Genomic DNA, 144179 nt, shown 5'->3' with positions numbered 1-144179 from the left:
GGGTAGCTATTTAGATTGTCTCTTTTTTTTGCTATTATGTTTGGAACATTCTTTTACATGTCTCTTGGTGCACATGTGGACAGATTTCTCTGGGGCACATTCTTAGGCGTGCAACTGATGAGTCATATAGTACTCAATAGTGCCAAACTCTCTCAAAGTAGTTGTACAATTATACTCCCTCCCGCACTGCATTTGTGTTCCCTTTGTTTCATACGCTTGTCTATATTTGTTAGTTTAAGATATTTTTAAAATTTCACTTATTTATTTATTTGGCTGTGTTGAGTCTTAGTTGCAGCAAGCAGAGTCTCCCTTGGTCATGCAGGCGGGACTTGCCTTGCGGCCCTTGGGCTCTCTAGTTGTGGCATGTGGGTTCAGAAGTTGTGGTGCATGGACTCGGTTGTTCCAAGACATGTGGGATCTTAGTTCCCCACCAGGGATCGAACCCATGTCCCCTGCATTGCAAGGCAGATTCTTAATCACTGGACCACCAGGGAAGTCTCAGTTACTTTCAGATATTTTAACTGATCTGCTGATCTGTTGGATGTTCAATGGTGTCTTACTGGGGCTTCAATCACACTTGGGCCTTCAGCCTTATTCACATGAGGTTGAATATTTTGGCATACTGTTTATTGGCCATTTGGATTTTCCCTTTGGTGTCCATTAAAGGGGCACCAAAACTTTTCCATAGAGCTGTTGGGTTGTCTATCTCTTTCATGTTAATTTTTAAGAATTCTTCTTTGTAACAATCACTTACATAATGTTGCAAATATTTTCTCTCATTTTATGGCTTATCTTTTCACTGTTTATCTGGTCTTTTGGTGAACAGAGGTACTTAATTTTAATGTGGTTGAGCTTAAGTGTTTTCCATTCCTCATTATGTATCCCTCTCTATCTATGGTTCCCATTCAGAATCTCCTAGAGATGATTTACCTCGTTGGCCAAACACAGCACAAAGCAGTGCGGCTGGATGATCCTCTCGTGTAAGACCATCTCTTAGGTCCTGGGAATCCATGGATGTCTGCTTGAGGGTCAGTGCCGATCTCTGGCCCATTTGCCGTCCCTAAGATAGGAAGTACCATTTAAAACAGTAAGTGATGGGAACAGGAGGAAATTAGACACAGGATAAATATGCAAATCAAGAAATACTACTCACTGACAACAAAACTGTTAATAATATACATCTAGAAATGAGAAAATAAACAACAGAAAACAGAAATTTTATCATTCTATGGAAATTTGTATCTCAATTATTTGGTGATTGGATACATAATAATAATAATCCATCCTAAAAATGTGGTTTGTAGAGAGCTTATTGATTAAATTATGTGACTCCAGAGTCCATGGGGTCACTAAGAGTCAGACACAACTGAGCGACTTCACTTTCACTTTTTACTTTCATGCATTGGAGAAGGAAATGGCAACCCACTCCAGTGTTCTTGCCTGGAGAATCCCAGAGACAGGGGAGCCTGATGGGGTTCCACAAAGTTGGACACGACTGAAGCAACAGCAGCAGCAGCAGGGTTATAGCCAGGAAGTAATAAGCTTAACCCTTCATATAAGTATGTTGAAATGATAACTACAATTACCATCTAAAGGTAGAAGTCCAAAGTCTAGAAAAATGAGAGTCAGTGAGTTCAGATTCGCCTGTGTTCCTTCAGGAAATCTCCAAGAGAGAACTTGACTGGATGGACATGAACATTCCTGTCACCCCAGGACGCTTTGTTTCAATTTTAGAAAATAACTTACTCCTACCAAAAGTTCAGACAAGGAGGGGAGCTGATGGGGACTTGTGTGGAGAAAACTGCTCTGTGGGCAAAATCCAGACAGCCAGCATATCACGGGTTTATCCAGCACACGAGCGTGTATCGAATGCCTGCCATGTGACAGATACTCTAGTGGACACAAAGTTGAAGACAGAGTCCCTGTATCAGTTAGGACTCTTCCTGTTACAAGTCACCCCAATTCAATAAGCATTTTTTTTTTTGGATTATGCAAATGGAAGTTGAGAGGTAGGGCAGGCTTTGGGGTTGAATCATTCAGTGGCTCCCAGGTCACCTCCGCTCTATGCATGGGCCTCCCCTTCAAACTGTCTTCCCACATTGTGACAAATGACTCTTCTAGATACCAGGACTTACGAAAGAGAGGACAGCTTTTATGAAGGTTCACTTTTAAAAGTATAGACCCATTTTTCCCAGAATTACCTAGCAAAATTCACCTTATTTTCCAGTGGTGAGATCAGGTCACATGCTCCTTTCAAAACCAATCCCCATATGGAAAGAAATGTCAGGCACTGACTGGTTCTAAAACCCAGACCTAAGCAGGATAGGATTACAACTAGGCAATACAAGTCCCTCTCTTTAGCTAGAGGGTGGGGGGTCATCTTTCCCCTAAGCTAATGGACCAGAGAGTAAATGCTTGATTAAAAATAGGGACGCAGTTAGGGAATGGCAGAAAGGATGCTGTGCCATCTTTCTATTACAGTCTCCACCTGCAAGGAGCTTACATTTTGGGAAGACAGGATTATTATCTACTCATAATGAAAAATGATATGAGAGACACAAAGTGCAATGGGAGACTAGAGGACACCATTTATCCTGATAACACCTGAGGGATCAGGGAGCTGGCTTTGCAGAGATGCATTTTCTAAGGATGCTGAAGTAGAAATTCATGTAGGTGAAGGGTGTTGGATCCAGAACGTAGGAAGGCAAGTGTGGTTTAGAGGAAGGAGGCAGGAAGTTATTTAGAGTCATAGTACATTGAAACAATCAAGTAAAAATATCTGGAGAAAATTTGGGACCAGACAGGGATGGAGAGGTTGTGTTGGAAGCCATTAGTTTAAGAGAAATGATAGTAAGAGGTACATTTGAGTGTGTGTGTGTGTGTGTGTGTGTGTGTGTGTGTGTGTAAGTCTCTGTTATGTCCAACTCTTTGGACTGTAGCTTGCCAGTGGACTGTAGCTTGGCAGGTTCCTCTGTCCGTGGTATTCTCCAGGCGAGAACATTAGAGTGGGTTGCCATTCCCTTCTCCAGGGGATCTTCCCAACCCAGGGATCGAACTCGGGTCTCCTGCATTGCAGGCAGATTCTTTACTGTCTGAGCCACCAGGGAGGCCCACATATATATTACATATACATTTTATTTTATTATATATTATTTATATATTAAATATTATATATTTGTCAGACCGCTTCTAAACACTTTGTTGATATTCTTTCTTTTGATTCTCACAATCTAGTACAGATGTTCTCGTCTTGATTTTACTAAGAAGGCAACTGACATTCAAAAGAGTAACTTACCAAGGCCATCCATGTGATCATTAGATGAATAGGATTCAAACCCAGATAATTCAGGGGTCTGGGTGCTGGAGCTATGAATATAGATGAGGTTATTCAGAAATGTGTTTCCAGTCCTCATCTCCAAATGCAGTGATCCTCAATTTATATGGATACCTTGATTTTTTAGTAATATATTTTTTCTAAAGTATTTTGTTGTCATTGCTTTCCCCACACCCCCAACATTACCTTCTGACTACAAGCCGTTGAGCAAGCCAAAGCAATAAGAAAAAGTGTGAGTGTCATATTATATAACAACAAGTTTCAAGGTAGGGCAGCTCCAGGATTGATTAGTTCAGCAACTCCATCTTATCAAGAACCTTGGTTATTTCCATTCATTGTGTATCTAAAGCACGTCAGTTGGGTTCTTAAGCTAACTCATCTGAAAGATGAAAGGCTACATTTCAGAGTTTAAGATCTAGAGGTGGTAATACATCTAGACCTGCCAACACCCAAGGGGAAAAGTTAGGCCCTCTCTTCTGGTGTGTCCATTTTTAGTCATGAAGAAACTTCTCCCCAAAGTCACCTGTCAAATTCGTCCTCACGTCGTGCCCAGAACTGTTTCACACACCCATTCCTAACCAATCACTAGTGAAATCACTAGCAAAGAGAACAGGGTTACCTAACTGGCTTAATGAAGTACACGAGCCCATCTGTGACAGTGGATTAACATAAATAAATAAATTAAGTGTGAGGGCTCCCTTAGAAAGGAGAAAGCAGAGGGTGGAGGATGGGACAGGGGTTAGAGGTAGGAAGACAAAGATGGTAAGAAGGACCTTGAATAGCCAATCAACGTGTCTGCTACGTCTCCATCTGTGATACAGCATGCATTCTCAATAGCAAGGATATCCTCCCAAGAGAGTAAAATATTGATTGGGGTGGGACTTTATTCCTTTTCTGTGTAAAACACAAGTATGCATATAGTACATAAACACATGAATATACAGTGTATCTTCTATGCTATTAATGGACTTCCCTGGTGGTTCAGACTGCAATGCAGGAGACCTGGGTTCGATCCCTGAGCCTGAGAGATGCCCTGGAGAAGGAAAGGGCTCCCCACTCCAGTATTCTTGCCTGGAGAATTCCATGGAGAGAGGAGCCTGGCGGGCTTCTGTCCAGGCGGTCGTAAAGAGTCGACACGACTGAGCAACTAACACATGCTATTAATTTTTCATAGTGGGAGTAGATTCTAAAAAGGCTCCTGTGGAGCGGGAGTAGGGTGGTAATAGTGGGAAAAAAAAGGGACAGACACTGAGATATATCACTGTGTCATTATTCAGAATTGGAGGCTCCACTCAAGAGGGAAGGGATATATGTATACATACAGCTGATTCACTTTGATGTACAGCAGACACTAAGACGGCATTGTAAAGCAATTATACTCCGATAATAAAATAAAATTAATTATAAAAAAGTAATTAGAGGCTCCTTGAGAAAAAGTTGTGCTGAAATCCTTCTGTGCGGCAGAAGGCAGTGATACTTTGATACTCTGTAACCTCTCAGGGCCTTCATCTCTCTCTGGCCCAGGTCTACAAATACAACAGCCACTGTTCAGGGAATCTTTTATTTATGTCATTCGCTCAGCTGAGTACTTGACACGTATCAACTTGTTAAATCTTCATAACAATCTAGCAAAACGAATGCTATTGTTATTCTCATGTGACAGATGAGGAAACTGAGACACGGGAAGATTAAATAATTTTCATAAGAAAGCGGTTGAATGGGGATTAGAAAAAAAACTATTCAGTATTGAAAATAACAAAACGGAAAATTTCCACAGTAGCACAGGACTGTAAAGATGTAAGCTGAAACCACACAACGCAATTTTAATAACAATGAAAAATTATAATTATTTTGTGACCTTTAAACATTTTTGTCAAAACTTTAAAATTTCTCTACTGTCAGTTGTAAATATATAGGGAGATGAAAAAAAGAAAAAAAAAAACTAATATTTATTTAGTACATTGTAATTTAAAACATTAAAAACAATATTGTAAAGTAATTAGCCTCCAATTAAAATAAATACATTTATAATAAAATAAAAAAAATAAAACATTAAAAACGAAAGTGCTTATTTGTTTGTAAGAAGCAGATACAGAATAGTTTGAACGGTGCTTGCCTTCACGTCGCACAGAGGCTGAGCACCTTTTCTCTGCCTTGGTGGACTGTCATGCTCTTTCTTTCTAAGGGTAGATCAGCTTCCAGCACTTGGTCCTTTGAGCTTCCCACGTTGCGAAACTCTTCCAAGAGTACCTTCAATGTGAGGATTTTTCCCAGAGTCAGTTCCTCTGGAGTATCATCATCTTTTCATCACAACCACTGTTTTTCCTACTTTGCCTTCATTGAATCCTCTGATTGCATCCACAGTCTTGAATGGCGGCAAGGCTGACCTCCCCATGGTTGGCTATTTATCTACAAGTTCACCTGTATTCAGTGTTATCACACTTCATTTCTTTAGTGCATTGTCATTTCTATTGGCTGATTCCCTCTTTCGATTATCTATCTTTGCAAAATGCCACGTAGGTTTATTGCTAGGAGATAAGGGGGCAACTCAGCACAAGCTTTCTGTCTGTGTGTAAACCTTAACCGATGGGCAGTGACAAACAGCAGAGACAGAATGTGAAAGAACTGGTGTGGTAAGTCACTGATGATAGGCACATCTGTGTTTATGCAGTGATTTGTGCACCAAAGTGTGTACTTTGTGTAACAACTTCCTTAATATCCTGTGGCAACTGAAAGTTGAGTTGTGTTGTGAGGAGATTGGTGTTACCTAACTAAACCATGGTAACTACAATCCATGCATATCAGAACCATGCAAAGTGAGGACTTCCTGTATACATAAGGTAGGCAGATGTATCCACGTGTCCATGGATACCCAGGTCTCCCCATGTAGCCATCACCCAGTTTCAGCCAATATCAACTCATGGCCAATCTTGCTTCATAGCACCCTCACTGACTCTCCCCTTCCTGCACTATTTTGAAGCAAATCCCAGACATCTCACCATTTCATACATAAATATCTATTTGTAATTGAGAATGGGGTCTTGAACCCAGTTCTGTCAAATTTCAGAGACTGAACTCTTAACAATTACACTCTATTGCTTCCTGGAGAAGGTAGTAGACCCAGAAAAGTGGAATGGCGTATTGACAGTATTTGGGTTTTTTCATCTTGACAACATCCTTTTTCACCCTGTTAAGTATTATTGTCTTGATTTTTTCTGATGAGGAAACGGAGGCCCAGAGGAGCAGCGTAACCTGCCCAAGATCACACAGAGAATGAGGAACTGAATCAGGCTTTAAGTTCAGATTTTCTGATTCCATATCCCATTCTCTTTCCCGTACATCACAAGTGCCCTTCAAGATGGTTTTTAAACTTTAATCGTTGAACTTCTCCTGTGCCTAACCTCTTGTGCCACTTTGCTCCCAGCCAAGGCCAAGAACTTCAGAAACCACATATTGCTCCCTTCTCTCTGTACCTCCAGTCTTCTTTTTTTTTAATTTTCTTGGCAGCACTGCATAGCGTGTGGGATCTTAGTTCCCTCACCAGGGATGAAGCCTGCACTGTTGCATTGGAAGCAACAAGTCTTAACTACTGGATCACCAGGGAAGTCCCCATACCTCCGATCTTCCTGGAATATGCTTTCAATGGCAAAACAAAAAGACAAACAAGGGGGGCTTCCTCAGTGGTTCAGTGGTAAAGAATCCACCTGCCAGTTCAGGAGACACAGGAGGATCCCACATGGCTCGGAGCAACTAAGCCCGTGTGCCACGACTACTGAGCCTGTGCTCTAGAGTTGCAGGAAGGGAAACCCCTTCCAGGGCCCCAAACTGGGCTCTTGTCTAACACTTGGAAATGAATTGTCCGAGGAGACACATGTGCTGACAAAGCAAGAGATTTTATTGGAAAGGGCACCCGGGTGGAGAGCAGTAGGGTAAGGGAACCCAGGAGAACAGCTCCGCCACATGGCTCGCAGTTTTATGGTGTTTGGGATTAGTTTCTGGGTTGTCTTTAGCCCATCATTCTGACTCACAGTCCATCCTGGTGGTGCATGCCTTGTTCAGCCAAGATGGATGCCAGCGAGAAGGATTCTGGGAGGTGGTTGGACATGTGGTGTCTCTGTTTGACCTTGCCCAAATTCTTCCGGTGGGTGGTGGCTTATTGGTTCGGTGTTCCTTACCAGGACTTCCTGTCGTAAAACTTCCTGTCAAATGGTTACTATGGTGCCTGGTCAGGGTGGATGGTTTCAGTCAGTGTGCTTCCCCTAACACTAGGGCCCAGGAGCCACAGCTACTGAGCCCATGTGCCATAACTACGGAAGGCCTCGCCCTAGAGTCCATGCTCCACAACAAGAGGAGCCACCGCAATGAGAAGCCCGTGTACCAGGACTAGCAAGTCGCCCCCATTCACCACAGCTAAGAAAGCCCGCGCACAGCAAGGAAACCCAGCACAGCCAAAACCAGTAAATAAATAAAATTATATAAAGAAAGAAAATAAAGAAAGGGAAGTCGCTCAGTCTCGTGCAACTCTTTGCGACCCCATGGACTGTAGCCTTCCAGGCTCCTCAGTCCATGGAATTTTCCAGGCAAGAGTACTGGAGTGGGTTGCCATTTCCTTCTCCAGGGGATCTTCCCTACACAGCGGTTGAACCCGGGTCTCCTGCATCGCAGGCAGATGCTTTACCGTCTGAGCCACCAGGGAAGCCTAAAATTATATAAAAACAACAACACACAAGGACCCAGCACAAACCCCCAGGCAGGTGTAGTCGTCCCCCACACCCCCACTCCAGCCCCGATCCCCACTGGCACTGAATCCATTGCCAGGGCCACACTTGCTATGGGCCCAGGACCCTGGTCTGTCAACCACCTTCTCCTCCGCAGGTATCTTCTTTGCTTCAGACTCCAAGAAAAGTCCCATGGAGCAGGTTACTGGACTGAAACCAGCTATGCCCCCACCTATTGGCCTCACTGGGGCCTGAGTTTAAACCACTCTCTACTTCCTGCTATAACCCCTCAGCTCTGGATGGTAGCGTTCCTCCCGCTGAGCCTCCAGCAAAGGCAGGAACTACTGGAGTTCTCTAAAAAATGTGGAAGCAGCAGAGAAGAGAAAAAAGAGAAGGGGAGGGAGAAGAGGAAAGAGAGAAGACGCCCTACCTGGCAGTTGAATGGCACCTCCCTGAACCCTGCCACCAGTTCTAATGGGACGTGCTGTGTTCAGCTCCTAAGTGCTGAGAGAACAGGCCTGATCATAGCCTCGGGGTCTAGCTTTCTTTTCTACTACAGCTTTCTGATCTCCCTGTGAACCTTCCTTCTATTCTAGATGGCAAGCATGTTTTCTCTCCTGCTCCTGGAGAGAGTCAAGCAGGGCAGGGTCCTTTCAACCCCTTTCAGCTTCAGTTCCCCAACAGCCTCAGAAGTGACTTTGGGTGTGGCTTGGACTAGGATATTTAAGGAAGGAAGTAGGAGGTTCCAAGAACAGAGGGACTGAGAGTTGCCAGAAGAAGGAAGAAGTGGATGGTTCAGTTTAATGTTAGTACAAGGCACTGTCCCCTTATACACAGCATCCTATTGATAGAAATGGACAGTTGCTATTTTGTCTGCTCAGATTCAGCTCTGTCCCCATCCCCACCACCCAAATCCTTATTTTTGGTGACAATATTTACAAAATACCCTTTGCTCAAGGGAATTTCCTCTCTCCACTCTACCAGAATGTTCTGGTGGGACTGTCCTTCACAAAACCCATATCCCCTCCCTGGGGTAGGCTTGCAGCTCAGATCTGGCCAATCAGAGACTTCCTTGGACTTGTCTATGCTGATGAGGGAAAGAGAAGTCCTTTTCTCCTGTGGATTGCTAAGCAGAAATGAAATAAACTATTGACGAGCATTACTACCACTTGTATGGAGGAAGCGTGTTTGTAGGAAAACATGAGAACAATTACAGAAAGAAGCAGAATTGAATGTGTGTATGAAATAGAGAGAAACTGAGATATGTATCTCCATTTCTACATGTCCAGCTCTCCACCCATCCTTCTGTTTATGAAAGAGAGACTTGAAAGTCACATAGTCTTTGGATTAAGACATAATGTAAACTAATAATACCACTATGTATCAACATTTTGTTTTGTATTTTTGTTTTGTTTTTGTTTGCTTGTTTGTTTTTTTGATGTAAGCTTTAATTGGGTTTTCAATACTTCAGTTCAGTTCAGTCGCTCAGTCGTGTCTGACTTTTTGCAATCCCATGAATCGCAGCACGCCAGGCCTCCCTGTCCATCACCGACTCCTGGAGTTCACTCAGACTCACGTCCATCGAGTCAGTGATGTCATCCAGCCATCTCATCCTCTGTCGTCCCCTTCTCCTCCTGCCCCCAATCCTTCCCAGCATCAGAGTCTTTTCCAATGAGTCAACTCTTTGCATGAGGTGGCCAAAGTACTGGAGTTTCAGCTTTAGCATCATTCCTTCCAAAGAACACCCAGGACTGATCTCCTTTAGAATGGACTGGTTGGATCTCCTTGCAGTCTAAGGGACTCTCAAGAGTCTTCTCCAACACCACAGTTCAAAAGCATCAATTCTTCGGCACTTAACTTTCTTCACAGTCCAACTCTCATATCCATACATGACCACAGGAAAAACCATAGCCTTGACTAGACGAACCTTTGTTGGCAAAGTAATGTCTCTGCTTTTTAATATGCTATCTAGGTTGGTCATAACTTTCCTTCCAAGGAGTAAGCGTCTTTTAATTTCATGGCTGCAATCACCATATGCAGTGATTTTGGATACTAGAATAGAAACAATTTTAAAAGAAGGCTGATCCCCCAACTCCACTCCTGGCACTCTGCCAAATTGCCTCCTGCTGCTGCTTCAGTCGTGTCCAACTCTGTGTGACCCTATAGGCAGCAGCCCTCCATCCCTGGGATTACCCAGGCAAGAACACTGGAGTGGGTTGCCATTTCCTTCTCCAATGCATGAAAGTGAAAAGTGAAAGTGATGTCGTTCAGTTGTGTCCGACTCTTAGCGACCCCATGGACTGCAGCCTACCAGGCTCCTCCGTCCATGGGATTTTCCAGGCAAGAGTTCTGGAGTGGGGTGTCATCGCCTTCTCCTAAAGATGGGTAAAACCTGGTCCTACCCTCAAAGAAATAAAGTCTGCAAGAAAATGAGACCTTTACAAACCACTTTAAAAAAGACAGAAAACAAGGATACAAAAGAGATACAAATAAAATTCTGCGGGATCCACAGGAGAGGAGAGACCACAGTTGTGCCCAAGGTCAGTCCAGACCCAGCTCCGAGGGTTGCTTCAGTTTGTGAATTAATGCCCAGTCTTCCAAAGTCCATTTGGGCTTTCATGGTCACTGCCATTTACTAAGGTACAACCCGCCGTTATCACAACCCTGAACAGACACCTAAAGCTGCAAGCTTCGACCACTGTTTGCAGAACTCGGTTTTGTTTGTGACCCTGCCCACTCATATTTACAGTTGCCCTGAAACCTTTGCTGGGAACAGCCCCGCCCACTACCATTCCTTACGGATGCCCGGCTGCCTGATAGGTCAGACGCCATTACTTTCTGCTATACCCACGGTCAGGCTGCAGCTGAGTAGGGAGTGAAAGAAGGTAAGCATGGATATTTATTTTCCAGGCATCAATCAAGGGAAATGAGTTTGCACATGCCATTTGTAAGCTGTTTGCAAAATGTGCTGTATATTCAATTGTTTATTCTTCAAGGCTAAGACAGTGGTTTTCAACCTTCTCTTTCCACTCTAGGCTGGGCAAAATAGACCACAGCCAGTCCACCCCATCCTTTCTCACATACCAATGGTAAAATAACTCAAGGATACTATTGAGGGGCCACTGTGAAGGATATTTTGGGGAATTAAGTGTCCACTTGCTTTAGCAATCAGGGCATACATGATTCATATTCAAATAGCAATGCATAATTGTTTTTAGGTGTAATTATTAGAAAATTAGAGGCCAAAAAATGTAGTTGAAGCAAATACGCAACAATAATTGCTTCAAAGCTAACCAAACAAATCACAATTAACATGATAATGATGAAGCTAAGTTAATGGTACATTATAATTAAAGCAAGAATGACAACAATTGAAGACCTTGACCCAAATGTGACAATGCAAGCAGTAGGCTAATGACAAAGCACTGGTCCAGAGATGGTCAGGCACGGACAAGTCTCCATCAGAGCTTTCCTAGAAAGCCAGGCTTCATGATGAGGTGCTAACTCAGAAATTAGAAATCCTCAATAAGAACTAATATCTTATTGATTTTGGGTTATGAATTCCAAATTATATTATCTATTAATAATTCACTTTTCAAGCTACTAGAGAATAGGTCTTAGATGTACATGAAAACCTGAGTGTACGTATTTGTAAATAGTTCATCTGAAAGGACTAAAGGAAAGACTTGCTTTCTTGGGTCCATTTGAGGTTGGCCTTGGGTAGCTTTGAGAATCAGTGGTTGGAACGCTCTGGAAAACAGCTGAATTATTATTCACCAGGAGCAAAATATGAGATCTGAGAGCCAGGGACATTTATTCCACCTCTCTTGCCTTCTATAATAAGAGTTTGCCAGGACCTCAGGAGGAAGGGGCCTGGAGAAGGAAATGGCAACACACTCCACTGTTCTTGCCTGGGAAATCCCATGGACAGGGGAGCCTGGCTGGCTACAGTCCACGCAGTTGCAAAAGAGTTGAACACAACTTAGTGACTGAAACAACAATAGGAGGAACAGAAGTGTTCCAAGCTGACACTCCCTGTTAAGCTGGCTCAGAGGTTAATGTGACCTGGAAGTTTTTCACATTTCCTGATTATAACACAAACCTCCTCAAAGCAATGAAGATGGATGCTGGTGACTAACAGAAGAGTTATGATTTATTTGTGGCTAAAAAATTAAGTGAAGGAAAGACTGGGTAGTAGTTGGCCAGAAAACACAGAGTACCAGTTTCCAAAGGGTACAATGCTTTGGTATTTCTGCCTTAGAAAATAACACTCCACAATCGCATAACACTTTTAACCTTTGAAAACATACTTGCATATGTTACTTTGATCTCCAGTGAAGGCTGCAATTTAAATCTCAGGTGTTTGGAGGCTGTTTGCAGCTTTCTGACCTCCTTTTCGCTTCCTCTTTCCTCCAACACTCTACTTTCTTCTCCTTGAGTTCACATCCTTCCTAATATAGCTTTTCTTTCTTGTTCTTTCTGCTCAGTTTCTCAGAGGTTGCTTTACAAGCTGTCCCAGGCCTTGCTTACTCTTGAAATGAACCTACAGGACTTCCCAGGGTCACTAAGAGTTAAAGAGGTGGCTCATCCTGGAATCAAAGTCTAATTCAATCTAGATCTTTTGGTATCTCTTTAAAAAAATCAAAATACTTGACTTTTCAGTGTGTTAAAAAGCAAACATTCATTGAGTAAATTTAAGAACCCTATTGGCTTTATCCAAGGATTCATGAATTGGATAGCAGCCCATCTAGTAATTAGAAAGGAACACTAAAGGATCATACCAAATAGAAGGTTTTTATAGGTAGATTGGGGCTGGGAAAAGAAAGAACAATTACCACATCTTTCTTTGGGGATGGAAAGGGTCTATTGGGTGGATTTCCATACTACTGCTGACCAGGAAATTGCAGATGGACTGAACCTGAATTAGATAGGTATTGAGTTTTACTTTGGTGATGTGCATTGAGCACAAGTGACTCCATTTGGGTCCTGTTTTTTTTGTTTGTATTGTTTTTGATAAGTGAGTCAGGTAGAAGCCTTCACTCCTGGATGATGATCCTAGTAAGTGGGTTTATGAATTGTGAGTGACTTGTGCATAGCATAGCCTGTCCCCTGACTCCACCTCACTGAGGCAGCCAGCACCAGCTTGAGTGTCTCTTTCTTATGAAACCGACAGTTCAGTAATTGGGGGATTGCTATGGGTTGAACTGTGGCCCCCATACTTGTGTTGAAGCCGTAACTCCCAGTACCTCAGAATGTGACTTTATTTGAAGATAGGGTTTTTTTTAGGCAATCAAGTTAAAATGAGGTCAATAGGGTGGGCCCATATCCAGTAAGACTGGAGTCATTTTCAAATGGGAAATTTGGACAGAGACAGACCGTGGGGTCGCTAAGTCAGACACGACTGAGCAACTTCACTTTCACTTTTCACTTTCATGCATTGGAGAAGGAAATGGCAACCCACTCCAGTGTTCTTGCCTGGAGAATCCCAGGGACAGGGGAGCCTGGTGGGCTGCAGTCCATGGGGTTGCACAGAGTTGGACACAACTGAAGCGACTTAGCAGCAGCAGCAGCAGCAGCAGACTTAGCAGCAGCAGACTTAAATAGAGGGACGAAATGTGAAGAGACACAGGGAGAAGCCAAGCCAGTGAGAGAGGCTTGGGACAGATGTTTTCTTCACAGGCCTCAGAAGGAGACAAGCCTGCCAACACTTTGGTCTTGGACTTCCAGCTGCCAGAATCCCTGGCAAGTTAATACAGGGGGCAACAGAGCCAAGGAGACTTTGCTACCTCCTCACAGAATTATTTTAGGAATTAAATAAGTTAACTTAAGGAGGTAAAAGACCTATTCTCAGGAAACTGTAAGACATTGAAGAAAGAAATAGAAGACAACATAAAGAAATGGCAACATATACTGTGTTCATGGATTGGAAGAATGAACATTGTGAAAACGATCCTGCTACTACTGCCGAAGTCAATCTACCAATTCAGAATAATCCCTACCAAAATACCAATGGTATTTTCCACAGATGTAGAACACATATTTCAAAAAATTGTGTGGAAACACAGAAGAGCCTGAGTAGCCAAAACAATCTTGAGAAAGGACTGACCTGGAGGTATCAAGCTCCCTAAACTCAGACTGTCCTACAAAGCTGCGATAATCAAAACTTTATGGTAGTGGCACAAAAACAGACACACAGATAAATGGAACAGAGTAGAGAGCTAAGAAATAAACCCACATACTTATGGTTAATTGATCTATGGCAAAGGAAGCAAGAATGTATAATGGAGAAAAGACGGTCTCTTCAATAAGTGGTACTGGGAAACTGGACAGCTACACGCAAAAGAATAAATTAGAACATTTTCTCACACCATATACAAAAATAAACTCAATATGGATTAAAGACCTTTGTGTAAGACTGGATACTATAAAACTCTTAGAGGAAAACATAGGCAGCATACTCTGTAACATAAATTGTAGTAATATTTTTTGTATCAATACTTTAAGGCAAAGGAAACAAAAGCAAAAATAAACAAATGGAACCTAGTTAAACTTAAAAGCTTTTGTGCAAGAAGGAAGCCATTGACAAAACAAAAAATCACCTATTGAACAGGAGGAAATAGTTGCAAATGATATGACCAACAAAGAGTTAACATCCAAAATATATAAACAGCTCATACAACCCAATATAAAAAAACCCAAACAACCAATTACAAAATGAGCAGAAGATATTCAGATGACCAGCTAATCATCAGAGACATGCCAATCAAAGCCACAATGAGATAATACATCACACTTGTCAGAATGACTATCATCAGAAAGACAGAAATAACAAATGTTGGAGGAGATGTGGAGAAAAGAGAACTCTTGTAGACAGCTGGCAAGAATGTAAATTGGTGCAGCCACTGGGGAAAATACAGTATGGAGATTCCTCAAAAAACTGAAAATGGGACTACCATATAATCTAATAATTCTACCCTTGGGTATATTCCAGAAGAAAATGAAAACACTAATGAAAAGTACACTTGCACTTCAATGTTCACAGCATTATTTTTACAATAGGCAAGATATGGAAGCAGCCTAAGTACCCATTAACAGACGACTGGAAAAGGAAGATGTGGTATATATACACACACACACATACACCATAGAATACTGCTCAGCCATAAAAAGAATGAAATAATGCCATTTGCAGCAACATGGATAGATCTAAAGATTATCATATTAAGTGGAGTAAATCAGACAGAGAAAGATGAATAACATATAATATCAGAAAAAGGTGGATATGTGAAATCTAAAAAAAAAATGAATTATTTATAAAACAGAAACAAACTCACAGATATGGAAAACAAATTTATGGTTACCAAAGGGGAAATGTCAAGGAGAGGGACGGCATAAATTAGGAGGTTGGGATTAACATGTATACACCGTGTGTGTACTTGCTCAGTTGCTTCAGTCGTGTCCAACTCTTTGTGACCCCATGGACTGTGACCTGCCAGGCTCCTTTGTCCATGAGATCCTCCAGTCAAGAAAACTGGAGTTGGTTGCCATGCTCTCCTCCAGGGCATCTTCCCAACCCAGGGATCGAACCTGCATCTCTTACGTCTCCTGCAGTAGCAGCAGTTTCCATACCACTAGTGCCACCTGGGAAGCCCAACATGTACACACTGCTGCTGCTGCTAAGTCACGTCAGTCGTGTCCAACTCTGCAACCCCAGAGACGGCAGCCCGCCAGGCTCCCCTGTCCCTGGGATTCTCCAGGCAAGAACACTGGGGTGGGTTGCCATTTCCTTCTCCAATGCATGAAAGTGAAAAGTAAAAGTGAAGTTGCTCACTTGTATCCTACTCTTCATGACCCCATGGACCGTAGCCTACCAGGCTCCTCTGTCCACGGGATTTTCCAGGCAAGAGTACTGGAGTGGGGTGCCATTGCCTTCTCCAATATACACACTGCTGCTGATGCTACTAAGTTGCTTCAGTCGTGTCTGACTCTGTGCAATCCCATAGATGGGAGCCCACCAGGCTCCCCCATCCCTGGGATTCTCCAGGCAAGTGGAATGCCATTTCCTTCTCCAATGCATGAAAGTGAAAAGTGAAAGTGAAGTTGGTCAGTCGTGTCTGACTTTTAGCTACCCCATGGACTTCACCCTACCAGGCTCCGCCACCCATGGGATTTTCCAGGCAAGAGTATCGCCTCTCCGAATATACACACACTACTATCTATAAAATAGATAATTAATAAGGGCCTTCTGTATAGTACAGAGAACTCTACTCAATATTCTGAAATAACCTGTGGAGAAAGAAACTGAAAAATTATATATATATATATATATATGCATAACTGAATCACTTTTCTGTACACCTGAAACTAACATAACTTTGTAAATCAACTATACTCCAATATAAAAATTTTTTTAAAAACAATTTACCCATAAAAAAGGAATGAACTTTTGAAATCTTCAACAAAATGGATGTGCCTAGAGGGCATTACGCTTAGTGAAATAAGTCAGAGAAAGATAAATACTATATGTTCTTACTTACATGTGGAATCTAAAAGAGCTGAACTCATAGAAACAGAAAGAAATGGTAGTTGCCAGAGGTTTGGAGATGGAAGACAAGGAGAGATGTTGGTCAAAGGGTACAAACTTCCAGTTAGAATAACTTCTGGGGATCAAATGGACAGCTTGGTGACTATAGTTAACAACACTGTCTTATGAACCCGGCTCTAAGGAGCTTTGTGAGGGATGCCTATGGGCCAAACAAGCTGCCACATCCCACGCTGGTCTGGGAAAGACTTTAGGTTCTGTCTGGACAGGACTCTCTGAGGACGAGTAGGGACTTAGGAAGAGGTGGATGGTGATGGGAGAATGGGTTGCCCTTAGGAAACTCAGGAAAGGGTCCACAAGTATCTGGTGGTGTCAAGGAGTCCTGGCCTTAGGATGCTGTGGCACCATGGAGGTGGTTCCGTGTGCGAGTCATGGCGGGATTCAGTGCTGGAAACAAGGGCGAGGGACCACGAAGCTGGTAGGGACTCAAGGGACCTTTGTGACTGTGACCTCATCTCGGGCTCTGATGGAGCTCTTGCTGTTGTTGTCTAGTCAGTAAGTCGCATCAGACTCTCTTGCTACCCCATGGACTGTAGCCCATCAGGCTCCTCTGTTTATGTAGCTCTGCTGGCACCTAAACACTGAGAGCTCCACATGTCCAGTCTGCAAAGCTGGCTCCTCGAAGCAAAAACAAAACAAAACAAAACAAAAATCCCTATAAATTTACATACATGAAAGTCGCTAACAGACTCAGTTCAGTTCAGTTCAGTCACTCAGTCGTGTCTGACTCTTTGCGACCCCATGGACTGCAGCACTCCAGGCTTCCCTGTCCATCAACAACTCCCAGAGCTTGCTCAAATTCATGTCCATCGAGTCAGTGATGCCATCCAACCATCTCATCCTAACAGACTAGATCTTAACTGTTCTTAAGACAGCCACCACAACCACGACAAAATGGTACCTACGTGAGTTGATGGATGTACTAATTAATCTTGCTGTAATAATTATTTTGCAGTAAGTACATGTATTAAATCATCACTGTATACCTTAAACTTACACAATGTTATGTGTCAATTACACCTCAATAAAGCTGGGAAAAATGCAATTTTTAAAAAAGAAGTGACTCACTGTTGACATTGTAGCCTCGGCCGTGCCCATGAGCACTTAAAGGGAAGATCAGGACTTCTCTGGTGACACAGTGGATAAGAATCCGCCTGCCAATGTGAGTGACATGGGTTTGATCCCTGGTCTGGCAGGATTACACTTGCCAAGGAGCAACTGAGCCCGTGAGCCACAACTACTGAGCCATGGGCAGCAACTACAGAAGCTGTGTGCCTGGAGCCGGTGCTAGGCAACAAGAGAGGCTGCTGCAACGAGAAACCTGTGCAATCCCATACAAAGCAATGAAGACCCGGTGAAGCAAAATTAACTAATTAGCTAATCAATTAATTAAGAAAAGTCAAAATGTAAAAAAAAAAAAAAAGGGAAGTCCACCTCACATGCTATTTTAGGGGCCCCATTAAGTAGGCAGTGAGAAAACTCTGGAGGAGAAATAAAATTACAATCAATAAATCAGAGCAAGGATATGTAAAGCCCCAGTAAAGATTTAAAAAAAAAAAGAAGAGGCTTCTGGATATACAAAGCAAGGGTCTTATTTGATAAATATGTTAGCATAACCCAACACAGAATGAGTTCTCCTGGGGCTGAGGAGGGGAGTGGGGACTGTCAACTGGAGACTTTGGTTAGGAAAGGGAGGACTGAGGTGCCTTTGTCAGCTGAGCCTGGCTAAGAGTGCCCACACTGGGGATGAAGATATCAGATTTTCCTGGGAGGTCTCTGATAGGAAGTAAACCCCTGAGCCCATCTGGGTCCGGTGCGGCCAGGAAGCAGCACCAAGGTAGCACTTAACTATAATAAAGTGATTCAGGGTAAGAACCCTCTGCCTCTGTGAAACCTAGTGTTGCAGTTTGCATTTAAAAAGGACAAAGCACAGGAAAGAAAATCTGTAAAGATCCTTGTGCTCTGAGTGAAGAACTAAGGCTCTCTGACTGGTGCATCTAGTCTGCAAAGAACAGGAAAGGCATCACACTTGCCAGACTGGCCTGCCTTTGGGGTCACACCATCCCAGGGAGGGGGAGTCATCATTTTGTCCGTTCATTCATTCATTCAGGTGTTTTTGAGCCAGTTTGTTTCTTGTTGTTTGTTTAGTTGCTCAATCGCGTCCAACTCTTTGTGAGCCCATAGACTGTGGCCCACAGGCTTCACTGTCCCTGGAATTTTCTAGGCAAGAATACTGGGGCAGCTTGCCATTTCCTATTCCAGGAGACCTTCCCCACCCAGGGATACAACCCATGTCACTTGCATTGGCAGATGGATTTTTTTTTTTTTTTTTTTTTTTAACCACTGAGCCACCTGGGAAGCCCCATGACCCAGTGCTAAATCCTGGAGATACAAAAATAAATGCTAACAACCAGTCCGACTAAGAACCTTAACCTTGGGATCTGTGTAATCTATAATCCAGTTCAAACAAGCGTCTGCTGGCGTCCCCTGGGGGTTAGGAAGGGCAGGTATAACACAGAGGAGCACAAGTCTAATTGAGCAGAGCAGAAGCCATTTGAGGAGTGAAATGCCAATCTACCTGGGGTCCTGGGTCCACAGCCTTACAGCCTCTTTCTGGGAATGGTAACTGGGACACCTTACAGTAGAAATACAGCCCCAATTACAGCACCACCACTGATAAGCACTTAGCCAAAATTATCACGAGCTAAACAAGGTTAGGTAAGCAGATGTCAACTGAAAAAAAAAGAAGCACAATGTGAAAATTGAACATTATGTTTTATTCTGAGGACTTAAGCCTGGGAGACAGCCTTTCAGCTCTGAGGGACTCATCCAAAGAGGTAACAGAAGAGCCAGGGTATATATGAGTTGATTACTGCTAATCACAAAACATATCTCAAATGAATGATTTTAGTGCTTTTCCATGTTTGGGAAGATGCTAGAGTTTGGGCTGACTGAAATCATTCCTTCAATATGCACCTAAACTATTTTAGGGCCAGTATCCTGTTTTTCTCCATCTTGAATCCCCATGGGTACATTGTCAGGAGCCCTGCAGTGGGTGACAGCTTTAGGGTGCAACATGCTTTGTTTGCTAAAATGGCAGGTGATACGCTTTGTCCTCACAGATGTTTCTAAAATGGTGCCAGGGCCTTTCAGATCTGGTCACTGACTGCCCCACTGGCTGACTTCCCTGACTGAGCAATCCTTCTTGGGTCCAGAAACAAACCAGCCCAAAGTCACCCCTGGATTCTGGGTCTAGATGGCACTTTAACCAGGACAGTGCCTTTCATTTTCAAAATTTTGTTGTTGTTCAAGCCAGATTGTCCACTTCTTTTTCAAGCGTGGATGTCAAGACCAATGAGCCTAAAAGCCACCTTTCTGGGATCAGAGTAGATGGAAAAAGTGTACTATTTCCCACCCAGTGCTTTGCATGAATTTGTGTATTCCAACATATGACTTTATATGCTGAAGTTTAAAAGCATTATTCAAGTAGGCAAAATTAAACAAAACAGAGCACTTTAGTCCTATTCCAGATCTGGCCTCATTTCTCTACCTATAAAATACAGTTTCCTTCACGGGATCTTCCCAACCCAGGGATCGAACCTGGGTCTTCTGCATTGCAGGCAGATTCTTTGCCATCTGAGCCACTAAGGAAACCCATAAAATAGAGATTAGTCTTAATAACCTTTGTTTGCTGGGTCCTTCCATACTAAGAGCCATTGAATTTTCTTGGCCTGAAACAGCTGATTGAGATCCATTGGAAGTTTAATAGTTGCCTATTGCCACATAACAAATGACCACAAAATTTAGTGGTTTAAAACAGCAAATGTGTATCATCTCAGTTTCTTTAGGTCAGGATTTCAAGAGCAACTGAACAGTTGATAGTTCTGCTCAAGGGATCCCATGAAGTTGCAGTTAGGAAGTTGGCATGGGTGGCAGCCATTTTAAGGCTTGACTGGGGTTGGAGGACCCACTTCTAAGATGGCTGAACTCATACAACCGTTGGCAGGAGGTCTCCATCCCATGCCACATGGACCTCATGACATGGCAGCTGTCTTCCCCCAGAGCCAGTGATCCAAGACAGAGTGGCCAAATGAAAGTCACATGACTCAGTCTCAGAAGTAACTCAGATCCTTCTGCCATATTCTGTCTATTAGCAGGCATCAGTAACTCTGGCTCCTAATCGAGAAAAGGAGAATCAAGCTCCCATCACCAGCTGAAGGGTGGAGGGTCAAAGGGTGAGTGGACATAATTCAAACTACCACAGAAGGGAATGGGAGGGAGGGCTACATAAGGTTACAGAGGGAGCCTGGAGCAAAACTGTGAATCAGAGTCTCATCCTGGCTCGGAGTCTCAGATGTGTTCTCAGTTTTACTCATCAGTCCACCTCAGACCATTATGTGTTGTATTTCTCCTGACGGATAGCTGTGCCCCTGAGGAGATGGCCAGGTAAGCTAGTGTACTAAGCCCTCCCCCACCCCCCAGGTATTGCCAACATTTCCTTAGAGGAACCTGCCTCTGCTGAGAAAGTAAAAGCTATCCTCTTGGAGAAAGAATGAATTTAGAGGCAGCTGCCTGGAGGACGTTGTGAGGTAACTGCCCGATGTACTCACAAATATCAGGTCTCTTCCAGAGAGCTCGCATGCAGCAAAGAATCAAGCATAAATGTCCAACATGCTACATTCCCCCAAGCCTGCTCTGTTCCCTTCTGACCTCTGAGGTAGAATAAGCCCCGGGCCTAGTGGTGGCGCCCTCCAGGGGAGTCCTTCTCACCAGCCTCTGCTTCTGATCCTGCATTAGGATCACAAACCCAGGAGAAATGCTTCAAGTCCTTACTGAGAGGGCATGCTTCTGTGCCCGGAGCTCCCTTGTTCCTCTCTCCCATGTTTCAACAATTAAACTGAACTACCTCCCATCCCAGAGTGGACAGCAGACAAAAAACAGTTTCTTGGAGTCCTTCTGGGTTGGGGCTCTAGAGTCACCTTTCATGACTGTATATTCTCTGGGGCCAACCAGCCAGGCCTGGATCCAGCAGAAACAACAGGGAGCTGGGCCTGTCGCTGATCAAGAGTTCTCCAGTTTGCCTTCAGTGGTCAGTTCCAATCACCAGATGATGTTCTTCAGATGTCCAAAGACAGCGTAGAGCTCTCTAATGTCTAGATCAGGGATGCCCAACCTCTGGGATCTAATGCCTGTTGATCTGAGGTGGAACTGATGTAAGAACAGAAATAAAGTGTACCATGAATATAATGTGCTTGAATCTTCCCGAAACCACCCCACTTCCCCCACTCCACGGAAAAATTGTCTTCTTCCATGAAACTGGTCCCTCGTGCCAAAAAAGGCTGGGAATGGCTGATTTAGGCTAAGTGCTAGCAGCTTGTTCTTCAGTCGCTCAGTCACGTCTAACTCTTTGTAACCCCACGCCAGCATTCCCTGTCCTTGACTACCTCCCAGAGTTTGCTCAAACTCACGTCCATTGAGTCGATGCCATCCAACCATCTCATCCTGGATGAAATGAACCAATTCCTTTAAAGACCATCTGCCAAAACTCACACAGAAAAAATGGACCATGTGAATAGGCCTACAACCATTAAAGAAATTGAATCAATCATTAACAACTTTCTAAAACAAGAAAGCACCAGGCCCAGATGAGTTCATTGGGGAATTTTATCCAACATTTAAAGAAGAAATTATACCAATTCTTTGCAATTTATTCCAACAGATAGAAGTCAATGAAATATTCTAAACTCATTCTATGAGGCCAGCATTACTTTAATATAAAAACAAGTCAAAGATAGTACAAGAAAAGCATAGACCAATATCTGCCATGAACATAGATGAAAACTCATCAACAAATTGAATCCAACAGTGTACAAAAAGATTTATGTATCATGACTGAGACAGATTCATCCTTGGTAGGCAAGGATGGATCAATATTTGAAAAATCAATTAATATATCACATCAGCCATTCAAAAAAGAAAAATCATATGAACATGTGAATAGATGCAGAAAAAATATTTCACAAAATTCAACACCAATTCATGATTAAAAATTCAGTGTGAAAGACTGGGCATGTGTAGGATAAGGGTTATATGGGAACTCTCTACTTTCTGCTCAGTTTTGCTGGAAATTGAAACTTGCTCTAAAAAAAGTTTGTTAATAATTAAATAAACAAAAAAGATAGTATGTACATGTAAGAAGACATGTAATATTCATCCTTAACATACCATTCACTTCAACATTTGTCTCTTTTTCTTAATACATAGTTATTTTTGAAATAGTGTCTAATTTGAGACACCTTTAAGATCTTAAGACTCAAGCCAAAGGTTCTTCCTAACACCAAATGCCAATTCCAGGCATCTTTTGTCTTCTGACTTGAGGACTTTATTCAAAATGCTAATCTCAAAAGTTAAAGGCATTTTCTATTTTTCTCCCAAACTTTAAACTTTTTATTTTGTATTGAGGTAGGGCTTCCTTTGTAGCTCAGAGGGTAAAAAATCCACCTGCAACGCAGGAGACCTGTGTTCAATCCCTGGCTCAGGAAAATCCCCTGGAGGAGGGAACAGCAGCCCACTCTAGTATTCTTGCCTGGAGAATCCCACTGACAGAAGAGCCTGGCAGGCTACGTTCCATGGAGGTCTTAAAGAATTGGACCTGACTGAGCAACTAAGCAAGAACACACAGCTGATTAGGGCTTCCCTGGTGGCTCAGACAGTAAAGAGTCTGCCTACAATCAGGGAGACCCAGGTTTGATCACTGGATCAGGAATATCCCCTGGAGAAGGATCTTCCCACTCCAGTATTCTTGCCTGGAAAGAATTTCATGGACATAGGAACCTGACCAGTTACAGTCCATGGGGTCTGGTGGCGCTAGTGGTAAAGAACTCACTTGCTAATGCAGGCAACCTAAGAGACACAGGTTCGATCCCTGAGTTAGGAAGATCCCCTGGAGGAGGGCATGGCAACCCTCTCCAGTATCCTTGCCTGGAAAATCCCATGGACAGAGGAGCATGACAGGCTATAATCCATGGGGTCGCAAAGAGTCAGACACAACTGAGCAACTTCACTTTCTGGTAATGGACATTTAGGTTGCTTAGTCCATGTCTTGACTATTGTAAACAGTGCTGCAATGAACATTGCGGGCATGTACCCTTTCAGATCATGTTTTTCTCCAGGTATATGTGCAGGAGTGGGATTGCAGGGTCATATGGTAGTTCTATTTTTAGTTTTTTAAAGAAAACTCCATACTGTTCTCCATAGTGGCTATACCAATTTACATTCCCACCAAAAGTGTAAGAGCATTCCCTTGTCTTCCATCCTCTCCAGCATTTGTTGTTTGCAGATTTTTGGACAATAGCCATTCTGACCAGTGTGAGGTGACATCTTATTGTAGGTTTGGTTTTCATTGCTCTAATGACTAGTGATGTTGAACATCTTTTCATGTGCCTATTTCCCATCTGTATGTCTTCTTTGGAGAAATGTCTGTTCACATCTTCTGCCTATTTTTTTTGAGTGGGCTGTTTGTTTTGATTTTGGTAAATGTCATAAGCTGCTTGTAAATTTTGGAGACTAATCCCTCATTGGTCACATCATTTGCAAATATCTTCTCCTAATCTGTGTTGTCTTTTCATTTTATTTATTGTTTCCTTTGCTGTGTAAAAGTTTTGAGTTTAAGTAGGCTGAACACTCTCTGACATAAATCTCAGCAACATCTTTTTCAATCCATTTCCCAGAATAATGGAAATAAAAACAAAAATAAACAAATGGGACCTGAAGGAGTTTTCTAATCAATCTTAACTTCCCTAATAACCCATTATTAACCTGAATGTTTTTCATTAGGATACATAAATAACTTGTAAAAATTTATATCATTTGGCATATTCATATTATACTGTCATTAAAATAAATATATTTGAAATGTATATTTAAACATCATGCATGACAAATGTTTGTTAGAAATGCTAGAACTTGAAGACGTATTTAGTGACAATACTAAGTTGCTCAGTATTACATATAGCTTGCTATTTTTGCATTAACTTGTATTTATATTTTTCCTCACATTATTTTAATTCAAAATTAAAAAAAAATAAGAGTAACAAATGGAAAGGAAGAAGGGTGGGTGGGACAAGGAGAGAAAAAAGGAACTTCAACTGTATTGTCTAAGTTTTTAAAGGAATCTATCATGAAGCTTCTGGTTTTCTCCTAAAGTGCCCCGAGGAAGTAAAAGTTCCTCAAGTTTCGTACCCATTTTGTAAAGTAATTCTTTCATTTGACCTGAAGTCGCACCTTCAATTTTGAGAGGCTTTCTGAAATCTGTTAATTTAATTTGGTTTGCTCTATCTTTACCATTGCAATTTTATAGTAGCACCCTTGAAAAGAATAGTGTTCTTGCCTGGAGAATCCCAGGGATGGCAGAGCCTGTTGGGCTGCCGTCTATGGGGTCACACAGAGTCCAACACGACTGAAGCAACTTAGCAGCAGCAGGATTAAATCTAAGTTTTATCACATGTTAGTGGTTTGGTGTCAATTAAGTTATTTAATTCATTTTCTTTGTCTGTAAAATGTTGGTAAGAAAAACATTCCTCTCTGGTTGTTGTGAGGTAATATATGTAGTAGTAGCTGACATAAAGCTGATATCCAATAAATGCTAGTTTCTTTAAGACATAAATCACATTATTTCTTAGTTTTCGAACTATTTGTAGAAAGAATGCATGCATGAAGGAATGCCAGGAGAATTATACAGTCATTGATGAAGTAGGTGTTAATATAGTGAGATAGCATGTTAGAGATTTTTCATGGAAATGTAAGTAATAAGGTAAAACATCAGTGATAGTTCATTGGTTAGTTCAGTTCAGTTTAGTCGCTTGGTCGTGTCCGACTCTTTGCGACCCCATGAACTGCAGCATGCCAGGCCTCTCTGTCCATCACCAACTGCCAGAACCTACCCAAACCTATGTTCATTGAGTTAGTGATGCCGTCCAACGATCTCATCCTCTGTCGTCCCCTTCTCCTCCTGCCCTCAATCTTTCCCAGCATCCGGGTCTTTTCAAATGAGTCAGCTCTTCACATCAGGTGGCCAAAATATTGGAATTTCAGCTTCAACATCAGTCCTTCCAATGAACACCCAGGACTGATCTCCTTTAGGATGGACTGGTTGGATCTCCTTGCAGTCCAAGGGACTCTCAAGACTCTTCTACAACACCACAGTTCAAAAGCATCAATTCTTTGGTTCTCAGCCTTCTTTATAGTCCAACTCTCACATCCATACGTGATTACTGGAAAAACCATAGCCTTGACTAGACGGACTTTTGTTGACAAAGTAATGCCTCTACTTTTTAATATGCTGTCTAGGTTGGTCATGACTTTTCTTCCAAGGAGTAAGCATCTTTTAATTTCATTGCTGTGATCCCCATCTGCAGTGATTTCAAAACCCCAAAAAATAAAGCCCACCACTGTTTCCACTGTTTCTCCATCTATTTCCCATGAAGTGATGGGACCAGATGCCTTGATCTTAGTTTTCTGAATGTTGAGCTTTAAGCCAACTTTTTCACTTTCCTCTTTCATTTTCATCAAGAGGCTCTTTAGTTCTTCTTCACTTTCTGCCTTAAGGGTGGTGTCACCTGCATATCTGAGGTTATTGATATTTCTCCCGAAATCTTGATTGCAGATTGTGCTTCTTCCACCCCAGCATTTCTCATGATGTACTCTGCATATAAGTTAAATAAGCAGGGTGACAATATATAGCCTTGACGTACTCCTTTTCCTATTTGGAACCAGTCTGTTGTTCCATGTCCACTTCTAACTGTTGCTTCCTGACCTGCATATAGGTTTCTCAAGAGGCAGGTCAGGTGGTCTGGTATTCCCATCTCTTGAAGAATTTTCCACAGTTGATTGTGATCCACACAGTCAAAGGCTTTGGCATAGTCAATAAAGCAGAAATAGATGCTTTTCTGAAACTGTCTTGCTTTTCCCATGATCCAGCGGATGTTGGCAATTTGATCTCTGGTTCCTCTGCCTTTTCTAAAACCAGCTTGAACATCTGGAAGTTCATGGTTCATGTATTGCTGAAGCCTGGCTTGGAGAATTTTGAGCATGACTTTACTAGCGTGTGAGATGAGTGCAATTGTGTGGCAGTTTGAGCATTCTTTGGCATTGCCTTTCTTTGAGATTGGAATGAAAACTGACCTTTTCCAGTCCTGTGGCCACTGCTGAGTTTTTCAAATGTGCTGGCATATTGAGTGCAGCACTTTCACAGCATCATCTTTTAGGAATTGAAATAACTCAACTGGAATTCTGTCACCTCCACTAGCTTTGTTCATAGTGATGCTTTCTAAGGCCCACTTGACTTCACATTCCAGGATGTCTGGCTCTAGGTGACTGATTATCTGGGCCATGAAGATCTTTTTTGTACAGTTCTTCTGTGTATTCTTGCCACCTCTTCTTAATATCTTCTGCTTCTGTTAGGTGCATACCATTTCTGTCCTTTATTGTGCCCATCTTTGCATAAATGTTCCCTTGGTATCTCTAATTTTCTTGAAGAGATCTCTAGTCTTTCCCATTCTGTTGTTTTCCTCTGTTTCTTTGCATTGATCACTGAGGAAGGCTTTCTTATCTCTTCTTGCTATTTTTTGGAACTCTGCATTCAGATGCTTTTATCTTTCCTTTTCTCCTTTGCTTTTCACTTCTCTTCTTTTCACAGCTATTTGTAAGGCCTCCTCAGACAGCCATTTTGTCTTTTTGCATTTCTTTTTCTTGGGGATGGTCTTGATCCGTGTCTCCTGTACAATGTCACAAACCTCTGTCCATAGTTCATCAGGCTCTCTGTCTATCATATCTAGTCCCTTAAATCTTTTTCTCACTTACACTGTATAATCATAAGGGATTTGATTTAGGTCATACCTGAATGGTCTAATGGTTTTCCCTACTTTCTTCAATTTAAGTCTGAATTTGGCAATAAGGAGTTCATGATCTGAGCCACAGTCAGCTCCTGGTCTTGTTTTTGCTGACTGTATAGAGCTTCCCCATCTTTGGCTGCAAAGAATATAATCACCCTGATTTCGGTGTTGGCCATCTGGTGATATCCATGTGTAGATGGATATCTTCTCTTGTGTCATTGGAAGAGGGTGTTTGCTATGACCAGTGAGTTCTCTTGGCAAAACTCTATTAGTCTTTGCCCTGCTTCATTCTGTATTCCAAGGCCAAATTTGCCTGTTACTCCAAGTGTTTCTTGACTTCCTACTTTTGCATTTAGTCCCCTATAATGAAAAGGACATCTTTTTTGGATGTTAGTTCTAAAAGGTCTCGTAGGTCTTCATAGAACTGTTCAACTTCAGCTTCTTCAGCATTACTGGTTGGGGCATAGACTTGGATTACTGTGATATTGAATGGTTTGCCTTGGAAGCGAACAGAGATAATTCTGTCGTTTTTGAGATCACATCCAAGTACTGCATTTCGGACTCTTTTGTTGACTATGATGGCTACTCCATTTCTTCTGAGGGATTCCTGCCCACAGTAGTAGATATAATAGTCATCTGAGTTAAATTCACCCATTCCAGTCCATTTTAGTTTGCTGATTCCTAGAATGTTGCCGTTCACTCTTGCCATCTCCTGTTTGACCACTTCCAATTTGCCTTGATTCATGGACCTGACATTCCAGGTACCTATACAATATCGTTCTTTACAGCATCGGACCTTGCTTCTATCACCAGTCACATCCACAGCTGGGTATTGTTTTTGCTTTGGCTCCATCCCTTCATTCTTTCTGGAGTTATTTCTCCACTGATCTACAGTAGCATATTGGGCACCTACCGACCTGGGAAGTTCATCTTTCATTGTTTATAGTTCATTGATAGGTGTTTTAAAGATAAAGGATGAGTAAGTTAGTGCTTTCAAGCACACCATTGAAAATGAGGTTGATGTTTCATTGTAAAATGTGTGATACAAGAAATTAATTAAATTGTCTTTACTAGTCTTAAACTACCATCAGTAGCATGGATGGGTCTAGTTATGTCATATAATGAATCAGATAGTTACCTGTATTAACAACAAAATAAAAGTCATGATCCACAGTTACCAAGAATGAAATGGGTTGGAGGTGGGGAGTTGTATAAGTAAAGCATGAAGATGTCTTGTAGGTTTGAATGTAATAGCAGCTGTGGTTAATATATGATCTTCTGAAGGACCAAGGTAATAGAGAGATAAGCCTCTTGACTAACAATCAGAAAAATCAGAAGAGTAAAAGGTCTTGTTTCTTTTTTTGTCCACTCTAGGTCCTAAGGTCTTTTAGAACAGAAAGTGGCTAGACAAATATTTCTCAAAGTAATCAAGTATTTTCATAGTGTGTACCATGTCATCAATAAGCAGCAAATGGATATCATGTGTCTCCAGAGGGAATATTCTGAAAAGGACATATCAATTATGGAAGATTCTCACCAGAAATGCGGAACTCAAATCTAATCATTAGAAAACATCAGCCAAACCCATAATAAGGAATGTTCTATAAAATAACTGGTTTGTATTCTACAAAAAATGTCAATGTGACTAAAACAAAGATCGGCAGGGGCACTGCTCCAGACTGGAGGCAAAGGGATGTTACACTAAATGCAACGCGTGGTCCTTGAATTGGATCCTCTTTAGACGAAAAAAAGTGGTTATAAAAGGCAGTGAGGCAATTGATAAAATTGGAATATTGGTTATGTATTAGATAAGAATAGTTCATCAAGGTTAAACTTTCCAAATTTGATAACAATGTCATGTAGGGTAAATATCTTTATTCTTAAAAATACAGACTAAAATTTTAAGGAGTAAAGGGGCATAATATGCAACCTACTCTTTTAAAAATTTTTTATTGAAATATAGTTGACTTACAATTCTATGTTACTTTCATGTGTACAGCAAAATGTTTCAGTTATATTCTCTTCCATTATAGGTTATGACAAGATACTAAGTACAGTTTTCAATGCTATACAGCAGATCCTTCTTGGTTAAATACTTTATACACAGTGGTGTGTATATTTTAATCCCAAATTCATAAATTATCCCTTCCCAGCCTCTCCCCTTTGGTAACCATAAGTTTGTTTTCTATGTCCACGAGTCTATTTCTCTCTTGTAAATAAGTTCAATTGTATCCTTTTTTAGATTGCACACATAACTGATATCATATGATATTTCTCTTTCTCTGACTTCACTTAGAAGGGTAATCTCTCATTCTATCCATGTTGATGCAAATGGCATTATTTCATTCTTGCCTATGACTGAGTAATATTTCTTTGTGTATATACACCACACCTTTATCTATTCATCTGTTGATCGACACGTAGCACAACCTACTCAAAGGATTTAGAAAAAACATTTATATAGAGGGGCAAATAGATGAAAAGAGAGGTTGGTAAAACAAACGGAACAAACTATCAAAAACTGGTGAATCTTGGTGCTCTTTTTACAATTTCTCTATGAATTTGAAATTATATCAAAATAAAACTTCATTTTAAAAAGTGCCCATGGATCGCTTGAATCAGAAGTGTACTCAGTATACTGGAGTAGACTACTTGCTCTTGATGCAGATTGATGAGCCCTGCCACTGAACCAGAAATTCTGGGTAGAGCCTGGGAGTTTTCATTAATCCTTCTTCTTTTTTTATATTTTTGGTTGTGCTGGGTCTCCACTGGGCATGGGTTTTTCTCTAGTTGTGGTGAGTGAGGGCCACTCCCTACGTGCGGTGCTCGGCTTCCACTGCCGTGGCGTCCCTTGTTGCCGAGCATGGGCTCTAGGGCGTGTTGGCTTCAGTAGTTGTGCTCCCGGGCTCTAGAGCACAGGCTCTATAGTTGTAGAGGCTTAGTTGTGTAGTTGCAGTGCACAGGCTTAGTTGCTCCATGGTGCGTGGGGGTCTTCCCAGATCAGGAATTGAACTCCTGTCTCCTGCATTGGCAGGTGGATTCTTTACCAGTGGGCCACCAGGGAAGCCTCTCATGAATCATTCATGGTGATTGCTATGCATGCTAAAGTTTGAAAACCACTGGGATGGACTTCAAATAATTTTCTTAGTTTAATCAACTAAATACCTTGAAGAAAAATACTGCTACTATTATTTTTAATAGCTAAAATGTATATTGTACATATCATATAGTAAGGGCTGTATGTATTTGTTCAATTCTGTGAACTACTATATACTCTTTGTACAAATGAGGCAATGGGGACATAGACACGTTAAGTAGATTGCTAAAGTCACATGCTATTAAGGGATGGAACCAGGATTTGACTCCAAAAGCAAACTGATTCTAAGGTCACACTCTTGCTTCTATGTTACTGAGCCCTATCAACTGACATGCTGCCTCATAAAGCCATTTCTTAATTACACTTTAAGGAAGGAAGCAGTGAAGGAAGCAGCTAAAGCAATGAATTATGATGAGGAATGAAATGCCCCCTGCCAATCCCCCGCTCCTGGTGACAAAGCTACCACTTTGTGGCTAAGGTAAAGCCACAGCCTGCTTCTTGTTCCTGATCACTTCTGTGATTTTCCCATTTATCTTACAGATCCTCTTTAGCCTACAGGTACCAGGCTGGGTGTATTCTGGATATACCTTCAGCAAAGATAGATTCACCCTCAGAGTGAGAAGGTTTCTCATTGAGATGAAATGTCATCATAGTGTTAAACCAGGAAAGGAATTATCCCTGATGAAACCAAAGATATGAGTTGATGGGGCGGGGGTGGAGGAGGTGGGGTGGGCGGATGGGTAGATGGGGGAGAGATAAACTGGAAGATTGGGATTGATACATACAAACTACTATATATAAAATAGATAACTAGTAAGGAACTGCTATATAGCACAGGGACATCTGCCCAATTCTGTAATGGCCTATCTGGAAGAAGAATCTAAAAAAGAGTAGATATATGCATTTTTTTGTACACCTGAAACTAAAACAACATTTTGTAAATCAGTTCAGTTCAGTTTACTAGGTCAGTCATGTCCGACTCTTTGTGACCCCATGAATCACAGCATGCCAGGCCTCCCTTTCCATCACCATCTCCCGGAGTTCACTCAAACTCATGTCCATCAAGTTGGTGATGCCATCCAGCCATCTCATTGTCTGCTGTCCCCTTCTCCTTCTGCCCCCAATCCCTCCCAGCATCAGAGTCTTGTCCAATGAGTCAACTCTTCTCATGAGGTGGCCAAAGTACTGGAGTTTCAGCTTTAGCATCATTCCTTCCAAAGAAATCCCAGGGCTGATCTCCTTTAGAATGGACTGGTTGGACCTCCTTGTAGTCCAAGGGACTCTCAAGAGTCTTCCCCAACACCACAGTTCAAAAACATCAATTCTTCGGCAGTCAGCTTTCTTCACAGTCCAACTCTCACATCCATACATGATCACTGGAAAAACCATAGCCTTGACTAGACAGACCTTTGTTGGCAAAGTAATGTCTCTGTTTTTGAATATGCTATCTAGGTTGGTCATAACTTTCCTTCCAAGGAATAAGCGTCTTTTAATTTCATGGCTGTAGTCACCATCTGCAGTGATTTTGGAGCCCAAAAAATAAAGCCAGCCACTATTTCCACTGTTTACCCATCTATTTCCCATGAAGTGATGGGACCAGATGCCATGATCTTCGTTTTCTGAATGTTGAGCTTTAAGCCAACCTTTTCACTCTGCTCTTTCATTTCATCAAGAGGCTCTTTAGTTCATCTTCACTTTCTACCATAAGGGTGGTGTCATCTGCATATCTGAGGTTATTGATATTTCTCCCAGAAATCTTGATTGCAGATTGTGCTTCTTCCACCCCTGCATTTCTCATGATGTACTCTGCATATAAGTTAAATAAGCAGGGTGACAATATATAGCCTTGACGTACTCCTTTTCCTATTTGGAACCAGTCTGTTGTTCCATGTCCACTTCTAACTGTTGCTTCCTGACCTGCATATAGGTTTCTCAAGAGGCAGGTCAGGTGGTCTGGTATTCCCATCTCTTGAAGAATTTTCCACAGTTGATTGTGATCCACACAGTCAAAGGCTTTGGCATAATCAATAAAGCAGAAATAGATGCTTTTCTGAAACTCTCTTGCTTTTCCCATGATCCAGCGGATGTTGGCAATTTGATCTCTGGTTCCTCTGCCTTTTCTAAAACCAGCTTGAACATCTGGAAGTTCATGGTTCATGTATTGCTGAAGCCTGGCTTGGAGAATATTGAGCATTACTTTACTACAGTGTGAGATGAGTGCAATTGTGCGGTAATTTGAGCATTCTTTGGCATTGCCTTTCTTTGAGATTGGAATGAAAACTGACCTTTTCCAGTCCTGTGGCCACTGCTGAGTTTTCCAAATTTGCTGGCATATTGAGTGCAGCACTTTCATAGCATCATCTTTCAGGATTTGGAATAGCTCAACTGGAATTCCATCACCTCCACTAGCTTTGTTCGTAGTGATGCTTTCTAAGGCCCACTTGACTAAGGATGTCTGGCTCTAGGTGAGTGATCATACCATCATGATTATCTTGGTCGTGAAGATCTTTTTTGTACAGTTCTTCTGTGTATTCTTGCCACCTCTTCTTAATATCTTCTGCTTCTGTTAGGTCCATACCATTTCTGTCCTTTATCGAGCCCATCTTTGCATGAAATGTTCCTTTGGTATCTCTAATTTTCCTGAAGAGATCTCTAGTCTTTCTTATTCTGTTGTTTTCCTCTATTTCTTTACATTGATCACTGAGGAAGGCTTTCTTATCTCTTCTTGATATCCTTTGGAACTCTGCATTCTTATATCTTTCCTTTTCTCCTTTGCTTTTTGCTTCTCTTCTTTTCACAGCTATTTGTAAGGCCTCCCCAGACAGCCATTTTGCATTTTTGTAAATCAATTATACCCCATAAAATTTTTTTATAAATAGGAATGCTTAATAGTCATAAAATAGTTCATGTGAAAAGCAAGCTATAAAAATTTGTGTATAATGCTTAACCAATTTGTGGTGTACATATGCATGCACACTTGTGTCTGGAGACTGAAAAAATAAAGAGACTGATACAAAATAAATGTTGGAAAAAGAAAGGACTAAAAAGAAGTAGGCATTTCCCCAAGGTACAGCTCAGTTGGTTCTACCTCCTCTGGTCTCAGGCACTGCCACTCCTCTGAGGCTCAGTCCTCTGCAGAGGAAGCAGCCAGCTTGCAGAAGGAAGCCTGATGAAGTAGCTCACTGGACTCTCAACAATAACCATGTGAAGTGAGGTAGGCAGATATTCGTCTCACTGCTAATGTGGACAGAGCTGGACTGGAAACCAGTCTTCCAGTTCCAGAGGCTGAGATGTTTCCATTAAGCCATACTGACTTCTGAATAAAAGAGACCATTGCAGACACTATCTTGGAATCAGGAGCTTATATGCTTATGTAGGTTGATAAGTGCAAGCCTTGGGGTACAGAGCAAAGCTGGAACTTCTCAGCTGCGTCTGGTCGAGATGTGATGTGTAAAGAATTAGTAGTGTATTTTGTTACTTCCCTTGTGGCTCAGCTGCTAAAGAAACCGCCTGCAATGCGGGAGACCTGGGTTCGATCCCTGGGTTGGGAAGATCCCCTGCAGAAGGGAAAGGCTACCCACTCCAGTATTCTGGTCTGGAGAATTTCCATGGACTGTATGGTCCATGGGGTTGCAAACAGTTGGACACAACTGAGCGACTTTCATTTTGTTATTAAGAAACTCGTCCTTTCTAGCTAGAAAAAGGAGAAACTCTCAGCAAAAGCATCACTATTTTGGAGGGATTGAATAACCACCCCCAGCTCAGCCTTACCACAGTGCAATTGTTGCAGTCTTTAAGAACCTTCAGTTGGTAGATGACATGACTTTATGTGTAGAAAACCCTAAGGAATCCACTTTAAAAAACTATTATGACCAATTAATAACTAAGGTTGTAAGATACAGTTAAATACAAAAACAACTTTCTATATAATTGCAATGAAAAATCTGAAAATGAAATCAGGAAATCAATTCTATTTACAACATTATCAAGAGGAATAAAATAATTAGGAATAAATTTAATATGAGAAATGCAAAATGTATTCTCTGAAACCTACGAAATATTATTCAAGAAATGAAAACAGACCTAAACAAATAAACAGACAATATAGTTTAGGTGGCAATACTTCCCAGGGCTCTACAGACACAGCACAATCCTTATCAAAACCTTAGCTGGCTTCTTTGCAGAAATCAACACGCTGATTCAAAAATTCATAGGACCCAGAGTAGCCAAAACAATCTTGGGGAAAAAAAAAAAAAAAAAAAAAAGAGCAAAGATAATGTATTCACAATTCTCAATTTCAAAATTTACTAGAAAACTACAGTAAATAATACAGCACAGTAATGGCCTAAGTAGAGACATACGATCAATGGACAGAACTGAGAGTCCAGATGTACACAATCACATTTAAGGTCAGTTGATTTGACAGGGGTGCATGACCATCCAATGGAGAAAGAATAGCCTGGGATAACTGAGTAGCTACATGTAAAAGAATTAAGTTGGACCTCTACCCCACACAAAAATTAAGTAAAAATTTAGCACATAAAACTTAAACTCTTATAACAAAACAAAGGTATAAGTCTTTGTAATCTTGGATTAAGCAATGGTTTCTTAGATATGACACCAAATGCACAACATACAAAAGAAAAATTAGATATCATCAAAATAAAAAATGTTTGTACTCCATCATGAAGAAAGTAGAAAGAGGGAATTCCCTGGTGGTCCAGAGACTAGGACTGGGCACTTTCACTGCCAAGGCCCAGGTTCAATCCTTAGTTTGGGAACTAAGATCCTGCAAAAAAATAAAAGGAAAAAGGAAACCCATAAAATGAAATAAAATATTTGCAACTCACATATCTGATACAGGACTTGTATTTAGAATATATAAATTACTTTCCCAACTTAAAAGTAAAAAGATAACACAATTAAAAAAGGACAAAGCACCTGAATAGTTATTTCTCTAAAGAAAATTTACAAATGGCCAATAAGCACATGAAAAGATACTCAACATCATTAACTGCCAGAAAAATACAAATCCAAACTACAATGAGGTGCCGCTTCACACCCATTAGGATGGCGATAATATACATATATATATGCACTGCTGCTGCTGCGTCACTTCCGTCGTGTCCGACTCTGTGTGACCCCACAGACCGCAGCCCACCAGGCTCCCCCTCCCTGGGATTCTCCAGGCAAGAACACTGGAGTGGGTTGCCATTTCCTTCTCCGTTGCATGAAAGTGAAAAGTGAAAGTGAAGTTGCTCAGTCGTGTCCGACTCTAGCAACCCCATGGACTGCAGCCTACCAGGCTCCTCTGTCCATGGGATTTTCTAGGCAAAAGTACTGGAGTGGGGTGCCATATATATGCACATGTATTTGTAAAACAGCTTTACAGATATATAGTCATAGGTAGAGAGATTGCTACACATGCATTTGAACCCCAAATCATCCAAACTCATCCTGGTTACTACTATAAGATTTTCAGAATTATTTTATTAACATTATTTCCAATGTTTTTACAATGAAATTAATTTAACAGTGTTAAATATTGCAGAGTATAATTTAATAATGACTGTAGCCTGCCAGGCTCCTCTGTCCATGGAATTCTCCAGGCAAGAATACAGGAGTGGGTTGCCATTTCCTCCTCCAGCAGATCTTCCTGACCCAGGAATTGAATCCTCGTCTCTTGAGTATCCTGCATTGGCAGGCAGATTCTTTACCACTGGACCACCTGGGAAGCCCCATATTAATAATAATATTAAGATATGCTAATTGTTACTTTTCAAAGAAAATATTTATATACATTATAGGTGTAAAACCCACTCCAGTGTTCTTGCCTGGAGAATCCCAGGGATTAGGGAGCCTGGTGGGCTGCCATCTATGGGGTCACACAGAGTTGGACACGACTGAAGTGACTTAACAGCAGCAGCAGCATAGGTGTCCAGTTCTAGTTTCAGTTCATTCGCTCAGTTGTGTCCGACTCTTTGCGACCCCATGAATTGCAGCACGCCAGGCATGACTGAAGTGACTTACCAGCAGTAGCAGCAGGCCTCCCTGTCCATCACCAACTCCCAGAGTTTACTCAGACTCATGTCCTTTGAGTCGGTGCTGCCATCCAGCCATCTCATCTTCTGTCGTCCCCTTCTCCTCCTGCCCCCAATCCCTCCCCGCATCAGGGTCTTTTACCAATGAGTCAACTCTTCAAATGAGGTGGCCAAAGTATTGGAGTTTCAGCTTTGGCATCAGTCCTTCCAGTGAACACCCAGGACTGATGTCCTTTAGGATGGACTGGTTGGATCTCCTTGCAGTCCAAGGGACTCTCATGAGTCTTCTCCAACACCACAGTTCAAAAACATCAGTTCTTTGGCACTCAGCTTTCTTCACAGTCCAATTCTCACATCCATATGACCACTGGAAAAATCATAGCCTTGACTAGACGGACCTTTGAGTTCTTGCAGGTTTTTAGAAACTTTAAATTAAATATAAATGGAAAAAAAAACATATCTATATTTAAGTGCAAATTTTGATTCTACAACATCAAGCTTTTTTCATCATTGTTTGCTTGGCTCAGAATCCTAATCTTTCATTTCCTAAGCTATTGATTAGTTTTATGGTGCAAAAAAGAGGCAGTAATTAAGTTATACATACTGTTTGTTATTCCTACTAAAAAGGTAGTACATTTTGCAAAGAATGTTAAAATTATCATTAAACTACAGTGACAATTATAATAACTGTCTGGGAATTATATAATAATAATTAACAATAATAATAATTCCCTGGGAGTTCCCTGGTGGTCTAGTGTTTTGGATTCAGCTTCCAATGCCAGGAGCTGGGGTTTAATCCCAGTCAGGGAACTAAGATCCTGAAAGCCACATGGTGTGGTCAAAAGTAAATAAATAATAAAAAACAACCACTTAACTCTGCAATTATAGCATGAAAGCAACTACAGACAAAATATAATCGGGTAGGGTGGGAGGAGCTGTGTTCCAATAAAATTTTTTTAAAATTGCCACAACAGTTTAGAAACATGGGTTAAGAAACAAGACAGAAGCAAATGATTCTTTGGAAATATTATCAAAAACACAGTTCTTATACCAATAAAACCTAGATCAGTAGCTCCTAGTAACTACTGTACCACTTTCTAGCAGGAGGAAAAGTATTTCAGAGGAGGTGAAAGAATTCCTGCTTTCTTTTGCAGTTAGGTGTAATTGTTGGGCTATTGGGGAAAAAAGAAAGATTGTTTTCCTTGGGGAACACTTTGGTCTAATGTGATTTAAATGATCTTTGCCTAAAGGTAGCAGGCTAATTAGCCATAATTCTTGAAACCAAGGATTAGACTGGATAGTTTGTACTTTGGCTAAGGTGATGTCCTCTTGGGTCTACCCTAGTATTTCAGTGCTTAGACGAATACAATCAAAGTAGTTCCTATGTGGGGTTGGGAGTCCAGATACCATCGTTATATTTGAGTTAATTCATGTGGTTTTGGAATAGCATTTCCAACCTCTCACCATGTCCTGACAGTTATCCTAATTCCATTCCTGAACTCCTACACTCGGTTTTCCACACGGCAGCCAGACTGTGGTCTTTAGAAAAAAATTAGATCACTAAGGTGACCAGCCCCTTGGTTTGCCCAGAAATGTGCTAGTTTTAGCACTGAAATGTTTTAGTTTTAGCACTGAAAGTCTCATATCCCTCAGTCCCAGACAAATTGGTATGGTTCGTCATCCTAGGATGGCCGGCAGCCAATCTTCTTTAGGACAAACCCTTTATGATGGTCTCCAAGGTCCTGCAGGACCTGTCTCCTGCCTTCCTCTCCAGCTCGTCTCATACTGGGCTCCCCTGTGGGCTCTCCACTTCAGGTACACTGGTTTTATCTTATTTATGAGAACTTATCCTGCTCCTTTCCATCTCAGGGCCTTTGCCTTTCAATTCCCTGCAGGTGCTGTACCTTCTGTTCCTTTCACTTAGTTAACTCAGGTTCATCCTTCATATCTCAGTGGAATCCTACGTCACTCTAAGTGTCTCTAACACAAGCTCTCAGAACATTCTCCTTCTTTCCTCCATAGTACTAACATGGTCATACGATTAATCATTATAGTTTAATGTCTGACTCCCGGGCTGTAAACTCTGTGAGTGTTAAGAAGATGTGTGCTTTTGTTTTCCATTGTAATTTTAACTCTTAGAATGTGCCTGGGACAGAAAAGGGGCTCATTCAATATCTGCTTCTTTTCCACTGCTAATGCCATGGGGTACTTCTGAAGCGTTTTCCTGCTTTTAGTCTATCCACCTTGCAAACGTGAAGCCCACTACTGCCGTGCGGATCCTCTAGATACAGACAAACTCTGAATTTCTACATCCGCTGTGTCCCATAGTGATCTGTTGCTGTGTCCCTGTGTATAATTAGAAGGAGTACAGTTATTAAGAGTGTGCTATACACCAGCTCTGCACTAGATACTTTATATAGTTAATCTAATTTGCTCCTCACAACCACCCTTGAGAAATGTTTTCCTTATTTTACGTGTGAGAAGACAAAGGCTTGGGGAGATTAGGTAATAATCTATTAGGGTCAGAGGGCTGGTGACCTGGAACAAGGATGGTGCCTGATGCATAAGTGCTTGCATTTTTGGCTTTCAAGTACGTGTTTTATGAATTTGAATTAGGTTTGTCTGTGCGTGACAGAAAAGCCAAAATATAATGTGAGTGACTTAAGGAAGATATAAAATTACATCTTCCTGAATTAAAGAGACCAGAGGAAAGCAGCCTGGGGTTAGCGTGGTCTGCTCTTAAGGGACCCAGACTCCTCCTGTGTCCCTGTTTGTCCACGTTAGCTTGTGAATTTCACTTTCCGGTCCAAAATGGTTACTTGAGCTCCAGTTATCCTCATCCTTCTTTAGTTACCGAGAAAGTGGAAGATGTCAAAAAGGGTGTGCCCCCATCCTTTAAAAGTACTTAGAGAGGTCACAGCTGACACATACGCTTTTGTTTATATCTCATTGGACAAAAAGTCATATGATCACACTGCTCTGTAAAGGAGGCTGGGATGTGTAGTCTTTGTCTTGGTTGGCTATGTAACCAACTTTAAAAAATCCCCTTAGTCATCTATTGCTATTGTTTAGTTGCTCAGTTGTTTCCTACTCTTTTGCAACCCCGTGGACTGTAGCCCACAAAGCTCCTTTGTCCATGGGATTTCCAGGCAAGAAAACTGGAGTGAGTTGCTATTTCTTTCTTCAAGGGATCTTTGACCCAGGGATTGAACCCACATCTCCTGCGTTGGCAGGTGGGTTCTTTATCTCCGAGCCATCAGGGAAGCCCTTAGTCAACTATACTACAATTTTAAAAAAATCTTATCAAGAAGAAAGAGAGAATGGATTGGGAAAAATAAGCATTGTCCAAACACATGCTGTAGCAATTCTACTTCTGACCTTCATACACCTACAATTTAATTTCATCCTAATTATACAATATACTGTCACTTCAGTCGTGTCTGACTCTTTGTGATCCTGTGGACTGTAGCTCACCAGGCTCCTCTGTCTATGGGATTCTCCAGGCAAGAATACTGGAGTAGGTTGCCATGCCCTCCTCCAGGGGATATTCTCAACCCAAGGATCAAACCTGTGTCTCTTGCGTCTCCTGCATTGGCAGCTGGATTCTTTACCACTAGGGCCACCTGGGAAGCCCTTAGTTTCATCCTACATAACCTTTTTGTTTTCTGTTCTTCATTGCCCTTCAACTTTTGCCACAATAGGACTGTTTATTTCTCTGTCTCTCAGACAAGTCAAGCTCATTTTAAGTTTTACTCTCTTTGCTCTCTCTCCTCCTTGGGAAGGCCTCCTGTCAGCTTCCATAACACCCACCACACTTTACCAGCCTGCTCACTCCTCCTCCATGGAGGCTCTACTGATTCCTCCAGTTAGTATGCTTCCCCTTTCTTAGAACTCCAATTGCCAACATCAAATGCCCACATACACAGCATCAAGGCATTTCATTATCTTCTATAAGTCTTCCCTGTATTATCTTTCTTTCTCCCAAATAGAATGGGAGAAGCAAAATTCTGGGCACTGGAAAACACCTAATAAGTAAATACCCGTTGGTTAATGGGGGCTTCCCAAAATATATAAAATGATCATGTTTGTATACTTTTAACCCTTATCTAGACTTCTGGCTTATTCAGGATTGTGGCAACGCAAGGTAGTTTGCACAACGAGACTTCCATGGTCCCTCTTCCATGAAAACATATCCGTCTGATGAATATTTGTTGAGTACACATTAAAGGCCCCCATGGAAAAGAAAGCTTGTTCCAGGTTGTTCACTGATAGCTCTCACTTGCTTTCAGATTTTGGGTTGATGCGATGGTGTTAGTTGTATTGTAGGGCACTGCTTATCAGACCTTGTGTACACACAAGCCACCTGAGGATCTTATTAAAATGCAGATCCTGCTTCAGAAGACGAGGGTGCTGCCTGAGACTTTGCATTTCTAATCCATCCCAGGTGACACTGACGTTGGCAGCCCACACAGGAAATAGTAAGACTATAGCGCTCTTCAGAGCACCTGCCTCAGATCACCTGAAGGAGCTTTTTAACTCTGAAGATCCCCAGGCCCTGCCCCAGACCCCCTGAAACCGAATCTCAGGGAGGAGGCCCGGGAATCTGCATTTTAACAGACTCACCAGAAGATGATTATATACACTAAAGTCTCAAATTAAAAAGACCTGCAGATGATTCTGATGATTAGGCACATTTAAAAACACTGAAATAGAGCAGGTACATTTTGGAAAGAAAGTCATTCAGTTCAACATGACGTGGAGTGCTGAAACATTACCAAAACCTCATGTAAGAGCTTAAACTATAGAACTACAACACCGTGAAAGGCTGCAGACTTTCAGAGTCCCAAACGTTAAGAGGCAGCGTTTCTAGCCTCACCCTTTGCCCACAGCCTTGTTGTGGTTTCCTTTGTTTCTGTTTTTCTTTGGGCTCTGCTGGGTCTTCACCCCGGGGCGAGGGCTTTCCCTAGCTATGGAGCACTGGTTCCAGAATGTGTGAGCCCAGTAGCTGCAGGAACCCCGGTTTAGGTGCCTGGCAGCATGTGGGGTCTTAGATCCCTGCCCAGGGAACCCGAGTCCCCTGCATTGGAAGGCAGATTCTCAACTTCTGGATCAGCAGGGAAGTCTCGCCCGAAGGCTTGTTTAATTCACAGTTCTTGAAAAGAGAGCTTGTGCCTAGAAGACCTTATAATAGTAAACCAAGGGATGAGGGACTCTGTTGATGGTTCCCAATTGACAATCAGGTTCTATTTCAAGAGAATGTACATGAGCCTTTCCCCATAGAAATAATATTCTGGGTGAGAGCAGGTAGAGAGGCAGGGCCTGCCAGAATGTGGGGTGATGGAGGGTGGGCCCTTCCTGAGTGGGACCCTCTTTCCTTCCAGGACCTGGGATGGCTGGGAGGGAGGAGCTGGGATCCCCCCAGCCCCACTCCGGAGTTTCTCCAGGCTGTGTGGTTACCAGCAGCTGATTTCTAATAATTTAGATCTCCACTTCAGTTTATGCTTTGAAGACAGAAATTAAAAGAAACAAAGCCTTTGAAAGCATGTTTTATAAACTGTTTCTTGAAGACATTTCAAAAGAAAACCAGTTGTAAAGAAATTCTTTCCTTACCCTTCTTACCTCTTTCAACCAGTAAGTACCTGCCTACCTCAGGGGGTTATCGGTAATACCCAGCAAGGTGTGTGTCTGTGTGTGTGAGAGAGAGAGACAGAGACAGGGAGAGCTCTCTGTTGACCATATGGCACTGGGGAAATGCAAAATGGCATGGTTTTCACTACAAGAGAGTCTCAGGCATCAGGCTCAGTCCTCAAGATGAAAAATCATCCTTAAACACACAGTTTGAAAAGGAGCAGGGTGGAGATTTCTGCTCCAACCTCCTATGATTTAAGCTGTTGAAAACTTTGGAAAGAGCCAAGCTGCACTGCTGAAGGCTTGGATAAGAGGGGAAATTTAACCTAGATAAAGGACAGATGATACACATTAGAGGAAACCCTAAACATGCTATCAACTCTGAAAGCTTGTTGACTTTTAATGTATCAAGTTGCCCAGGAGCAGGGGTGGCAGAGGAAAGGTGGGTTGCATGGGGAAGCTGGACCTCTGCAACCTGGCTTAGGGGCTGCACAGGGACCCAGATGCCATAGAGGATCACCAACTATTGGCCAAGACTGAGTAGTTTCCTGGGCTGTGGGGCTTGGAGTGCTAGAATGATGAAAGTCCTGGGTAAACTGGGAGGTACTGGTCACCTTAAGACCATAGCAGTTCTGTTTGTGATACACTCTGGGATGAACAAGCCATGTAACTTCTTCACACCTTTTTCCTCTGTTCATAAGTGGAATTATCCTGTGTTCCTTTTCCACAGGAAACGGGGAATTTCTCTTCCTTATCAAACGTCACTGAGTTTCACCATCCTGACACCAGAACAAAGATGCTGCAGTGGTTTGTTGTTTGGTTTTCTTTTTATATTTGTGGAGAAACCCAGAAACACAGGATACTTGTGAACTAAAAGCTTCCAGCCAAGCTCAGAGTCTGTTGACAGTGGCAGGACAGGGAATTGTGAAAGAAAGCTTGAGATATGAGATTCCATAGGGTCTCCTGAGGATAAAAATGAGAGCAGAGCAAAAGGAGAAGAAGTGAGTTCAAAGCAGTTAGTCAGGGTACTCTTTCCAGAAAGAAGTCAGTGCTGGGAAATGTTGTGGACACAGTTTAGGGAAACTGCCAAGCTGGAATTTATAGATAGCAGTTTTGTCTGGAAATGAAGGGGAATCCACAGCCCTGAAAAGAGCTAACTTTTCTGAGAGGCTAGAGAGTGAAGTAAGATTTAGCTTTAAACTGGGGGATGGAGCCTGGAAGGACAGGGTGATTGAAAGGATCAAGTTGCTAAGGGCTAGCAGATAAAGAAGTGAGAAGGAGGAGATGGGACTTCTGCAGTTTGAATGGGGTACCCTGAAACTGTGGACCGGAACTTCTCAATGTGTTCAGTTGATATGTCAAGATCACCTTGTACTGCAGGCTCAGAACCAGGCGGTTAGTTGTGGCTACTCACATCAACAAGCATGCAGAAGGGATGTGTGAGAGCAAATCAGGAAATCAAAACTGTGTTCACTCTCTATCAATGCAGTAGTTATCCAGAGGAGTGACTCTGGAGTGCCAAGGGACTCTGGACAAGAAGGTGGGCTTCCAGTGGTTGTAAAAAGATGGTCAGAGAGAAAGAAGGATGATGTTCCAGGTACAGGAACAGCCAAAGCAAAAGTATGGAATGTGTTTGTTTAAAGGGAGAGGAGGCTGTTTGGGAAGTAAATGAGAACTGAAGTAGAATTTGACAATGATTGCCAGTCTTTAATTTCGTGGCCCTCATTGAAAATGGAGGTCATCAGTCTGCTACCCTAGAGTGCTAGGTTCTGCTGTGGGAACCCCACTGAGACACAGCAGCATGCATGGCCATTGGTTGATAGGCTCCGGGATAACGAGTGAGAAATTGGATGCTAAGGTCCTGAAGTAAACCAGAGACATTCACCCTTGGTTTGCTAGGACATGGAAAAACAATGGCAAAACTTGAGCAGGAAAATAAAATGTTAAAAATGGAACTTTAAGAAAAATGGACTTCCCTGGTAAATGGCTCAGCTGGTAAAGAATCCACCTGCAATGAGGGAGACCTGGGTTTGACCCCTGGGTTGGGAAGACCCCCTGGAGAAGAGAAAGGCTACCCACTCCAGTATTCTGGCCTGGAGAATCCCATGGACTGTATAGTCCACGGGGTTCCATAGAGTCAGACATGGCTAAGTGACTTTCACTTTCACTTTAAGAAAAATAGTACAACCACATCTTCCAGGATTGATTGGGAGTAGGGAACAGCTTGAGAATGGAGGAAGATATTAATATTAAAAGGGGCAATATTATTTTGTACAATTAGTGATTCACCTGAGGTGCTTCTAGTCACTGAAACAATCATTTTTAAAAGTTGAAACACATCTTAAGATGAAGTATTAGCAACATTTATTTCTTCTGGCTATGGTTTGGGTGAGGATGATGATGATGTCACCATTCAAGATATCCAGTTAACCTAAAAAAATGAAATGATTCAGTCTGAATAGATTAAATAAACATTGAATTCAAAAAATTTTTTCCTGCCAAATGTAAGACAATAAGCTAGACATTGGAAAAAAAATAAATAATGAGACAGGTGATATGGAACCTCTATTCTCAACAGACAACCTAAAATATAAAATATCCTAGCCTGTTACAATATGATAGGCACTGGGATATAAGAATGGACACAGAGGGAGAATGAATTCTGGGGGTGGGGATGGGGTTGTGGATCCTTTGATATTTTAGCTGGACCACAAGGGATGAATAGGATCAGAAAGACACAGAGAAGGGAAAAGCATAAACAAACAAGCAAACTAACAAAAAAAAATGCATGAGTTTGTATGTTTGAAGCTGCACAGTGCATTCTTTCAAGATGGTGAGCACTTTGGTGTGGCCACACTATGAGGGAGGGGAAGGTGTGAGAAGGGAATGATAAGAGATGAGGCTAGAGAAGCATAGCATCTTCTGAAACTTCCTGTCACTGTCTCTCTTTCTCTCACACTCTCGGTGGAGAACAACTTTTCTACCAGCCTCTCCTAGAGAGGCACTGTAGAGTGTGGTCAAGGCAATGGAGTCTGAGAACTGGGAATTGAGTTGCAACCCTGCCACTTGCTGCCTAAGTGACCTGGGACCGAATGCTTAATTTCCCCACCTGTAAAACGTGAGTGTTCATGGGGTTCTCAAGCAAGAATACTGAAGTGGCTTGCCACTCCCTCCTCCAGTGGACCACGCTTTGTCAGAACTCTCCACCATGACCTGTCCGTCTTGGGTGGCCCTACACCGCATGGCTCATAGTTTCGCTGAGTTAGACAAGGCTGTGATCAGATTGGTTAGTTTTCTGTGATTGTGGTTTTCAGTCTGTCTGCCCTCTGATGGAGAAAGATAAGAGGCTTATGGAAGCTTCCTGATGGGAGAGACTGACTGAGGGGGAAACTGGGTCTTGTTCTGATGGGTGGGGCCATGTTCAGTAAATCTTTAATCCAATTTTATGTTGATGGGCAGAGCTGTGTTCCCTCCCTGTTGTTTGACCTGAGGTCAAACTATGGTGGAGGTAATGAGGATAATGGGGACCTCCTTCAAAAGGTTCCATGATGCACTGCTGCATTCAGTGCCCCCGACCGTGCAGCAGGCCACTGCCAACCCATGCCTCCCCAGAGACTCCCGGACACTCATGGGCAAGTCTGGGTCACTCTCTTGTGGGGTCACTGCTCCTTTCTCCTGGGTCCTGGTGTGCACATGGTTCTGTTTGTGCCCTCCAGGAATCTGTTTCCCTAGTCCTGTGTAAGTTCCGGCCCCTCTATTGTGGGGTTAATGGCAATCTCCTCCAAGAGGGCTTATGCCATACACAGGTCTGCTGTACCCAGGGCCCCTGTCCCTGCAGCAGGCCACTGCTGACCCGTACCTCCTCAGGAGACACTTAAACACAGTTCTGTCTCAGTCTCTGTGGGATCTCTGGGTCCTGGTGTGCACAAGGTATTTTTGAGCCCTCTGAGCATCTCTGGTGGGTATGGGGTTTGATTCTAAATGCAATTTCACCCCTCCTCCAATCTTGCTGGGGCTTCTCCTTTGCCCTTGAACGTGGGGTATCTCCTCAAAGTCACTCCAGCGCCACACAGCCACCGCTCCAGCACCTACCATCTTGCTGGGGCTTCACTTCTCTGCCCTTGGCCGTGGGGTATCTCCTCATAGTCGCTCCAGCGTGACATTGTACAGGAGACAATGATCAAAACCAACACCAAGACAAAGAAATGCAAAAAGGCAAAATGGTTATCTGAGGAGGCCTTACAAACAGCTATGAAAAGAAGAGAAGTGAAAGGCAAAGGACAAAAGGAAAGATATACCCATTTGAGTGCAAAGTTCCAAAGAATAGCAAGGAGAGATAAGAAAGCCTTCCGCAGTGATCAATGCAAAGAAATAGAAGAAAACACTAGAATGGGAAAGACTAGAGATCTCTTCAAGAAAATTAGAGATACCAAGGGAAAATTTCATGCAAAGATGGGCACAATAAAGGACAAAAATGGTATGGACCTAACAGAATCAGAAGATATTAAGAAGAGATGGCAAGAATACACAGAAGAACTGTACAAAAAAGATCTTCATGACCCAGATAATCACGATGGTGTGATCACTCACCTAGAGCCAGACATCCTGGAATGTGAAGTCAAGTGGGCCTTAGGAAGCATCGTTACAAACAAAGTTAGTGGAGGTCATGAAATTCCAGTTGAGCTATTTCAAATCCTAAAAGATGATTCTGTGAAAGTCTTGCACTCAATATGCCACAATTTCCAATATGCAAATTTGGAAAACTCAGCAGTGGCCACAGGACTGGAAAAGGTCAGTTTTCTTTCCAATCCTAAAGAAAGCAATGCCTTTGGAATGCTCAAACTACTGCACAATTGATCTCATCTCACATGCTGGCAAAGTAATGCTGAAAATTCTCCAAGCCAGGCTTCAACAGTACTTGAACCGTGAACTTCCAGATGTTCAAGCTGGATTTAGAAAATGCAGAGGAACCAGAAATCAAATTGCCAACATCTGCTGGATCATTGAAAAATCAAGAGAGTTTCAGAAAAACATCTACTTCTGCTTTATTGACTATGCCAAAGCCTTTGACTGTGTGGATCACAACAAACTCTGGAAAATTCTGAAAGAGATGGGAATACCAGACCACCTGACCTGCCTCCTGAGTAACCTGTATGCAGGTCAAGAAGCAACAGTTAGAAGTGGACATGGAACAACAGACTGGTTCCAAATAGGAAAAGAAGTACATCAAGGCTGTATATTGTTACCCTGCTTATTTAACTTACATGCAGAGTACATCATGAGAAATGCTGGGCTGGAGGAAGCACAAGCTGGAATCAAGATTGCCAGGAGAAATATCAATAACCTCAGATACGCAGAAGACTTCACCCTTATGGCAGAAAGTAAAGAAGAACTAAAGAGCCTCTTGATGAAAGTGAAAGAGGAGAGTAAAAAAGTTGGCTTAAAACTCAACATTCAGAAAACTAAGATCATGGCATCTGGTCCCATTACTTCATGGGAAATAGATGGGGAAACAGTGGAAACAGCGGCTTTATTTTTTTGGGCTCCAAAGTCCCTGCAGATGGTGACTGCAACCATGAAATTAAAAGACGCTTGCTCCTTGGAAAAAAAGTTATGACCAACCTAGATAGCATATTAAAAGCAGAGACATTACTTTGCCAACAAAGATCCATCTCGTCAAAGCTATGGTTTTTCCAGTAGTCATGTATGGTTGTGAGAGTTGGACTATAAAGAAAGCTGAGTGCCAAAGAATTGATGCTTTTAAACTGTGGCGTTGGAGGAGACTCGCCCTTGGATAGCAAGGAGATCCAACCAGTCTATCCTAAAGGAAATCAGTCCTGAATATTCAGTGGAAGGACTGATGTTGCAGCTGAAACTCCAATACTTTGGCCACCTGATGCAAAGAACTGACTCATTTGAAAAGAACCTGACGTTGGGAAAGATTGAGGCAGGAGGAGAAGGGGATGACAGAGGATGAGATGGTTGGATGGCATCACCAACTCGATGGACATGAGTTTGAATAAACTCCAGGAGTTGGTGATGGACAGGGAGGCCTGGACTGCTGCAGTCCATGGAGTTGCAAAGAGTCGGAAACGACTGAGCCACTGAACTGAACTGAAAATGTGGGTGACAATATGGTCCTCATAAGGTCTTTGTGAAGAATGAATGATTTGATGCCTGGAAAGCAAGCACTGAGAACAGGGCTGGCAGTGTTGAAAGTGATTAATAAATGTCAACTATTATTACTACTGTAACATAATCATGAATATCAAGTTATTTCAGTTCTTATGTTAGGAAAAGCCAATTTTAAATTTGGATTTGTCTTATTCTTACAGGTACTACATGGTTTTATAGTTTCTGTCAGCTAGGAACTTGCTGAAATAGACCCTCCAAAATATCTTACAGGAATACTTCTCCACAATAGAACCTGGGAATCTACCAATAGAAATGCTTTTAAGGAAGTCCTTTTTATTTTATTTTTTTTTAAATTTTATTTTATTTTTAAACTTTACAATATTGTATTGATTCTGCCATATATCAAAATGAATCCGCCACAGGCATACATGTGTTCCCCATCCTGAACCCTCCTCCCTCCTCCCTCCCTGTACCATCCCTCTGGGTCATCCCAGTGCACCAGCCCCAAGCATCCAGTATTGTGCATCGAATCTGGACTGGCGACTCGTTTCATATATGATATTATACATATTTCAGGGCCATTCTCCCAAATCATCCCACCCTCTCCCTCTCCCACAGAGTCCAAAAGACTGTTCTATCCATCAGTGTCTCTTTTGCTGTCTCGTATACAGGGTTATTGTTACCATCTTTCTAAATTCCATATATATGCGTTAGTATACTGTATTGGTGTTTTTCTTTCTGGCTTACTTCACTCTGTATAATAGGCTCCAGTTTCATCCACCTCATTAGGAAGTCCTTTTTAAAACGTTAATACTTTAGGAAGAGGGACTGTGGGTTTCAGCCATTAGCAACTCAGCAGGGATTAGTTTACCCCACTAGGCAAGAAAGACAGGGCTGAAATGCAATGTTGGATAGGTGAGAAAATAGGTTCTAGCTTAGAGTGTTGTCTGTTGGGGGTGAGGTTCTTAGATGGGGTCTTCAGTGCCCCCTGGAAACTAGGGACCGTTTCAGTATCAAGAGGGGAAAAGGAAATTAGTTGCAGAGGAGAGGGACATAGGAAGGAAAAGAGAATTGTTTACTTCACAGTATTGTTTAAAGTCAATCTTGTTAATAAAAAGAGTTGCTGAAATGGCTTAAATAAGGCTGCTGTCAAGACTTATCTAAAAAATGTTAAGGTTACAAGCCCTAACATACTTCATGCAAAATGATTATGGATGCTAATATAGAAGAAAAATTATATACAGTGTATTTCATATTTATTTTTGGCCTGGAGAATCCCAGGGACGGGGAGCCTGATGGGCTGCCGTCTATGGGGTTGCACAGAGTCAGACACACCTGAAGTGACTTAGCAGCAGCAGCAGCATATATACGTGCCAGGCTTCCTGGTGGCTCAGATGGTAAAGAATCTGCCTGCAATGCAGGAGACCCAGCTTCGATCCCTGGGTTCGGAAGATCCTCTGGAAAAGGGCATGGCAACCCACTTCTATTCTTGTCTGGGAAATCCCATGGACAGAGCAGCCTGTCAGGCTACAGTCCATAGGGTCACAAAGAGTCAGACATCACTGAGCGACTAACCCTTTCAAGCTTCACTTTCCTTTTCACGATACGTATGTATCTCCCTTTTTGTCTGAAGTTAAATCTGACAACGCTCAGACTGTATGACTGTCTTAGAGGCTAATTTCTAGGTTGCAACTGTGCCTAGTGATGTGTATGTGTGGGGGGGCCTTTGTCAAGTCATTGAATGTTTATGAGCTGCTGGTTGGGTTTACCCTAGAGAGAAATGGTTCAGTGGAGCTTTAGTGCAGAAACTGTCACAGGTAGCTGAAATGTTTTTTTAATTGCCACCAGGAAAAAGAGAGGGCCCAGAAGGATTCTTCAGCCCAAGGGAGCCCCTCCTTGGTTATAACCTAATTTGCTGTGTGCATGTGGACCAGATGGATGGAATTAAACCTTCTTGGGTGTCATGGTTAAATCATTTTAAAATGTCTGGAGACTCCTGGAAATGTAAGAAGTCATACTTCTCTTTCAAAGGATCATCCTCTTGTGGTTCAAATGTGAGTTTTGAAACTGAAACTATAACTCCTGTGGCTATAGGGTGGGGTCTCTATGTTTTCCTTTTTCCCCTATTGGGCTGTACTATATAGAAAGGTTGTAAAATTCTCAATTTATGTTTGTGTTTTGATAAAACCAGCTCTAAGGTAGTTAGAGAGGGGACTGGAGGCTAGTTAATCTTTGAAGAAAGTCCCTGCTTTCTACAGATCTTCTGTCCTGAAGAACTGGTCATCCCAATCTTCTTGTTACAGTTGTTCAGAGCCTTTACACACCTGTCTGCCTGTGGTATTGTGGAAATAACCTACAGAAACATCTCAGGAGGCTGCATCAGTAAGTTGAAATATGGCGGAGAAAAAAATGTAGGCCAGAGGGAAGTATTATATGTAGGGTAAGAGAATACAGACCCAGGCTTAATTCCTGGTTTGGGAAGATCCCCTGGAGGAGGAAATAGCAACCCACTCCAGTATTCTTGCCTGGAGAATCCCATGGACAGGGGAGCCTGGTGGGCTACAGTCCGTGGGGTTGCAAAGAGTCAGACACCACTGAGTGACTAACCCTTTCACTTTTCAAGAGAATACAAAACATATATCTTAAAGGAAATATGAAATACAAGAAATAAATATAAGCATCATCTGAAATTGTTCCCTGAAGAAGCCAGCCCAAATTATCCATTGTAGATACTGAATTGTCTGGAAGCTAAACACACTACTGTGGTGAAAAATGTTAAAAAGATAAGCCCTCTCAATCACTCTGGGCAATAAAACAGGGCATATCTACACCTGGAACACCATGTCTTGTTCTATATCCTTAGCTTCAAGATAAGTCTAATGAAGTGGAATCAGTCAAGAGGGGACCAGCTCAAATAATCAAGGTTAGGGTTTCCACATCCCTCCCATAAAGCTACTGTAAAGAATCTGTCTGCAATGCAGGAGACCTAAGTTCGATTCCTGTGTCAGGGAGATCCCTGGAGAAGGAAATGGCAACCCACTCCAGTATTCTTGCCTGGAGAATCCCATGGACAGGGGAGCCTGGTGGGCTATATTCCATGGGGTCACAAGAGTCAGACATGACCTAGTGACTAAACCACCACCACCAAAGAGTAGAAGTAGGATGTTATGGGTGACTCTTGTCCCCCTAAAATTCATATATTGAAGTCATAACCTTCAGTACTTCTGAACCTGGCTGTATTTGGAGACAGGGCCTTTAAAGAGGTAATTAAATTAAATGGGGTCATTAGGGTGGGTGCTAATCCAACATGACTAGTATAAGGACTGGGGTTCTTGAAAGAAGAGACTGGGACACAAGAATGACACCAGATACCTGCACGCACAGACAGATGACTGTGGTAATACACAAGAAGATGGGCATCCACAAGCCAAGGTGAGATGCTTCAGAAGAAACAAACCCTGCCGACACCTTGATCTGTGATTTCCAGCCTTTGCAAGTGCTAGAGATAAATTTCTGTTGTTTAAGTTCCCCAGTCTGTGATATTTTATATCACAGCCCTACAATGCGATATAAAGTACCAATGAGAACAGATATGATTGAATTATTTAAAATCATGAAAGGTCAAGAAAAGGTGATTATCTTAGGATCCTTCTCAGTCAGAGTTTCTTAAAGCAAGATCTGCCTACTCTGCCTGGATTAGAAACACCTATGGTTTTTTGTTTTTTTAAAAAGCAGGTTCTCCAGCTCCTCTGAACCTAGAGTATGAAAATATTTCTCATATGAGGTTCAAGAATCTCTCTTTTTGGTAGGCACCATAAGTGATGTTTTTGCACGCTAAACTTTGACACCTGCTGTGCAGCCATGACATTAAAAGACGCTTACTCCTTGGAAGGAAAGTTATGACCAACCTAGAGAGCATATTCAAAAACAGAGACATTACTTTGCCAACAAAGGTTCGTCTAGTCAAGGCTATGGTTTTTCCTGTGGTCATGTATGGATGTGAGATTTGGACTGTGAAGAAGGCCGAGCGCTGAAGAATTGATGCTTTTGAACTGTGGTGTTGGAGAAGACTCTTGAGAGTCCCTTGGACTGCAAGGAGATCCAACCAATCCATTCTGAAGGAGATCAGCCCTGGGATTTCTTTGGAAGGAATGATGCTAAAGCTGAAACTCCAGTACTTTGGCCACCTCATGCGAAGAGTTGACTCATTGGAAAAGACTCTGATGCTGGGAGGGATTGGGGGCGGGAGGAGAAGGGGACGACAGAGGATGAGATGGCTGGATGGCATCACTGACTCGATGGACGTGAGTCTGAGTGAACTCCGGGAGTTGGTGAAAGACAGGGAGGCCTGGCGTGCTGCAATTCATGGGGTCGCAAAGAGTCAGACACGACTGAGCGACTGATCTGATCTGTGAAAGGTCCTCCCCACCCTCTGGCCCTTTTCTGGGCATGACTGACTGATACTAATTACATCTCAGCAAGTGCTGGTGTATCTGGAGCTCTGGCAGATGCTCTGTAATCCAGGAACCAGGTACAGATCACATTGTAGGTTATGTCTCCCCAGGTGTCAGCCAGCATTTGCCAGCATGTGGAGAATGCTGAATGGGATGGACCTAATGGAATCTTAGGGGAGTTTACTCTTGATTCTCAGAAGAAATATGCGTCTCACCTATCTTACCCACTTAATAATACTATGACATATTTTAAACAATCAATAAACAGTACATATATTATTTTTCTCATGAGATTTATTTTAAGATGCTATTACCTTGGCACCTAAATTCTCAAAGGAAACATTGATACAAAGAATAGAAAGATCATATTTAACTTGTCTATTGCTATTCATCACTTGAACTTATACAGAAAGATATCTGACATGGCCTGTGCCTTTTTATGGCCTGTACAGTTAGAATATAATATTGGTGAAATAAACAACATCTATAAATAAAAACAAATTAATAATAAATGGAAAGAAATCTAATCAACTATTCCAGCCAGGCTCTGTGCTTTCATATTTTCTCATCACCCAAGGGAATAGGAAATACTCTTTCACATGTCCCTAAGGTGAATTTTCTTTCCTTCACCTGTGAGCCAAAGAGGAGCTAGAGAAAGAGAGAGGTCATTGAAAGTCCAAAGCAAACACAGTGATAAACATTTTGTAGGAAGAGTAAGTGGCATTCTGATTTAAATATGGCAGTTCACCATAATGGCAGGGCACCAAAAAAAAAAAAGTGCGCCTCCTCAATTTACAAATGTGATTAAGGGATATAACAAGATTTTATACTTTTTTTTTTAATACTGAAAATTAGTAGGCCATATGTGGAGAAGGAAATGGCAACCCACTCCTGTATTCTTGCCTAGGGACTCCTGTGGACAGAGGAGCCTGATGGGCTCCTGTCCATAGGGTCACATAGAGTCGGACACGACTGAGGCGACTTAGCATGCATGCATGCATTGGAGAAGGAAATGGCAACCCACTCCAGTATTCTTGCCTGGAGAATCCCAGGGACAGAGGAGCCTGGTGGGCTGCCATCTATGGCGTCGCACAGAGTAGGACAGGACTGAAGGGACTTAGCAGCAGCAGCAGCAGCAGCAGCAGTAGACAGTATGAGAATGTGTAGGTGGGGAGGTCGTTGGGCTCTTTCTCTGTTTTTCTTCTGGTGGTCCAGCCTTTGAAACAGAATGCAACTACAGTATCTTGGGAATGATCCAGCCCTGACCAGGGGTACCTATGGACATGAATTTTTGAGCACTCACTCAATGACAGTTACTGCCTACCTGCTTTTCCCTCTTTGACTAACCAAATTTTAGTGTCTCTGTGTAGACCACTCATTCCCACTGGATTCTTTGGGGTGGGGGTGGTGTAGGGGGCAGGAGGATGGATGGGGCATTGGAACTGTCATTAATGTTCCATGTGCTTTCCAGGAACGAGAGTTCTGGCACTTAACATGAATTGATTTTAAACTCTAGACCTTAATCCTCTGGAGAGAGTCAGAAGAAAAGCCATGAGAGCAGCTGGGTTTCATTAGGAAAGAAAAGAGGGCATTCAGTCTTCGAGGAGGACAGTTTCCCAGTCTGGGCAGTGATCGGGTTTGTCAAGGGGAGAGACAGAGCCCTCACAATGAAAAACCGCTGTTTCGGCAGAAAAGCGGCTCTAAATCTGGACCAAATCACTCTCGTGTGGTGGAAGGGTTGGAGCTCGTTGCTAGATCTTGCCGAGCGGCCCTCTTCCTCGGTCCGGGGCTAAGCCAGGTCCCAGCCTAAGGACCGGGCGGGCCCCAAGGGCCTCGACCCACTGCCAGCGGGATCCCCGGCGCCGGCGGCGGTGGCGCGAGCGGGCGGGCGGACGACGGCCGCCGCGCCTTCATTAGAGGGCGCTCTGGGGACGGCTCTGCAGCAGTGCAGACTCCCGCCGCTTCCTCCCCGCTGCCCCTCCCCGCGAGTCCCGGCGAAACGCGGCCAGGCCCCGGGGACCGAGTCTCGGCGCCGCCGGGGGCCGGGTGCGGGCCGCGCCGCTCCTCCTTCCGCCGGCCATGCAGTCTTCCGGCTCCTCTGGCTCCCGCAGCCCCGGCTGGGGCCGGGCCGGCCCGAGGTGAGTCCGGGCTCGGCGGGTGCAGGCCCCGCGGCTGCCGCAGGCTGGGCCCCGGGGAGGCGCTGTGGGGTGGGGTGGGGGGGAGGCGGGGAACGGGTGTCGTCGTCGCGTGGCCCGGGGAGGAGGCGGCGGCGGCGGCATGAGGGACGAGGGCGCGGTAGGCCCCAAGGAGGAGGCGGGGGCGCGGGGCATCCGCCCGCCTCCCTGGGACCCGCCCCGGTGACAGGTCCGGCCTCTGAGTCCCCGCCGTCCCCTCTGTCCGCAGGCAGCCGCGAGGGGAGTAGGGCGCCCTCGCGCCCGCTCGCGCCGCACCTCGGCCGCCGCCGCCGCCGCCGCGTCCATGACCGCGACCCCCCGGCCGAGGACACCCGCCGCCGCCGCCGCGCCCCGGGCCGCCCACCCCCGGCCCCGCCGGTCCCCGCACTCTACCGCCCGCCGCCCGCGCCAGCTGAGGTGAGCCCGGGGCGCGGGCCGACACCGGCGGCCCCGACCCCTCCCACACCTCGGACCCCGCGGCCGGCCCCAGCCGCCCCCCTGACTGCAGCGCCGCGGTCGCCTCTTCCCCGCTCCTTTCATCACCCCCGGCTCCCCTGCGCTCCGGCCGCGGACGGGGCTCGTCATCCCCGGCTCTGCGCCTCCTGCTGCCGCCGCCGCTCCCCTCCCCCTACTCCCGTTCTTCCTCCTTTTCGCCTGATTATCGCCCACTTTCTTCCTCTCACCCGCTCACCCTTTTGCCCGCTTTTCTGGCCCCCTTCTTTCCCCACCCTCCTCTACACACCTAAGGAAAAAGGAACGCCAGACCCGATTTGCCGCAAATGAACCATTTTAGCGTAACTCTTTTTTTTTTTTTTTTTTGGCTAATGCGAGAGACCGTTTTAAAGGATGAATCAGTGCAGAAGGGTGGTGGTGAGGGTCCCGGTCTGGATCGAGAGGTGCCCGCTTCAGTCTTCTCTTCACTGCTGTCAGTTAGGGAGCTGCCGCAGGCGTGTGAGGCAGGTCGCTGTGTTGTTTCTTCCTCAAAGTCCAACCGGAGACTGCAGTGACACGCGGTTGCGGGCCGGCCGCTGAGGAGTTGGTGGGAATAGTGCTATCAGTTGCTAAATATATTAGGACGTAGCCTGTGCCTCCGTGAACAGCTCCCTTGACCTTGTGGGGCTCCTCCTCCGCTGGCTGTCCGTCCCCCTCTGGAATTTCCCGGACGGATCGCTGAGGTACTACAGCGAGGGGGAAAAGCTTAGATCCTCGATTTTTTCTTTTCTTTTTTCATTTGTTTTTGTGCTGGAGGTGATTTCTCTATTAGTGACTGTCTAGATGTGTTCACTCCGTTTTCCTTTTTAAATGAATTTTCTTTTCACCTCAGCAAGACAGGACAGACTTCGATGTGAGAATGGCTGTGACTCTGGAAGAAGCTCCGTGGCTGGGCTGGATCTTGGTGAAAGCCCTGGTGAGGTTTGCCTTCATGGTCGCCAACAACCTGGTTGCGATTCCATCCTACCTCTGCTATATAATCGTGCTTCTGCCCCTTCGACTGCTGGACAGCAAGCGCTACTGGTACCTTGAAGGAATGATGTACAAATGGCTTTTAGGAATGGTGGCTTCTTGGGGATGGTATGCTGGATATACAGGTAAGAGCATGAGCGGTTTTTAAAATGCATATTTAAAAGTGTGTAACGTTTGCCTTAAATCAGGAGCCATGTTTTAAAAAAAATGTGTATTACACTTCAAGTGGAAGATGCTTTGACCATTGTAAACACAGAGAACAATTCTATTGAGGTTTTTTTTTTTTTTTTTAAGAATCCTAATTTAGAAAGGATGATATTTTCAGAAGTATCATTTCATAGTTATATACTGATAAATTCCTTAAATAAAATGGCTTTTAATGATTGACATGTACTAAAACCCGTCAGTGTAAGCTGTCCTAGAGGACTAAGAGTGAGTTTTATTGGACTTCAGGGGTTATAAAATGAAGAAGTAAGATGTTTAGCTCATAATCATTGGTCATTAAGAAAAAGTACTGAGCCCTATTTGTGCTAAGATAGTTTAATAAAAGTTTTTTCATTTAATGGTGTATTGTACTTGTGTTCACATTTGAAGCCAAGCGAAGGGTGGCTTTTTTTCTGTTAAGTATGTTTCCTTTGTTTACTAGATAATTTTATATTAGAATATTAAATGTAAGAAATTAAGTTTATCCCTGGTAAGCTAATGTATCTTCAGAGTGTCTTTTAATAGATTTTTATTTCTGCAAGCGTAATGCTATTCTAAAGTGAATTTTAAAGAACTGAGAAGCAGTGTTTATTTTCTGCTTATAAGCCTTACATGCTTTGAGAACTTGTGCCCTGGTTGTGAAAATTGTGTACTATTATATTTATTTGACATTTCCCTCTAAAAAGTAGGATAATGAAAAAAGCATTCAGGTTTCTGGCCCTTGTCTTGGACATTGAGGCTTTATCATAGAATTTTATAACTGATAAACTCCTTAGAGATGTGCCACAGATGCTGTGGTCAGTGGAGTCTGTAGCTCATATCTTGGAAGAGTGAGCAGGGTACTTTTAGAGTTGAACAGCACCGCAGATCCCCACTTAAGATTTTCTGTCTCCCTCTTTCCTGCCCAGGCGACATCTGCAGATTTTATGTACACACACAAGGGTACTGACAGCACACAGCTTTTTTGGAGTCTGGGAGTCTCTTGCTAGGTTAGAGTGCTCTTAGTTGCCCCAGATGAAGCCTTTTCTCCTTCTGGCAATGCCATTTATTATTCTGCAAGACCCGAACCCCCAGGGATAGTATACGCATTGCTTCTTTGTTATGTATCTTGTTGAAATTCCAGTGGTCTTTAGATATGGCAGGTGAACTTCTGGTCCTCTTTGGGGGGACCTGGTGGTAGCAGCAGTAGTAAGAGAAAAGAAAACGAAGTAAAAATGAATTTTTTTCTATGGTGCTGAATTTTCACCTGTGCTGCACTGCTGTCATAGAATCGCTTTACTCTGTAGAGTCTGAGCTTCCCCCAATATGCTATGCAGTACTACTGGTTTGTTCTTTGCACAGTATACTTAAGTTTGCTTGTTTTAAATGAGCTCATAGTATTTCTAGATATAAGTTCTAGAAGTTCATTCTACTTAAAAATAATGAAATTACTGAAACATTTGTGCCTGTGTGTGTGTTTTTGGAATATTTGTGTGTAAGTGTTAGCATGATCAGAAGCTGGGAAAAAATAATTTGGCATTGACCTTGAGATTGTAAGGAGGGTAGTGGTGCTGACTGAAGTTAAAGTTAATTATGCTATGGCTACAGCAAGGCTGCAGTATAATTTTTAAGCATATTTTCTTGGAGTGTTTCTTCTTTGCTGCCTATAAAACCATGCAGTTTCTTTGGCCACCTGCTTGGAAGGTGGTCTTGGCATGCTCTGCGTATTTTAGTCTCTCTGAAGCATCTGCTCTCCTTCAAGATACTGCTTTTTGACCATTTGATTGGTTTGTCTCATTTAAATATAGAATATCCTGGTATGTGCATTTTAAATAGTCTTCCTATAGGTAGACTACTTCTCAAGGGTCTGGTCATAACAGAACACAGACAAGGTCAAACAAATGTAGGAGTGACTTTTGTTTAAAGCCACAACTGTGTCTAAAGAAGCAAACATAAGCAGGGGTTGATGAGCAGATATACCCACAAGGGGGTTGTGTTGGGCTTTGTTTGGATTATATGTTTCATTTCTTACCTTTGTATCAAGGAGAGGGTGGGCCTGAGTTTTTTTTTCACCTTCCCCTTTCCCTAGTTTTAAGTTTCACACCTGGAAAATTGAGCATTGCCAAAGCAGTGCTGCTCAGCGTGTCTAGTATGTTTATGTTTTAAAATAAAAATTGCCAGACTTTGTTGAAAAACCGCTTCTAAGGAAATCTTAAATGTTAATTAGCTAACTGTTAACTGGGAAACTGAAAATTGAATATTGGTATAGAATATCAAATTTTCAAGTTGTGACATTCAGTCTAAGGTAAGTGAATTACTCAGCTTTGCTGCTGAAGACTTATGTTGATTATATAATCTACACTGCCCCATATAGTAGCTGCCAGCCATATTTGACTATTTAAATTAATTAAAATGAAATAAATTTAAAACTCAGTTTCTCATTCACACCAACCACATTCCAAGTGCTCAGTACTAGGTGTCTGGTGGCTACTGTAGTAGACAGTGGAGATAATAGAACGTTTCCATCATCACAGGAAGTTCTATTGAATAGAGCTGATAAATAGTAGGTGTGACTTTTTCCTATTTCTTAGAAAAAGTGCATTTTATCTTTATAAAAGAATGTTTTTCTCAACATAATTCTGAACAGATTTCTTTTGGGGAAGACAAGAAGATTTATTAAAGTTTTATAACATTGACCTTTAATTTGAGGCAAATATCACACAAAAAATGAGTCCTTTAAACTCAAACACACTTCTTGGATAGAGAATGGTGAGACTAGTTAAGTCTAAAAATTTAACTAGATGTTCTTGTACTTGATTTGTCTTCTCAGAGCTGGAGTACTATCTGTGGACCCAGAAGAGGGAAAAGGATTTTCTGGTCTCTCTGCCCATTTCTGATTTTACATTTTCTGTCCAGGGGAACACATTTCTTGAAAGAACTCTGAGGACGCTGGGGTTTCTTCATCTCTAGTTTGCTACTAGGCAGTGATGATTGTTGTGATCACATTTCCTTCAATGGCACGTGCTGTCCAAGCCTCTCGTGTTGAGGGAAAGTTGTATACTACCTTGGTCTCTTTATTTCAAGAGCAAACCAAAAGACCTACTCCTTAATGATTCATATCTACCTGCTTTATTCAGAGCCAGGATAAATCAGCATACTCCTTTGTCTTCAGTTTAAGTGAAGATTGGCAAATCTCAATGCGCTATTTCTTTGAAATAATATGTTTATTTAAAATAGATTATTATGATTTTCATTCACTTCTTTAATAAATACATTGTTCCCCATCCAAACACATCTAATTAAAGCCTCTTACACAAAATCCTTTAAAAATATTCACTGTAAGTAGAAGCTTCAAAATTTCTTATGCAGGATGAGGGGAGTCTTTTGGGCCACAGTCTGGCTGGAAAAGAGCGAGGTGCCAGGGGACTTAGCACCAAGCTATCTTTGCTTCGCAATCCTCGTTTCCCTTGGATTGGGTGTTTACTTGGATGGCTGATGGGGATTAGGTTTAGCTTCCTCCCACTCCCCAGGGGACAGCTGTCATGGCTCCATGTTAGTCTTTGGGGTGCTATTTGATAGTGTTGTACATTTTTTTTTGCTGGGATATTCACTGTGTGAGGAAAATTAATTATTATGAATTTTGTCTGCCTGACATTTAAGAGTTTTAATCTAGCGTAGTATTTTTCCACTTTTGAGGCATAAACCTACTTAATGTGTCAGGACGAACATAAAAAAAAAAAGAGTGTGAACTAGAAAAGATCAGAAGTATATGCATTTGTACTGGGTGGGTGGTTGTTAGTCTCTCAGTCGTGTCTGACTCTTTGTGACCCATGGACTGTAGCCCGCCAGGCTCCTCTGTCCATGGGATTCTCCACTCAAGAATACTGGAGTGAGTCGCAGTGCTACAGATTTCATTTTTTTTTTTTTTTTTTGCTGTGAGCCGTCAGAATGTCATTTGAAAGACATTCTTCCGGTGGAAAGAGCTAAAATTTAGAATTTTGGGAGTCAGCTGTCTTGGTCTAGCTTTAACTTTAACATCTCTACCTAACTAGTAGGAGGGAGAGCCTTACCTGCTCTGTGCCCCGTGGCTGTGAGCTCCTATAGACAGAGATGTAGTGTTCTTTATACCCCTAGAACCCAGTTCATTGCCTGATGCTCACAGGGTGCTCTATAAGTGTTCTAAGTTTTTTTTTTTTCCTTCAATGAATCCTTTCTTTCATTCTTAGTCCCAGCTGACCTTCCATTCCCCCCCAACCCCCGCTCTTGGAAGCGTGGCCATCTTAATCACTGGACTGCCAGGGAAGTCCACTGCCTGCTGCTACTGCTGCTGCTAAGTCGCTTCAGTCATGTCCGACTCTGCAACCCCATAGACGGCAGCCCACCAGGCTCCCCCATCCCTGGGATTCTCCAGGCAAGAACAGTGGAGTGGGTTGCCATTTCCTTCTCCAATGCATGAAAGTGAGAAGTGAAAGGGAAGTCACTTAGTCATGTCCGACTCTTCGCGACCCCATGGACTGCAGCCCACCAGGCTCCTCCATCCATGGGATTTTCCAGGCAAGAGTACTGGAGTGGGGTGCCATTGTCTTCTCCGAGTCCACTGCCTACCTTCCTAATTTTGATATCAGAACTTTCAGGAAGGTAGGCATCTAAGGCAGCTCAGTCTGTTATCAAGATCATTGCAATCCACAGAATATAAACCCTGAACTGGATCATGTTTTTCATACACTTGCACGCACATACACACACCGACTACAATACCACATTTGTTAATTTAACACACCTTAATTGAGCTTCTAGTGTGTGTGGGAACAGGTGCATAAGACATAAATATGACTTTAAGTCGTTCACAGCAGCTTTGGTCGGAAAGACAGTGCCGCTAACAATGAACGCATCCTGGTACAAGGCTTAATGGAGTGTACCATGGGATGAAAGAGGAAGGGCTGCTAATCTTGCCCCGGAGGTAGGTGGCAGCCGAGAGGAAATAGGGAATTTAGGATAGGAGCAACTTTACATTCTTTTTTTTTCATAGGGAAATATTTGTCTATGGGGCTAATTCTATCATCAGTAATTATATAGATTTAAGAGATTTGAATAATGCATCAGTTTTAAATTTGCATCTCCATGATGATAATATTAGCTAACACTTATTGCAATGTAAACCAAGCAGTGTTTGATGAGTTTTAGTCATGTGATGCTCACAGCAGTGTTATCAAGTTGGTACTATTATTATCCTCTCCTTTTGTTATTGATGTTGAAATTGAAACACAGAGATTTCACAATTACTTCCTCTTATGCATTAACTGAGTTGATGCTGCCACAAGTGCATTTTTGTGTTTATAGAACCATTATTGACCTTTATATTATATTTTTAGAATATTTTTTAATTTTTTTTACTACCCATACTATTGTTTCTGAGGCTTGAAATCTCTTTCTGAAACTACAGATTTTTAACTCCTGAAAGCAATCTCATGGTTGTGGATTTCTGCAAGAGGTTAAAAAAATTGTTGCTTCAACAGAATTATTTTTAATAAATAAATTGCATAAAATCCCACTTCCTTAAGATTCAGAAAACAACTCAACCGAAATTTTAGTTTTTGAGTGCTTGACAGTCATCAGGATGAGGAGGTATTGCAATGATGTTAGATCAACAGCTGATCTTGATGTAAATACAGGTGAGGACTGCTCAGTAAAGTATTTTGATTTTTATGTGGAAAAATTTTTATATACCATTAACTCAGCAATTTGATATCTAGTCTTACTTCAAAGATTGTATATTTGTATATAATTAATTATTATATAGTTTTAATGTATATATGGTATATTTAATCATGTACACATACCCTATACATACATTGTTACAGAAGCACATGAAACATTATTTGCAGTTCTTGTAAAAGATAAGACCTCAGATTCTGGAATCAAAAAATTCCTACTTTCTTTTTGTTTACATTTGCCTTGTATATCTTTGCCCATCCTTTTGTTTTCTAACCATTTAAATTACTTTGATTTACATATATCTTTCAATCAGCATGAAGATAGGTTTTGCTCTATGAGTCAATTTGAAAATCTCTTTCAACATGAGTTGAATCCATTTACATTGATTGATATGTCAGACTTTTTTTCTGGGGTCTGTCATTGTATTTTATATTTTCTGTTGTAAAATTTATAAATGTTAAGTCTTTCACTGTGTAGTCTTCCCTTGCTTTCTTGTTCTTTTGATATTTAGGAAGGTTTGTGTTTTTGTCTTATTAGTTGCTTTATATATTTTTATATTACAGTTCACAGTAACTGTTTTCTTCTATGAAAAAAGGTGAAAGTCTTTTAAAATATTCTCTTCTCTCTTCCCCTTTCTCTTTTCTGTCACCCAATTTTAGTCAATAGTGAATACTATTTATTCACTATTGTATTTACATTTGCACTGTTTTGTATGCTTTTACTTCTGCTACTTGATTTGTAAGCTTTAAGGCTCTCTGTTGACTCCCAGCTGTTACATCAAGATAATGAGTTAGCTTAGTATACTTCCTGCTCACTTTCTCCCGTCATCTAATTTTTTTATTTGAATTTATACATTATTATAGACTATAATGTTTGTGTTCTGTTTTGTCACCTTTATCTTTTCTTCTTTTAGTCTTAATTTTTCAGTTAAATATGTGTAATGCTCACTCAAACACTTTTGCAGAAGTTTTTCCTAGTTGCTTAAAGTTTGTCATCTGGTAGTTTCTCAGTAACATCATGAAAACAAAAGGGAACATTATTCTAACATTTTCAGAACTTCTTTTTGTTGCTTTACACTTAGGATGGCTTAGCAGATAATAAAGTCCTCGGCTCACTCTTTATTTCCTTGAGCATCTTATAGGTTTGTTCAATGTCTTCCGGCATTAAACGTTGCTGTGTAGATGTGTGAAGCTAACTTGAATTTTTTCCCATTATTAATGATTTGATCTTTTTGCCTATTGGCCCAATGAATTCTGTCTCTAATATTTAGTAATTTTACTAGGATATGCTGGTGTAGGATACGTTGGCACATGTGTGCTTTTTTAATATATAGACTCAGATCCATTTTTATTTCAGGAAAGTTTTCTTTAATTACATCTTTAAATGTTTGTTTTGTTTAATTATTTTTGTTTTCTTTCTTGGTGACCCTAATTATATATCTGTTGGATCTCCCTTTTTATATCTTTTCTGTTTATTACTTTGCTCTAATCCTTCTAAACACTTTTTCATTTGTTTCTATCTTTAATGTCTCTTTCTGTGTCTTCTGCAGTCTCTTTTCTGTGTTCTCCTTCCAGTTTCTTCATGTCTGTGATGCTTTTGTTCATTCTTCTGTTTCTTCCTTGAGTTCTGCTAGTTCATGCTTCTTTTGTTCCTGTTGTCTAGTCAGTTCTTCCTTGAGTTCTTATTATATTTATGCTTTGTGATCTTTTTCATATTGGAGTGACTTCATTGATTAATTTCTTAATTTCGTGCAAGAGTATGTAGTTACAGTTTTTATTTTCTCCGTTGTAATGTTTTTCTAGCAGTATTCTTTGACAGTTGGTATGTTATGCTGCTCATTTCTACTGTTTTTCTTACAGTATCTCCAAGTCATTGCTGTGCCAGTTTCCCTTTGGTTTCCTGTGATTTAGTGAATTGGATTTTCCCTATTCAGTTATTTGTAGGAGGTATGGGTGGAACCAAAGTAGATTCCAGATTTCAGAGGTAGTTTTTTTTTTTTTTAACATATGAAGCCTGATTGTGTTCTCTGTGGTGCCACAAATCCTCTGTCTCTCCAAACCAGACTAAGTCCAGGAGGCTTTTTGCCACTGCAGCATGCCAGCGTAAATCCCTCTTAAGGATGAGCACTTTCACGTTGCTTTCTGAGAGCTGCCATTTTGGAGCCCTCTTCGTCACATGCCACACATTCTGTCTGTCTCTGCTCTCCACTTCCACTACAGATTCTGTCTTATGTCAGCTTGGTTTGATCTCAGCCAGATCTCATGTATTGTGGAAGTTTTATATTTTTGTTTTTCTCCTATACTTCCAGGAAAAGAGTTTTGTGAGGTGTTCTTTTTCTCTTTCTCCTTGTTGCTATGTATATTTTCTAGGAAGATTCACATCTATAACTCTACAGTATTCATGCCAATGTAAGATTTTTATTCAACTATGTAATTATAATGCAGGCAACTCTATGTCCATTTAAATGTACTACTAGTGGATTATTATAAAGTGGAGACTAGTTTTGCTACATATTTAAGTTCCTTTCTTTCTGTCCAAAAGCAAGACATAACCTCCCCGTTTTTTTTTTCCCCTCCCAAATTGTTTTGGATTTTGGTTCTCAAACTGTTTTGTTTCTTGAAATACTTATCACTGGAGTATATAGAAGATAAATTCTCTGTTTCCACTTGACTACAGAAAGAAAATGTCACTAAAATGAATGGAAGAAGTGACTTATCTTTGATACTTGAGTAAGGAATATGAATGAAATGTAACATTAATACTATAGGATCTGGTCTATTGACCACTTTGAAAACTTTAAAGGTGACTAGTGCTACAAAACTTTGATAAACATATATATAGTATATTATAATATTAAATATATTAAGTATATATAATATATATTAGTTATATAAAAGTATATTATCTGTATAAAATATGGTATATTTATAGTTTGAAAATGTTAGTCACTCAGTCATGTTCGACTCTTTGCGACCCCATGGATTGTAGCCCTCCAAGCTCTCCAGTGCATGTATGGATGTGAGAGTTGGACTGTGAAGAAAGCTGAGTGCCAGAGAATTGATGCTTTTGAACTGTGGTGCTGGAGATGACTCTTGAGAGTCCCTTGGACTGCAAGGAGATCCAACCAGTCCATCCTAATGGAGATCAGTCCTGGGTGTTCATTGGAAGGACTGATGCTGAAGCTGAAACTCCAATACTTTGGCCACCTCATGCGAAGAGTTGACTCATTGGAAAAGACCCTGATGCTGGGAGGGAGGGATTGGGGGCAGGAAGAGAAGGGGACAACAGAGGATGAGATGGCTGAATAGCATCACCGACTTGATGGACATGAGTTTGGGTAAACTCCGGGAGTTGGTGAGGGACAAGGAGGCCTGGCGTGCTGCGATTCATGGGGTCGCAAGGAGTTGGACACGACTGAGCGACTGAACTGAACTGAAGCTCTTCTGTCCGTGGAATTCTCCAGGCAGAAATACTGGAGTGGGTAGCCATTCCCTTCTCCAAGGGATCTTCCCAACCCAGGGATCAAACCCAGGTCTCCTGCATTGCAGGCAGATTTTTTTATAATCTGAACCCAGGGAAGCCCATATTTATAGTTTGTCTGTTATAAACTAGTTTCAAGAGTTTCTTTTCAGAGTTTGCAAACTAGTGGCCATATTCAGCAGCCAGTGGGACTTTATTTGATCTTTGCAGTTTTTCAATTTTTTAAATTAGTTGGCAACATTTCAAAATTAGGGGTTTTTCCCAAAACATGAAAGATGAAACCAAAGTTTCCAGCTCTTGAGAAATGAGAAATGTGACTCTCTTGGGGCCTCACGTCTGGCAGCAGCTTGCTGGAGTTGAGTGATGGCTGTCTCCTTTAGATGGTCCTGTGCTCTCCTGTTTACCCAAGACCCCACCCCTTCCTTGTCCTCCTCTGGACCCGCTCTGCTCACTTACATTACTGCCTGGACCCCAGAGGCTTAAATGATATTCATTGAAAAATACTCAAGCAATGATTACTAGTCTATTTCTGCTGGGAATATGACAGTTTTGCATTTATGGCCTTTAACAATGCCTGTATCCTAATGAATTGTACCATTAAAACCAAAAGTTGGTTAGTGATCTCAGGCTCTGATTTCATGCAGCAGAGGCACGTGATGAAGACTGCAAAATGAAATGCCATTAGTAAGAACTGTGGTCACAGGTTTTTCAAGTTTCATGTACCATATTACTTGTCTAATGAAATGTTTCCTGTTACTTGTGCATTCAGTAACTGGTAGAATGTCTCATTTCTTCTTTTGAATATAGTCATGGAAAACCTAGATGATTAAAAATTGGTAATTTCTTTTTGCTTTTCATATTTGAATATGAAAAACAAAGTCTAGTTGATTTGTTTCTTTAACTTGTAGTGTAGATAATTTTAAAATAGTGTCATAAAAACATGCATAAATTTTAGTTATAAGATTATACTTTTTCTTAAGTTTGGTAGATCTGATCAAGTTTTGCTAGTAACCTTTTCCACAAAATTTTTTATTACTCATTAAACTTTAAGAAACTATTATGAGTCAAGTATATAAACATGTTTTACATATGCTATTAGGAGTATGCATTGTTTGACACTTTTAAGGGATAAAACATCTGTAAATTTAAATACATCAGGATGTTTCTGAATCATCAAAAGACTAAACTATGATCAATATAGCTTTTGTTGCTGTTGTTCAGTCACTATATGATAATATATATGTGTATATAAATATATAAAAATTGAGATAGAACTCACATACCATAAATTTTGCTATATTTGAATGTACAATTTAATGGGTTTTACTAAAGTCACAAGATTATACAGCCATGAGCACTGACTAATCCTAAGACATTTCATCACCCCCAAAAGAAACCCCAAACTGTTTAGTCCTCACTCTCTATTTCCTCCTCCCTTCAATCCTGGCAACCACTAATCTCTCTTCTGTCTGTATGGATTTGCCTATTCTGGACTTTCATACAAATGGAATTGTACAATATGTACTTGTATGTGTCTGACTTCTTTCACATAGCACAGTGTTTTCTGGGTTCATCCATATTATAATGTGTTAGGACTTTATTCCTTTGTATGTCTGAATAATACTCCATTGTGTAGACAGATTACATTTCATTTATATATTCCTCAGTTGATGAACATTTGGGTTGTTTCTACATGTTGGCTATTGTAAATAATGCTTCCAGAAACATTCATGTATGAGTTTTGGGGTGAATATATGTTTTCAGTTCTCTTGGACCTAGGAGTCCAATCGCTGAGTCATATGATAATTCTGTGTTTAACTTTTTGAGGAACTGCCAAACTATTTTCCATAGCAGTTGTCATGTTGTGCGTTCTTACCAGCAGGGTAGAAGAGTTCCAGTTTCTCCATATCCTCATTAATACTTTCTATTGTCTGGGTTTTTGTTTTTGTTGTTTTAGTTTGGCCATCCTAGTGGATGTGAAGTAATAGCTCACTGTGGTTTAGATTTGCATGTTCCTAATGAGGGATTGGGGGCAGGAGGAGAAGGGGACGACAGAGGATGAGATGGCTGGATGGCATCACCGACTCGATGGACGTGAGTTTGAGTGAACTCCGGGAGTTGGTGATGGACAGGGAGGCCTGGCGTGCTGCAATTCATGGGGTCACAAAGAGTTGGACACGACTGAGTGACTGAACTGAACTGAACTGAATGACTAATGGTCATAAGCATCTTTTCATATGCTTATTAGCCAGTTATATATCTTTTGAGAAATGTCTGTTCAAATGCTTTGCCCGTTTTTGAATTGAATTATTTGTCTTCTTAGTATTGAGTTGTAAGGTTTTTCTGTGTTTTATATACTACACTCTATCTGTTTTTTCATTGGTTACTTGTGTTTTTGGTGTCATCTAAGGAACCACTGCCTAATCCAAGGTCATGAAGGTTTACACCTATGGGTGGTTTTTTTTTTCCTTTTTTTTTTTTTTTTGGTCCCTCTGTGCGGCATGCAGAATCTTAGTTCCCTAACCAGGGATCAAACCCATACCCTCTTCACTGGAAGCATAGAGTTTTAACATCTGGACTGCCAGGGAAGTCCTATGTTTTAAGAGTTTAGATTTTATACTTAAGTTTTTGATCAATTTTGAGTTAATTTTTCTAGGTAGTATAAGGTAGGGGTTCATACTTCATTCTTTTGCACATGGAGGATATCTAGTTGTTCTAACATTACTTGTTGGAAAGACTGTTCTTTCCATATTGAGTGATCTTGGCACCATTGTTGAGTATCCAGTTGGCCATATGGGTTTATTTCTGGGCTCTCAGATCTGTCCTAGTGCCAGTACCACACTTTTCTTTATTACTGTAGTTTTGTACTAAGTTTTACATTTCAAGTATATTTTGCTGTATTTCAGTACTTTAAGAATTCATGATCCATTTTGTTACATATAATGACTTCAATAATCATGCTAGTTCACTAATCAGAAATCCTAAAGTTGTTTTGGATTTAAAAGTGTTTACTGAATACTGTGTTTTTCAAGAATTAATGTTTATAATTGGGTTAAATCACCCATTTTTACCTCTGTGTTGAGGAAACGCTTATAAGTTATGTATTTCACTAGGAGTTGTCTTAGAAATAACATGATTAGAATTAACAATATTTCTTTCCTGTTTGCTCTGTCAAGAAAGTAGGGCGTTCATTGTAGAAATATCTTGTGTAATTGAACAATCAAATGCTTATTGTCTACTGCCAGTTAGCAAAGTTATTGATTTATATAATACTGTGCTGAAGAGTATGATTTAGATTAATTTCTACCCAAAGGATTTTTGGCATAGTTTCTAGTTTGATGGATGGTTTTGAGTTTGCTATGAACTATGGGTCCAAAATGCTTTTGCAAAAAATTTTCTGAAAAACAGTGTTCAGTATGCACATTTTCCCCAATGTGATGGTTCTACTTTTTAAAGTTAATTGAAATCATTGCAGAGAAGAAAATTAACTAGAAGCTAAATTGATATTAAAAATGGATGTATAAAATGGATTATATGGATCAGGAAAAAGGGTGTCATTTGGAGTAAGTTGTAAGCTGTTTTTTTTATGGGTGGGATTGTTATTGTTCAGTCACTAGTCATGTCTGAGTCTCTGTGACCCCATGGACTGCAGCACACCAGGCTTCCCTGTCCTTCACTGTCTCCCGGAGTTTGCTCCGACTCATGTCCTCTGAGAAAGTGATGTCACCCAGCCATCTCGTCCTCTGTCACCTCCTTCTCCCTGCCCTCAATGTTGCCCAGCATCAGGGTCTTTTCCAGTAAGTCGGCTCTTCACAGCAGGTGGCCAGAGTATTAGCACTTCAGCCTAAGCGCTTCCAATGAATATTCCCTTCCACTAACCCTTCCAATGAATATTCAGGGTTGAATTCCTTTAGGATTGACTGGTTTGATCTCCTTGCTGGCCAAGGGACTCAAGAGTCTTCTCCAACACCATCCTTAAAAAGCATCAATTCTTTGATACTCAGCCTTCTTTATGTTCCATCTCGGACATCCATACATGACAACTGGAAAAACCATAGCTTTGTCTATACAGAACTTTGTGGGCAAAATAATATCTCTGCTTTTTAATACACTGTCTAGATTTGTCATAACTTTCCTTTCAAGGAGCAAGCATCTTTTAATTTCACGGTTGCAGTCACCATCCACAGTGATTTTGGAATTCAGGAGAATAAAATCTGTCACTGCTTCCACTTTGTCCCCTTCTATTTGCCATGAAGTGATGGGACCAGATGCCATGATCTTAGTTTTCTGGATGTTAAGTTTTAAGCCAGTTTTTCACTCTCCTCTTTTCACCTTCATGAAGAGTCTCTTTAGTTCCTCTTCACTTTCTGCCTTTAGTGTGATGTCATCTGTATTTTTGAGGTTATTGATATTTGTCCCACCAATTTTGATTCCATCTTGTGATTCATCCAACTTGGCATTTTGCATGAGGTGCTCTGTGTAGAAGTTAAGTAAGCAGGGTGAAAACATATATATAGCCTTGACGTACTCCTTTCCCAATTTTGAACCAGTCCATTGTTCCATGTTTGGTTTTACCTGTTGCTTCTTGACCTGCATACAGGTTTCTCGGGAGACAGGTAAGGCGGTCGGGTATTCTTGTCTCTTTCAGAATTTTCCATAGTTTGTTGTAATCCACACAGTCAAAGGCATTAGTGTAGTCAATGAAACAGAAGTAGATGTTTTTCTGGAATTCCCTTGGTTTCTCTGTGATCCAGTGGATGTTGGCAATTTGATCTCTGTTCTTCTGCCTTTTTGAAACACAGCTCATACATCTAGAAGTTCTCAGTTCATGTACTGCTGAAGTCTAGTTTGTAGGATTTTGAGCTTTTCCTTTCTAGCATGTGAAACGAGTGCAGTTGTACAGTGATTTGAACATTCTTTGGCTTTGGCTTTCTTTGGGATCTTCCCTCATAGCTCAGTTGATAAAGAATCCACCTGCAATGCAGGAGACCCCAGTTTGATTCTTGAGTTGGGAAGATCCACTGGAGAAGGGAAAGGCTACCTACTCCCGTATTCTTGGGCTTCCCTTGTGGCTCAGCTGGTAAAGAATCTGCCTGCAGTGCAGGAGACCTGGGTTTGATCGCTGGGTTGGGAAGATCCCCTGGAGAAGGGAAAGGCTACTCCATCTAGTATTCTGGCCTGGAGAATTCCATGGACTGTAGTCCATGGAGTTGCAAAGAGTTGGACACAACTGAGCGACTTTCACTTCACTTCACTTCTTTGGGATCGGAGTGAAAACTGACCTTTTCCAGTCCTGTGGCCACTGCTGAGTTTTCCAAATTTGCTGGCATATTGAGTGTAGGACTTTCCACAGCATCATCTTTTAGGATTTGAAATAGCTCAGCTGGAATTGCATTACCTCCACTAGCTTTGTTCATATTAATGCTTCCTAAGGCCCACTTGACTTTATACTCCAGGATGTCTGGCTCTAGGTAAGTGACCACACCATCATGGTTATCCAGGTCATTGAGACCTTTTTTGTATAGTTCTCCTGTGTATTCGTGCCACCTCTTCTTAATCTCTTCTGCTTCTGTTGGGTCCTTACCGTTTCTGTCCTTTATTGTGTCTATCCTTGCATGAAATGCTCCCATACTCCTTTGATAGCTCTGATTTTCTTGAAGAGATCTCTAGTTTTTCCCCTTCTGTTGTTTTCCTCTATTTCTTTGCACTGTTCACTGAAGAAGGCCTTCTTGTCTCTCCTCGCTGTTCTCTGGAATTCTACATTCAGTTGGGTATATCTTTCCCTTTCTCCCTTGCCTTTTGCATCTCTTCTTTCCTCAGCTGTTTGTAAGGCTGCCTCAGACAACCACTTTGCTTTCTTGCATTTTTCCCCTGCTTTGGAGTGGTTTTGATCACTGCCTCCTATACAGTGTTACAGACCTCTGTCCATAGTTCTTCAGGTATTCTGTCTACAAGATCTCATCCCTTGAATCTACTTATCACCTCCACTGTATAATCATAAAGGATTTGATTTCGGTCATACTTAAATAGATTTGTGGTTTTTCCCAACGTTCAATTTGAGCCTGAATTTTGCAATAAGGAGCTGCTGATCTGAGTTTTTGTGATTGAGAGGCTGAGTTAGGCAATCATTTTAAAGCTGATATAAACTTTTAAAACTGTTTTAAACCTCAGATCCTTGTATACAGTTGTAGTATTCTATTACAGTTAATAATTATTTCTAAATATGTATGTTATTGGAGATACACCATGAGGTATTCCGGAAAAACATTGACTTTTGAGTTTGGGTTCTGCCACAGCTCATTACTAGTTGTATAACCTTGAACTTAACTTCTCTGAGCTTCAGTTTCACTGTCTTTATTAATGGAAGTTGTATTGATAATATTTTTCTCTGTGAAGTTTAAATGTGAAGTGAATAGCTTGACATTTGGTACTCTATAAATAATAATATCATTATCATCATTATTATTACATTAATGCCTAGGAAAACAATTATGTTTACTTTTGGGGGAGAGGTGTGAATAAATGAATAAAAGCTAACTTACGGAATAATTTTAGAAACACATTTGAGGATACTCAGACTTGGCTCAATATAGTTCTTATGCTTTCAGTTCAGTTCACTTCAGTTCAGTCGCTCAGTCGTGTCTGACTCTTTGTGATTCCATGAATCACAGCACGCCAGGCCTCCCTGTCCATCACCAACTCCTGGAGTTTACCCAAACTCATGTCCATCGAGTCAGTGATGCCATCCAGCCATCTCATCCTCTGTCGTCCCCTTCTCCTCCTGCCCCCAGTCCCTCCCTCCCAGCATCAAGGTCTTTTCCAGTGAGTCAACTCTTCGCATGAGGTGGCCAAAGTATTGGATTTTCAGCTTCAGCATCAGTCCTTCCAATGAACACCCAGGACTGATCTCCGTTGGGATGGACTGGTTGGATCTCCTTGCAGTCTAAGGGACTCTCAAGAGTCTTCTCCAACACCACAGTTTAAAAGCATCAATTCTTCGGTGCTCAGCTTTCTTCACAGTCCAACTCTTCATCCATACATGACCACTGGAAAAACCATAACCTTGACTAGACGAACCTTTGTTGGCAAAGTAATGTCTCTGCTTTTGAATATGCTATCTAGGTTGGTCATAACTTTCCTTCCAAGGAGTCAGCATCTTTTAATTTCATGGCTGCAATCACTATCTACAATGATTTTGGAGCCCCCCAAAATAAAGTCTGACACTGTTTCCACTGTTTCCCCATCTATTTCCCATGAAGTGATGGGACCAGGTGCCATGATCTTCGTTTTCTGAATGTTGAGCTTTAAGCCAACTTTTTCACTCTCCTCTTTCACTTTCATCAAGAGGCTTTTTAAGTTCCTCTTCACTTTCTGTCATAAGGGTGGTATCATCTGCGTATCTGAGGTTATTGATATTTCTCCTGGCAATCTTGATTGCAGCTTGTGCTTCTTCCAGCCCAGCATTTCTCAGGGTGTACTCTGCATATAAGTTAAATAAGCAGGGTGACAGTATACAGCCTTGACGTACTCCTTTTCCTATTTGGAACCAGTCTGTTGTTCCATGTCCAGTTCTAACTGCTGCTTCCTGACCTGCATATAGGTTTCTCAAGAGGCAGGTCAGGTGGTCTGGTTTTCCCATCTCTTTCAGAATTTTCTAGTTTATTGTGATCCACTTCTGCTTTAAGCAATAAATAAAAATAATTTATTGTTAGTAGTTTAAGCCATAGTCTAGCTAAAATATTAACTAAATTTCACATTTGTAAATTACAAAATGCTTCAAAGCAATTTATGTTTAACTTTTCTGATTCATTCCGTCACCTATTCTAATACCAAATATTTGAGTGTCTTTTCTGTCAGACATTGTGCTGGTGGTGGAAATAAAACAGTAACAAAACAGAAGAGCTCCTGTTCTTCTACAGTTGACTTTTTCACATGGGAGACAGAAGGAGTTGCATGATAACCATGAAACCCCAAGTGTGAAAAGGGCTACAAAGAACAAGTATAGGGGCTGTGAGAGTAGGTAATAGAGGTCTTGTTCTGGAGATGATGGTGTCAGGGAGAAATGGCCTCCTTGAGAAAGTGACATTGAGACTGAGACTTCAAGTATGAGTGGACCAGGTGGTGCTGGGGGAGGGCTGCATGTTCAGAGGACGCAGAGTTTGTTGTGTTTGAGGAATGAAGGGAAGAGCAGGTGGGATGCAGCAGGGAGCGAATGAGGAGGGGAGCAGCGGCGGCGAGGGTGAGATGATGAGGCCAAGCCCACTGAGGCCTTGTGGTACTTACTGAGAATTTTGAAATTTATCATAAAAGGAATTAATGCAAGGATTTTAAGCAAGGGAATGATGGAAATCAGACTCTCTAATCCATTTCCACAAAACTCTGCCTGTTTTGTGAAAATGGATTAGAGAGAGGTGAGAGTACGCAGGTAGTACCCTCTGGAAGGTTCTCAGCTTCCCCAGGTGAGGTGATAGTTGCTTGGTCCAGGGGTGATGGTATTGGAGATGGAAAGGAGTGAACTAATTTGGGGATTTTATGGGAGGAAATTATCGGGACTTGCTGAGAGCTTGGACATAGAGGACAGAATTCATGGACAGGTGATGGGTTTGACTATGAGGTTTCTGGTGTGAGATGCTGCGTTCATAGGGAAGCCCAGCGAAGGAGCAGTGTTGAGAAGAAAGATGAAAAATTGAGCACAGGCTGAGTGAGAAGCATCTAGGAAAAGCTCTGAAGTAGATACATGGGTATGCAGTTTAGAACTCAGAAGAGACACGTGAACTAGAAAGATCAATTGGGAAATTAACAATGGTACTTAAAGCCATGGAGATGAATGGGTTCACCTAGGGAGATTGTAAGTACTGAGTGGTGGGAGACCAGGGCCAGACTCTGAAGAATGCTGACACTTGGAGGTTGGGGAGAGGAGGGTAGTAGAGCCTGTGAAGGAGCAGCTAGAGAAGTAGAAGGCATGTCTGGGCTGTGAGTGTGTGTGAGAGGTCAGCAGTGTTCCAGGGCAGGGGTTCCCCAGGAGAGCTGCTGAGAGTGTCCATTTTGTAAGGTAAGAGCTGATTCATCCTTTCAATTATTTGGCAAGAGCACCTTCATTGAGGTAGGAGTGACCTAGCTTGGAGTGAGTTGGAGATGAATGATGAATGGAGGAAATAAAATGGAAACATGTATGTATGATTTTCCAGAAACGTGGCTCTGCAGGAATAAAGGGTGACAGTTGCAGGAGAGAAATTGGGTCAAGGGAAGGCTTTTATTTATTTATTTATTTTTTAAGATGTAAAACTCTCGCTTTTGACCCACTTAAGAGTTGTACCTGATGAAACCAGAGTCATTTACTTACACCGCTCAAGTGCTTAGGAAACTATTCTATGATTAAATGAGACAAGGCTTATCAGATCTCCGTGATACGATAAAACATGGAAAGCACTTAAATGCTGCCTCTGGTGACACAGGCAGGTAAGCAAGGCAGAGCTGCCATGGTTTGATCCTGTTCCAAGCTCTTATTCAGTAAGGCTTCTCTCCCTTGGTCCCTCTGCATTTTCTCATTGATGTTTTTCCTGTCCCTAAGATCTGTTCTTCAGTTTCTTTGAAAGTGTATCTCGTTATCTAAGCCCATGACATCCTTTCCTACTGCTCTAATTTCTGCTGTTTCCTTCTTTCTGAACCTCTTTGACATCTACTCTGCAACTGTGGTTACAAACCTTTGGACTGAGAGTTCCTGCAGTGCTTCAGAGTTCTCTCAGGGGTTCGAGAATCCCAAAATATATTAAATGCCATCTGTGGTTGAATAAATAATGGGTCTTATAAGTACATGTTAATATTTTTCAAATATATGTAGCTGCTGTTTTTTTTTTTTTAAATAAGAAATCCCTTAAAAGCATTATAGACTTTACAGTTGCTTTTTGTTACCAATCTTTTAATTCAGTGCTAAGAGAACTACTAGCATAGATGTCTGCCACATTTTTTCTACTTAATTTTAGAATGCTGGGAGGGATTGGGGGCAGGAGGAGAAGGGGACGACAGAGGATGAGATGGCTAGATGGCATCACTGACTCGATGGACATGAGTTTGAGTGAACTCTGGGAGTTGGAGATGGACAGGGAGGCCTGGCATGCTGCGATTCATGGGGTCACAAAGAGTCGGACACGACTGAGCGACTGATCTGATCTGATCTGATCTTAGAATGCTATACCACTCACTTTGAGAAACAATCTATTAATGTCAGGGGGTAAATATTATAAGATATAAAGTCAAAAATTTTATTAGGTTACTAAGGTAGGGCAGTAAGACAAGTGTTGGCGAAATGTTCAGATTTCCTTGGTCGTGCACTGCACACTGTGCAGCATGTCAGGTCTTAAAGTTCCCTGACCAGGGGTCGAACCCACACCCCCAGCACTGGAAGCACTGAGTCCTACCCACTGGACCGCCAGGGAGGTCCTACACAGATTTCATGTCTCATTTCTCTGTGCTCAGAGGGTCTATATTGCCAGGCCCAGGTCTTGTCGTGTTTTGTGATGTTAAAAAAGACTGTTCACACTTGAAACAGTTAAGACTCACTGCTCCACAACCAGAATTCCGGTTCATATTTTTTCACTGTTGTTTTTACCTTTGCTGTTCCAATCTCTTTAGCTTGTCAGCTAGTTCAGGGCAGGGACTGTGGTTCTTTCTTCTTCCTTATACCTTTCTGCAGAAATTGGCAAGCTAGTGCCTTTAAGCCAAATCCAGCTGTTTGTTTCGTAAGTTTTCTCTAGTTCAAGAGGTTTTTTACAGATGACGGTTTGCAGTTGATCTGATAATAGGAAACACTAACTTTGAAACCCAGTTCACTGAAATCTTACCCCTCGCAAGAAAGAATTTTTTTCTTCTCTTTAGTAGACCAAAAATCACAAAAAGTTGTATTCTATTATTTTTATATTTTCAATTTTGTCAATAAAGATTTGTAGAATTTTGTTGTAAAACAAATTTGTTACGTAAATGCCTATATAATTTTACTCAATTCTGACTCTTGGCCCGCATAGCCTAATAGTTTACTATCTGACCTTTTAGAGAAGTTTATTGATCCCTGCTTTATAGTGATAATTCCCAAATTAGTCTGCACATCTGTATTATCAGAGAAGCTTTGTATGTATATGAATTTCTCTACCCTGGAGAGTCTGATCAACATATTAAGATGGAGCCTGAGAACCTATATTTTTAACAGGCCGTTTAATTGTTTAGGAATCACTGCCTTTTAATGCCAGGGTCCCCAGTCTCTGGGATCTAATGCCTGATGATCTGAGGTGAAGCTGATGTAATAATTACAGAAATAAAGTGTACAATAAACATAATGCATTTGAATCATCCCAAAACCATACCACCCCTCCTCTCTCTTTGTGGAGAAATTGTCTTTCACGAAACCAGTCCCTGGTGCTAAAAATGTTGGGGACTGCTGTGAATGCATTCATAGGGTTGAACCCTAAGAGATAGCGAAATGAATATTGGATTAGATATCAGAGGACAGCTTGTTATTTTCTTACTTCAACATTTACTGACTATGGGACCCTATCCAAGTAACTACTTGTTCTGCAGGTTTTTGAGAAATTTTCGGTTCCTTTGTTTACACAGAATTTTGCTTAATCCTCTACAGTAGTAGTTCTTTTACCTTGTGGGGTTCATAAGAACCTCTTTCAGAGTCTGATGAGAGCTCTGGGCTCTCCTCTCAGAAAAGTGCACCTGTATTAATTTCATGTAGTTGCATAACAAATGAGCACAGAAGCGTTTAAAACAACAGAAGTGAATTCTTGTCACATTTCTGGAAGCCTGAAGTTCAACTCCTCACAGAGGCTCTAGGGGGAGATTGTCTGCCTCTTTTCTGGTAGCTGTCAGCATTCCTGGGCTTGTGGCTGCATCACTCCGAGCTCCGCCTCCAGAGTCATGTGGCCACCCCCTCTTCTCTGTGTCTGTCCTCTATGTGTCTCTTATAAGGATGTTTGTCATTGGCTGAGGGCCTAGCTGGGTAATCCGGAATTAGCTCCTCTTCTCAAGAGCCTAAACTGAATCACATCTTTTACCATATAGGATAACATTCACAGGTTCCAGAAACTTGACATGGTTATCTTGCGGAGTGGGTGTAGGGGAACATTTTTTGGCTTACCACAGCACCTTTGCACATACTCACAGTTTTACAGATAGTTTCAAGGGGTTCACAACTCTTTTAAGTCCATTTATTGACCCACAAACTCCAGGTTTGAGCTCCATGCTCAGTGAGAAGAACTTTACACCTTTAGTGTATTCTAGTCTATTTACTCTCTCCTCTATGTCAAGTTACATTCATGTCCTGTTAATATGAATCTCGAAATTATGATGTTTTCTTCTTGTGACTTAGTTTCTTCAATTTATAGTATGCTTTGAGTTAGTTTCTCTGATTCCTTTAGGAACTATTTATTCTCTAGTAAGATTTATTGTTAAAATACAAATCTTTCACAATCCTTTTTACTTAATTCTGTCAGTAATGCTTCCAGTGAGGAGACAAACTTACCTTAGCTGAGTACCTGATGTTCCAGGCTATTTACCAAGTGCTTACATGTGACTTCTTATTATATACTGAAAACAATCCTGAGAGGGAAGTAGTATCAACACCATTACATAAAGGAAAAAAGGAAGACTTCTGGATGCTAAGTAACTTGCTTAATGTGGGTGATAGAGCTAGCAAGGGATAGAGCTGGTCTTTGAATGAAAGTCTACTTGAAAGTCCGTTCTATTTTCATTATACGTTGAACAACATACTTCCCTTTTAGTTGAATGGTTAATAATTTTGTTAAACAGGGGCTATCTATGCTTTGGTTTTAGGGACAAAGAGACAGATTTCAGTAAGATTTATAGTGCTTACTTATAGTATTACCTTTTGCAATATCTTCTCTGAGTCTTAGCTTTAAGTAAGACTGATACACTGCTTGTATGTGTTTAGTGCTGCTGTGGCAATTGAGAGAATAGGGATGAAAGCCCTTTAAAATAGGAAATTTTTACTAATGTGTACTTTCTCATATAATTATATTCTTAGTACTTTCTTCTTTTAGTATCCTGGATTTCAACACTTAGGAATATGGTCAAACCTCAAACCAGGGGCTATATTATTAATAGCTCCAACTATGAACTTCTTTGCTTCAGGCCTCTTGGGCAGTTAGCTGGTGTGAATGCTTGTATCTGCTTTCTGCTCCTCTGTTTTGAGGGGCATCCTCAATTTTGTCTAGCTCAGTTCCACTCAGGATGTCTATGTTCATGATGCTTTTGTCAGCAGTTCTCTTTCCCAGGTCAGTTTTGAATTCCACTCATTGCCTTTTGCCATGGGTTTGGTTGGTGCCCTGGAATTGTGCTCTGGAGACTCTCCCCCTTTCTCTGTCCTACTCCCCAACTTCTTTGCACCCTCATTCATCAATAGATCATCCCTTACCCAAAGCAATTTCCCTCTCTCTCTTGTTTCACCTTATTGATTACTGTCTGCTTCTATTTGTGTTTTAGTCTTACAGGATATAAAAATACTAAAGACATTCTCATCTTAAAAAAAAAAATCCCCCACTTAACAAATAGCTACTCTCCCTCATCCCTGCAGTCCTGCATCTCTTCCCTCCATCCCACATTTTGTCAGTTCCTTTCCTACAGGCTTTCTGTGGTTTGTGAGATAACGTGCAGAGCTCTGGTGCTCTGCTACCCTGGCCCAAACCTGCCTCTTTGGCCACATCTTTTGGTATTCCTTCCTTTATTCCTCCCATTATATTGCAGAATGTCCTTTCTACCAAAAGCCAGTTGTCTCTTTGCTTATGTTCTATTCCTGCTAACCCAGGAGTCTTCCAACATTGTTAATCTTCTATTTAAATTTCATAAAAACTCTCAAATGTCCAATTACTGTTGGATTGGAGGGTCTGGTAAACTGGGTCCACATTTCCAGATATCAGAAACAGCTTAGAACTGGAACTCTTGGAGGGGGTGAGGCATACAAACTGTTCTGAACACAATACCACTGCTCCCTTCTGTCATATAGGAGCCCACTGCCCTCAATTTTGTCACCTGCCTGGTGACAAAAAAAAGGAATTTTATATTTCCTGGTCTCAATTCTAGTATCTGACGTCTAAAAGTACCTCTGTAATCTGACCTTTTATTTACAGTTGCAACCTCATTTTCCAGTCTTCCCAATAGCAACTCTCTGTTCAAGGCCATTTCCCCTGTGTCTTTGGTGTCTCTTCCATTCATGTTTTATCTCCCAATGATTTCTTCCCATCATGCCTCTTGTAGTACATATTTTCATGTGCCATGCATTATTCCCTAGTTTAATTTTTATTCCTAATAAGTGAGCAAACTTCTTGAGGGCAGGGATCATGTTTCATCAATTAAAAAGTTTGCTTACATTTTTTTATGGAAGAAAATGAATTTTTTTAAAAAGCGAAATCATCCTGCTCAGTGGGCTGCTATCATGATGACCGGCACATGAGAGCTGAATTGAGGAGGCATAGCGGCTTCACAATTTCAGTCTCGGGCTTCCCCCAGGGCATACACCTGAGAAGTGGAAGGGCAGGCAGAATTGCTTGTACTATTTAAAATGTTCTCTGTCTCAGTCTTTTACTTCTTCCCTTCCTTACTCTATCTTCCCTCAACCTTTGCCTTTTTTTCTCTCTTAGTTTTCTTGCTAAGCTCATGTAGTTGAATTTAATGATTGAATTACTTTTTGATACAATCCCTGTATATGCAGAGAAATGCTGGGCTGGATGAAGCACAAGCTGGAATCAAGATTGCCGGGAGAAATATCAATAACCTCAGATATGCAGATGACACCACCCTTATGGCAGAAAGTGAAGAGGAACTAAAGAGCCTCTTGATGAAAGTGAAAGAGGAGAGTGAAAAAGGTGGCTTAAAACTCAACATTCAGAAAACTAAGATCATAGTGTCTGATCCCATCACTTCATGACAAATAGATGGAGAAACAATGGAAACAGTGACAGACTTTATTTTTGGGGGCTCCAAAATCACTGCAGATGGTGACTGCAGCCATGAGATTAAAACATGCTTGCTCCTTGGAAGGAAAATTATGACCAACCTAGACAGCATATTAAAAACCAGAGACATTACTTTGCCAACAAAGGTCCGTCTAGTCAAAGCTATGGTTTTTCCAGTAGTCATATATGGATGTGAGAGTTGGACTATAAAGCAAGCTGAGTGCTGAAGAATTGATGCTTTTGAACTGTGGTGTTGGAGAAGACTTTTGAGAGTCCCTTGGACTGCAGGGAGATCCAACCAATCCATCCTAAAGGAACTCAGTCCTGACTATTCATTGGAAGGACTGATGCTGAAGCTGAAACTCCAATACTTTGGCCACCTGATGCAAAGAACTGACTCATTGGAAAAGACCCTGATGCTGGGAAAGATTGAAGGCGGGAGGAGAAAGGGACAACAGAGGATGAGATGATTGGATGGCATCACCGACTCAATGGACATGAGTTTGAGTAAACTCCGGGAGTTGGTGATGGACAGGGAGGCCTGGCGTGCTGCAGTCCATGGGGTCACAAAGAGTCGGATATGACTAAGCGACTGAACTGAACTGAACTGAACTGTATATGTCTACGTCCCCCAAAGTGGCAGAATCCTGTTTATCTATGAAGAAAATAAAACTAATTGAATGAATGAATACATCAGTAAGTGCCTTAGGGGATAGTAAGCAAGAGCTGTTGTAAATTAATTATCCTTATCATTTGCATGTTTTTTCTTGCAACTAATTCAGTCAGTCAAGGGGTAGCCATAGAGTTCTGCTTCTTGTATTTGAAAAAGTATCTGTGAAGTAAGGAACTTGATTCAAATACCTCTATGTTCCTTTCAAGCTGTAAACTTCATTAAAATCAGACCTCCTCCCATATGTAATGGCCTGATTCTAAAGCTATTTAGAACTCTACTAGCAAAGCAGAGAAGCATCTACGTTGTGTACTTATTTCCTACCAGTTTGGTTTAATCCTCTACCTTTAGGAGAAGTTAGAATTTCCCTTCTTCTAATTACTCATTTTAGTAACCCAAGGCAGGCACTACTTAATCCCATTGCTTATACTTTCCCAAGGGAATCAAATTAAAGTACCTTTGATTTAAATCCGAATCTTTGAATTTAGTGTAGTGTTCTGTTTGTCATCTTACAAGTAAATGAAAGAAGCTATATAAAAGGTTGAGAAAACAAAACTTTGAACAAGTTGAGGATTTTGTGTAGAGTGAAGTACTTTTATTGGAACATTCTGTAAAAAGCAACAATATAAAGTCTTAGCTACTTCAATTCTCAGTGATTTAACAAAATACATTTGAAGCAGACTACTCAAGGGGAGAGGTTTTTAGAAAGTGAGAAAATGAACATTTAAGAAACAAAAAGAGTGCAATCCATTAGTAACATCTTCTAATACTTAGATGTGGGGCAAAAAACCTCCCTGAATTACTAAAGTAAGAAGTCAAATGCTGAAAACTTGGAGAAAACAGAAAATTATTTTTGAAAGGAAGAAAAACAACAGAGTAAAAAATCATCTGTAGTTTTGCCATGCTTCAGTGATCTCTATCCTTGGTAATCACATCCTCCCTCTACCTGTAACCCCTGGCAATCCCTTGTCTGTCCTCTTTCACTATAATTTTGTCTTTTTGAGAATGTAATAAAATAGAATCATGCATTATGTAACCTTTTGAGAGGCAATTCCTGGTCTGTTTTCTGTCACCATAATTTTGTCTTTTTGAGACTGTCATAAAATAGAATCGTGCATTATGTAACTTTTTTGAGACTGACTTCTTTGACTCAGCATGCCTTTTAAAGTTGTCTAAGTTGTGGTGTGTATCATTAGAATGCCCTTTTTTGCTGCTAAGTCATATTCCATTTTATGGATGTATCACAGTTGATATCCATTCAGCTACTGAAGGACATTTGGGTTGTTTCTAGTATTTAGCAATTATGAATATAGCTGGTGTAAACATTCATGTAGAGTTTTCTGTATTGACGTAAGTTTTCATTTCTCTAGGGTAAGAGTCAACAAACTATGCCCAAATTTTCCTGTTGCCTGTTTTTGTATGGCACTGAAATTCCAGTACTTTGGCCACCTCATGCGAAGAGTTGACTCATTGGAAAAGACTCTGATGCTGGGAGGGATTAGGGGCAGGAGGAGAAGGGGACGACAGAGGATGAGATGGCTGGATGGCATCACTGACTCGATGAACGTGAGTCTGAGTGAACTCCGGGAGTTGGTGATGGACCGGGAGGCCTGGCGTGCTGCGATTCATGGGGTCGCAAAGAGTCTGAGTGACTGATCTGATCTGATCTGATCTGATGAGCTAAGAATGCCTTTTACATTTGTAAAGGTTTGTTTAAAAAAAAAAGAGAGAGAGAATATGCAACAGAGACCATATGTGGCCCTCAAAGTTTAGAATATGTAATGGCTGACTCTTTACAGAAAAAGTTTGCTAACCCTTGCTTTAGGGTAAATACCCAGGAGTCGGTTTCTTAGGTCAGATGGTAAGTGTATTTTTAACTTTAGAAGAAACTGCCAAACTGTTTCCAGAGTGGCTATATATTTTTCATTTTCATCAGCAGTGTCTGTAAGTTTGTTTTTCTGCATCCTTATCAAAATTTGGTATCATCAGTATGTTTAATTTTAATAATTCTAGTAAGTGTATGGGCTTTCCTTGTGGCACAGATGGTAAAGAATCTGAAGTTTTCAGCTCTTCATGGTTTTAATTTGTATTTCCCTAATGGCTAATGATGTTGAACATCTTTTAATAAGGTTGTTTGTCATCCTTCTATATTCTTTGGTGAGGTGTCCAAATTTTTTGCCTAGTTTTTAATTGAGTGATTTGTTATCTTACTCTTGAGTTTTAGAAGTTCTGTAAACATTCTAGATACAAAGACACAAATACTTTGTTGTGATTGCTTCCATTTTCACCCAGTCTTGTCATTCTCTTAACAGTGTCTTTTCCTGAGCAAAAGGTTTAAATTTTGAAAAGTCCAGTTTTACTGATTTTTTCTTTTATGAATTATGCTTCTCTTATCAAGTCTAAGAACACTTTGCCTAACTCCAGGTCATGGAGATTTCCCCCTAAATTTTCTTCAGGAAGTTTTATAGTTCTAAGTTTCACATTTAATTCTGTGATCCATTTTGTATTAATTGTAGTAAGGTATGGGTTTAGGTTTCATATTTTTCTAACATTGTTTGTTGAAAAGACTCTTCTTTCTCCATTGGATTGACTTAGCACCTTTGTCAAAAATCATTTAGCCATATTTGTGTGATCTATTTCTGGAGTCTGTTTACTCATCTGTTGATCTGTGTGTCTGATCCTTCACCAGTACCATGCCATTTGATTAGTGTAGCTTTATAGTTAATAAGTAAAATTTACTTTTACTTTATTTTTCCTTTTTAAAGTTATTTTGGTTATTCTAGTTTGTTGGTCTTTATAAGTTTTAGAATCCAATTGTCTGTATATGCAAAAATTCTTTTTGGGATTTTTATAAGAATTGTGTTTTATTTGTAGACCAATTTGTGGGAGAATTGATATCTTTATTGTGTTGAATCTTTCAACCCATTAACATGGTATTCATTTCATTTTAGCCTTCTTTGATTTCTTTCATCAACACTTTGTAGTTGGAAGCATACAGATCCTGTCCATGTGTTTTAGATTTATACCTAAGTATATTTTTTGATCTGTTGTAAGTGGGATTTAATTTTTAAAACTTCCTATCATTCATTACTAATATAAAAATATGATACTTGTTGTTGAGTTTGTATCCTTCAGCTTTTCTAAACTCATTTATTAATGTGCTAAGTCACTTCCATCATGTCTGACTCTGTGTGATCCCATGGACTGTAGACTGCCAGGCTTCTCTGTCCATGGGATTCTCCAGACAAGAATACTGGAGTGGGTTGCCATTTCCTTCTCCACATTTATTAATAATATGAGCTTTTTAGAGATTGATTCAGAGAAGGCAATGGCACCCCACTCCAGTACTCTTGCCTGGAAAATCCCATGAACGGAGGAGCCCGGTAGGCTGCAGTCCGTGGGGTCGCTAAGAGTTGGACACGACTGAGTGACTTCACTTTCACTTTTCACTTTCATGCATTGGAGAAGGAAATGGCAACCCACTCCAGTGTTCTTGCCTGGAGAATCGCAGGGATGGGGGAGCCTGGTGGGCTGCTGTCTAGGGTCACACAGAGTTGGACACGACTGAAGTGACTTAGCATAGCAGAGCATAGAGATTGATTGGGATTGGGACATTCTACAGAGATAGTCATGCCATTTGTGAATATGGGCAGAATTATCTCTTCCTTTTCAATCTGCATGGCTTTCATTTCTTTTTCATTTTCCCCCCCTTTTCTTTCTTTTTTCTCCTGTTACTAAACTCGCTAAGACTTCTGGAATAATGTTAAATAAGATAGGTGAGATTGAGCATCCTTGCCTTGTTCTCAATCTTAGGCAGAAAGCACTCATATATAATTAATACCAAATAATATGTTAACTATTGGTTTTGTGTAGAAACACTTTATCACACTGAGGAAATTCCTTTCTGTGCTTAGTTTACTGAGAGTTTTTATCATGAATGGGTATTGAAATTTAAGTGCTTTTTGTGTATTAATTCATATGTGTCTTGGTCTTTTGGACTGCTGTAACAAAGTGTCACAGGCTGGGTGGTTTATGAAAAACAGAAATTTATTGCTCATAATTCAGGAGGCTTAGAAGTCCAAAGTCAAGGTGCCAGCACAGTCACCATCTGGTAAAGGCTCTCTTCATGGTTCATAGCCTTTTCACTGTGCCCTCACTTGGTAGAATGAGCTGGATAGCTCCGTGGGGTCTCTTATAAGCCCACTAATTCCATTCATGAGGCCTCAACTCATGAATGATTAGGACCTAATCACTTTCCAAAGTCCTTGTCTACTAATACCATCACCTTGGAGGGTTGGGACTTTAAGATATGAATTTAGAGGGATACAAACCTTCAGACTGTTGCAATATAGTTGTGAGGTTTTTCTTCCTTAGACTGTTAATATGTTGGATTATTACCTTCAGTTCTTGTGATGATAAAACCTTACTTGATTGCAGTGTATATTATTGGAGTCCATTTCCTGATATTTTTTGAGGATTTTAATGGACATGAGTCTATAGGGGTTTTTTTTTGTTGTTGTTGTCTTTTTCTGGTTTTGGTATAAGGGTAATCTTTCCCTTCTTTTCTATTTTCTGGAAGAGATGGTATAGAATTGGTGTTGTTTCTTTTTAAAAAGATTAGTGGAATTTGCTAGTGAAATCATTTGGGCCAGAAGAATTATTTTTTGGAAGGTTTTTGACTATATATATCAATTTCTTTAATAGACTATTTGCTTTATTTTCTTTCACATTAAGGGCTTTTTCTGGTTATCTGGTAATACATGACAGTGTGTTCTTATTTAAGAGTAGGGGACTATAATCACTGCACATGGTGACTGCAGCCATGAAATTAAAAGACACTTACTCCTTGGAAGAAACACAAGCTGGAATCAAGATTGCTGGGAGAAATATCAATAACCTCAGATATGCAGATGACACCACCCTTATGACAGAAAGTGAAGAGGAACTAAAAAGCCTCTTGATGAAAGTGAAAGAGGAGAGTGAAAAAGTTGGCTTAAAGCTCAACATTCAGAAAACGAAGATCATGGCATCTGGTCCCATCACTTCATGGCAAATAGATGGGAAAACAGTGGAAACAGTGTCAGACTTTATTTTGGGGGGCTCCAAAATCACTGCAGATGGTGACTGCAGCCATGAAATTAAAAGACGCTTACTCCTTGGAAGGAAAGTTATGACCAACCTAGAGAGCATATTCAAAAGCAGAGACATTACTTTGCCAACAAAGGTCCATCTAGTCAAGGCTATGGTTTTTCCTGTGGTCATGTATGGATGCGAGAGTTGGACTGTGAAGAAGGCTGAGCGCCGAAGAATTGATGCTTTTGAACTGTGGTGTTGGAGAAGACTCTTGAGAGTCCCTTGGACTGCAAGGAGATCCAACCAGTCCATTCTGAAGGAGATCAGCCCTGGGATTTCTTTGGAAGGAATGATGCTAAAGCTGAAACTCTGGTACTTTGGCCACCTCATGTGAAGAGTTGACTCATTGGAAAAGAGTCTGATGCTGGGGGGGACTGGGGGCAGGAGGAGAAGGGGATGATAGAGGATGAGATGGCTGGATGGCATCACTGACTCGATGGACATGAGTTTGAGTGAACTCCGGGAGATGGTGATGGACAGGGAGGCCTGGAGTGCTGCGATTCATGGGGTCACAAAGAGTTGGACACGACTGAGCGACTGAACTGAACTGAACTGAGGGGACTATAAAGTTGATTGGCAGCCCTACTAGTGGTTGAGGCTTGTCTACACTAAGCCTCATTGTAAGATAATGATTGGAATACTTCGCTGGAGAATCCTAAATGTCAGGATTTTATATCTTTTCTCATGAACTGATCAGATTTCCCAGAGAAGACTCTAGCAGTCTCCTTGCTGCCATATCCTGGGAGGTGATTGGGTAAAAGCTGGTGTCACAGGGCATGATCTTTGTTTTTAATAAGCATGTGTTCACTTAGTCCTCATGTTGTCTGCACTATTCTCATTTGTTATTTAACTCACTCTGATTTTATTACAGGGTCCTATTGACCTCAGTCATTTTGAACTCTCTTAGTGGTTTTATGGCACCCAACTCCAGTACTCTTGCCTGGAAAATCCCATGGACAGAGGAGCCTGGTAGGCTGCAGTCCATGGGGTCGGTAAGAGTCGGACATGACTGAGCGACTTCACTTTCACTTTTCACTTTCATGCTTTGGAGAAGGAAATGGCAACCCACTCCAGTGTTCTTGCCTGGAGAATCCCAGGGATGGGGGAGCTTGGTGGGCTGCCGTCACTGGGGTTGCACAGAGTCGGACACGACTGAAGCGACCTAGCAGCAGCAGTGGTTTTAAGTGGGATAGAGGTGGGAGTAGGATGTTTGGACATGTGTAGGGTCTTTCGGTTGTAACGGAGGATGCTGACCAGCTGTGCTGAAAGTTTGCAGTCCTGTGACCGCAGATAGAGTTGCTTCTTCCGAGATACATATCTTCCCTTTGGAAATTGTCTAGGTTTGAGGTAAAACAAACCTGTCTAGATTTAAGGTAACCCACTCCAGTACTCTTGCCTGGCAAATCCCATGGACGGAGGAGCCTAGTAGGCTGCAGTCCATGGGGTCGCTAGGAGTCGGACACGACTGAGCGACTTCACTTTCACTTTTCACTTTCAAGCATTGGAGAAGGAAATGGCAACCCACTCCAGTGTTCTTGCCTGCAGAATCCCAGGGATGGGGGAGCCTGGTGGGCTGCCGTCTATGGGGTCACACAGAGTCAGACACGACTGAAATGACTTAGTAGTAGTAGTAGTTAGAGTTAATTATCAGTTATCTTTGACTTTCCTGCTCTTTCTCTTTCCAGTCTTGCCAGTGTGATTCAGATTATATTGGTATTTGAAATTACAAACTATTTTAAAATTTTGTTTTAAGCAGGTGGCTAAAGTAGAAGTGAGAGGTCTAGTTAGGAGGTCACTTTAGAGTCCATGACAGAGGTGTCGGTGGCTCAGCCTAGAGTAGAGGTAGTAAGAAGGAGCAACATGGAGGTTGCAGGATGTGTCTTGGAGGTAGAGCTCAAAGGACTTAGATTAAATGTGGAGAACTGAGGAAAGGAAGGAATCAAAGGTGGCCTTAGGTTTTGTCTTGAGTTGGTTGGGTGAATGATGATGTCCTTTGTTGAGATGGAGAAGACTAGGGTGAAGAACTGGTTCTGTATTGAGCATATTAAATTTAAGATGACAGCATCCGGGCCCAAAAGCAATGTTGATTCTCCTTTCTTAGGTATTCTTTGCCTCTTTAGTCTGGGTTATTGTTCAACTGTCATGAAAAAAGCACTTGATTCTTGGCTTCTGTTCCACTCCTTACTGTTGTTGTCCACCACCCTTATTTGTTGTTGAGGATAAGGAAGGTTAGTGGACCTAACCACTAACTTGGCACGCCTGCCCCATTTCCTGGTATGATCATGGGCAACGTCAGGGGCTGTGTGGACAGCATACCCGTTTGTTCCTCTCCTCAAGGTTCCTCGACGCCGTAAGACACCTGCAGTGACAACATGATACAGTGGTTTTGAATCCCAGTTCCTGTACTTCCTAACTGTGTAACTTTAAATATATTGCTTAACCTTTTGTATCTCATTTTCTTCAATTATAAATTGTGGATAATAGTGTCTATACCTTTGGGATTTTTGTGAAGGTTACATAAGAAAATAATGTGAATTATTTTCTATTACTAATTATTAATGCCTGACACATGGTAAACGTTCTATAAATGATATTAATATTATTAGTATTTAATTGTATATCTATTTAATAATATATGCTACTATTATTCTTTTAGTTAAGCAGTCCTTCCAAAAGCTATACCTTGAGCCTTGCCACCTCAAGTTTAACCTCTTAAAGTCCCCAAAAGGGGTGCTGACCAGAGCTTCCCAGTATGTTCAGTATTCTTAAAAACATTGGTGCATAAATTCTAGTGATTCTTACTTATAGGCATACATTGGATTCTCCTGGGGGCTTTCTCAGAATGTCTGGACCCCATTTGTGGAGGTTTGAATAGGATGGGTAAAGGTGAACAGAGCGGGAGGCACCGAGTATCTCCATAATAATAGCCCTCCCTCGGTTTTCTTTTAGTGAATCACTCCCTTACTTGCTTCCTCCCCTCCTGTCTCCTCGCTATTATTCAGTACCGTAAGCTGCTTTCTCATATACACCCGTAATGTCCTCTCTCCTTTTTCATCTTCCTCTGCTAACCCCAGACTTTGGATGAGTCCAGTCCAGTCTGCCGGCAATCTGGGCTACTGAAAGCTGCAGTTCCGGAGTTTCACGAGATTCTTTCATGTTTTTTTTTTTTCTCTAATCTTTTCTATTCATATTAGAATACCTGACCTTACATGAGTGACATAGTAGTTGTATGACTCAGTTAATAGTGATTTCAAAGGGAACGTCAACTGTCGTGTAATCTAATTACCCAGGATGTCTGTGATTCTATCAATTATATCTCATTCATTTCACAATAAGTTTGAATAGCATAATGATATCATTATATTTCTTAAGTGAAAATACTTAGGCACAGAATCATAAAATAGTTTGTTCCATCAGCTTTCCGATATTTTTTTTTTATTTTTGAAAAGCAAGCTATGGCTATGATTGTGTTATTATGATTGCATGTAAAAAGCAACCTTTCTTCTCCACATTGATTCTGTTTTGTGGATCAGTATAACAGCTTTAGCAGCAATGTTTTTAAGGAATTTGTGATGGTTTAATTGTTGTTTTTATTTTCTTTTTGAGATGTGCACTATCCTGATCAATTCTAGTCTATGACTTTTGGTGAGATTTATTAATATATGTGTATGTGTGTGTGTTGGAGAAGGCAATGGTACCCCACTCCAGTACTCTTGCCTGGGAAATCCCAGGGACGGAGGAGCCTGGTAGGAGGCCGTCTATGGGGTCGCACAGAGATGGACACGACTGAAGCAACTTAGCAGCAGCAGCAGCATGTGTGTGTGTAGCAGGTGATAATCTTTGGCTTTGGTTTTTAATAAGAATTTTTAAAAAATCAGTTATAACTAGGAAACTTTTCTTCCAGTTTTTACCCAGTTGTCTTTCATTCCCTTTGGAAATAGTGGACCTGACCCAGTTCTTTTTTGAGAATTCATTTCACAGAACAGTATGTTAAAATATTTTTGTTATTCTAATCAAGTACAATGTAAGAACTGGCTGTCATCCATAGTTTCTGTTCTTTAACATGAGAATAATTCTGTTCCTTGGTTAAGATACTCCTCCATTATTATACTTAACTGGTTTGGATAGCAGGCTATGATTTGAGGAACACAGCTATTTCATACATAAAATAAATGATGTTTCTCTGCAAGCATTTTTTAATCTTGATTTTGTCTAACTTGAAGTACATAATGATATGGTAAACGTACTGGTAAAAGAAGAATCCCATAGATACTAGAAGTGAAATTTATTGTTGAATAAAATTCAGCTTATTATAAAATATAGCATGACTTTATTGCTACATCAGGATAATTTTTAAAAAATTGATCCAGCTACCTTCCCTTGTTTGATTTAGTATTCATGTAAGTCTTAGTATAATAAATTGACATTTAGTTTTAAAAGTAATTTTAGCTAAGTTGTGGCAGAGAAAGAAAATATATATTGGGTTAACTCTTAATGATTATACCCTTAACCTATTTGTAGGAACAAACATTGAGGACCATTTATAATATATAATATTAGGTTTCTATATAATCTTCTGGGTGTTTAAAGTACAGTGTTGTTGTTCTTTTCTTATAGTTGGTTAGAAAAAAACTATTATTTGAAGGGAATAGAATGGAAAAGCAAAATGAGGAAAGTTGAGGAGGGTGGGATATATTAGTTTTAGAGGGCTTCCATAACCAAATGCCACAAACTGGGGGACAAAACAACAGGAATTTATTATCTCATAGTTCAGGGTTAGAAGTCTGAAACTAAAGTGTTGGCAGGGATGTCCTGTCTGACGGCTCCAGTGGGAAGGATCCTTCCTTGCCTCTTGCTCACTTTTGATGGTTGTCTGCAGTCCTTGGCTTATGGACGCATCACTCCAGTTTCTGTCTCCGTCGTCACATGACATTCTCCTTGTGTATCTCTGTCCAAATTTCCCTCATTTTATAAGGACACCAGTCATATTGGATATAGGTTTAGAGCCCACCCTAATCAACTCTAACCTCATCTTAACTTGATTACATCTACAAAGCCCCTGTTTCCAAATAAAGTCACATTCATAGATTTTGGATTGATGTAAATTTGAAGGGACACTATTTAAGCCAAAACAAAGAGTTCTAAATTCAATTTATATTTTGAGATTTGAAACCAACACACTGGATTTATCTATTTTATATCTAACAAATGGTAAGATGCATTTTATGTAGAAAGCTTATTTTTATTTGCAGTTATATTTACACGTAGGCTTTCCTGTGTCACAGGCCTAAGTATCTAGTATTTTCCATTCATGTAGCAGAAATTGCTTAAAAGGAATATTTGGCTATAAAACATCAATGTGGAGCCAGAAGGCTTTCCACATTACCTCTTAACAGCCCAATATTTGTAGAATTGAGTTAGAGTTTTCTTGTGTTTTAACTGCTGTTAGAATAATACTTTTGCTTTTATTCATTTTATATCCACAGTGCCTGATGCTGCTTTATTGAGTGAAGAATGAGTTAATAAAAGGGTAGGGTGTGCATGTGTGTGTCCATTGAAGGGTTGTTGACAGAGGCGTAACATGGGAAGTTCTCACTTAGTAAATATATTCTGTCTTTTTTGAAAACCCAGCTGGTGGCATCCTTCACACAGTGTTCTGCACTTGGCCTTTATTACTTACAGTCATTTCATCAGTTCAGTTCAGTTGTTCAGTCATGTCTGACTCTGCGACCCCATGGACTGCAGCACACCAGGGTTCCCTGTCGATCACCAACTCCTGGAGTTTACTCAAGCTCATATCCATCAAGTTGGTGATGCCATCCAAACATCTCATCCTCTGTTCCCCGTCTCCTCCTGCCTTCAATCTTTCCCAGCATCAGGGTCTTTTCTAATGAGTTAGTTCTTTGCATCAGGTGCCCAGAGTATTGGAGCTTCAGCCAGTATCATTTCATAGTAGTGTATAGATGCTATGATTGCATAATATTCTATTGCATGGATATATTATAATTTATTTAACTAGCAAGCTCCCCAATTTTCCCCATCAACCACCATTTTAGAAACTTCTATGAATTTGAGCTACTCTGTCTTTTTAGTTGCTTTCATCTTTGCTCTTTGAAATGATGCTGCAATAAAGAGCTTTGCATATGTGTCACTTTACACATAAGTATATTTGTAAGATGAATTCCTAGAAGTGGAATGCCTGGCTAAAAAGATTTTTACATTTCTTAGTTCTCATATAGATTGCCAGATTGACTTCCAAAACTCTTGTACCAATTTATACTCCCGCCCCCTACACATACAATGTATGATATATCAGCTGTTCAGATAAGTTTAAGTAAAGTTAGCTTGTCAGCTAAACTTCACGGGCAGCTTGAGGAAGGAAAGGCCACTCTGAAGGAAAGTTGTTGCCACTGGACTGTCCCCAGTGTTCTACCTCTATTCCTTAAGGATTACTGGACATCTGTAATGTGGTTTCCATTCTGCATTCATTTAAAAAGCTTAAAGTAAAAGGTTTCAGTACTCAGTGTAAGCTACTTGTGTTTTAGTAATAATTTCTGAGAGAATGATTATGCAAGTAGATACCACAGCTGATTGAAGGCAAAAGAAGAAGAGGGTGGCAGAGGTTGAGGTGGTTAGATAGCATCACTGGACACGAATATGAGCAAACCCTAGGAGATAGTGAAGGACAGGAGAGCCTGGTGTGCTGCAGTTCATGAGGTCGCTAAGAGTTGGACAAGACTTAACAACTGAGCAACATAACAACCACAACTGAAGATATGTTCATCCTGGCTGAAATTCCCTTAATACAGATTTTTAAAATGAAGGCATAGATGCTTTGCTTAGATTTTAATAGAAAAAAATAGCAGAACTCTTTTCTCAAATGATGTCTTAAGAGGAGCTCCACTGTACTGGGGTGACAGTGAAGTGTGGCTGCGGAGGACGGGGGCTGGCAGAGGTAAAGCAAGTGAGCTCCAGGCCCCCATCCCTGTTTCCTCCAGAACTATTGCGCACAGGGAGCCCCGCTTCTTTCCTTATAGCGATGACAGAGTTGAGTGAATACTAGTGTATATTCAGCCTCCGGTAATTTAGGTCAGACATTTGAAGAACCAAGGAGCTTCTCCATAGAATCCTGATGTTTGAAACTGATGTTTAATTTTCTCTTGTGTGTGTGTAGTAAGTGTGCTATAAAATGAGGCATACCTACTTGGAGATATCACTGTTTTCCTTAGAGTGTACATATAGGTTTTGGTGCAATGATTTTTCATCTGGAGATTTTAAATAAATGTAACATCTTTAATTAGTTTTCTTATAAAATGAAAATGCTTACACAGTTTATAATATTTGCATATTTTATTCTAAAGTAGAATTTAAGGATATTTGGGGACTGCCTCCCAATGAAGATCAGTACTTACAGTTTTGAATTCATTTCCCCAGACTTTTTCAATGTGTTAAATTACATGTAAATTTTATTCCTTCTTTGCAAAAATGGAATCATATTATATATACTGTTTTGTGATTTGTTTTGTTTACTTGATAAGAAGACCTTTGAGGTTAGTGTATAGAGATATCTTCCATTCTTTTAATGGATTTATACTCTTTCATTGTATGAAAATTACCCATTCCCCTGTTGGTGAACTATCCTTTATGCATATTTTTGCGCATTTGGACAAATGTTTCTGTAGGATAAACTCTTAAATAGAATTTCTAAATCAAAGGTATGGCTGTTTTACCATGGATATTTTGGGTGTCTCTAAAATATGAATATCCTCATTTTTATAGGAAATATACTTAGGAAATAAACTTTCAGAAGTTTTAATGTGCACCCACTCCAGTGTTCTTGCCTGGAGAATCCCAGGGACGGGGAGTCTGGTGGGCTGCCGTCTATGGGGTCACACACAGTCAGACATGACTGAAGTGACGCAGCAGCAGCAGTGTTTCTAACATAAGATTTCTGGAAATAGATAAATTTTTAAAATGACAGCTTTGAAACTTTTTGTCTTTACAGTGATGGAGTGGGGGGAAGATATTAAAACAATTTCAGAAGATGAAGCAGTCATGTTGGTGAACCATCAGGCAACAGGAGACGTTTGCACTCTGATGATGTGCCTCCAGGACAAGGGACTGGTAAGCCATCCTGAAGGCGGAGACAGACTATGGGGAGAGGGGTTGACGAAGGGTCAGCTGAGTGTCTTACTACAGCTGGGAATGTAAAATCTTGAAGAAAAAATATACTGTGTATATAATTCTAAATCACTCTAAGAGGCATTTATAGACTTAAAGAAAACCAACTGGGATAATGTGGATTATACCTCCATGAAGCTTTTTTTTTTTTTTTTAAAGAACTGAAATGAAAGCAAAGTTAATATGGTTCAACTTGGGGCTATCTTGAGGTGAGTGGTGGATTTCCAGTTTGAGAAATACAACCACAAAAAACAGTTTGCTTAAGACAGAAGAATAAAATTGGATGGGGAATTAGGTGATCTTGGGGATTTTTAGCCAGAAGAAAGTAAAGTAGATATTGTTTTGAATTTCACTTAGAAATCAAATTGAAAGGAAAGATACTACATCTATTTTATTCCGTGTTCTAGGGCTGTGTTTGAACTGTTGATTTCACATTGCTTATATTGATAACTAAAATATATCTATAAAATGGGAGGATGTTAAAGTCAATCCTTAACATTAAAAGAATTAACACCTTAGGAGAAGGTAAAGAGGTTATGTTCATAGAAAAGTAAATAAATAGAAAGTATATAGAATTAATGGAGTTAATATTTGGCCTAATAATGAAGAAACCAATAGGTATTTTATCAATGTTTCATGTTCATGGTCACTAACTATAAATATAGAAGAACATCATCCTATAAGATGTCCTTTTAAAGGAACTGATAAGCTAGTGATAGGTGAAGAGAGGGAATAGCAAACAATACTTAATTACAAAGTGAGAAGCATTTGGTGGAAGGTGAGCTCACCATGTACTTGGTGGATATAGAAAAATTTGTGGAGAGGAGAAGACATAAACTTGACCTGAAAGGATTGAGTAGAACTTAAGCAGAGTAGTGAAGCAAGGGCCTCTTCTGTAATGAAATAATCATGGCCAAAACCCAAGGCAAGAATACACCTGGTGTGTTTAGGTCCTCACAGTTTGATTCAGCAGGTCAAGGGTCAGAAAATGAGGTGAGAGTAAATGGAAAAGGTTTGCTTATTATGAAATCTGTTTTTGTTGTTTATCTGAGAAGCAAAGGCATTATTTTGCTAGAATGTAGAATAAATTCAATAATTTCTTATATTCAGAATTGTTAAATAATATCACTGTATATATATATTTGCATTTATAATAATATGTCACCTGTCCTCTAAATTATTGATGTTAAAATTTTGTAAAAACTAGTTTATTTTTGGACTTCTCTGGTGGTCCAGTGGTTAAGACTCTGCTTCCACTGCAAGGGGCATAGGTTCGACCCCTGATTGGCAAACTAAGATCCCACATGCTGTGAAGTGTGGGGCCCCCAAAAAAAAAAAAAAACCTATTTGGCTTTATATCAAGGAGAACATTTTTATTCTTACTGATAAGATACTTGTAGTGATTTTTCTGAGGGCCTATGATGTCTTCCATTGGTTTTTGAGTCTCAAAAAGTGCTTAAAATGATAAGTATAAATATCCTAACTTTGTTACTCTTAACTTCAGTTTGGCAGAAATGATGACTGCATTAGTCAGAATATAGGTAATCTGAGATTCATCAATATTGCAGACAAAAGAAATTTTGATTTATTTGTTTGCTTTTGTAAAAAGATTTCAGTTAGTTGGTCTTCTGCTCATTTTTCTGTCCAGAGTTATTCCCATTTTCAGATTAGTTATACTAAGTATTTGTTACCATCTGATATTACTAAATAATGTGAAATTTCAAAGAATTTTTATCTTGTTTCATAAAGGAGTAGTTGAGAAATAAAAGGTAGAACATTATGATTTCTACCTCCTGCCTAGTAAATGTGGAGCAATATTAATTTATACTTATAAATAGAAATGTTTACTTGATTAATTGCATACTCCATGGGCACTTTCAAAGAAAGAAAACTATTGTCAGTTTAAAACTGGCCCACTAGGGCTTCCCTGGTGGCTCAGATGGTAAAGAATCTGCCTGCGATGCAGGAGACCTGTGTTCGATACCTGGGTCGGGAAGATCTCCTGGAGAAGGAAATGGCAACTCACTCCAGTATTCTTGCCTGGAGAATCCCATAGACAGAGGAACCCATTGGGTTGCAAAGAGTCAGACATGACTGAGCAAGTAACACTTAAAAATATTAGTTTAATGGTGATATAAGTGTAACATAGCTTTTTGAATTCAGGAATTCCTGTGGTGCTCGTCATTATTCCTTTGTGGAGCAAGGGCACTGCTTGCATTTTGGTAGGACAGCACTGTTGTTCTCATCTGTCCTGCTGGAGTTGTTTTCCTTACCTGGCTGCAACCTGCTGCATGCTAGTAGAACTCCCTAGCTATTGTGACCGCCAAAATTGTCCTTGCAGATTTCTAAATGGAGAATCATTGACTTTACTAACATTTCAGAATGATATAAAGAATGGAGCCATTTATGTAAGCCTCTCCAGATGTTTGAATATGTAGAAAATCCATGCTTATGGGTAAAGGATAATTAATGTAAAAGATAAAGCACAAGTTGGAATCAAGATTGCTGGGAGAAATATCAATAACCTCAGATATGCAGATGACACCACCGTTATGGCAGAAAGTGAAGAGGAACTAAAAAGCCTCTTGATGAAAGTGAAAGAGAAGAGTGAAAAAGTTGGCTTAAAGCTCAACATTCAGAAAACTAAGATGATGGCATCTGGTTCTATCACTTCATGGAGAATAGATGTGGAAACAGTGTCAGACTTTATTTTGGGGGGCTCCAAAATCACTGCAGATGGTGACTGCAGCATGAAATAAAAAGACGCTTACTCCTTGGGAGAAAAGTTATGACCAACCTAGACAGCATATTAAAAAACAGAGACGTTACTTTGCCAACAAAGGTCCATCTGGTCAAGACTATGGTTTTTCCAGTGATCATGTATGGATGTGAGAGTTAGACTATAAAGAAAGCTGAGCACTGAAGAATTGATGCTTTTGAACTGTGGTGTTGGAGAAGACTCTTGAGAGTCCCTTGGACTGCAAGGAGGTCCAACCAGTCCATTCTAAAGGAAATCAGTCCTGAGTGTTCATTGGAAGGACTGATGTTGAAGCTGAAACTCCCAATACTTTGGCCACCTGATATGAATAGCTGACTCATTTGAAAAGACTCTGATGCCGGGGAAGATTGAGGGCAGGAGGAGAAGGGGACAACAGAGGATGAGATGGTTGGATGGCATCACCGACTCAATGGACATGAATTTGAGTAAACTCTGGGAGTTGGTGGACAGGGAGGCCTGGCATGCTGCAGTCCATGGGGTCGCAAAGAGTTGGACACGACTGAGCGACTGAACTGAACTGGATTTTGTCCCCTGGAAATACCTAGCAGTGCTCTGACAGACAACCTGTGAAATGTCGCCGGAGTTGACTCAGGCGGGTTGTGTTTACTGACTTCCTTTTTTCAGGAATGTGAGTCAAAGGATTAGTTATATTTTCTAAACATTCTAGTACCTTTTTAAGAAATGTCTCTAAAGTGAGGGGTCTTGCCCTTTCACGGCAGTTGATGATAAAACTAAGAATTTTCATTTCTACTAATAGAACTCTATTGGACATGTAATATATATTTATTGACTTGTAATATTTCTGCTAAAATAAGTCAGGACAGAATTATCCATACAAATCTTAGAAGATAGCTTGACTGTCTTATTGAATTTGTTTTAGGTTACTTTCTAACTGAGGAAATAAATCCACTATAAATGTAAGATTAAACATAAAAGCTACTTTAGTGTTGGTATATTAAACCCAGAGATCAGTAATTTGCAGCCACACTTAATACCGTGTATAAAGCTCAAAGATTTTACAGGTTGAATCCACCTGCTTTTTGTTTTGTTTCTTGGGAAACTTTTCAGCAAATTCCATTTAGTTCAGATCTCAATTTATTTACAGAAAGTACTTATCATTACAAAGCAAAACAAATTATTTTAATCTGTATTAATTGATTTGAAAATTAGTCTTTCACTGGGCATGTATCTATTTTTTTTAAGTTGTTTTATATAGTAAAACTGGTGGAATAGGAATCATGCAACTGAATTATTTAGTAATGCTGAAAAATTAAGGCAGAAGCTCCAGTATTATATTATTTGTGGGGTTTTATAATGTTTTTGTAAAAGCAGCACATGGGTGTCAATGCTTCATTTTTTCCTTATATGTGCATACAGTTTTGTGCTTAGAGATGGAATTTATGTTTCTTATTCCTGTAGGAACCGAAGTAGAGCTCTGTTGCATTCTTGATTGAGGCTGTAGTTTTCACTTTATTTATTTAAGGCTTATAACAAGGGATGCTATTATCTCAGCAGGGGAGAACAATTAAGCCATTCATTAACTAGATCCTGTTTACATTTACTTTTAATTTTGAAATTTTGCTTGGAATAAAGTCTTCTGCTCCTGATAGAGTATTAACTCTTATCAACAATGGATAATATTTTGGGTTTAAGAAACTGTATTTTTATGCTGGTAAAGAGTATGGCTTTGTATAAACTAACAAATACACTTAATAGTAGAATGTGTAAATCACTCTCCTGAATTAATTTTTAAAAATTTACAGTGTATTTTTTGAGTAAATGAATGGTTTAATGTTCTTTTGTTGAACATTTTTATATTTTTGTATTTATATCTTTATGTTTTTCGACTTTTAGTGTTTTAACCATTAAGGTAAAGTCACATTTTATAAAGCTTTAAAAAAGATGTTAACGAAGATATTAAGGCTTTTATAAAGCCTTAATAAAAATGTTAATCGTTCAGTTGTGTCTGACTTTGCCGCCCCATGGACTGTAGTCCACCGGGCCTCTCTGTCCGTGGGGTTCTCCAGGCAAGGACAGTGGAGTGGGTTTCCATTTCCTCCTCCAGGGGACCTTCCTAACCCAGGGGTCAAACCAGCGTCTCCCCTGTGGGCAGATTCTTTACCATCTGAGCTATTAGGGAAGCCCTTACAAAGCCTTAGTGCTTATTAATTAAACTCATAGCCCTCATTTGATAATTTAGGCATATTGTATTGTTTCAGAATAACTTTATAAGTTATGTAAGAATTACCAGTCATGTTTATACAGAACAAATTGGAAATCATTAAGTTCAAATTTAAGTTAATTCAGTTTTATCTGTTACTAGTGATGTATATACCTGTGATTTAAGAATCCAAGACTTGGAATCAAGACCTGTAATTTTTCATGTAGCACTTTATTTGTAGAAATAGCATTAGATTTTAAATATTTAGGTTAATGAAAAGTATGGTTGGATGATTATGCTTAAAATTTAGATACTGGCTAGTCTATACTCAGTATTTTTTCTATCCAATATTTAATTATTTTTTGTTTTTAAATATTTTAGGTTGTTGCTCAGATGATGTGGTTGATGGATCATATTTTTAAATACACAAACTTTGGAATTGTTTCTCTAGTTCATGGAGACTTCTTTATAAGACAGGTAACCAATGAGCATTTTTTTCCATAGTGAGAGTTGATCAGTCTGATTCTTTAGTGTAAAAAGAGACATCACAAAACTAATTGTAATAGATAGAGCCTCTTCTAGTTATCTCAGGGAGCTGGGAATCTGTTCCCTAAAACAGAGTTTGTATTATTTCAGTCTGAATTTGAGTATGCATAAGTATTAAAAATACAAATATTTTCATCTCTACCCTCCTCCTCTCTTTCTAAACAGTTTTCAAGCACCTGCCACATTCTCAGCTCTTCTGAGATCACTGTTAATTTTATTTACGAGTCACTGTTACATGATACAGAAGATACCTAAATTAGCAATTGTGAGATTGTAAAGTAAGATTACCAGTAGGGAGAATATTAAGTAATTAAATAAATAAGAGAAAATATTTTGTGAATTCATAATATGAAAACTGAGTACATCAGATTTCTGTAAATCCAGAAAAACCTTAGAGGAGAAGATAATACATGGCATAAATTTAAAGAATGAGTATGAGTTTGATGGAAGAAGATGGACTGGGAATGGATCCCAAGCATTAGGAATAGTTTAGTTGGAAAAAAAAAACTCACTTATCAAAATAGTGTTTCCCTGATATGCTACTTAGAGTCGCATGCTTTGTTTTCTCAAAAATGGATAACTGAAATATGATATCAAGAGTTTTTATGTATGGTAATGCCACACTAATCTACTGTTTATATATTTAGCAACTTCACCTTGGATGGTGCAGTACCTTGTACATGTTAATTTATTTAATGAATTGCTGGTGAATCTAATTAAACCTCTTCTGAGAACTGTAAATTCAGAAATAAGCTGAAATAATGTAGAAAAACTTCTGAGCTGTATGAAAATACATATCCCAAAACACATAAACTTTGCTCCAGACAGTTATATGTACAAAACATTTTTTTTCATTCTGTATAATTGCTTTGTTCCTTCTGGGAAGGCCCTTGGTTTTTCTGAGCAGAGAGATGGGAAAAAAGAGCAGGCTTGGAACCTCAGGAAGAACTGGGAATGGGGATTGGCCACAATAAGACTGAAACAAAATAAGCAGATCAACTTATAAGTAATCAGAACAAGTTAATGAAGAAACTAATCTAACATCTTAGTATCACTGGAGGGAAAGACAGCGGAACTGACAATTGAAGCAGTCTGGGTGGAGTCCAGAGGAGAAGCTGGATGAACCGCTCAGAAGTCTGAGGAAATTATTGAATTTATAGTGTTGTAACAGTTGACCTTGTTATCATGATGATCCTTAGGCCTCAACAAGAGGCTAAATTAGACTGAATTATCAGTGAACTTTGAGGAATTGGAAGTAGAAAATAATGTACTCCAAAACATTTCCTGTTTTATTACAGTGTTGTTTTACATACTTAAGACTATATTTCAGATTATTGGAGAGACTTACAAATTCACTTATAAAGAGCAAAAATATTTTCCCTGTTATATAGTAATTAAAATCTATAACTTGAGGGTAATAGAGAGAAAAAAATATTACTATTAAAGAAAATCTGTTGGGGCTTTGCTACTAGACATTTTTAATAAAATATTTCCAAGGATATTAAAAATATTTTATATGTAGTGTTGGGAACTTAATAAATAAAGTTTAATCATAATCAGTTCCATAAATCAGCTAAGAAAATTGTTACTTGTTTTGCGCTTGGAATAATTTAAAGACTGAAAGCATACGAATTATTTGGGGGGAGCTTCTGTAATTTTGTTGGCTGGAAAATTACTAGCAAATTGATCATACTGAAAGGGAGAGCCTTTCTAATATTTAGTCATGAGTTTGGGGCTTTCCTGAAAATGCTTCTGAATTCTTTTTTTCAGTATCCAAGTTATCCTCTTTCCTTACTTTCCCTCAAAACTGAAACCCAGTCCATCAGAGCATCCTGTTAGCATTTAGACTTTTTTCCTGAATGTATATACCTCTCATCTATATCCTGTAGTTGAATCTCATCAAACTCCCCTGTCCAGACTCTACAGCAGTCTCCTAACTTATTTCCTGCAGTCTTTTTGTCACTGGAGCCAGAAGATATTTAATGTAAATAAGATCATGACTCTCCCTTTTTGAAAACTGTTTAATGACATCCCATCCCAAATTACTCTCACCAAACTCAAGGCCTTTCTCCTATGATCTCCACCTCTCTGCATTTCTCAGCCACACTGACCTTGTCATGCTCTCTGAAATGCCAAGGTTACTCCCACCTCAGGGCCCTTTGTCTCTTTTGTCCTCATCACCTCGAGTTCTCTGCCACTCATGTTCACATAGCTTATTCCCTCACAATAGCCTCTCTGCTTAAATTTCACCTCCCTGGAGTTGCTTCCCCTGACCCTGTTGCACTTCTCTAGCCTCTTACTCTTCTTCCTAACACTTATCACCAGTTGCATGCATCCTCCACGAGGGTGTCTTACTTCTCTAAGACGTGCCTGGCAAGTAAGTAGTAGATACTCAGTAAATACTCACTAATGAAGAGTGAATAAACTTTCAGGGGCAATTAGAGCACTTTGTTTCTTCAGAAAGAAGAGTTTATTTATGTAAGTGGTAATAACTTCCTTTTGCCACTGTGGTCAAAAGGGGAAGTAAGCAGTGCAGGGGGAAGTCACTGTTCTAGCCTGTGTTTGGAATTTACTCTGGAAGCAGTCATTTCTAGCATTTATGGTCTTTAAATTTCAAACATGCCTATACTTATTATACATGTGTCTACCCTCTAGGGAAAATCTCATCGTGACCAACAGCTTCTTCTTCTTAAGAAGCACCTAGAAAATAATTACAGGAGCAGAGATCGAAAATGGATTGTTCTGTTTCCAGAAGGGGGCTTCCTCAGGAAGAGGCGAGAAACCAGTCAGTCATTTGCCAAGAAAAATAACTTGCCATTTCTTACACATGTCACTTTGCCAAGAGTTGGGGCAACAAAAATTATTTTGCGTGCACTTGTAGCACGACAGGAAAATGGAAGTCCAGCAGGAGGAGACGCTAAGGAATTAGGTACGATGGTTTTTAGCATTTTTTTCTTTTCTTGAAATTAGAGGCTTTTCTGGAGTTCTTTTTTATATTTACAATTTTGTTGAATAGAAATAATACTGAGGAAGAAGATGAAAATATAATTTAAAATATTTATTTGTTTGGCTATGTTGGATTTTAGTTGTAGCTCAGGACTCACATGTGGGATCTTAGTTCCTCAACCTGGAATTGACCCCTCATCCCCTGCATTGGAAGGCACATCCTAAACCACTGGACTGCCAGGGAAGTCCTGAAAATATAACTTTTTAATGTTTCTATTTACAAAGTAGTCCATGCTTACAGTAATCTATTCAAATAGTATAGGAATGTATAAGGTCAAAGGTGTCTTTCCCTTCCTGTATATCTTTCTCCTGGTCATTCACACTGCTTCAGTTGCCATTCCTGTAAATATCTTTTCAGATTTGTGAAGCATGTAAGTAGTGTAAATTCCTATAAGTGGAATTAGTATATTAAAAGATACAGGAGTAGAAATGAGTAATTTGAAAAACTGTATGCAAATGAAATTGTAATGATACATATATTTTGCATTTATCAAATTTAGAAAGTTTTTTTTTGTTTTTAATACAGAGAATGAGTTTAATACAATTGGGCAGTATTTATTGAAAGTCTTAAAATGTTGATTAGTTACTCCACTGCATATAATACTTATCAAAATGGAATGATCTGAAATACTGGCACAGTAGTTTATCACAGCATTATGTCGAATGGCAGGAAATTGGAAATAGCCAGAAGAGAGAATAGATAAGTAATTATTAAATATCCTTCTAACAGAATACAACACAATCATTATGAATGATGTCTATGGGCTTAGAAAATGCTTCTGCTCTATAATATTAATGGAGTAGGAGGAACATAACAACTCTTGTGTAAACAATATGAGCTTAAATATGTAAATAATAAGGCAGTAGAAAATTTGTGAAAGGAAAGATTCCAGAATATTAGTGATTGCTTCTCTGAGTTGTAACATTATGGATATTTTTTCCCCATTTCTTAATACTTTTCTGAATTAAAAAAAAAATAGCACATATTACTTTTATGGCCAGGAAAAAGTAAACCATCCTCAAAGATGCAGCTCTCTTGCAGATAGTCTGATGAAGTATGCAGATCTGCAGCATCTATTTGTGCCAACAATGTGAAGGCTCTTTTGAACAATTTTCTCTAAGACACTATGAAAGTTTGCTGATAAATTATAAGTCAAAAAGCTGAAAGAAACTGACTAGGCCTGTTTCCTTAGTAGCTATTTCTTTTAATAGTCTTTAGATAAAATAAAAATGGAAATGATGGACCCTCAGAAATGTGTGTTATTTTAGATGACAGTAAGGACCAGATACAAAAATAATGCCATGAGATTGTGCTGAGTTCTTTTATTTGTTTTTTGCAAACAGCTGCCTGGCAGTCAGCTCTCTTGATCTTTCATCATCTATTAAAAAGACAAATTGAAAGAGTCTTTTAATAGAAAAGGAAGGTTTGGAATAGCTTCACGGCTGCAGAGACTGTGGCAATGTCAGCCAAGCCAAAGCTTGAAGACAAAGGTCTTCCAAACAGGATTAATTGCACTAATAAAGGCTGCTGTTTTTAAATAGTTTTACCCAGTCAATATTCTGTAGTGGTCTAGATCCCAAAGGAATGGGTATTTATCATAATCATTACACACAAGGGAAGAAAAATGTTTTGTTTTGTTTTCCTTTTGGAGAGAAACAGTCTCTGTTTATAACCAAAGTGAAATTGTTTATTACTTATCTTACCTTAGTTGAAATTTTTAGGCCTCTCACCTTCTGAGATGACCCACACTCTGTAGAGTGTGTTTCTCCCAGGGCCGCCCTCGCCTTCTGAGACAGATCACATTCTGTCTATGGGATGTGTATCTCTCTAAATAAATCCACTTCTTACCTGTCAAGAAAAAAAAATTTCTTAATTCTAGCAGATTAGGAAAAATCCATAAGAAATTCTATAAAGCTATATACCCCAAAACTAGTTTTACTTATATTTTACCTTTTCTTCTCTATGTTTTGGTATTTGTATCTTATTTTTTTAGTGTTCATATTCACTATTTAGTATTTTATTCTATATAAACACAAACCATGCCTTCATGTTGGTTTTAAACATGTAAGCATAAACGTGTGAAAATAAAGTTGTATCTAATTAACTTTAAAAGGATTAGTATTTTCATTTTTGTGTGATTTAATCAATATTAAATTGAACTCTGGTGATTTTTCCCAACCATTTTATTATAAAAATTTTTAAACATACATAAAAATTAAAAGAACTTTGCAATTTTGCAGTTAGTGAGCAGACCAACTAGATTTTACAGTTAACACTTTACTGTATTTGTTTTATCACATGTCTCTCTATCCTTCTATCTGTCTATTAGTCCATTTTGGTTGTTGTTTTGTTTTTTTTTTTTAATGCAGCTCAAGGTAAGTTGCAGTCATTACTTTAGCCCCAAACATTTCAGCTTGTATGTCATGGGTAGCTTGTTAAAATGTCTTTCTTTACCTACACTATTCCTTCAGCAATATATTATTTAAAAATTAAAATTTTTAAACTTATTTCTTATATGAGTATTTTTCCCCTTTAGAATGTTGTCTAAAATTTTAAAAGAATTTTAGGCCAGTTTTAAATTATTTGACACTTTAAGTAAAATATTATTGATTCCTTCTGTACATTTGGCCTTATGTTTAAAAGTAAGTTTTATTGTTTTAAAGATCCTTTAATTACTTCAAACAAAGGATAGACCTCTACACTTTAAAGTCTACCTATTAGCATTCTCTGTGAGGATTCCCCTCTCAATTCTTGCTCAACTTTGTACCCTGAGCTGGGAACAGAAACGGAGTGCAGAGGACTGCAGTGAGCAGAACTTCCCCGGCCCCTCCCACAACAATGGTTACCACCTGTTGTTCCTGCCAAAGGGTGGACGGTTTAGTGCTTTATTTTTCTATAACTCTTGACATAATGGGAGGGGTGTTTTGTTGTTGGTTTTGAACAAAAGCAGCAACTGAAGATCATGTGTGTCAATAAAGTGCTTAATTTTACTGCTTTAATCCAATATTTATTAATATATTCCAAGTATCACAAATCTTAGTGTTTGTATTATCTTGTGAATGGATTTTTTTGTTTGTTTTGAGATCTGCTTTTTACTTTCCTGATGTGATACTTTAGCTTTTGACGTTTTCAAGATGCTTTATACTTTCTATGCTTATTGCAGGTTAGTTTTTCTTAGTGTTATTTGATGCAAATAATATAAAAATTGATCCAATTTTATATTGTTCTCAGACAACAAATCAAAAGGCCTCCAGTGGATAATAGATACAACTATAGCTTATCCCAAAGCTGAACCCATAGATATTCAAACCTGGATCCTTGGATACAGGAAACCAGCAGTCATACATGTACATTACAGGTAAGAATCCCGCATTAGTACTCAGCATAAATCCAACATAAAGTACTGTCTCTATCAACCGTAGGTTGACTAGGTCACCTCATGTATTATTCTAGGCCACCAGGACACCCTGGGGGATAGGAAAAGAAAGATTGGTGTTTTGTTTGGCTGTTGGGGGGATTTTGGCTTTATTTTAACCCCTAGCTTTCTTAATTCCAAAACAGTCTGTTCATTGCATATTCTAGATTTGTCCTGTCAGGAATAACACCATTGAAATTAAAATAAATGGAAACATACATGGTACTCCTTACCCATTCTTGGTTTTCTGTTTTGTTTGTTTGTTTATTGTTCTCAGAAGAATTGGTTTCTGTTCAGACTCTCCAGTTGTTTGGTTGTATTTTAAAATTTTTAAATAAGAATGAAATGTTTTCAATTAGAATAAGAGATTTAAAATGCAGCATTAGAAACCATATATATATACAAATGTTAATAATACAAATAATGAGGTTAGATCTCTTTCTCTTTTAATGTGGGGAGATTGGCAAGAAAAACTAAGTAGCCCTGACTGCTTAAAGTGGGAAATAGGTGCATACAGATAGAAGGTAGTTTGGAAACTATGAAGTTCACTGAAAAATGATAATTTTGGTTTACTTATAGGTAGGTTTTAAAGTCTATTCATGAATGTATTCTTTTTCTGCAGTTAAGCATATCTTATCCAGAACATTACTGTTAGCCCAAAATTAGTACAAGCCAGTTTTGCTTCATGTGACATAGAAAATGTTTTTCTTCTTTATCTCAACTGACTTTAAAGATAAAGCAACACCCATTCTTAGAGAATTTAATCGAAATGATCACTTTGGTAATTTGGTGTAGCTAGACAAGTTAGTACTTTTGCTAGTTTTTTCCCCCTAGTATAATTTAGAAGACTATACATGTGATTGGAGAAGGGAAATGGCAACCCACTCCAGTATTCTTGCCTGGAGAATCCCACGGACAGAGGAGCCTGGTGAGCTATATAGTCCACAGGGTCGCAAAGAGTCAGACATGACTGAGCAACTAAAACAACAACAGCAATGCATGTGATAGTTGGGCTTCCCTGGTGACTCAGTAGTAAAGAATGTGCCTGCCAGTGCAGGAGATGAGGGTTTGACCATTGGGTCAGGAAGATCACCAGGAAGAGGAAACGGCAACCCACTCCAGTATCCTGCCTGGGAAATCCCATGGACAGAGGAGCCTGGGGGGCTACAATCCATAGGGTCACAAAGTGTTGGACATGACTTAGCGTACCCAACATATCTTAGCAACTAAACAACAGCAACAAGAACACATGTGAGAGTCAGAAAGGAATTATTCTATTTTGCTCAGTATTTATCAGATCCCACTTAGAGTATTACATGTAATTTCTCTACTTCAAAAGAAATAATGCAATTAGTAGAAAAGTTTGCAAAGAGCCAATATGATAGATCACTACTACCACTTAAAATGCAGTTGTTTTAGAGCAAATCAAATTTGGAGATAGTAGAGACTAAATGAAACAATGCTAGGAGAAACTCCAAGTTGAAAGCACCAAATCCTAACCAGTAAAGCACCAGGGGAGTGAAACTCCAAGTTGAAAGTACAAACAGGTTAAAGAGAAGTTTTAACAACTCATAAATATTAAATTTGTAATAGGTTTCTGTGTATATGAAGTATTTTTTATTGTATTTTAAGTAGATTTCATGGAAGGTAGTTTGATGCTAAGAACTGACTCATTTGAAAAGACCCCGATGCTAGGAAAGATTGAAGGCAGGAGGAGAAGGGGACGACAGAGGGGTGATGGACAGGGAAGCCTGGCGTGGTGCAGTCCATGGGGTCGTGAAGAGTTGGACACGACTAAGCGACTGAACTGAATAGAATAGTAACTGTCCTTTCCTGTGCGATCATCTTGGAGCCTGCTGAGAATAGCACAGTGTGCCTCTGGATGGCTGGAGCACTCTATTATTATACTGCAACATTGCTGACCGTCAGAGTATACTTGGGAAATAATAAAGTTGCCATCATTTATTTACCATTAATCAATGGTTAGGCCATTTTAAATTTCTTTAATGCATTACTTTTCTCTTCTTGGAAATTATTGTCAAGGCTACTAAGTGGATTCCACTGTTCTTTGTCTCTTTGCAACGTACTGTGACGGGTGTATGGAGATCTCTGAGCAAGAAAGACATTCCCCACCAAGTGACTGCAGCCGTGATGCGCCAGTACACTTAAGTGCTTGGAAAACATTTGGTCTTTATTTAAATAGGAAAAGAATATCCAGTTACCAGAATGCGCAGCTGAATGTTCTTTTAGATTTTATGTTTCTATACTGATGCTTAGGGGAAAAAATTAGAAGAATGCAATAGCTAATTTTAACTGTTCTGATATAAACTGTTTTTTCTTCCAAAAGCAGTTTTCTACATTGTCAGTTCAATTGTTACTTCTTAGGCTTATGTTGATTTTTAGAATTTCTGGAAGAGATGAACTCTAAATGTACATATTATTATGTACTATAGAATACTTTCCTAAAATACCACATAAATGAGAAAGTTAAAATTTGTGATGTGGTTACTTATTAGATCCTATCCTATGAACAGGTAGTAAATAACAGTGCCGTAAATGCATTGTTTGAGCACCAAATGATACACTGATTTTTAAAGTGTTTAAAAAACTACACAAAGTACTATTACTAAGATATATAAGGTTATCAATAAATCCAGTACTAATAAATTAGCATTCTGCATAGATTGGATCTAAACTACTTTATTGGAGAAGGAAATGGCAACCCACTCCAGTATTCTTTCCTGGAAAATTCCATGGACAGAGAAGTCTGGCAGGCTACAGTCCATGGGGTCACAAAGAGTTGGACACAACTGCACGACTAAGCACAAGTTACTTTAAAAGGTGTCTTATTCTTTACTTCCCAATGCTATATATTATTTAACTAGGGAAATATTTTTCGTTACTGTGGATACAACTGCATTATGGATCTCTTTCAGAAGTGAAGGTTGTTTTAAAAGAGGAAAGTGAAAGAAGAAAGTGAAGTCGCTCAGTCATCTCTCACTCTTTGCAACCCCATGGACTGTAGCCTGCCAGGCTCCTCTGTCCATGGGATTTTGCAGGCAAGAATAGTGGAGTGAGCTGCCATTTCCTTCTCTAGGGAGTCTTCCCAACCCAAGGATCGAATCCAGGTCCCCTCACACTGCAGGCAGACTCTTTACCATCTGAGTCACCAGGGAAGCCCCTTTAAAATGAGAACCATTTGAGGGGAACAACTTTTTCCTCCACTTCATATTACAGTCACATCAGAAGACAGCTTATTCCTATTAAAGTAGAAGTGGGCACAGTATGCTGCTGTTAAGGAGTTAGTAGCAAAATTAAACATGAATTAGATTTTAATTACAGGGATAGAATGCCCCATCCTTAATACAAATGTCTGCTTCACTCCAAATTAGAAAAAGTGAGTTGGAGAACATTCCATCATGCAGAAATAGCTTATATTTTAAAAAATCTTAAGTTATAACCATGAGTGTGCTGTTGCTGCTAAGTTGCTTCAGTCGTGTCTGACTCTGTGAGACCCCGTAGACAGCAGCCCACCAGGCTCCTCTGTCCCTGGGATTCTCCAGGCAAGAATACTGGAGTGGGTTGCCATTTCCTTCTCCAATGCATGAAAGTGAAAGGTGAAAGTGAAGTCGCTCAGTTGTATCCAACTCTTAGCGACACCATGGACTATAGCCTACCAGGCTCCTCCATCCATGGGATTCTCCAGGCAAGAGTACTGGAGTGGGTTGCCATTTCCTTCTCCAAACCATGAGCGTAGTGGCATAGATAAATTGCTAAAAGCAGAGGTGTTACTTTCATGTCTAATTTGATTGGAACGTTGGTAACTTCGAAGGTGTTCAGTTCAAGACTTTGGGTAGTAAATTATTTTCTGTTTGTAGGAGGGTGGGAATTAATTCAGAAAAGTACTATTTAATGAATATTTTTAAAGAAAATATATTCATTAGCAAGAATGGACAAGTGTTAACATTCTGACATATTTGCCTCAGGATAGTTTTATCAGTAAAGAAAATAAAACATTTCTAGAATGCAGTACTTGTTGAATGTATGAATGCTGAAGTTCGTGCTATTTAGACATGGACTGTCCAGTTACAGCAGCCACTAGCCACATTTGCTATTGAGCACTTAAAATGTAGCTAGTCTGATTTGAGATGTTCTGTATGTGTAAAATATACAGTGAATTTTAAAGACTAGTAGGAAAAAGGAATATAAAATATCTCACTAATAATTTTTATTGATGATATACTAAAATGATATTTTAGCTTTAGGGGATTAAAGGATTAAATTTCTTTAATGTTATTAGATGCTCTCTATTGTGTACTTTGTAAAACATTAAATTTCTTTTTAAAAATAAAAACATATAACTATGAAAATACATCATAGAGGGAAAAAATCTCTCCCAGCATGCTCACATAAATTTTTTTTTCATATTTCAATATTGTTTTATGTATATTTATGGTGTAGCTGCAGTTGTAATATGCATAAAAGTTATTTTTATTCTACTTTATTCCACATTGCATTTTAATGAATGTTAAACCTATACACGACTGAGCGACTTCACTTTCACTCTTCACTTTCAAGCATTGGAGAAGGAAATGGCAACCCACTCCAGTGTTCTTGCCTGGAGAATCCCAGGGACGGGGGAGCCTGGTGGGCTGCCGTCTATGGGGTTGCACAGAGTCGGACAAGACTGACGCGACTTAGCAGCAGCAGCAGCAGCCAACCTGTACTACACATGTTCTAGATGTTAAGATTACAAATTTAATAAGTATTTTCAAGTAGCCTTATGAAGTTTTTACATTTTTAGTGGCTTTCCAAAATCCTGGTTACTAAACACATTTAATTATTTTCCTATTGATAATAGATTTCTCAGATTTCATTCTTGATTTTAATTCTATGCTGAATGTCAGTACATACATACAGTTTATCTTACCCCATGTTTTAGATTTTTTATAATAGATATATTTAGCCTGTGAGTTCTCATGTTAGATTGCAGAGTGTTATTAAAATTACAGAAAAACTTATTTATTAGAAAAATTACCAACATTTTAAAATAGTATAATATTTTGTTAATTTAATGCATAAACCTATAATATTTGTGATTAATATTATATCACTTTGATTTTTCTTTCTGTTTTTTCCCTTTACTTCTTAAAACAAGTTACAAGTTTTTATCAGTTTTAGGGGCTATAATTTCAGAAATAGTGTTTTCCTCCAAAACTTTTTGTTATGGAAAATTTCAAACCTGGAAATGAAACCCCATGTACCTGTCTTACTCTTATGGTGAATGTTGTTTCCTCTGTGTTATTTCCCAGGTTCCAGTGGATTATTTTGAAGGAAGGCTCAGACATTATATCATTTCATTTGTAAATGTTTTATTGTATATTCTTTAAAATTTAATAATTCTTTTTGTAAAAACCAGTACACATTGTCACACCTAAAATGTTAATAGTTTATTAGTATTATCAAACATCCAATCAATCATCAGTTTTCCTGGATTGTCTCATAAATTATTTTTTTGACACTTTGGATTCAGTTAACTTGCAATTGGTTGACGTATCGCAAGTTTCTTCGGTGTCCAGATTCCTCCCTCTCTTATTTTCCTTGTAGCTTATTTGCTGAGATACCATATCGTTTGCCCTATAGAGTTTATACAGTTTTTGTTTTGCTGATTGTATCCTATGTATTCCTCTGTTCCCTATATTTCCTATAAATTGGTGGGTAGGTACTACAACTTCATCAGATTAAGGGTTAAATTTGTTTCACAAGAAATACCTTGCAAGTGATGATGCCTACTTCTGTCAAAGAGGTAAATAATGTCTGATTGTCAGAAATAGTTTTTTGAATGCTGTTATTAGTTTAAATTTTTCAAATATATCCAGTGCTTTGAGAAAAAAAATCATACCTCCTTATACCATCCTTTAACCCCAAACAATAATGTCAGAAATTTCAATTTAGAGTCGAGACCTCTTCTGGCATGTAACATATAAAGAGAATCAATTTGCCTAAGATACCCTGATAGTGACGGATTGAGAAAGTCCATAGTCTTTTTATTGTTTGATGAGTCATTAAAAAGGATTTTTCCCTACTATGTCCCTAACTATAAAGATATTGAAATTGTTCTAAACTTAATTGGCAAATGAGATATAAATCATCCATTGGGATGATGGATAGTTGTATTAGTTAGGGTTCTTCAGAGAAATAGAACCAATAGGATATAGAGAGAGATCAAGAATAGATTTATTACAGGAGTTGGCTCTCCTGGTTATGGAAGCCGGGAAGTCCCATGATCTAGTATCTGCAAGCTGGAGAACCAGGAAAGCCAGTGGTATAATTCAGTCTGAGTCCCAAGGTCTGAAAAAGCTGGGGAAGTGTGAAAGCCTAAGAACTAGGAGTGCTGATGCTCTAGAGCAGCAGAAGGAGGTCTTAGCAAAGACAGTGGGCTCCCCCTTCTTCCACTATTCTGTGCTGGTCAGGACCTCAGTGGAGTAGATGCTGCCCGCCAGCATTGGCGAAGCGGGTCTTCTTAACTTAGTCTTCTGATTTGAATACTAATCGCTTCCAGTGACATCCTTAGAACACACCCTTATAGCACACCAAACATTATGTAAATGTATTACATTTGTAATAATGTAAAACATTATTTGGACATCCTTTAGCCCAGTCAGATTGACCCATTGCAGTGGTCTATGTTGAAAACCAAAGAAACTGAGGTCACCGTCTATTTATAGAGTTCAGCAATCTTGATATAAAATCATCACAGAAAAATCAGTATTATCCCTTTATCCTGACAATACATAGAAAATGTGATATTTTTTAAAAGATGCTTATCTGAGAAACAAGAAGACTATTAAGTATTTACCAATAAAACTTAAGAAAAAAATGTAGAAGGCTTCTATGAAGGAAAATATAAAACTGCACTGAAGAACATAAAAAAACTGAAAAAGTGGAAAGAGATACTGTGTTCATAGGGGGAGGGCTGAAAAGTATAAAGATATCAATTCTCCCAATCTATAAATTTAATTAAATTTAATCTATAAATTTAATATAAGTGTAGTTACATTATCCAGGACTATTAGGATCAGAATTCAGGGTGTTTTTTTCTGGAAACTTGACAGATGGTTCTAAAATTCACTTGAGAGAGTAAAGACAAATGAATAGCTAAGATAGTTTTGAAGATAAACAGGACAGAGGAATTCTTCCTACCAGATGTCAAGGCTTAGTGTAATTAAAGCTGTGTACTTTAAGGGCAGGGTTAGATCAATGGAAAGATTAGAGAATCCGGATTTACTTGGGAACTTGTGTATGGTTGATGATTTTCTAACTATATTTTCTATATTTGGTAGTTTTAAAGGGGATATTTGAAGCCCGTCGATAAAGTAGTGTTACTTCTTAGAAACTGCAAGTAAGTTCTGAAAAACACAAGTAAGACATCATATATCCTATTTCATCCATTAAGATACATATTTTTTCACATATTAACATCTCTGAAACTGAGAGTCATCTTAAAACCCAGTAAAATAAAGCCTTAGTTATTATTTAATTGGGCTTCCCTTATGAATCAACTGGTAAAGAATCTGCCTGCAATGTGGGAGACCTGGGTTTGATCCCTGGGTTGGGAAGATCCCCTGGAGAAGGGAAAGGCTACCCTCTCCAGTATTCTGGCCTAGAGAATTCCATAGACATCCATGGGGTCGCAAAGAGTTAGACTCGATTGAGCGACTTTCAGTTCACTTTTCTTCACATTATTTAATTAGATATTTGGCATGCTGCCAAAAAAAAGTAACTGCTGCCTCTCTCCTCTCCCCCTCTGCGTCTGGGGAATGAATCTTTGTACTATTTTAGGACTTTTGTTTGTTTTTTACAATGTGAATGTATTAATTCTTCAATTTAAAAAATTATTTGAGGAATTCCCTGGTGGTTCAGTGGTTGGGAATCTGCATGCTGCAGGGCAACTAAACTTGTATGCCACAACCTCTGACCCCGCACACAAAAGCCTGCAAGCTGCAACTCCTGAAGCCTGCATGCCCGAGAGCCCTGCTCTGAAACAGGAGATGCCACCTCAGTGAGAAGCCTGTGCAACATGACTGGAGAGTAACCCCAACTCGCTACAACCAGAGAAAGCCCATGCACAGCAAAGAAGATCCAGCATTCAGTTCAGCTCTGTTCGGTTGCTCAGTCATGTCCGACTCTTTGCAACCCCATGAACCCCAGCATGCCAGGCCTCCCTGTCCGTCACCAACTCCCGGAGTCCACCCAAACCCATGTCCATCAAGTCGGTGATGCCATCCAACCATCTCATCCTCTGTTGTCCCCCTCTCCTCCCGCCTTCAATCTTTCGCAGCATCAGGGTCTTTTCCAATGAGTCAGCTCTTCGCATCAGGTAGCCAAAGTATTGGAGTTTCAGCTTCAACATCAATCCTAGCAATGAACACCCAGATCCCTTGCATTGCAAGGCGGATTCTTAACCACTGGACCACCAGGAAAGTCCCCTATCCATAATTTTAAAGTGAGTTTATAACAGCTTAAATGTGTGTAATAATTTTTTTAGTATAAAATCTAGAATAAAGTAGAATATAAGTAATGTATTCAGTTCAGTTCAGTCGCTCAGTCATGTCCATCTCTTTGTGACCCCATGAATTGCAGCACTCCAGGCCTCCCTGTCCATCACCAACTCCCGGAGTTCACTCAGACTCACGTCCGTCGAGTCAGTGATGCCATCCAGCCATCTCATCCTCTGTCGTCCCCTTCTCCTCCTGCCCCCAATCCCTCCCATCATCAGAGTCTTTTCCAATGAGTCAACTCTTCGCATGAGGTGGCCAAAGTACTGGAGTTTCAGCTTTAGCATCATTCCTTCCAAAGAACACCCAGGGCTGATCTCCTTCAGAATGGACTGGTTGGATCTCCTTGCAGTCAAGGGACTCTCAAGAGTCTTCTCCAACACCACAGTTCAAAAGCATCAATTCTTCGGTGCTCGGCCTTCTTCACAGTCCAACTCTCACATCCATACGTGACCACAGGAAAAACCATAGCCTTGACTAGATGGACCTTTGTTGGCAAAGTAATGTCTCTGCTTTTGAATATGCTCTCTAGGTTGGTCATAACTTTCCTTCCAAGGAGTAAGCGTCTTTTAATTTCATAAGTTATTCAACATATTGAGGTTTCAGATCACTTTTCTCAGTAACTGTAACTAAGTAATACACACCTAAGTGGTACACACCAGGTACTAATGATGCAGGTTTAGAGGTTTACCACCCTCAGCCCCCAAATTACTCATCTGAAAGTAAGGTCATTAAATTGCCTCTTGAACTGAAAGTGACTTTTTTTAATAGCAAAAGGAAACATTGTCCTGTCTTTAGTTTTTCTTATAGAACTTTTCCTTATCACCATAGTTATCACTCATTTCACCTCTAGTTTTGCTATCTAATGATTCTCTTCTTTCTATCTACTTTTCTTGTCATCTCTTGTTTTTTACTGCTTTGCCTCTGTGCCCTAGCTTTACTCTGGAAAAGTCTGGATTTTTTCAAAGCTTCCAGTTGGAAAATGGAAAGTTACCCATTAAATTTAACCTTCAGGTTTTTAGTTCTGCTTGGCTGTTTTTATTGATGTTCACCACCCCCAAGTTATTTTTTCTTTTCTGCCCCAGCAGTTTTGTCTTTCTTCTTTAAGAAAACAAAACATTTTAGTTTGACACAATTCAGGATGCTGACATTAAATAAGTGGTCTTAATTTAGATTTGACTGTATTATGGATTGAATTCTGTGTTTCTGTAATGAAGTTGATTTGAAAGAGGTGAATCATCATTTCAAATAAGATAAAATCTCCATCCTCTACTTAGAAGATATGCTTAATTTCATCTCAAATTTTTATAAGAAGTTATACATGAAAGAGATTTTTTACTGTTAACACAGAACCAAGAAGCTAATAACCTAAAATCTAATTTGCTAAGTTATTTTCATTGTATGAATCTGGAGAGAGTAAGCTTTGGAAATGAAGCTCTATCCTCTCTTCCTTGACCCTCTGGGGGTTCATATTTTCTTTTTCAGATTTCTCTAGAGTCAAGCATAGTTACCGCCATTGGTATTCAAAAAATGCTTTTTGTTTTCTAAGGAAGTTTTGTTGGAAATATTATAGCTTCCAAATTAAAAAAAATTCTTAGAGTTTAAATTTTAATTGAATAATGGTTAAGCATAACTCTCACTGATCAGTATTTATATTTTATGTTTTATAGTTACTTAAAGTCATTGAATTGGATCTGTAAAGTGGAAAGGCTAACTAGGTCTTTTTGTCTAACTTTCCATTTAATACAGGAATACACACACAGACACACACACGCACACACACAGATTACTTAAATATAGACCTTCTCTAGAATCCTGTTTTCAGTCTTCTCTTTTTTCTCCTGTGAAAGAGGTTCATAACAGGAGAGTATGTAGAAATGGAGCCTGTGTAGATGTACCTCTGGCTCTCAGTCTTTCTCCCAAGTTCCACATCCTCACTTGGCTTTCTTTCCTCCACCTGGATACCTTGTCTTCTTTGAACCTCATATGTCTAGAACTGAACTCATTTTCCTTCACACAAACTTGTTTCTTTCCTTTTGGGGTTTATGTTAACATAATTCTACCCTCACCCAGAATGAAAATTTTGGAGTTTTTTGACTCTTCCACTTTAAAATTTTATCCTCTTTCTCAAATTCAGCTGCCAGTTCCTATGAAAGTTACTTCTGTAATGTTTGTTTCTGTTCTCTCTTTTTATCTAAATGCCATAACCTAGCTCAGATTTCAATACTTTTTACCTAGAATATGTCTGCTTATTAAATATTCCCTTTATTGATACTGATACTTTACCCTATCTTTTTTATTTCACTGCTATTCTCCTTTTCCTAAAGCATGGTGCCTTTTTTTCCCCTTTGTTTCTTTTCTTGTTTCTTTATTCCTTTGTTTCTGTCTTTTTTCTTTACTTTTTTTGTTATAGACATTAGTGGAACACAGCACAATTTGAATGAAATCTGTAGATTGTAAATTACATAATAGTAGCAGTGTTCATTTCCTGATTTTTATCATTGAAGCATAGTTATATGAATGAGTGTTCTTGTATTTTTAAAAAACATTCATGGAAGTATTTTAGGGGACGCACCATCTATAACTTACTCTCAAAAGTTGAGGAAAGACTATATAGATAGATCAGGAAAAAATATATATGGAAAGATGATAAAGTAAATATGAGAAATAATGATATTTTAGGAATATGATTGAAGCATATATATGAATTCTTTGCAGTATTTTTGTAACTTTGCTTTGAGTCTGAAATTATTTCAAAATTAAAAAAAATTTTTTTAAGTCTTTAGAGAGATACAGAAAAATCTCTGTACCTTCTCCTCAGTTTTGCTGTGAACCTTAAACTACTCTTTAAAAAAGAAAGTCTTAACAAAAATATTAAGAAGTCATTAGACTCATTGAAAACACAGTAATGATTCTCACCAGTGTTATATTTTGCTTACTGGATAGTTCAGTTCATTCAGCAAGCATTTGTGTCTCAAAGGATGCAACACAAAAAAGATATAATGAATAAATTTGAGGTATAAACAATGCCATCTCATTGTTTATGCCCTCAATGGCATGTTGGTTTGCTATAGCTTTGACTGTTACAAGGAGCAGGACTCAAGTGATGCCTTTTCCATGTATCCTGTATCCTAAGTAGACATGCACACCCCTTCACTTAAACTTACCCAGAAATTCTTTAAAGTCCTTATATAACCACATTCTGGTTTTAGAGTATTTACTTTTCTTGTTTGGCTCAGTTGTTCCTGAACATGAAGGGAGGCAGTGATCTAGGTGCTGAGTATTTGCTATCTTTCTTTAAAGATAAACCTTAAAGTCACTCTGAATTCTCTCCTGTGTGATCCCAGGTTTGCTACCATAGAGCCTTGATTTATTCCTCTACTGAAGTGAGTAAAAGTTTATATCTGAGTTGCTCAATTATTTTTTTCAGATAGCTGAGTGGCTTAAAAAAAAAAAAAAAAAAAAACTTTTCTAGTGGATCCAGGAGGAAGCTCTAAATATTATTCCTTAGTATGTTGAGGATGAGGCCTGAGCAGCTTACCTAAGGACGATGACTCAAAGCAAAACTGGGAACTGAGTACTCGGAGATATTCTGATGTGTTAAGTTTGACAGGATCTGTTCTTGTCCATAAATCTATTTTTGGTGACAAGTAGTTTCCGTATTTCTGAGCTATTCTTGTCATACTACCCTTGTGTCAGTTAACCATGTTGTGTTGTTGATGGCTGTCTACAGATGCACCTCATCAAGTTTTACCCTGGCAGATTACTTTGAATTTAATTAAGTTCAGCAAATTTGAGTTTTCACAGAGGAGCAGGCACTGATTTATACACTGGATATGCAAAGATGAGTATAGCACAGTCTGATAGAGTAAACAGACGCGTAAAAAAATAAACAGAACATAATCTAATAAGCATAGTTACAAAGGGCAGAGTTGGCACCAAGGAGGAATTACTAACTGCAGGAGAGGAGGAGGAAGTCAAAGAGAGAACAAAGGTAGAAGAGAGCCAAGTCCTTGTCTTTCCTGTTAGGAAGTTGATGAATACATTTTAAATTGGACAGTCTAGCATGTTATATAAGCAATGTGGAAGTGAACAGCAAAATAAAGTTGAAAGAGGTTGTATCTGGGAAATAGGTATCTGAGGAGAGAAAAAATAGGTCTATTATTTTTCACCACCAACCTAATAGTACTCTGACTCTTGAAAACTACATGCAAGTCCTTATATAGTGAAAGTTGCTCAATCATGTCCAACTCTTTGCAACCCCATGGACTGTAATCCGCCAGGCTCCTCTGTCCATGGAATTCTCCAGGCAAGAATACTGGAGTGGGTTGCCATTTCCTTCTCTGAAAATCCTAATATAACGTTTACCATATTCTGATGTTAGATTATTTACTTTCCTTGTCCCTCTGCTAGATTATTTAGTTTAAGAAAGCATCAGCAGTTTATCTTCTTCAGTGCTTATTGGCTCCTAACATACCATTGACATAATTGAATTGAGGGTTTAGCCATGTTGTTTGTTAGCTCACATTTTGGAGTCTTTGTGGCATGAAAATTCAAACATTCTAATGAGAAGGTAAGGTATAGAGGTGTCAGCTGCTAAGCATTATTTTATGTCTTTTTTTTTTTTTTAATATAGTTTATCTAGTGATCCTAAATCTGACCCTATGCTTTTTGGTGGAATACTCTGTATTTAGGAGCACATTCTAGATTACTATTAATAAGAATTTTTATTTCTGGAACACTAGGAGCCAGTTTCTCAATTGGATAACTATTGCTATTGCAAAGGTTTATTTCTTTATATCCCACAAGAACTCCTTTTATTTGATTCCAAGAGGACTGGTATTCAGTGCATTTGACACTCTGCCATATTAGGAGATTAGTCATTTTAATATTTTAATCCCATGGTGACCAAACAATCAGACTAATAGCTGTTGACTGCTCTTGAGCGAGCATTTGGTCTTCCCTCCTGGCTGCCTCTTAAAGCAAGAGAAAGTCCAAGCTATTCTAGGCAGATGGTAGGGTAGATTTTCTGTTAAAACACGGCCCCACTCCCTGACACTCACCCCATTTAAAGCAATAGATACTTCACCAACCTCACCACAGTCTTTCACGAGTTAAGTTGGTAAACCCAAACTTCCTCTTTCAGCCTTATTTTTAATGTCACTTTCCTCCTTATAAAGATGTTTTTTTTTTTTTTTAATTTTAATTTTTATTTTTTATTTTTTTCTAATTTTATTTTATTTTTAAACTTTACATAATTGTATTAGTTTTGCCAAATAAAAACTATTTCAAGTTAGCTCTTGCTAAATTATCCTCAGGTTGATTAGACCTGCTTTTTTATTTATAGAAATAGTGTATTTTTAGGGGCTAAAAAGTAATCTAGATAACTCCCCAAACCATTTGACTGTACTCAGTGTGGTAGAGGTAGATAAAGAGTTTAAAGAACACCACTTATATCACAAAACTGTGTTAAGACAGTATTAAACTATCTAAAAGTAAGAAGTCAGTAATCTCTAATACCATTCATTTAAAAAACAAACTTTGATTTTTAAATTTAAATTTTAAAACATTCCATGAATCAACTCTATTTCAATTAAAAAAAAAAAACACTTCAATGAAAGAAACAAATAAAACATCCCTCTAGTATCAGGATGACTAACTGATTTTCCTAAAAATCCAAATATTAAGGACATTTAATTTGAAAAAAACAAAAAGAAACAAATGATTAAATTTCCTGAGTAGTTGAATTTCCTGCATAGCTCTGGGCATCTCTCTTGTGTCCAGCACTGTGCTGGCTTTATTTTGCTGGCTTCTGCCCCATACGTACATAGTTCAGGAGTCACCCAGAAATTCAAGTGGGGAGCAGACTCAGAAGGCATGGTTCCCACTCAGTGCTTACTTCTGTCTGAGATTCCTCACTTTTCAAATGTTATGGTCACCCTAATATCTCTCCTCTGATTCTTCAATGAGTGAGATGACATGTTCTTATATAAGTCTTGATTCTTTGCGTGGCTCTAACTAGGAACTATTTTGAGGTAAAGAGCTGTAAAAAATGGAAAACACACCTACTTTCCTGTTTCTCCTACTCTCCTGTCTTTCCTGACTCTCCTCTAATATCCGATTGCTTTTAGTTACTCTCCAGTGCCTTCCACTAATTACTTTTTGCATTTTGTCCAGAATTTATAACCATTACCTGTGAACTACTCTACCATTTCAAGAAGCAGAACTCCTCTTGTTTTATTTTATTTAAAACATTTATTTTAATGGATATTAAAAAGTCACAGGAGAGGTGACCTTTAAGAGGTGGAAGAATAGGTTTTGCTCCTAAGGGTGCCCTTGTTAAACTTCCCCGGCCCTTATGCCTTTAAAGTTGTACTGCGTTGTGCCAGTGTCGTGTAGTGCCAGTCGCGCAGTCATGTCTGACTCTCTGCGACCCCATGGACTGCAGCCCGCCAGTCTCCTCTGTCCATGGGAGTCTCCAAGCAAGAATACTGGAGTGGGTTGCCATGCCCCTCTCCAAAAGATGTCAGTGCTCAACAAATTCATCTAAATAATTCACTAAGTGAAAGTTGCTCAGTCGTGTCCAACTCTTTGCGACCCCATGGACTCTTCAGTCCATGGAATTCTCCAGGCCAGAGTACTGGAATGGGTAGCTGTTCCCTTCTCCAGGGGATCTTCCCAACTCAGAAATCAAACCGGGGTCTCCTGCACTGAAGGCGGATTATTTACCTTCTGAGCCACCAGGGAAGCCCTAAAGTGACTATAGACATAGGCTCTGAAGTCAGATGGCAGTGCTAATGTGTTTCTCTGTAAGTAAGACTCAGAATATTTGTATTAAGGTTAATATTGAAATGAAGACATAAGGTGTCTGTATTCTTAAAGAGAGCTCATAGGTGGATTCCTAAGAATGTGTCCCCAAATTGGCATATCCCAGTTGTGAAAGGCAGAGGAACCAGAGATCAAATTGCCAACATCCGTTGGATCATAGAAAAAGCAAGAGAGTTGCAGAAAAGCATCTTCTTTATTGACTAAGCCAAAACCTTTGACTGTGTGGATCACAACAAACTGTGGAAAATTTTCAAAGAGATGGGAATACCAGACCATGTTACCTGCCTCCTGAGAATCTGTATGCAGGTCAAGAAGCAACAGTTAGAACCCAACATGGAACAACGGACTGCTTCCAAATTGGGAAAGAAGTATGTTGAGACTGTATATGGTCACCCTGCTTATTTAACTTATATGCAGAGTGCATCATGTGAAATGCTGGGCTAGATGAAACACAGACTGGAATCAGGATTGCCAGGAGAAATATCAATAATCTCAGATACACAGATGACACCACCCTTATGGTAGAAAGTGAAGAAGATCTAAAGAGCTTCTTGATGAAAGTGAAAGAGGAGAGTGAAAAAGCTGGCTTAAAACTCAGCATTCAAAAAACAAAGATCATGGCATCTTATCCCATCATGTCATGGCAAATAGATGGGGAAATGATGGAAACAGTGACAGACTTTATTTTCTTGGGCTCCAGAATCACTGCAGATGATGCCTGCAGCCATGAAATTAAAAGATGCTTGCTCCTTGGAAGAAAAGCTATGACCAACCTAGACAGCATGTTAAAAAGCAGAGACATTACTTTGCCAACAAAGGTCCATCTAGTCAAAGCTATAGTTTTTCCAGTAGTCATGTATGGATGTGAGAGTTGAACTATAAATAAAACTGAGTGCCAAAGAATTGAAGCTTTTGAACTGTGGTGTTGGAGAAGACTATTGGGAGTCCCCTGGACAGCAAGTAGATCAAACCAGTCCATCCTAAAGGAGATCAGTCCTGGATGTTCATTGGAAGAACTGATGCTAAAGCTGAAACTCCAATACTTTGGCCACCTGATGCGAAGAGCTGACTCATTGGAAAAGACCCTGATGCTGGGAAAGATTGAAGGCGGGAGGAGAGGGGGATGACAGAGGATGAGATAGTTGGATGGCGTCACCAACTCAATGGACACGAGTTTGAGCAAGCTCCAAGAGTTGGTGATGGACAGGGAAACCTGGTGTGCTGTGGTCCATGGGGTCACAAAGAGTTGGATACGCCTGAGTGACTGAACTGAATTGAGTTGTGAAACACTGCTCATCATCTTCTACAACCTAAATCAGAGCTTTCAGATTTCGTTCTTCTCCAGTTTAAAAATCTTTCTCTGAGAAGCATTCTCATAAGTTGCTAGTAGGAATATAAATCGGTATAATCTTTATGAAGATAATGTAGCAAAATCTTTCAAAATTAACCTTTGACTTAGCAGTTTCACTTCTGTAATTTTATCATATAGATATACACCTATGAATGGGCATTTGCACAATGCTGTAACAAAAAAATGAGAAACTGTCCATCCGTAGGGTGGTTGTTATTGTTCAGTCACTAATTGTGTCAGACTCTTTGCAGCCCAATAGACTGCAGCATGCCAGGCTTTGCTGTCCTTCACTGTCTCCTGGAGTTTGCTCAAATTCATGTCCATTGAGTTGGTGACACTAACTATCTCATCCTCTGCCACTCTCTTCCCCTTTTGCTTTCGATCTTTCCTAGCATCAAGGTCTTTTCCAATGCGTTGGATCTTCACATCAAGTGGTAGAGAATAGGAGGAATTTACGGCTTACCATGTATGAAGAAATTACAATGAAAGTAGAAAATATTTTTAGCAGAATGATTGTGAAAATATGATCTGTAAGAGTTTATGGGGTACAACTTAATCTGTATTAATCTGTATTTTAGAGGAAAATGTACAGCCTTAAAAACTTCTGTTAGAGACTTCCCTGGTGGCACAGTGGATAGGAATCTGCCTGCCAGTGCAGGGGACACAGGTTCAGTCCCTGGTCTGAGAGGGTTCCAGGTGCCACGGAGCAGCTAGGCCTGTGCACTACAACTACTGAGGCTGCACTTTGGAGCCCTTGAGCTGCAGCCACAGAGCCTGCGTGCCTTAACTGCTGAAGGCTGCGCACCAGAAACTGCGCTCCGCAACAAGAAGAGCCGCCTGGGAGCCTGCACGCTGCTCTCCACAACTAGAGGAAGCCGGCGTGAAACACTGAAGGCTCAGCACAGCCAGAAATAATAATATAAAGAAAAGCAAAAAGAACACTTCTATTAAAAAAGAAGACAGTTAAAAATCAGTGATCTAAATGTCTATTTTAAGAAGTTAGAAAAAAAGAAGCAAATGTAATCCTAAAATAGTAGAAGTCAGGGAATAATAAGGGAGAACTTACTGAAATAGAAAACATACAATAGAAAGAAAAATGACATAAAAATTTTTATTTTTTGAAAACATTAACGTGATCAGCTTCTGGCAAGACTGATCAAGAAAAAAAGATCAGTGTTATCGATAGCAGGAATGAAAAGGGGAACATTACCTCAGATTCTGTAGTCATTAAAAAGGAAAATTAAAGGATATTAAGTGCAGTTATTCCAGAGCATCCAAAAGAGGAAATACTTCCTAGCTTCTTTTATGAGGCCAGCATAACTTGGATACCAAAACCTGAACCAAAGATATTATAAGAAAGGAATATTTAAAGGCAAATCTCTTACATGATTATGGATATAAGAGTAACCCAGCAAAATATTTTAAATTCATCATATTATGTACTGAGAGCATATATTTCAGGAATGAAAGTTTGGCTCAACATTCAAAATAAGTTTGGATTTTTAAATAAAATCACTTACTAAATATAAATACCTATTCATGATAGAAACTCTTTGTAGATTTTTAGAATAGAAAGGACTTTCCTCATTCTGATAAAGGATATCTACAAAATTCTTCAGAAAACACCATATTAAAGGATGATATTCTGAAATATTTCTTTCCAAGATCAGGAATAAGATAATGATGCTTTTTAAAAATAAAAAAGAAACTTTTTATTTTGTATTGGGCTATAACTGATGAACAATATTGTGATAGTTTCAGGTGGATGGCAAAGGGACTCCACTGTACTTATATATGTATCCATTCTCCCCTAAACTCCCCTCTCATCCAGACTGCCACATAACATTGAGCAGAGATCCCTGTGCTATACAGTAGGACCTTGTTGATTATCCACTTCAAGTATAGCAGTGTGTATGTGTCAGTCCCAAACTCTAAGAACGAAGCTTTTTATCACCACTTTTACAATATTGTATAAGAGGACCTATAATATGCAATAATGAACCCACTGAATAGAAGATATTAACAGTACATTTATCTGATAAAGGGCATGTGTCTGTAATATAGAAATAAAATCTACAAATGGAAAAAATATCTAAAAGTAATCCCTTTAATTAATCACATTAACAGAAGTAGGAAATTATATAAGCATTTCAACAGATGGAAAAAATTGATAAAAGTGCAACTCTTATTCATGATAAAAAAGAAAACTTTTAGCAAATTGTGAATAGAAGGGGATTTCTTTAATCTGATTAATGTTATCTACCAAAGAAATCTACAGCAAGCATATTAAATGGTAAACTACTGAATATTTCCCCCTGAAAAATCAAAAATGAAAGGCGGGGTGCTCATTATCACCACTTCTATTCAACATTGTACTAGAGGTCTTAGAAACGTGATAAGAAAATCGGAAGTGTAAATATAGAGAAGGTAAAAACAAAATTGTCATCATTTGCATTAATTCATCTTCCTACCTGCAAATTAAGATTATAAAATAGTTTGATACAGACATTCAGTCCTTATATATAAATGACTGTTTCATGCAACCAAGTACCCAAAGGGACTTCTTAGGGGAGAAAAGGAGTTAGGAAAAACTACTTCACAAAACTGACTTTTGTTTTTAATTATCTCCCTCTTAAAAACTCACTTTAAGTGGAGATCCAGGCTTGAGATAGGGTGCTAGGCCTTTTGTAACTGACGAGCAAATATACAGGGGGATGAGAAAATGTGAAGTTACTATTATCTAGTGAACACTGAGAACATTTTTCCACAGAAATGTGTTTGTCTAATGGTTCATTCTGCAGGATTTCATGTACAGTGTAGGGGAAGTAGTCTGCAAGCACTCTTAGGAGCTTGTGTATCCTCAGTAACTTCCCTCATAGGAATCTGCTTTCTTAGTTTAAATGGGGAAAGAAGAAAGAGACAATGGAATTCTTGGACTATTATTTCTAATTTGAGGGTTTCTTATAATTCAAAGATAGAAATTATCCTTTGAAGAGAAGGGAAAACACACTTGTTTAAATATCCCACGGACTCTTCCTCTTGAAATTTTCTCTCTCTGTCTCTACTCCTCTGATTATATAAATTTTGATATTAAAAGAACTCTGTCAAGAATTCATTTTTATAATACTTGTAACAGCTGTCCTTTTACATTTATATGGCTGGCTTGAAGCTGGCTTTTTTATTGCCTCCATGGTGTAAAAGATACACACACACACACACACACTAATATGTGTAAAGCTGGCTTGGGACCTGTTACTTTATTTACTGCTCTTTTTTCCAACATCCCAGGTTTTGTTGCTATTGTCATTCCTAGTGTTCACCCCATCCTTGTGAGTTTACCCTTGAAAAACCTCTCTAGTATTTTATTGGGGTTTTGGAAGGGCATGAAAGTGGACTTGAGTTGAGTCTACTCCCTCTTTTGAAAAGCCAAGAGGTTGGCAGCATCAGCACCTGTGGAAATAAGGTGGAAAGTTGCTAAACATGGGAAGACTGGTTGAAATCTGTTTAAGGAGAACTGAGAACCCCAGGGAGAAGGCAATGGCACCCCACTCCAGTAATCTTGCCTGGAAAATCCCATGGATGGAGGAGCCTGGTAGGCTGCAGTCCATGGGGTTGCTAAGAGTCGGACACGACTGAGGGACTTCACTTTCACTTTTCACTTTCATGCATTGGAGAAGGAAATGGCAACCCACTCCAGTGTTCTTGCCTGGAGAATCCCAGGGACGGGGGAGCCTGGTAGCCTGTCGTCTATGGGGTCGCACAGAGTCGGACACGACTGAAGCGACTTAGCAGCAGCAACAGCAGCAGCAGCAAAGAACCCCAGAACCCCCATCCTGCATGCCATTCCTGGGCTCTTGTTCTTTCCCTGCCCTAGCAAAACTGGAGGCCTGCTCTGGAACCCCAGGTGCAGCTGAGGCAGAGGTCCCGTAATGAGACGAGAATAGCAGGGTTAGGTGATGTCTGTGTGCTGAGTGTTGAGACTCCCAGCCCTCACCTTGCTCTGCTGCCAGAAAACTAGCAACAAGGCCTTTCCTCTCTCTTAGCAGGAAATTCGAGGATCTTTCTGTGAGTAAAGGGCGAATTCAAGAGGAAAGACCAATTTAAATGGCCCAGTCAGATAATCCTCAGGGTGACTGACAGTCAACAAACTCTACTCACAGGCAGAGAACTTTGAATCAGCTGTGTAGTCCCACATCTGTAAATGTGCATGAGCAACAGAGAATCCCCAGATAACTGGGAATCTGATCAGCCTCCACTGTTAAAGATGGAGACAAAAACGAACATGGGAGGGTCATGTGAGAAACAGACTGTACGGCTTCCAAAATCCTCATGGTACATGAGAGTTCATTAACCCTTTTCTCTATTTCTGTGAATGTTTTAAAATTCCCATGATAATTGTTATAGAAATGAGATTCTCATAGAGATGAAATATTATAACAATAATAGCATTCTGTAAAAAAAAGGAACACTCAGATCTCTCAGAAACTAAAAGTATGATAAAAAAAAAAGTAAAACTCAGTAAAAGTTTGAAATTTAAATAAGAAATCTCTCAGAAAGGACAAAAAGACAGATGGAAAAAAAATGAATTTCAACTCTGAATCCTATATCTAGTCAAATTATCAACCAGATATGAGGACGGAAAAAAAGACATTGGCAGAAACGCAAGATTTCAAGTGCCTTTTCTCAGGAAACTACTGGAGGGGTGTACTCCATCAAAATGTGGAGTAAACAGAGAAGTAAGACATGAGATACAGAAAGCACTAAATCCACTTCAGGAATATGAAGACTCACCAGGATGACAGTGAAGGGCCTTTGCAGGATGAAAACTACAGGCAACACATCCAGAACCTTGCTTAAATTTCCTCACGAAGGTGAAATTGAAAGAATGTCTAATGCGAGTGGATCCCTTGGGAGACGATCTAGACCCGAGTCCATGTGGCCCACTGCCTGGTTTTTAAATAAAGTTGCATTTGAACACAACTACACTAATTTATTTATACCTTGTCTGTGACTGCCTGCACACTACACAAAGCAGAGTAGAATAGTTGTGACAAAGATCTTAATAGCCTGCAAAGTCTAAATATTTTTTCTCTGGCCCTTTAAGGAAAAGTTTGTCGACCTGATCTAGATATTTGATTTTATTTCATTGGTCCATAGTTTATGGTTGAATTAGTTATGTCTACCTAGGAAACAATGCAAATTGCTCAGTCTAGGGAGAACAGAAATTGGAGATGAGAGGAAACATAGCCTTGATTTACCGCCTGGTTTACCTTTGAATGGGCTTCCCTGGTGGCTCAGAGGTTAAAGCGTCTGCCTGCAATGCAGGAGACCTGGGTTTGATCCCTGGGTCGGGAAGATCTCCTGGAGAAGGAAATGGCAACCCACTCCAGTATTCTTGCCTGGAGAATCCCATGGACGGAGGAGTCTGGTGGGCTACAGACCACGGGGTCGGAAAGAGTCAGACACGACTGAGTCGACTGAGTGACTTACCTTTGAATATACTTACATGATTATAATAATGTAAATATCAAATATTGTGATAATTAAAATGACCATACGAGTGCATGGGAAGATGGAAAGGATGTGCCTGTGTGGTGGGTTAGGAAGAGAAAGGAGCTTAACCCTCATCTGTGATCGTCAGCGAGTGAATGTGTGAAGTCGCTCAGTCGTGTCCAACTCTTTGCGACCCCATGGACTGTAGCCTACCAGGCTCCTCTGTCCATGAGATTTTCCAGGCAATAGTCCTGGAGTGGATTGCCATTTCCTTCTCCAAGGGATCTTCCCAACCCAGGGATCAAACCCGGGTCTCCTGCATTGTAGACAGACGCTTTACCGTCTGAGCCACCGGTGGGCAAAGTGTATCATCGTGATTTTGTTATTGCTTCTCACAGTCTTCCCCACTTGCATTTCACATCATTCTAGAGTTCTTTTCTGTTAGCCAGGCTTTTTTGTAGTCTCTTCTTCTTTCCCGGTAATTACTTGCTTCTTTATATCCCGGTTTCCTTCTGTTTGGAAAATACATAGTAAGTGATTGAAGGGGAAAATGTGTAGTTCTCCACTGAAAATTAACCCTCCACCCCACCCTACCCCCATCCTGATTTTTAAAAAAAGGTTTACATTTACAAAGATTCAGATGAAATTTTCAACTCTTCTGAAACCAGAAGGACACACCTGACTTTAATAGTTTTCTTAGCTGAAATTGTAGATGTTTTTCTTCAGTTTAACTTATGAGAAAAGATTATCTGATAAATTTTGTGTTCAACTTCCCCTTTAGTGGTTTATTTTTGTCTTTTTCTGCCCATCTGTCTACTAATAAAATGTGAAATAAAATACACCTGTATTGCTACTTCCCCATGGAATGACCCTTTTCTTTTTTGTGTGTTAAAAGGTGGTCTTAATACTTCCTATGTTCCCAGATTATACACAGGACTCAGCTGCAAAATTAAAAAAAAAAAATCATAAGCCCTAAATCTAAAGAAGCAGCAGTGCTAAATACTAAGAGGGAAAAATCCATTCCTCTGGGGAAGGAGAAACAAAAGGCAGAGGAAGTGGGGGCTGTGTTTTTCATACAAACAAACGTTTTGCAGACTTTAAAAACCACACCTTTATACTTTTGATGAAGAAATCAAGAACACCTTCTTCTCACAATTGGAAAACAAAAAAGGAAAGAAACACTTGTTCAAGGCCCCTGTTCTGTTCTCACTTGCAGTAGATATATGTCACTCATCATCCCAGTCTAGTTCCTGTTGAGTAAGGACAGTCACAGAATCCTTCAGAATCATGTTCCAACAACTACATTCAGTCATGAAACCAGTATTTCTGATATAATTAGCAAAAGGGCACCAATTAATACAGATTCTGTCTGGTTCATAGATATCCCCAACAAAGGAACATTGCTAAGATACATTATTTGGCCTAACGTTTGAGTATTCTAAATGTGTTCTAAGAAAGCTGCATTCTAAAACTTCACTTGTTCCAAAAAACATTCCTACTTAAACCTACAAACATGGAAAGACAGGTATTTCTCAATAATTTTTTGTAGATATAGGATACTCTAAAACTAAGTTGTGGTTCTGAATGATTTTGACTTCTGAATTAAAGTAGTTTTTTTTTTTTGACTCTTGATAGAATCTTTCCAGTTAAAGATGTACCCCTGGAGACTGATGACCTTTCTGACTGGCTCTATCAGCGTTTTATTGAAAAAGAGGACCTCTTATCGCATTTTTATGAAACAGGTACACAGAATCCTATTACACGTATTCCTGAAGTTACTGATGGTTTCAAAGATATATTTTAAGGGAGATAACCATTTTTCAATTCTTCAGGCACCCTAAAGGAATCAAAGTATTTCCATATTTTAGAATTTCAGCTTAAAACTTTTATAAAGACAAATAAATGCATGTGAAATTTATCCAGGCCCTTACTTGGTCAGCCAGTGTGGAACAATCAAATGATGAGTAAAACATCGTACAAACATCAAGTTCAAGAGAATACAAGTCTGTGGAAGACTGTAGACATACCTCTGTGATTATATGGTCTATTTTAAGAAATAACAAATATCATTCATGTTTTGATCCTGCACTTGATTGTTTGACCATCACCATGCAGTCATTTTAGATTATTTTTAACTGCATTTTCATGTGCTTATTCTTTTCTTTATGTGGAGGGATAACATTTACATTTTAAGTCTTCATAGATATAACCTTATTACATTTTTCTCCTAGGGAGAAAAAGGTCTATTTACTCTAAGATACCTTTTCTGTACTCAATATTCTGTACTTTCTATGACAACTACAGTGAGATGAAAAACACAGAGAAGGGAAGGAGAAGAGAGGGAGGAAACTAGGAAGTTGGGGAAGCAGGAACTAACCAGCCTGGAGCCCCAGGCAGACCCCAGGTTTTCACAGACAGCCGTGCTGCACACCTGTTTCCAGAGCAACAGGAGTAAGAAGATGAAGAGAAACATGTCCCGGGTCTGAGGATAGCCGTGGGGTTTTAGATGAGTAGAGGCCCAGTTTTCTTCCCATCTAGGCTTTTTGGAGACAGAATTAAAGTAGATATTAAATCAGTCTATCAAAGGTTTAATACTCATAATGTTAGTCACTCAGTCATGTCCAACTCTTTGCCACCCCATGGACTACAGCCCCTGAGCTCTTCTGTCCATGGGATTCTCCAAGCAAGAATACCGAAATGGGTTGCCATTCCTCCTCCAGAGGATCTTCCTGACTCAGGGATCGAACTAGGGTCTCCTGCATTGCAGGCAGATTCTTTACCGTCTGAGCTACCAGGGAAGCCCCCCAGTAGTCATAAGCAAAAGCTGATACTGTTAATTATCTTTAAGGCTTTTGTGTTTGTATTTAGGATTGTTTCACTTTATCCTCAATGAGACTCCTTCCTCATCTTAACTTTCCCACCCGGGGACTTTGGAGTCATGCATATTAATATGACAGCAGCAGGACGTTGTCTGTGCCATTAAAATGCCTAGTAAGGCTAGTTGAACAACATGTCCCTCTCTGCTGTTTTGCATTCCTTGATCTCCAGGATTTTCTTTCAGGATAAGACAGGTGGATGTATTGGGGAGGCCAAAAAGCTTGTTCAGGTTTTTCTATAAGATGTAATGTAAACCCGAACAAACATTTTTGGCAAACCCAACATAAGAAGGCATCAGGTGATTAAAAGGCCAGCAAGGTCCCTCTTCTTATTCATCTCAATCTCTTTATAATATTTGGCCTAAATAGTAGCAACAATAATAGAAACTCTTTTTAAGAAAGCTATTTGCATAACAGACCTTGAAACTTTAAAATGTTCTCTGTAAATTGTTTGTGAGAAGCAAATCCTCTTTCGAATCAGCTTACCCTAGGGGATTATCCTCAAGAACAAAGACTATTTGGAATGCTGAAGAGTGTTTTCAAGATGACCTTAGAAAATATTGTTCCAAAGTGGTCTAGCTTTCCTTTCCAGAAAAGAATTTAAAGACATCAGTTTACTTTATTTCTCCTTTTTATTTTTTTTTATTGACATATGCCTTTTGAAAAAAGGAATAAACCATGTTGCCTTTTGAAAAGAGTATCAGCCATTTATGGGCTTCCATGGTGGTTCAGTGGTAAAGAACCCACCTGCCAAGAGAGAAGACACAGGTTCAATCCCTGGGTCAGGCAGATCCCCTGGAGAAGGAAATGGCAACCGCTTCAGTATTCTTGCCTGGGAAATCCAATGGACAGAGGAGCGTGGTGGGCTACAGTCCTTGGAGTCGCAAAAAATTTGGGCATGACTTAGGGACTAAACAGCAACATTGGTAATTTACAACCCCTTTTGTGGCAAAAACATTTAATTTGTAAATAGAAGAATTAGTATAAATTACGCTATTTTGAAAAAGAAAATATTTTTTGGCCACAAAGTTTGGCTTGTAGGATCTTAGTTCCCTGACCAGGAGTTGAACCCGTGCCTTTGGCAGCGGGCACAGAGTCCTAACCACTTGTCCCTCAAGGAATTCTCTGGAAATTATTTAATTGATTTAATCCTGTGTCCTGGCCATTGTAGAAATCTGTAGGGATACAGTGGAAAACAAGGCAGCCATAGTGCCTGCTCTCCTGCAGTTTGTGTTCCTGTAGGAGACGGAAAGTAAACCAGTCTGTAGAAAAGAGAAAGGTAGATTGGAATCAATACAGACTGTGGAAAGTGCCAAGAAGGAAATAAACATGAAGATACCAGTGACTGGTGGGGAAGGGGAGACAAGACAGTGGTGTTTTTCTGATGTTGGAAAAATGCCCTGAGCCTGCCTTTCATGGAGGTGGAGGGAGGACTATTCTAGGCAGAGAAAAAGGCAAAGGCTCAGAGTTGGGAAAGGGCTCAGTGGTTTGAAAACTGTATCTCAAATGATATCTCTCTTTAAGAGCAAGAAGAAATCAGAGATGCTTTAAAAAAAAAAAAAAAAAAAAAAATGCAGGGCTTCCCTGATGGTCTAGTGGTTAAAAATCCGCCTGTCAGTGCAGGGGACGTGGGTTTGATCCCTGGTCCAGGAAGATCCTACAGGTAGCGGAGCAACTAAACCCGTGTGCCGCAACTATTGAGCCAACACTCTAGAGCCTGAGAGCCCCAACTACCGAATCCTGTAGGCCTAGAGCCTGTGCTCTGCAACAGGAGAAGCCACCGCAGTGAGTAGCCCACACGTGGCAATGCAGAGTAGTCTCGGCTGACTGCAGCTAGAGAAAGCCCACAAGCAGCAATGAAGACCCAGCACCAAAGAACACACAGAAGCAAAAACAAACAACAACAGCAAAAATAACTCTAGCTAAACTAATGTTCAGCTTTTACTCTAGGACACCTCCCACCACAGGAAAACAAATGAATATTTCTGTTTTGTCTTTTAGGGGCTTTTCCACCTCCCAAGGGCCATAAGGAAGCTGTTTCCAGGGAGATGACCCTCAGCAATATGTGGATATTTCTCATACAGTCTTTTGCATTTTTGTCAGGCTATATGTGGTACAATATCTTTCAGTACTTTTACCATTGCCTGTTTTAGGAATTGACTTAGACTTGTCATGGTCACCATAGGAGTTTGGACTTTCCTAAGCGTGCATTATTTTACATGTGCAAATCAGAATATAAAAAAAAAACAAGCAAAGGAGATTGAATGGATGGATTAATATTTATCCCCCTTTGGGATATTTTTAAACTCTACTAAAATGAGGATCAATAATATAATGACCTGCTAATATGTTTTAATGACTTTTCATGTTTTAAAACAATACACTCTACCACCCACTTATGCAAACATCACATTTGGAGAAGAAGAAATCATCAAATCATCCTAGAAGACTATCTGAGAGAAATTCTGTTGCCACCAGATGTATGTGATAATCTTGCCCAGGCTCAGAAAACTGTGCGCGTCTGTTCCTCTTAGCTAGTCCTCTCTGCTAGGCAGCGCCGGGGCACGCCCTCACCTCTGTCAGCTCTGGCTGTGTTCCCAGTAGCCTCGAGGCGAGCTGGTCGGCACCTTCGAAGAGCTGCTTCCCTTTTGTTTGCAGAGACTCTGTTGTTTGCAGAGGTCCTCAACAGCTCCTGAGGTTTGGTGTCAAGCATGCCCCCGGGGGCAAAGCAGTGTCCAGTGACACATTCCGGTACTAGAAGGTGTTCTTCCAAAAGACCAGCTCAGTCCAATGCCGTGTTTACATGCATTCATGCTGCCCCTTGTATGGGGAGGGGTGGTTCACTTGATTTATCTTTTTGTATAGAAGGCATATCATAGATTGATAATTGTCTTTTACAAAATGCACTTTTATCAGATGCATCTACAGCAGAGGATTAGCACTATAGGTTGGAAACAGACGTGACCGTGATCAGCAAGTGAAATTCTTGAGAGGCTGCCTGTCTGTCTGCATGTTGATCTGTGTGCTGACGCTCTCCAGCGCCATCTGCACTGGGCACCACACCGAGGCTTCTGTCCTGCTCAGAGCCTTTGTTTTGTTTTGTTCTGTTTTCTTTCCATTTTGCATTTTAGCATCAAATGCATATGGGGATGGTTGAAATAAATGAAGGCATTTAACTGATCAAGTTAAGGTGAAATAGACTCATTTAATATAAGGAATATAAGAACTGGAGCCAGGCACTGGCTTCCAATGGTGACACGTCCTCACACGACACCCCCAGAACCCACGTTTGTTCCTTTAGCATTTCAAGGAGCTGCCCATTTCAGAGTGGCGTAACCAGGAGAGACCAGCAAAGAGGCTTCCCAGTTTCTTCCAGTTGATCTTGGAGAGGATAGAGTCAAGTTCATACTTCTAGAAAACTTTTTTTTTTTTATAATGTATCACTATATTTATGTGATTTACCTCATAGGAGAACCAAAAACTCCTCAGAAACTGCTGGCCCGGTGTCAACTGGTCACCCGCACTCCCAGTGTTGAGAGAGAGGTTGTGTTTTGGTTTGGGACTATAGGACTATTTAGACCCTAGTGAGTCAGTGTACTTATTGGTGATGAGCATTGTTGATTCCCCTGTTGTCACTAATTGTACAAATGACAATTTTGAGAAGTAGGCCAGAATCTAAAAGTAAGGGTTTATTGTTTTCTATTTTAAAATAAACCAAAAAAACCAAAAACTGAAAAGATGTGAATTTTCTCCCAGTTACATGGGAAAGGCAAAGTAACCAAATAAAAGCCCCCAGCAGCTCCATCTTTAGGGTTAATTCAGTACAGAGGTCAAAGAATATTCATTACCTGAAATACCTCATTGAATAGTAGACAACTACTGGTGAAATGCAGAAGACAGTGTTACTATGTTTGGTTTGGTGTAGTGGGTGTTATAAGATGCAGTTTTTTTTGAAATCTGAGCGTTTTGTTCTATGTGTTTTACAGTGACAGTAATTAGGTAAAGCCAATCTCAATTAAAGGTATGAAGGATGATAGGAAGCTGGATAGAAACTTAAGGATGCTTCTGTTTGAGGCCCAGCAAACACTACTAGACAAGATGAATTGAAATTGTTCCCTTGAGAGATTAGTCAGCCAGCTGGGGGATAAGTAGGTCACTGTGGAGTCTGGCATGCATAGTCCTAGCCAATAGACCTTTTTCGTCATTGCTAAGCAAACCACAGATAGAGTGGCCAGTTCTCCCATCCAAAAGAAAAAAAAAGAAATGCACACGTCAGTGTGATTTAGGGCCACTTTTGCCATCACTGTTCTCCAAAGGAACCTAATATTGTGTAATGTACATGTCAAGCAGACTGTTCTGTAAGATGCTTTTGTTTTCAAGTGCAGTCATTTCAGCAGTCTCTAGAGTGAAAAATACCAACAGATGTGTGAGTTAATTTTTGAAAATAGATCTGTGAGTTGTAAATAGATGTATATTTGGTCTGCCCTATCCCTCTTTGATTCCTTATCAACATGTTCTCTCTCTTCTGTTGGCAGAACATGTTTGAGAGCATTGATAGTGCTTTCCCTATCAGTAACTGGAGTTCTGCTCGCACTGGGGAAGGTAAAGAGAGAATCCGTGTTTTCGTATGGCAACCAGGGAAGCAGCAATATGCCACTGTACAGAACCAAATTAAAAGTCCTAATCTGTATTTTCTTTGCAAAGTGAGATCAAAGGATGTTTAGAGAGTATACATTTTTGTCAAGGGAAAAGAAAATAAAACTGTGCCAGTTTCTATGCTCGCAGCTTGTAGAATCTCAGCACTTCCTGGTCTCAGCTGATCTGCCTGGATTCACATAGCAGAGAGGGCTGAGATCTCCCTGCTGGATTTTGGTCTCCATGAGTCACAGTGATGGAGCATTGCTTGGCCACAGGCAGGCACAGTGACTCCAGAGATGACCACCCCAGCAGTTCACAGTTAACTTCAGAAACTGTCATTGGTGTTAAAAGATACAAATAGCGTGGAGAAACCTATATGCCAGTGGAAGGTAAAGAAAAATTACAGAATGGAAAATGATGTTTTGGGTGAGCAAACAAGTTGAGAATCTAAATAGTAGATTTTTTTTTAAAGCTAACTATGAATTCAAATCTGTCATTAAGTAGTCCTTCATATTACAACCAACCCTTAATTTTTTCCACGGGAAAAGACCTAGAGATTACCGGAGTTAATCCAGTAATAAGTCATAGTAAACCAAAAATCTAATTGTATTTAGGAGTTTGAGTCCTTATTCTCATCAAACTGTTTTACTTCTAGGGATAAGTATTATTAAAAAAAAAAAAAAAGATTTCTCTTGCCTATCTATTTATGACTGTTCATGAGTAGTGAAAAGATTTGGAAAGACAGCTTCAGGAAGAGGAAACACAAAAGCCTGAATAATCCATGGGCTAGAAAAGGAATCCATGAATAATCAAGAGCTGGTGGTATTGTCATTTTTTTTCAAGACTTTTTGTGAAAATGAAATGTTAAATCACCGAATGTAAACCTCAGAACATCAATGTAGTATTAATAGCATTTGGATCGGTGTTGCAATGCCTCTTCATTCTTTGTTCACGCCACTCACGTCTTGTGGATTTGTCTTGGTAATGTTTCTGACAATCATTTCCCTACAGACTGTTCTAAACTACTGGGACCTGGTTATAATTGTAGAAAGTTAATCATGGATAGTCTTATTGGATTCTTTTTATATTTAAGAAAATTTTATTTACATTGCTAAATAGGAAGTTATTTTCTTCATTACACTATAGGACTTCGCTCCAGAGTTACCATTATGAGTATATCAGCTCTATTCTACAAAGGATGGATAAAAATGGGTAGCCTTATTTTCTTGCAGTGTAGTGCTGTGAATTTTACATCTGTTAACATGAAAGGCGAAGTCAGAGCCACCCTGGGCAGCAAGTACACTGGTTTATTTTCTGAGACAGTAGAGACTAATACGTTTGGGACCAAAACCACCAAAATCGAACATTTTGGGGTCACAAAGGGGCCAGGTGTTCTCTGGAGCAGTCACTGGTTGGTGCTTCATTGCAATCATTTTACATTGATACCCAACAGTTAGGACCTGGACCCTAGGAATAAGCTGAGGGTGCTGTACTGTTGGGGGAAGGTGACTGTAGCCATACAGAAGATAAAATAAGGGTTTTTCTGCAAAATTTCCATTTGAGGATTTTTACATTTAATATTTTTTTAAAACAGTTAAAAGAGCAAAAAAATATATAAGTGTAATCTAGTTGCAAGATATGCACACATATGTTGAATGGCTTTATTTTTGTTGTGTAAAACTGTTGAACACATGACTGTAATGCACAAATTCTGTATGTGTAAGGGGTCTGTGCATTTTACAGTAACTCATTTCATGATTGGATAATGAAACAGTTATACGTTGAATCGCCGTTGTTGTGTTACATGCTTTCCTTTTCTTTACAGTTATTACAGAGTTGTATTTATTTTATACAGGTGGATTTTCATTTTCCTGATGCCATAATGTTTACTTCAGCTTGTTGACCTGTCTTTCTTTGTCTATCTGCATGTTGTAATGTATGATAAGAATGAATGTAAAGGCTGTGGCAACTGTCATTAAATTTTGTAAAGGGCTGGTCACTCGTGGATCTATCTGGTTTATGAATGCACTTGGGATTATTTTAGTAACCAGAATCACCTTTTCAGAAATTTAGATGTGAACACCAAAAGAAACATTTTTCCCAACAAAAATTAATTGCTGGTTCTATTTTTTTTAATCTAGAAAAAATAAAGTTGATTTTTTTCAAGTAAAGTGCTTTTAATTCTTAGTAGTGGGAATGGGGTGTTTGTATTTTACTGGAGAGATTTAGGCATTAACATCTGTGGGCGTGTATTATGGCAGTTGGATGCTGAGGGCAAACTGAAAAACCAAAAGAAAAAAACATTGTGCTTCCTTCTTTGGTTTTAAACTGTTCCCCCCACTCCTTCCCCACTTTCCCCATCCAGTGGTGTACTGGTAAATGTTGAATAGTCTGCTCTCCTAGAAAAAAAATTCTGTATACAAGTATACATGTTTGTTAAAATTTTGCTGATAGCAAAGACATATAACACAGCTAACAAATAATAATAAAATATACTTTATTGTCAAGTCCATATAGCCAGTTCATTCTCCCAGGATGCTTTAATTGATTTTTGCTGAACTCATGTAGCCAATCTATGGTTGCAATTCGGCCATGATTTGAAAAATGGAATTACATCATAATTACTTATTTCTTAAATATTGTCACTCAATCTGATAAGTGATCTGATAAAGTGTTTCTTCAGTTCAGTTGCTCAGTCGTGTCCGACTCTTTGCGACCCCATGGAGAAAAAATTTTTTCTTACCCTTGTGCAAATTATTGTCACTAAAGTGAACCACATTTGGCTTCATTACTCTTTGTAAGCTTATGTAACTTAATTTTAATAACAACTGTTTAGCAACTGCTGGCAAAATTTTAAAATTTAACAATCAGCTGTAGTGAGCCAGTAGGAGCTGTCTCCAGCACACCACTGTCCTGTACTTATTTTAAAATTTAACTGTTAGTGTTGAGTAAACTCACTGCTGAACACTAAGGGTCCTATTACTGACCCTAGCAGGGGCTTAATGGGTGGAAAGCATTAATATCAGTCCTATAGAGCATGCTTTTGTTTATTTTTTTAAGTTTTTTTTTAAATGTGGGTCATTTAAAAAATCTTTATCAAATTTGTCACAATATTGTGCTCTTTTATATTTTTTGGCTACAAACCATGTGGGCTCTCCTAGCTCCCTGACCAGGGATTGAACCCTCACACCCTACATTGGAAAGTGAAGTTTTAACCACTGGACAGCCAGGGGAGTCCCCAGAGCGGGCTTTTGATTTGAAGAATTTGACAACAGCAAGTCTTTCCTCAAGTGCATGGGAAGCTTGCATTTTTCTAAAGTTGGTCCTTTGCTTTCATTTCTCAAAACTAGGTAAACTGATAACAGGCATCTCTAAGATTCTGTTTTGAGCACTGAAAACAGTCTTTGTTTAGATATTTGGAGAATATGTTTGATCCCACTGAAAACTTTTGGCCTTCCCTGGTGGCTCAGATGGTAAAGCGTCTGTCTGCAATGCAGGAGACCCAGGTTCGATCCCTGGGTTGGGAAGATCCCTTGGAGAAGGAAATGGCAGCCCACTCCAGTATTCTTGCTGGAAAATCCCATGGGCGGCGGAGCCTGGTAGGCTACTGTCCATGGGGTCACAAAGAGTTGGACACGACTGAGCGAAGGGAAGATCACACAGTCTGCCAAACAAGTTAAACAGTTCAAGTTCGGTCTACCTCCTCTTTCCCTGTCTGGACTTAGGATGCTGCTCTGGTGAGGCTGTTGTTTCCCGCAGGGTGGTTTCTGTGGAAGATGAACAGACTGAGGACAGAGCCCTGAAAGCAAGTGTGAAGAACTCTGAGATCTATTGCGGACCAGCCCTATTCTTCATGAGTTGGGAACAAAAGAAAATCCATTGTTTTTAATTTCCACTTAATATGAAAACGTTTGTTTTTAGAAAATGTTTCTTCCTGCTGAAAAAGATAATGTATTTTTAAAAGGAAAAAATTTCCTCTTTTGGCTATAAGAAAAAGTCAGCTGTATGAGCATGTGTGACCATATCATAACATGCTGATATGATATAAGTCAATAAATTTTTACCTCTCAGGACTTGGATAACCTTGTTCTTCACTCTTAGAGGCTTGGGAAACAAACTGAGTATCAGTTACCCAGATCATATTGAAACACACATGAATGGACTGTGGGAGGAGGGCTGGCTAACCACTGGAAATAAAACAGTCTCCTTTCCGAGTCAGCAAAATGCTCTTTATTAGCTGAGTAAACCCATTTTACAAAGGAAGAAACTGGAACTGTTTGGGTTTGTTTTTGTTTTTGTTTTTTTGCTGGGAAGTATGAGCATATTACAAAGCTCCCTCCTGATTTTTCCCCCGGAAAATTTCTGTTGCCTCTCCTTGGAAAACTTGCTGCTTTTTAGGTGTGCAATTCATTCTAGAGGTGATGGTAAAGTTCTCACTGTTGAAGAGGGAGCTCTGGGCCATCCTTGTGATGATAGCTGTCTCAGTGATGTCGCTGAGAAATCACATGGCTAGGACACCTCCCCTAAAACATCAATTCTGCATCTTCATGCCTTTGTTTCATTTTTGACACCAAACTGCCTGAAAAGGTCTTTATCTTCAGTTCTTACCAGTTAACACTGAACACTATCAGGGTCAGCTGATGGATAGTTAAAGGAAAAGAAAATAGATACCTATAAGTTGGGGGAGTTGGGAGGGGATTGGAAGAGGTTGAAATACAAGGAAGAGGAACCCAGGAGTGTTAAAAGACAAAGAAAGTGCCAAAGTCTGCTGTCTACAAACAGGTACACACACCCCTGATCAATGAGGACCCCAAAGAGTATTCAGACACGGTTTAAGAAATCAACTTCTGTGTGAACTGTCCTCAGGCTGCCATTCCTGCGGGCTCACGTCTAAAGTATCACAGTGTGTAGTGTTAGTCACTCTGTGGCCCACCAGGCTCCCCCGTCTGTGGAATACTAAAGGCAAGAATACTGGAGTGGGTTGCCATTTCCTTTTCCAGGGGATCTTCCCAGTCCAGGGATCAAACCCAGGTATCCTGCACTGCAGGTAGATTCTTTACCATCTGAGCCACCAGAGTAGTTTAGAGGAGCCCAGCTGCCGTTTTCTGCCCTCTTGGCAGAAAAAAAGATATGCCTCTCAGCCTTTAGGCATCTCCAGGATACCAAAACAAAGGGACAATTCAAAATATTGGTGACAAGGAGCCTCTTTTAATCAAGGCCTCTAGGGCCCACAATAGGGCTTTTTCTCTTTCCCTGATATGTACACATCTTAATAAGGACAAAGAATGGCATTGGAAATGAGACATCTGGGCCTACATTGGATCTGTTGAACTCTGATAGATCTGGTGTGGAGCAGGGAGAGCAATGGCAACTTGGAGCACCCCAAAAAGCAGCAACCAAGACTTCTTTTGGCTTAGACCCAGGACTGGCACAATGTCACTTGGGCCACAGTGACTCACAGGGCAGTATGGGAGGGCCTACTAAAGGGTATGGATACCAGAAGGCATGGCTCATTTGGGAGCCATCTTTGAAGACCAGCTATCACAGTGAAACAATTCCTCAGCCATTTGAATAATTTAAGAATGCTACATGGGTCTAGAAGAACCCTCTCCCTTCTAAAAGTTTGGCCATAATTTCAATAATTGGAAATTTTTTGAGTCTGAATACTTTAAGAGGATTAGATCTGTTGATCCTTCACTCATTCATACAAATCACATTAATCAAAGGGACACCAATCTAAAACAATGGAGGTTTTGTTTGGTTATAATAGCCAGGACATGGAAGCAAACTAGATGCCCATCAGCAGATGAATGGATAAGAAAGCTGTGGTACATATACACAATGGAGTATTACTCAGCCATTAAAAAGAATACATTTGAATCAGTTCTAATGAGGTGGATGAAACTGGAGCCTATTATACAGAGTGAAGTTAGCCAGAAGGAAAAACACCAATACAGTATACTAACGCATATATATGGAATTTAGAAAGACGGTAACGATAACCGTGTATACGAGACAGCAAAAGAGACACTGATGTATAGAACAGTCTTATGGACTCTGTGGGAGAGGGAGAGGGTGAGAAGATTTGAGAGAATGGCATTGAAACATGTAAAATATCATGTATGAAACGAGATGCCAGTCCAGGTTCGATGCACAATACTGGATGCTTGGGGCTAGTGCACTGGGACGATCCAGAGGGATGGTATGGGGAGGGAGGAGGGTTCAGGATGGGGAACACAGGTATACCTGTGGCGGATTCATTTTGATATTTGGCAAAACTAATAAAATTCTGTAAAGTTTAAAAATTAAATAAAATTAAAAAAAAAAGATAAAACAATGGAGGTTTTGTTTGGGAATAATCTTCATATTACTTTTGGCGCTGATTGATGCATAACTCATTGGCCCTTACAATTTCAGAGCTCCTGGAACTTTAGAAATCACCTTGTTTTGAGATGGCACATTTCATTCTGGGACAATTTTGGTCCATTGCTGGTTGCATTAAATGACTGCTTAATCGAATTATGGGGGCTAGAACCAGGCCTTTTGATTTCCATTCAAATGTTTTCCTCAAAACAGCAGATTGCCCTCTGCTGGATTTGTTTTTAGTAAATGAGAGTTAAATCTAAATGATTAGGTATGCATGTTAAAGGGGGTGATGGACCTAAAGCCTTCTATAATTTCATTTTCCCCAATTTTAAACTGAACATAAGAGCTCCCAAACCCTAGAAGATTACTTTTTAAGATAAGATATGGTCCCCTCAGCTGTTACAGAAATACAATTAACCACTAAAAAAGTTGGAAACCCATTTTTTTTTATCTTTTTGGATATGGATATGAAATGTATTTTGTTTTTATTTTTGCCATAGAGACTGCAACATAAAGAGACATTTGTTTCCGACTGAAGGGGATAGAGATTTCAGTCTCATGATGGTTCCTTTCATTTCTGAATTCCAGGTATGAAACTAGAAGCTGGTGATAATTCTTTACTAGCTCTAGTACCTAAATGTCCCTTCATCATGGTGGCCTCTGAGTTCCAGGGCTTGTTCAAGTAAGAGCCCCAGACAAGCAGTGGAACCAAGGACTCGTCAAATGAGTTTGATCAGCACCCCCTTTGACAAGGTTCTTACTCACTCAACCTCATGCTTGTGTTTTAAATGGGAAACTTTCAAATAGGTCTCTTCAGTGTTAAGTGAGATCATGTATGTGAAGCACATTGTATGAATGCTCAGTAAGGGAGGCTGCTTTATCCCACCCCAAGTAGGTTTAGCAGATGACGTAAATTATTCTTACACCTGGCTGTGCCTAAGGTCCAAATAGCTGGTTTGGTGCATAGGAATTTTATCACTATGGCATATGCTATAGTGCCCACTATCTCATTTTCCAGAGTCCCAGGGAAACTGAAATGCAGTTAGCATAGCCAAGCTCCTAACCTCACCTAGTCAGACTCTATCTAATTATCTAAGGCTCCAGACAGCAGCAAGAAACGGTTTTGTAGGCAGAGAGCCAATTAGAAAGGTGAGGAGGCTAGGGCATAAAGAAGAAATAGGACCTGCTAGACAGAAGACATTACATAGTCCTAATAGGGACCTATTTTTGCTTCTGAGACATGATGTCACTTGTGGTGAAGACCTTGAACTCATTATCAAAAGTGAGGGAA

General features: G+C 40.0%; 1 protein-coding gene and 1 non-coding gene across 4 annotated transcripts; both read left to right on the top strand.

The window, feature by feature from the left end:
* The first annotated feature begins 54845 nt into the window (after positions 1-54845).
* LPGAT1 (lysophosphatidylglycerol acyltransferase 1) lies at positions 54846-138519 on the top strand. 3 transcript variants are annotated; one of them, XM_070384738.1, is made up of 9 exons: positions 54846-55039; positions 55305-55492; positions 56400-56664; positions 94695-94813; positions 100192-100287; positions 103012-103285; positions 106595-106721; positions 130644-130750; positions 133886-138519. In XM_070384738.1, the coding sequence occupies exons 3-9, from the start codon at positions 56427-56429 to the stop codon at positions 134035-134037; spliced, it is 1113 nt and encodes a 370-aa protein (XP_070240839.1). In that variant the 5' UTR covers positions 54846-55039; positions 55305-55492; positions 56400-56426; the 3' UTR covers positions 134038-138519. The 3 variants fall into 3 exon arrangements, with proteins under 3 accessions (XP_070240839.1, XP_070240840.1, XP_070240838.1); XM_070384739.1 differs by lacking the exon at positions 55305-55492; XM_070384737.1 differs by lacking the exon at positions 54846-55039 and having other exon boundaries at positions 55354-55492; positions 56404-56664.
* Positions 138520-139977: 1458 nt separating this feature from the next.
* Positions 139978-140049, top strand: TRNAC-GCA (transfer RNA cysteine (anticodon GCA)). Its single transcript has one exon. It is a non-coding gene; the product is annotated as a tRNA-Cys (tRNA).
* The last annotated feature ends 4130 nt before the right edge of the window (positions 140050-144179 follow it).

Source organism: Bos mutus, chromosome 16 (assembly GCF_027580195.1).
Source record: "Bos mutus isolate GX-2022 chromosome 16, NWIPB_WYAK_1.1, whole genome shotgun sequence".
Classification (NCBI taxonomy): Eukaryota; Metazoa; Chordata; class Mammalia; order Artiodactyla; family Bovidae; genus Bos; species Bos mutus.
This window is presented reverse-complemented; position numbering and strand designations above follow the sequence as displayed.

Excerpts from the sequence above, each read along its gene's own strand:
- LPGAT1 (XM_070384739.1), top strand. The coding sequence starts at position 56,427 with ATGGCTGTGACTCTGGAAGAAGCTCCGTGGCTGGGCTGGATCTTGGTG. Across the intron at positions 94,814-100,191 it reads GCCTCCAGGACAAGGGACTG|GTTGTTGCTCAGATGATGTG; the intron begins GTAAGCCATCCT and ends TAAATATTTTAG. Across the intron at positions 100,288-103,011 it reads GAGACTTCTTTATAAGACAG|GGAAAATCTCATCGTGACCA; the intron begins GTAACCAATGAG and ends TCTACCCTCTAG.